The sequence below is a fragment of the Pongo pygmaeus genome, chromosome 5, assembly GCF_028885625.2.
Source record: "Pongo pygmaeus isolate AG05252 chromosome 5, NHGRI_mPonPyg2-v2.0_pri, whole genome shotgun sequence".
NCBI lineage: Eukaryota > Metazoa > Chordata > Mammalia > Primates > Hominidae > Pongo > Pongo pygmaeus.
The window spans coordinates 127308253-127430148 of NC_072378.2; the positions used below are offsets into that span (position 1 = coordinate 127308253).

Genomic DNA, 121896 nt, shown 5'->3' on the forward strand with positions numbered 1-121896 from the left:
CTACATATTACACACTGAGAGACACGCAAATGCATCTTCTTTATTGTTTAACTACATTGGACACTGGTATAAGAAAATTAGATTTTTTTTTTTAACGGAGTAAATAATAGTTCCAAATCCAAAGAAAAACTAGAAATGTGCAGGAACATACAATCAATATCTGCAGTTCATAGACATAGTTGATCAGAAGGAGAAGGGCAAAAATAATAAATGACTAGAGATTGTTTTTATTTAATTTCTGTTTGTTTTATTTTTCTACAAAAATAAAGACCAAGAATTGGAGTTTAACTTTTGCTTTACTTTGGGAAAAAAAAAAAAAAAAAAAATGCAGTGCTTGGAACACTTTCTTCATTTGGTTTCAAGGCATTGCTCTTTTTTGTTATTTAAAATCACCTTAATGATTACTTTCTTATTGTCTTACTTTGATGTTGAAATGTCCTCAGATTATTTCACTGGTCCTCTTCTTTGTTAACCTTAGAAATTTCGTTAATATCCTGGGCTTCTATTGCCAGTGATGTCCTATAAATTCCCAACTGTATATCTCATTCCTTTATTGTACACAGCTTTGTTGATCACTATGTCCCAGACATTTATGTTAGTTGAAATAAAATAATCATGGTCATCACCATCTTGAAACTTAAAGTAGAGTACTACAGCCACACACTAAATATGTAAATACACCAAACAAGTAAGTAAATAAATAAGAAAAATTAAATGGTATAGAGCCATGAAGAACAGGACATAAAGAGAATAAGGTAGGAGAAAGGAAAGTCACTAAGGAAGTGACATTTAAGCTTAGATCTAGAAAAAAGAAAGATTCAGTATAGCTATGATATGGGAGAAAATTGGTCCAGGGTTTCTGGCCTGGAATCTCTCCCTTCCTAATATCCTCCTGAGCTCTGAACATACTCCAACAATTGCCTACTAGACAGTTCATTTGAGTAGCCTATAATTTTCTTGATTTTAAGAGGTAAAAATATAATTTCCTACACAAACCCAGTTGCCCTACTACTCCTTGCTGCTATTTCCATCTTGATCAAAAGGCACCACCCAAGCTAAACACCTCGGAAGTCTTGGCAAGAATCTTCCTTCTCCCTCACACCTTACATTATTCCACACCAAGTGTTGTCCATCCTGTTCCTCATAGAAGGTACTTAATGAGTGTTTCCGGCTAAGGAATGAATGACTCAATCAGGAAGTGAATGAATGGAAATATTACTGGGCTTCTGACTCTTGATGAGAAAAACTTCTAAGCACTGTCAACAAATCTGTCTTAATAGCAGTAATACATGTTTTTTCTTAATTTAGGATGTATATCCTGCCTTTCAAAGGAGCTTAATCCACTTTTTGTTGAACTCATCACAATCTTGAAGACCTGGAGGAAGAAACTAGATTCCAACGTGCCACCAGAACTCACCCAGCCTGAAATCAGGTCTTGGTAAATAAAATTTAGTAGAACCTCCTTTTTTTTTTTTTTTTTTTTTTTTGAGACAGAGTCTCTCTCTGTTGCCTAGGCTGGAGTGCAGTGGTGTGTCCCAGCTCACTGCAAGCTCTGCCTCCTGGGTTCACGCCATTCTCCTGCCTCAGCCTCCCGAGTTGCTGGAACTACAGGTGCACACCACCATGCCCAGCTAATTTTTTTGTATTTTTAGTAGAGACGGGGTTTCACCGTGTTCATCAGGATGGTCTCGATCTCCTGACCTCGTGATCCGCCTGCCTCAGCCTCCCAAAGTGCTGGGATTACAGGCTTGAGCCACCGCACCCGGCCACAACCTACATTTTTATTTTAGGAAGTTTTTTTTCCTGGGAAAAGCATCAGAAAAAGAAAACGATGCTCATCTTGTCCTCTCTTTTACTACCTATACACAGTGAATTCATAGATTTATACTCCTGCCCATACATCTTCCCTGAAGTACTCGTCTACAGAATTGTATATCCAACTGCCTACTCAGCATTTCCATTTAGATGACTAATTTACTTCTTAAACATAAAACTCCAAAATGAATTTCTGATATTCTTCTCCAAACCCTGCTCTTTGAACAGTCTTTATCATCTATGTTAATAACAATTTCCTCCTTCTAGTTACTTGGGACAAAAACTTTCGAGTCATGCTTAATTCCTCTCTTTTCCTTATATTCCATATCCAATCCTTCAGAAAATCTTCTTGGTTCTACTTTCTAAACGATTCCAGAATCTGACCCGTTATAGCCATGCCCATCTCTACCACCTTATCCTAAATTGACATTGTCTCTCTCTCGGATTATTGCAAAAATTTCCTAAATGGTGTCTCTGTTTCACACTTTTTCCTTACTTCCTTTCTCAAAAGAGGCCAGAGAAAGACTTTCTGTTCAAAATGCTCCAATGGCTCCATCTTACCTGGAATAATATCCTAAGCCCATACAGTGGCATAATAGGCCCTGTCTGACCTGCCCAATTACTCCTTATGCATCACTGAACTTGTACCCCAACTTGGATCTGCACATCCACTGGTCTAACTGAAGCTTCTATGCCTTGTCAACTCTTTCATAGTGCTCCCTGGAACTCATGGGTTTGTCATCTCAACAAATGCAATATTCTCAACCTCTTCTCCATTGGTCACTTCGCCATATTAGATCCAGCTTAACTTGTATGCCCCTCAATTGATGGCTTTTTCTCCCACTCAACAAGATGAGGTATGCTTTCTTTCTGCCCTTTATGGCTACTTCTGTAATAAGTATAGATAAATATTTTTTAAATATATCCTTTTATGTGGGTTTATTTTACTTAAAATAAGTGTATGTAATATATAATACAATTTTTGTATATGAAAGATTTTCCAATCTATTATTTTTTCCCAAGACTGTTGAATACCAAAAGACTAGGAAATGTTAGTACGCATTTGATATTATTTGTTCTTGGCTTGTCATGTGTAATTGTGTCATATGAGTAGGTCCAAGCCAAGTAGAGATAACTTAGCAGTGTAAAAGTAGCATGACAGCTAAGAAAGATTATTTAAGGTCACATAGGATGGCCAATTGAAATTTTTGTTTGTCAGTCTTCGGGTTAATCACAGTGGAATAACACTGATTTTACTTAGCTAATCCACATCTCTTCCATTTTCAGAGAAAACTAAGCAGCCACACCTTGTTCTTAGAAAATATTTAATAACTGAGAACTAAAGTGAGGTTGAAATGTCAAATAATATTTCTCATAATAAAAATAAAGCACTGGGACCGGCTCACGCCTGTAATCCCAGCACTTTGGGAGGCAGAGGCAGGCAAATAACTTGAGGCCAAGAGTATGAAACCAGACTGGCCAGCATGGTGAAAATCAGTCTCTACTAAAAATACAAAAAGTAGCCAGGCTTGTCTGTGCATCTCTGTAATTCCTGCTATTCAGGAGGCTGAGACATGAGAATCGCTTGAACCTGGGAAATGGAGGTTGCATGGTTGCAGTAAGCAGAGATCGCACCACTGAACTCCAGCCTGGGTGACAGAGTGGAGACTCTGTCTAAAAAAATAAAATAAAATAAAATCATTGGACAAAAGGCAAAAACAACACTGGATATTGTTGAGTCAATTAAGTTATTATATAAATTCTACCACTAAATTGCCATAAGAAAAATAAAACCTGTCCTTTTAAATTCGACTGTTTTTGAATTCTAACAATATTTTTAATCTCAATAGTGATTTTAAATAATAATAATTGAAGACAAGAATAAATCCTTTCTTTGAATATGTTAGGCATAGGAAACGCTGACCTATACAGACAAAACAGAATTCCCTCATTCAACCAAAATAATTTGAGTATCAAAACACCACAGTAAGCACTCAGAACTACCCCATCCTTGCCCATGCCAAAATGACACTCTAGTTCTTTGGATTCATCATCAGAATATTAAGAGATAAAAGTGAATATACTTATTAAACATCTATTGTGTAGATCTCTGTGGGCTTTTGGAGCCATAAGACAATTTAAGGAAGAGAAATAATTTAATTAGGCTTGAATAATAAATAGAAAGCTAATGAGGCCTTGGTAAGTAGTCTAAGAAGTGTTCTGTTGTGGTAAATACAGTTTTTTCAAAATCACAAGACTTTGAGTGCATTGAGAGTCACATGATTTTTGCAAGCCTGTTAACCTTTCTGGACTTTCTCCTGTAACTAAAAGGGAAAAATAATCCTGATTATCTCTTATGATTACAAGGAGGATCAAATGAAATAATGCCTGCAGAAGTGCTTTGGGAACTGCAAAGCACCATGAATATGCTCCAGCTGCTTTTAGTGGGAGAAATGATGTGAATCAAGACCAAGAGGCCTCCATGAGCCTGGTATACAGAAGGAGATTAGGTGGACAGTAAGAAAGCTAACTGGGTTGGAATAGAAGACTTATTGGGAGTGATGTAAAATCCAGTTAGATAGATTTCATTAGGGTCATATTATTTTATTTTCAACCTTAAAAAGATGTTCAAAGTAACTTTAGTAAGCAATGTAAAAGCACTCTCAAGCTCATGCAGTTGGGGAGAAGGGGTCAAATCAAATCAAATATTGTTCTGGCAAAACCATGCAGATGAATTGAAAGAGGAAGAACAGATCAAATAATAAATACCCATGACATTTCAGAAGTTATTTGATAACAATCTGTGCTAGAATATTGTCTAAAGGTTAGGTCTGAAATGCTTTGTGAACACTAAATAAAGTTGGCGAGCAGCTGACTTGCTAAAGTTTGATATTCCCCCAGTTCCATCCCTGTTGCTGCAAATGACAGGATTTCCTTTTCTGTGGCCGAATAGTACTTCATTGTCTATATATGCAATATTTATTATCCATTTATCCATTGATGGACCCTTAGATTGATTCTATATCTTGGCTGTTGTGAATGGTGCTGCAATAAACATGAGAGTGCAGCTATCTCTTCAATATACTGATTTTCTTTCTTTTGAATCTCTACCCAGCATTGTAATTGCTGGATTTTCAGTTTTTTTGAGGATAAAGAGGGATTGGTAAATGCCAATACAATTATATAGACAGAATAAGTTCCAATGTTAGATACGACAATAGGGTGATTATAGTTAAAAATAATTTATTGTATTTTTCAAAATAGCTAGAAGAGAAGATTTGAAATGTTTTTCAGCACAAAGAAAAAATTAATGTTTGAGATGATGGATATCCCAATAGATTGTTTCACACTGTACACTTGTATCAAAATATCACATGTACCCCATAAATGTGTACAACTATCATGTATCAATACATAAATGAAGTCAGATGTTCCAAAAGGATACTTAAGATTACATATTGTTTCTATGCAGATGAACAGAAGTGGAATATAGGAAAATAAAATTATTTGAAATGCTTAAGACATCAGAGAGTCCAAGAGATAGTAACAAGAACTGGCAAAATAGTAAGATTTGTTTCATCACATTGAGATACTTGGAAAAATAAATGTAAAGTTTAGGTAAAATAGAAATATTGACTTCATGAGTATAGAGTTGATAATGGGAATGTTAAGAAATTTTGACTCATTTGTATGAGACAGGGAGACATAGGATATGCCTATCTGTTTTAAGGGAGTTTCTTAATACTTAAGAAATAAATGAAAGGTGAGAAAGAGAGGACAGTAAGTAAAATTACTACCACTACTTTTTCAGTTATTTTAGTAAGTTTAAATATTTTAAGGTATTAAAATAGATTAAATATTTTAAGATTAAAATAGATTAAATATTTTAATACCTTAAAACATTTAATAATAATTACTAATCAAATAAAGGTTTTGAATGATTCTTTAGAGATATGAAACAAGTTGTAATACCATTGTTCAGTGTGATATTACAAGTTGTAATATCATTACATTACATTTAATATCACTGTTTAGTGTGCTTGTAGGCAAAGAGAAGGAATCAGAGAAAACAGGAAATTGAAGAAAAAAGTTCCCAAGAGGAACTGACTGAAAGAATAAGCTCAAAGGATTTTTTTAGGATACAGTTTTTTAGGTTAAAAGTTTCCTATTCCTTCTCTTTTTCCTGCTAAATAATACCATTTTTTTTTTTTTCACAATGGCAGCTTGAGGTGGAAGGATGCAATAGAGGAAGAAAAGCAAGCACTGCGATTCTTAGGAGAATGCTACAAATCTCCAACGGGACCACTGCTGATTGTGGAAGTTAGAGGACCTTACGGCCCTTGGTGAGGTTAAATTTGTGACTCTTTCACAAAGGATGAGATATTTAAGTGGGAGGAGGACTAATTTGTATTGAATACTTATTAGACACCCAGAATTATCCTAGCTGCTTTACATATATTTGAGCAAGATAGGTAGCACTATTATTCTTTGAAGAGCCTCACAGAAGTTAATAATTGGCCAAAGATAGGTAGCACTATTATTCTTTGAAGAGCCTCACAGAAGTTAATAATTGGCCAAAGGTAGAATAGCAAGTAGCAATACAGGGATTTAAATGTAGACATGGGTAAATCCAAAGCCTGTGATCTTTCCCTGCTACACTCTTTCCCTGCTACACTCTTTCCCTATCTGTAAAATGAATACTTCAGACTAGATTCCTTCCAACTCTGACATTCTTTCCACCTCTGTTGTGCCAGTACTGTATTGGGCAAGTTATCCTACTCTTTCATTACCAATGAAGCAGGGTTCCAAAATGAGCCCTTTGACTAGTACTAACAATGCCTGCTCTTCCCCAACTTTCTCTTCTTCTTCTTGAACTCCTAAGTGCCCCCATTCTCATACTTCTCTAATTTAAAAGAGCATCCTTAATTTAGTAAATATGTCATATTTAGTTTTGAAAAAAAAATTCCATGTCTGAATCTTTGCCTATTCTCTGAAAAGCATTAGCAGAGTTTAGATGTTAAACAAGAAATAAACCAAATAGCAGTAAATATGTGTTGGGAAGTTCAGGTGGTACTATTTCCTCTTTTGCTTCAGAGGTATAGAACACCTGAAGTGCAGCTTTAGAAATTCTGTATTGCTCAACCAAGTTTTTTAAATGATTCATACCTACAAAATGACAGCAGGTTTGAAGAGCCCTATATGAGAATCTGTGCTAACCTTTGCATCTTACAGATGAAATAACCAAGGCACAGAAACATTAAGGCGATAGAGTATTCAGTAAATGCTTGGGTTTGGAAATGAGACTGTCGGGACTAAATCTTGGCTCTTAGTAGCAATGATTTCTAGGTCTAATTCTCAATCACCTCATCTGTAACATGGGGATAATTATGGTGCAGAGTTGTTGAGAGGATTCAATAATTTAATGTCTGTAAAGCATTTGGCCTAGTGCCTGGCCCAACGTAATTACTCAATAAAAGTTACTGTTATTACTGCTATCATCTTCATCATCATCAACATTACCCACATCATCATTTGCCTCCTTGTTATTCAGTGCTAGTCAAAGGCAACACTGGAACCCAGGCCTCATGAGTCCTATCTCATCATTCTTTCACTCTAGTTTCAAGGCATGCTGCAGAATTTCAAGTTAATGATTCTCAACAGGACCACAGCTTGAAAAATGCTTTCTTCTTGCGGACCTCTTTCAACACCAGAATTCTGTTTCAGCAAACACCACCACGTATGTACTTTCCACAACCCCACCCTAGCACAGTCGATTATGATAAATGCCCTGATAAAAATGCACTTATAACCCTTCATCACAGATAGCAATACTACAGAGCTGGGACAATTAAATACACAATCATTTGGAGGCAAATTGAAGTTGATATTTTTCATCAGTCTGGCTGTTTGTGACATAACTATTCTTTAATCTTTTCACATTTCTCAGATAGTAATAATAATAACCTCCATTTGCACAGCACTCTATGGTTTATAGAAAAGCCTTCACTTGCATTTTTCCATTTGATTACCACATATTGCTATGCAGTAGACAGAGTAGGTATTATTATCCTCATTTTATAGGGGAGGACATTGAAGCTAAGATGTGATTTTCTCAGGGCCACTAGGCTAGTAAGTAGCTGGGCCTGCTCTCAAACCCCTAAATCCTGATTCTCAGTACACATGTGTTCTTCCTACTACAGAAAGCACACTCCCTTGAGCTTGGTTTCTGACATATATAAATAATTGTTTACAAAATAGTCAAAAAGTGATTCTTATTTTATGAAGTTCATGTAGGAAACAGTTGCTAAGTGAATTCTAAGGTGATTGAAATGCACTAGCATCTTGTGAAATAAGTTAATAGACCTACAGAAATAATCAGCCTGGCCTTCTGGAGGGTCAGTAGTTGCTCTCTTGCCAGGGAGAATTTGATACCTGTGAAGATAGAGCTAAAAAAATCTTTCTTTCAATTTTGGAAATACATATTATAAACTTTCTAGTGAAAAAAAAAAGATGAAGGAAAGAAAACCTGACAGAACAAGCAAGGAAGGAACGATCATCTTTCTAAGTTGTTATCATGACTTCTGTGCAACATCTGATTCTGCAATCTGTCATTTCCCAAAGCCAAGAAATGAAGAGACAGTGGGAGTCAAGTCCCTTGAAGAAAGCAATGGAGTTGTTGGGGGCTTTGTTCCCTTCTTTGTGCCAAATGGGATGGGTCTCTGGCAGCAACACTTTGAATAAATTGTGAAAACAGTTCTAAGGGCCAAGAAATTACTTCATAAGGGAGAGGAAGGGAGAAAGAGAAGGAGGCGCTGGATCCCCAGGGCAATCAATTTCTGTGCTGTGGTATGAGATTTGATTATCTTTATCTGATTTGTGTAACTTCAAATGCTATTGGTCACAAAATACTTTGAGTTTTTAAAATCTGCAACTCACTTTTTAACCTGGGGACCTGTCTCTACATACTGGTTGTGAGTTCAATTTCCTCAAGTAATTCACTATGAATTAGCTCCACATTCCCTAAGAGTATTATCTTGTCTTTTAAGTAGCATTCATTTTCATTTTTGAATTGTGCAATTCTAATCCATTTTTCAATATCAAGCTAAAATGATAACGCAGGTTATGGCAAATAAAATGTTGAATTTGCATTGAGGTCCTGGTTTTGCCATTAACTAATTGTATGACATTGATCATGTTATTTTCATCTTGTTATTTTCACCCCCAAGGAGCTCAGTTTTCTCCTTTGTTCAGAAAAAAAAAAAAAGTCATTTTTAATTTCTAAGGCTTTAATACATTCTAAAATTTTATGAATTTCTGACTTCCAAACAATCCACAGGAATTCCCGTGGTGCCAAACACTGAGGTAGTATTTCTAAGTAGAGCACATTCTTCTTATACTCTGATAGGACGTGAAAAAGTCTAGAATATACAGGAAATTTAGCTAAAGCCATGTTTTATTTTAAACTTTTTCAAGAATTAAACAGAAACAAAACCAGTGAAGATTTTATGTATTTGTTCATACCCTGTTTTAATTCACAACATATAAGAATATATAAAATACAGAAAAAATAAAATGTCAAAAAAGTAAAATAAGGGAATGTTGAGTAGAAAAGAACATAAACATAAAGGAAGACAGAACAAAGACTTGCCTAGGTTGAAAGGCCTTATGCAGTTGCTAACATCATTCTTCATATGAGTACTCAGACTATGTTTTCTACATGCTTAAATATCACAAACTGTTGTATGGGGTAGTAAGGTTATTTTCAAGATCATCTGTTTTCAAATATTTTTGACCTTTTCCTGCAAAATATCTATTTCATCCAGAAAAAGTCCTATCTGTCATACACCCTCAAATTTCCTAGAACTCAGATAATATTTGAAACATTGAAACTGGGCAATTCTACATGCCTTATGAAAAGAATATATCCCATATACTTTTTAATGCATATGTCTGATTTGTACTGAAGTAGATTCCAAATCCAATCTTTACTGAAATAGTTTTCAATATATACCTCCCAAGTGTATATTACTTTTTGATTCCTGTGATTCTACTGCCAACCCAGAAGGTACAAATCAGGTAAAAATTTGATGGTCATCTGGTGGGGATTTTAAAGAGGACATTCATGCTTTGGGTAGACTCTTGCTTCTTTTGTAAAAGCTGGAGAAAACTGGGTGGGACTTCAACCTTGTGGACAGCTCTCAGACATGAGATAGAATCCAGCAGCCTGAATGGATCAGATTTGTTTTGCAGAGCACTGGACAGCAAATGTAAGCCAAAGAGCCAGCATTATTATAATCACAGGGATTACCAGTGACTATCAGAGGAATATTATTGAACAGAAGATGCAAGAAACAAATGTTAAGACATAGACAGGAAATGAGGCAAAAGGTCAGGCGCTAAAGAGATTATGACACAACTGGGTCTGAAATCAGAGTGAGAGGTGGCATGCAGTGAAATGTTTATGATAGTGCTACTTTGGCTGTGAATTAATGAAGCGAGTCTTCCAGAATCTTTATCTTTTTGAATGGTGGGTAGACTGGTCAGATTAAAGGAATATTAGGCTGGATATTTCCCCCCATAGCTATCCAGTAGAGAAGGCATGTAGGTAGAATCTTGCACCAAGAGAAAAATGCCAAACCCTCTTCAAATGTCCCAGGCCCTTTTGAAGCTATCTTAGCACGACTGCTCTGGCAGAGTATGTAATAGCATTCTGAGATCACTCAATAAATCAAGTGTAAGATATCTAAAGGAGAAGAACTTTGTAGATGTTATTTTAATTTTGTTCTCATATTAAACTCATGGACTCAGTGGTGTGCTACAGCCAGGTCACACTGGCTCATGGCAATCCATAGCAATCCATGGCAGCACATTTTCTTGTGCTGGAGCATGAGAAACCAACACAAGAAAATGCGATAATTTGCTTATTTCTATTGCTAATAACAAGGTCCTTTTTCTCTGAAACTGGAGCCTTACGCTTTTCACCTCTTCCCAACTTCTTGGTCAATGATATCACATTAGTTGTTTGATATTGACTGTGTTGGGAGTACTAGCATAAAAAATACTAAATGCCAAAAATCAAAGCTTTTCGGTTTTGGAGTCAGAGGGTTTTTTTTTTAATGTTTCAGTTTTTGGTGAAGCGGTAGTTAAATATTTCCTAGTAAAACGCTACTGAAAGGTAAAGTCATTTCTTTATGGCCTTTTATTGGTCTTTTAGGCCATTAATATGGTCTAAAAATGGAAGAAATGTGGCTCCCAGCTATATATGGTGGATAGAATACACGAATTTATCTTTCCTCCTTTCTGAAATCACACACACACATACACAAATTTTCTAAAAACACACAGCAAACAGATGGTAGTAACTTCCCTAGCAAAGTAGCGATGGCAAACCCAACCATACTCAACCTACAGATTGGCCTCATTCTGCTACCTGGAGTCCTGTTGACAGTACATTTAATTAAATGCTTTATGAGTCAAATTGAACAGATTTGATTCTAGATTCTGTTGGTCATATTAATCAGAGTGGCTGGTCAAATTCCCTACTCATGGAGAAATTCGACAGAAACCAAAATGGTGCAGAAAAGGAGGTGGATATTAGTAGGAGACAATTCTCCATAGGTCTCTTCCATTTTTCCATTATCTGTGAGCAGAGGCACTTTGTGTCACTTTTCCAGACTATCTTTTGAAGGATGCTTGTAAAACAAAAAGCCTTGGAAAATAGAGATAGTGTTTCCCACCAAAGGAAAGGGAAGGTTTGCTTACTGTCTTGTATGATAGAAAATAGGTCTATCTTCAGAGTAAAGGACACAAATGGTTACTGCCCATGATAAAAGATTCAGGTTCTCTATCTCAGGACCCATCGCCTTTAATAGGTATGTGCAGGCCTTACCTAAATCTTCTTTGTGCTGCTTTTGGAAACTAGGGCATGAGAAACCAGCACAAAAAAAATGCAGATAATTTGCTTATTGCTATTGCTAATAATAAGGTCCTTTTTCTCTGAAACCGGAGCCTTATGCTTTTCACCAGCATCCATGAAACTTGGCAGACTAACTTGTTAGCTTGCAAGCAGTGTAAAATATCAAATGAGATTTTAAAAATAATTAAGAATAGCTTGCGGCTGGGCGCGGTGGCTAATGCCTGTAATCCCAGCACTTTGGGAGACGGAGGCGGGCGGATCACGAGGTCAGGAGATCGAGACCATCCTGGCTAACATGGTGAAACCCCGTCTCTACTAAAAATACAAAAAATTAGCCGGGCTGGTGGCGGGCGCCTATAGTCCCAGCTACTCGGGAGGCTGAGGCAGGAGAATGGGGCGAATCCGGGAGGCGGAGCTTGCAGTGAGCTGAGATCGTGCCACTGCACTCCAGCCTGGGCAACAGAGTGAGACTCCGTCTCAAAAAAAAAAAAAAAAATAGCTTGCTTGTAAAAACTGTCTTAACAGACTTATCTCTGTTAGTTGTCTTCAAGTGATAAGTGATACTTACATTTATCATAGGCTTGGGAAAACTTAAAAGGGTGGACTAACCAATCTATGTGCTTCATGTGTTAGTTTTCTATTATATTTTAGATACCAAAATATTAGCTTTATATAACTTCACTTTAAAAAGCCTATACGTACTTACTAAAAGTAAATTCATTCATACCTAAAGATACATAGAATGTATTATCTCTCTCCTAAACCAGATATCCTCATAGTTGATAAAATTTGGGTTTAGAAATCCTATTAATTTAACTCTAAGTTTCACTAAAGTTATCCTTGATTTCTGCTTCAATTTATAACTGATTTTTATTTATGTCCTCAGGATGTTGCAAACCTCAAATGCCACTAAAAAATTAAAATTAAATTATATTGGTGTATTGTTTTTTAGTTATCTCATCTACAACATTTAATTTATTTGTCCAGGTCAGTACTGCCAGTCTTTTATTAAGCTAGGGAACATGAATTATGTCTATATGGTATTCTTTATAGAAGTTCCTTGGAATTTTTAGAGAAATTCTCTTTTAAAATGCTATCAGAATTATATCTAAATTGGGGCAGTCATGCTGCAATATAGCTTTGGAAAGGTGCAGACAAAGGCAATGAAGGATCAAAATATGTAGGTATTAGAGAAGAAACAAAACATAGAAACTCAAATATCAGGCAAAGAGGAAAAGAGGTCAATAAATTCCAAAGAAATCCATGATAGGAAGAGACAAAAGTGGCAAAGGTAGAGGTGACACTGCAGGTGAGGGCCTGAGGTAAACATGCTTGTACACACCAGGTTTGGATTGCTCTCTTTTATCACTTTAACATTCTGAACAACTCGATCAATGCAAATGCAGCCTCCTAGCCCCTTCAGCAAATCTTTGCAAATGCTCAGTAAGTTTCCATTTAAATACATCACATAGATGTTTACATTCAGTAGAGAAATTTGAGAATTTTCATCAGGATATACAAAAATCGAGTTTGGAAGTTTGTGGTCTAACAAATCCTCCTACTCAAAAGCAAAGGCTTTATCATGAAAAAGGCTGTTCAAGAGGGGACAAAGGGACAGAGGTTTCAGAGACAATGGGAAACAGTGCACCCACCCAAACTTATCTATGCTAGCTTTCTGGCCACACCTAATTGGACAAGATCAGATTTATGTGCTTATTCAACTTGGTGTCACACAAAAGAGGAATTGTTTACTTCAATAGCCACACATTGGAATTCATGGTTTTGATATTTTTCAGGACTTCAAGATAGGCCCCTGGGTAAGCAGAGTTCTTATTTCTGTCAATGGAATTTTTCCCTAGAGTTGATGACGTTTTAAACTATAATTTTCCTTTTAGTTTATAGTTTTTCACTCTCTGCTATTTATGCAATAAAAGCCATTGATCATATACTATATTTAAAGCATTGTGCTCAGCATGGGTAGAAAGGGATGAATAAAACAAAATCCCTGCCCTAAAGGAACTTAAAATGGGCAGTTATCTTTGGAAACAGACCATCACAGAGGCAAACACATATTGCCACTCCAACAAAAATATTTAGGTTGTTAGTTGGTTCAACTTGCCACATTTATTAAGTGATTTGACCTATCAGAACAAATGTAAAAAGACATTTTATAAATATTATATAGAGACATACATATGCACAGTATATACAATTGTTACTATACTTTTGCAAAGTTAAAAGTGAAGCAAAATTACAAGTGGCTAGGCTCATTCTTGTCATTCATTTTTATTAAATTGCAAAGTACTAGAAATATAAAAATCAGCCTGAGATTAAAAATTAACAATAATAATAACTTGTGGTTTTTCTATAACCACTATAATCCCCATTCTCCAGTCATGCATCAACAAGGAGCTGCTAAGTCAATCTAATTTCCTTGTGAAATTCACTACTATCATGAGGTTTGTATTTTTCTTTTTTTTTTTTTTTTTTACTTTAGTTCTGGGATACGTGTGTAGAATGTGCAGGTTTGTTACATAGGTATACATGTGCCATGGTGGTTTGCTGTACCTATCAACCCGTCATCTAGGTTTTAAGCCCTGCATGCATTAGGTATTTGTCTTAATGCTCTCCCTCCCCTTTTCCCGCAATCCCAGACAGGCCCCAATGTGTGATGTTCCCCTCCCTGTGTCCACGTATTCTCATTGTTCAACTCCTACTTATGAGTGAGAACATGTGGTGTTTGGTTTGTGTTTTTTTTTAAAGTGAATCTAAAGAAAGATTCAGACAGCATGGCCAGGATAAAAGATACAATAGATGTTGAAGACTCATCCTGCTACCTTCAAACCATATCTGACAGTCATCTTATTGATGTATTTTTGGGGTCCCTCCCAATGACATCCACTTCTATTGTCACACACAGGGAATGTATTATATTGAAGTATCAGGCCCTAGACAAATGGCAACTAGCATATCTGCATCAGATCTATGCAGATGATCTTAGAACATATTGACAAAAATGGAAAGCTCATGTTCTAAAGTATATTGTCCTTGGCTTCAGAGAGTAAAGCCACTTTATATTCATTCCTATATGATCTGTGCTTAATATCTGGAGCAGCCTGAGATGGGAAGAGGATATGTAAATGAAATTTTCATCACTTACTGCAACTCATACCTCATCCAAACTTATTTTACAAAAGCTAAGATACCCAATCTTCAACCAAATTAAGGTCTCTGGTCCCTTTACCCAGTTTTTCTCTCCTAGAATATTAACTATCCCACCTCACATGCATTGTTTTAGTTGCTCCTGTGTATAGCCTATACCCCCATAACATTTTTATTATGTTGTTACCAGTTCACAGTCCATGGTCCTTTTGCAGTGCCCATTTGGAAAGCCTCCAAATTTGTTTCAATGCAAGAAATCTAGCTTTCTGCTTTGTACACTCAGGAAACAAGGAGAAAACCATTCATTGTGAAAATTGTTGCCCCTACAATTTTACGGCTTCTGGCCTCAGCTGGACCTATGATGTTTTGCTTGACCCTGGTGTCTGCCCCATCACTCCTGTTTGTTCATGTTAGCCCTTCCAAATTTTCACAACTTTTCTTGGGCTCTATGTTCTAACCCACTTGCCACAGCCCAGCAGATGATTTCCTCCTACCTCCCTACCTTGTTCTTCACTGCGCATTTACAGTAAGCTTCCTGAAACATGATCGATCCTTCCCTCCATTTGCTTTGTTACTGTTTTGGTAAAGTCAGTTATCATTTCTTTCCTGGATTATTGCAATTTTCTAACTGATCTCCCTGCCTACAGTCTTGCCTTTTCCTGGCATATGTTCCTTCCTATGCAGCATATTCATTCCCTCTAATCCTACTTCCATATGCTGGTAACTCTCAAAACCATATCTCCTGCCCTGACTGATCTCCTGAAATACAGATCCATAGTTAGAACTACCCCTGAACATTTCCAAATGGACATATTGCAGGCTTCAAATGTCTAATATATCAAAAACTAAATGTTTGAAATTCCTGCCCTGCAGCCTACTCCCTCTTTGCACTAAGCTATTGAATTAATAGTGCATGTTAGAATCTGTTAGTCATCGTGAGCTCTTTCCTCTTACTCAACAATCTCCTCCAGACATCAAGTATAATTACTAAGCATTGCTATTGCACTTCCCAAATCTCTCTTGAATATCATATCCTTTTCTCTGTAATCTTCTCTTACCAATGTTCAAGCCTTCATCATTTTTGGTTAGGATCATGAATATAGCCCACTAACAATTTTTGCTTCCTCAAAGTCAGTCCCCATTGGTGCATCTTCCGTAGGGACATCAGAACAAAATTTTTTAAAAAAATAAATAATTCATTATAAAATGCTGGAAGTCTCTGATAAATCTTCTCACTACCATCTATAAAAACATGAAAAGATGATTAAAAAAACTGGTAATTAAGGAGGACAGTAAACTATACTAGAATTCAGAAGGCATTTAGAAATAATAAGTCAAGGGCACTGCCAGAGTCTAAGTATGGCTGCCCACCAGAAAGGAGAAAGGAATATACATTTATTAGTACCTACTGTATGTCAAGCAATCTAGTAGACACTTTGGATAGGAAATTAATTAATCACAACACAGTGGATCAAAAATATACTATGCAGAGGGGAGCACACAATATTCCTCGCAGTAGGCACAGGTTTGAAAAGCCAGTAGAGGCTCCTTCCCACCTCCACCACCTAACCTCACCATTAGGAGCTCCCTGTTCAACTCTGGTCTAAGCCTCCAAGCTTAGAACTGTGCAGGCAATGTAGTGTGGGCACAATATTAATGGCACATTTAATTCTAGAAGGTGTACTTCTTTAATTCTAGAAGGTATACAAGTAAGTCATTACAGGTACAGGTAGAGACAAGATTTGTGGGAGAAGGATATATTGCAGAATATAGTTTTTAATGTACATGTGTACATTACAGGCAGTGGAATGTAAAAGTAAATTACATCTTAGATAGTGACACTAGATAAACAGTTGTAGATAGTAAAAACTGGGAAAGAACTCCATACACCAACCAGTTATTATAGACATAGAGAAGTAGAATTAACCATCACTGAAGTAAACAGACTCTGAAGCCAAAGGGAGAGGCACACATCCAGTGTGTTGACAAACACCAAAAGTGAGTGAATAGAAAAACAAAACTAATAAGAAAGATAAAAAGCTGGACTTCCGGGGAAAAAAAAGAATGACAGCTTGGAGAAGGTTACATTAAATTTAAGTTCCAGTAAAGAAATAGAACTTTAAAAAATAAATTTAAACTATATATATGTATATATATAATTTTTTTTTTCCTAGATGAAGTCTGGCTCTGTCGCCTAGGCTGGAGCACAGAGGTGCAATATCAGCTTACTGAAGTCTCCACCTACCTGGTTCAAGCGATTCTCCTGCCTCAGCCTCCCCAGTAGCTGGGACTACAGGCACGTGCCACCATGACTGGCTAATTTTGTATTTTTAGTGGAGATGGGGTTTCACCATGTTGACCAGGCTGGTCTCAAACTCCTGACCTCAAGTGATCCACCTACCTCGTTCTACCAAAGTGCAGGGATTACAGGCATGAGCCGGCCTTAAACTGTACATATTTGTTATCTTAATTAGAACAAAAGAAGTCACAACACTTATAAAAAAGAAAAGAAAGCCATAAGAGTGAGATTAAAAACCAGCAGAATCATAGGAAAGAGATACAGATGAAATGAGGAATGACTGCTTTCTTAAGCTAAAATGCAATAACAGAGATAAAATCCACATTGGAAGGCATAAATGGCACTATCAGTACTGTAGGAACTCAAATTGGTGACGCAGTAAACATGTTAAAATAGTCTCCTGAAATATTGTAGAAAAAGAAGAAAACTAAAAGATAGATATGTAGGAGAGGTAATGAATGTCTAAATAAGCAACAATACTTAACATCTTTCATAGCATCAGAACATCTTTCAAAGCGTTTTACCAAAAAAAAAAAAAATACATGCTGCACATTTAATTTGCTCAACAACTCATTCCTATATGTATACATATGAAAATCGACTTAGAAGAGGTTAAAATGACTAGCCCAAGGTCACAAAGTTCGTATGGAGAGAGCAATTATAATCAAGGTCATTTGACCCCAAAGTCAAATGTTAGTTACTATGATATAATGATCCTCAATAAGAACATCTAGGGGGAAAAAAATCCAAAGGAAAAAAGAGAATTTAGCTTATAAACAACTTGAAAAGTTATGTCGAACATCAGAATAAATCCATAAAAATAAATACAAACTACACTAAAATTTTACATGATAAAAATAAAGAAACAGAACAGCTTACATAGCTTTTTTTTTCTGCAGTAAAAATTGGCAAAAGCAGTTGGGAGAAAACTTTTTGAGCCAATAATTTAATACTCAGCCAAGTTATTATTCATCTGTGAAGCCAACTGAAGCACATTCTTAGATACTCAAAGGTTCAGAAATATACCACCCTTATAACATTTATTAAAAAAAAGACATACTCAAAAAATGTTTGCATTACAAGTTTAAGTAGAAACAGAGGTTATAAAACAATAGCTGTTAAAATATCATATTATGCCCCATAAATACACGCAATCATTATTTGTCAATTGGTAATTTAAAAAAAATAATAATACATATAATTTAAGCCATTTAAAATATATTTACATATCTTTACAAATATGTAATATGCATAAAAATCTTAAAAGTTATGTATCCAAATGTAAATATATTTTAAAAGTTTTGGTTTTTGTTTATTTGTTTTGGGTCAGTTTTGTTTTCTTGTTTTTTTGTTTGGGTTTTTTGGCAACCAAGGAATTAACTAAAATTAGGAACTTAAGAATGAACAATGATAATATTAAAAAATGATGGTAAGTGCTGAAATGTATTAAACATAGAATCAAGTTGAAATATCCACTTGATAGTAAAACTAGGAACACACAAGAAAAATAATTATGTGCTAATAATAATCAATTATAAAATCAATTTTTTTTTAAAATAGTACCTCAGTAGCAAAGGGCCAAATAGGGTAAAATAATCCCATATATTTCATCATATGTGTGGCATATATGCTACCAAAAGAAAATAATACAAACGGAATCTTTTAGAAGAAGAAATTTTAGTGGCCAGTAAAAAAACAGAAAGCTATTTGTCCTCCTGAATTAACAAAACACAAATTTAAAAAACAGTAAAATGTTATTTTTCACGTGTGAACTTGGCATGAAGTATAAATTTATAACATCCAGTGCTGTTGGAAGTATAGGTAAAATGAGTCACAGTAAAAATCTGTACATGATGAGAGATGCAAGGCTTAGGAATATCTAGTAAAATTTGCAATGTGTGCAACATTCACCCCCAGCAACCTCACTCATAGTACTTCGTTATCCCCAAGAAATATTTGAACATGAGCATACAGAAGTATTTGTAAAAATATTTTGGAGGGCCATTATTTGTAACAGCAAAAAAGGTAAAGCTTGGCTCTTACTGCTTTGTTGGGGAGAATGAGCAGGCTGAGCAGAGGGTATGCAATCCCAGGGCAGCAAGAGTGAGAGAAATAGGAAACTGAGGCAGGGAAGCCAGAAAAGTAAAAACAATGTGGGTCAGTGTGAAGCTGGCATAGCCTCACAGGAAGCATAGCAGGCCATATGAAGCACCTCCATTTTGGAACAGTTGGGAGCTGGATGGGAAGTGGACTAGAAAACCAGTCCTCACATCTCCTATTCTTCACTGGTCAACTCTTCCTCACAAGTGCCTGAATTTCTGGCTTGTATTAGTCACCCCCTTTGAATAGTCAGATCTCATGCCCAATGCTCAGTGCTGATGTTAACACAGAACCAGCGGAGAGAGACAGAATTGTCAGGCATTTAGTTAAGCTGAGCCCAGTTTAGATGCTGCTGCAGGTCCCCCCTCTTCAGGTGCAACGAACCTTAACTTCTTGCCAGGGCAACCTGAGACAGCAAGTGATATTTGGGTTGAGGTGACTCCTCAGTGACATAGCCAAAGGTCTCTACTGAGAAAGTGGCTAAGACCCTGGGAAGCAGGCGGGGCCAAGTGAATCTGGGAAGGTGCATAAATGTTTAATTCTATAATGTGTTTATTAAATTATGTAAATATGCTAAGTTCAGAATTAAAACTGAATAACTAAAAAAAGTTACTAATATATTTTTATCTTCACTAATAAGAGAAACGAAATAAAACTAAAATGTTTTCTTAAATGAAAGTTTATCACTAGTAGAATTAAAAAATGGGATACTTACTTTCCAAATTTCTAAACAAGTAAAAACTAAAATGTAGTTCATAACAGAAATAAAAAGAGACTGCAAGGAAGCAAAAAATTAGGAGGCATTAAACAAATACCAAAAAGAAAGATCATACATTTCAATTATGCTAAATGCTTAACACCCCATCAGGAGGCAAGGAGACATAGATAATATTAAAGCAAACAAATAAACCAATATCCAAGTACTTATTGGCAAAACACTCCTCATCAGTTCTTAGACCTCTCAATGCACAAACTAAGATATTACTTTCATCTAATAATGCAAAGTATTGCTAGCTGTCAATAGAGAGCCCAAAGATGCATAGATAAATATAAATGAATATTCTTAGAGTCTATGCAGAAAATCTGTTGGCCAGGGCTGAGCAATCTGGAAGTCTGACTCTAAATACTTCATTAAATTATTTGTGGCCGGGCGTGATGGCTCATGCCTGTAATCCCAGCACTTTGGGAGGCCGAGGTGGGTGGATCACCTGAGGTCAGGAGTTTGAGACCAGCCTGGCCAACATGGTGAAACCCCATCTCTACCAAAAATACAAAAAAAAAAAAAATTAACCAGGCCTGGTGGAGGAAGCCTGTAATCCCAGCTACTCGGAAGGCTGAGGCAGGAGAATTGCTTGAACCCAGGAGGCGGAGGGTGCAGTGAGCCAAGATTGCGCCACTGCATTCCAGCCTGGGCAGCAAGAGTGAAACTCTGTCTCAAAAAATAAATAAATAAATAAATAAATAAATAATTTGTAATAACATCCGAGCTATCTACAGCAGTAAAAATTCTAGTCTACTTTCTTGGTTTTTAGTACTGGGGAGATGCAAAAATACCATTTTTGAAATCACAGAAACCATGGTAACATTGGGATTTTTCAGTGGAGTGGAGAGAGGAAGAATGGAGGAAGAATGTGAATCCTTGTGCTGATGAAGAAGATCCATTGGGAGCTTTGCTTTTCTGTGTTTTTGATTTTTAAAAATCTTGACACAAGACTCAACATAAGTATAAAGACAACAAGACAAATTCACCAGTAATAATTCAAATAAGACTTTTAAAGAGAATTTACTATGATTAAGTTCCTTATTTTTTAATATTTTTATTTTTGTGGGTACATTGTACGTGTATACATAAGTTCCTCATTTCTCTGTCTCTGCATCTGCACCAACATAGCTTTTTTCTTCAAATATTTTTATTTTTTCTAGATTATTGTAAATGAAACTTATCTTATTCTTCTCTATGTCAAGAATCTTTAGCAAATTTTCCAGTCATTATCTACATGTTTGAGATAATCATTGCAGTTTAGAAATGTACATCTTCCTTCAAAGTCCATATCATTCATCTTTAGAAAAATGTTCAGTTACAACGAAAGATAGTTATTTAATATTTTTCTGTTCCTTTATTTCTCTCTTTGGTATGAACTTCACCCAGAAACATATAAAATATGATGAACAAAAAACATACACCCAGGCTAAAAACAGCAAAGACGACCAGAAACTTTTTCATGGCTATAAGTATCCCACAGATTACATGAAGAATATTCTTAACGGCATTAATTTTTTTCCCAAAGAATGATCTTGACACTGGCCTTATATGTCTTTGTAGATAAACATAATAGCTATGATATGTTCAGTTTTAGATTGTGAAAATAACTTTAGGCATTAGTGTCTCCTTATTTCAAGATATTTGTCTTGAAATATCAACTCATCAGTTCCAGACTTTAAAAGAAAAAGAAAGGGAAGGAAGAAGGAAGGAAAAAAGGAAGGAAATGATGATGCACAAGGCCCTGCTTTCCAAAAGCTTCAACCCCACCACTTGACATTTATCATCAGAGATTTCAGCCTTTGCAATTACCAAGCGAGGGGATTCCACAGTGTAAGCTAATACTCAAAAGAAATGAAATGGCAGCCGCTTGAAGAAAGAAATACAGAAAAACTAAAATAGAAGATGAAGAGGATAAACTCCACATGTGACTCTTTCCCCTGGATAAAATTCCATGTGTTGATTAAGGAAAAAGAACAGAGAGAATTAAACCAAATAAATTATGCATTGTGCACCTACTATATAAATGCCTTGTATGACTGTGGGCTGAAAGGAAGAAACAAAAAGTAGAAATTAAAGTAGAAAGATAGGGAGAAGGCATAATAGAAATAAAAGCTACACAGTACCTAAGAGGCTATTGAAGAAAATCCTAACACATACTTGCACTGAATGTGAGAATTTCTCATTGCACATCCAACTCTATTTGGAGATTTGATCCTTTTGAGATATACAAAGAAATTGGTACCTGATGAGAAAAATGCTGGTTGCTCCTCATCATCAAGGGCTATAGAAGATTAACGGTGTAAAATTGTATGAAAATCTTTAAAAAACATTCACTCAAACTCTGTTTCGGGTAGATACCAACCTAAAAGTTGACAAAGGAAAAAACTGAAGCTGTATGAGTTCTTAAAATTAGTTTGCATATACAAGTTGGAAAGAAATAATACCAAGCATTTTTCCTCCCTCCCTTCCTAAAAACAAAATTTGCTAAAAGAGTCTCCTCACAAACATAAGAGCTATAAAGTCTGAGGAACTGCAATTGATGGTCTCACTAAAATGAACTACCTGTCTATTTAAATAATTTTTCAAAAACTAGATATTTTAAGCAGCATTCTTTTATTGATTTTGTCAGCAGATTTGTGTTGAATATTTACTATTAGCAAATCCCATTGCTTAAAATGGAGAATGTAAAGTTTAGGTCCCTTGATCTCTATACCTACTTAAGAAGTTTGAGTTTCATTGACAAGTAAGACATGTTCCAGAAACAACTATAAGGTAAGGCAGAAAGTGATAGTGCCAAAAGAAAAGTAACAGCACAATTTGAGTGAAGTTCAGAGAAAGTAGAAATCATTCTTATAGTGTTAAGAAGGGACAAGGAGTGTTTCATGGAGTTCATATCAGTTGAGTTGCATCTAAAGAACATGTGAGGTTTCTATAACTGTAAATAGAAGTTGAGTAAACGTCAAGTGAAAGAAATAGTGCAATAAAAGGAACAAATGTTTTAAAAAGTTACAGGAGATATCTGGCAGAAGTACATGTAATCCAGTTGTGCATGATACAAGAATATTTAGAACAAAAGTATATTAAAAACAAAATGCTAGACTTCCAAGATTTTTTTTTTTTTTTTTTTTTTTTTTTTTTTGAGATGGAGTTTCACTCTTGTTGCCCAGGCTGGAATGCAATGGTGAGATCTTGGCTCACCACAACCTCTGCCTCCTAGATTCAAGCAATTCCCCTGCATCAGCTTCCTGAGTAGCTGGGATTACAGGCATGTATGCCCAGCTAATTTTGTATTTTTAGTAGAGACAGGGTTTCTCCATTTTGGTCAGGCTGGTCTCAAACTCCCGATCTCAGGTGATCTACCCGCCTAGGCCTCCCAAGGTGTTGAGATTACAGGCGTGAGCCATCGCGCCCAGCCCAGACTTCCAAGATTTTTCTAGGAGCTACTGGCTCATACCCAGATCTTCCAGATACACTTTTATACAAACCATAAACTTTCTTCTATCGAAATAATATCATAAAACTTAGACCTGGGACCTTCTAGCTCAAAATTCCATTTTAGCACAATTGAAAAACTGAATTTCAAAGAGGTTAAGAGGTGTTTCCAAGTTCACACAGCTAACCAATGGCATTATTGAGACCCATATTGTAGTTTATTATTCCATTCGGGAAGGAGTAGTTTTTCCTGGCCCGTAAATACTCTTTTACTCCACATCCTACCTTTCACTCTCTCCCTATTCATGCCTAAGTATGCATTGGTTCACATGCTGACCCAAGCAGTCTGTGACCAAGGGAAGGGGTATTTTCTCTGTAAGTGGCTAAATGGTTCACACATGGAGTCAGTCTGTACCTTGGCCTCATTAGATCCCAGTTCTAACCAATTCCTGGACTGCATCCTTATTAACTAAGAGGACCAAAACAGATTGTCACCAAGAAGAGGAATTTATTTTTAAAAAACCAACAGCACTTGAAATGCATTAAACACAACTTTCTTACATTTGACTCCCTCTAGAGTATGTTGAAGGGAAAGACTTGATCCAGTAAATTCTTTCTCAATACACATTTTAAAATATGGAGCATTCATGCTACGAAACTATCTGTCCCAATCTCCAAAAAAAAACAAAAAACAAAAAAAAAAACAAACTACAAGTTTTCTTAAAAAGAAAAAACAATATTCAGTCTTTACTAATGGACACAACTAAAATGTTTCTGCTAAGTAAACTACTGATTTGTAACTCCAACTCATTCATCTACTAGTGCCAGAGATCTCTAAAGGAAAGTAATTAACTACTGGTTCTGTAATACAAAGTAAAAAAATTCCAAATTTGCAGTAATAGCTTTTTTAGTATGAGTCAGATAATGTTTTAATGAATTAGCATTTAATACATGCCATCAAATCAAATAAACCTGTCATGAAACATTTCTGTCTACAATTTAAAGTTTACTAACAAAATTCAATGAAATTTGGCTTCTTGTGTCTCTGATGAACACATATTCACTTGCAAATATGCAAGTTACATGTTTCTTTATGACAAGACACATGTATTAATTTCATATTGCAAAAAAAAAGCGCAAAATCAGAGAGTTGCTTAATTCTTCTAAACTCTTAAAACTTGAATACATTCAAGAGTTATTTTACATGTTTTGCATTTTCAACCTCAGGCAGACTTATTCAACATAACAAAAATGTTCTCAATGTCACACTGAAGCATTCTGTACCATATACCAATTATAATAAAAAATGTTCATGAAATCCCTCATAGGAATAATACTCACTCAAGGATAATCAAGTTACATCAGATCTTTTTTCTCCTTTCCCATTCTTGCAGGGAACCTACATTTTAAAAAACATACGCACATACACATACACACACACACACACACACACATAGTGTTTACCTATACATCTATTTGTGAGCTCTGATGATCTTCCACTATCTTATGTTGATAGACCCTATTACAGTGTTTAGTACCTACCACTTCAAAATTTAAATAGTTACATAAAGAAACTTGGAAATAATATGGGAAAGAAACCATAAAACCTTAAGTTGAATAACACCTTAACACTTATCTGTATTTATGCAGGAATTCTTCTACTCCATAGGAGAAACACATTTCCTTTTAGACAAAATGACCACTTATATAATTTTCTCTCTGGAATGCTCCTCCCAGTCATGGAAGCTCTTGCTTGGCCTTGGGTCCCCAGCTATTAGTTGATTAGTAAAGTACTTTGGCTTGTCTACTAATATTAATAATTAACTTGATTGATTAATATACATTAAAGGGGTAGAGGAAAGTCATGCTGGTGGGAACCTCTGAGGGACTGGTTATTTATTTGAACACTGTGGTGCATTAAGAGTTCATTTTGACTTCTGTGAATTCTACCAGGCAGATAATTGCTCACCTTCTACAGAACTGAGAAAAAAACTTCCAGTCATGCACAAGTTGCAAAATATAGTGACTAATCCTTATAATATTGTATTACACAGTTGCATGGTGGCTCCTGATGTCAATTGACCATTTCCCATTCTACAGACGGGACTCACTTGACTTTCTGTTTATTCAAGTGACACTTGTTTGAAATTCTGGGTGCTTCTTATCCCTTTGAGTCACACACTATGTCTCAGAGCCTCTGGTAGTTTTAGCACCTAATTTATTACTAACTCTAGCAAAGTCCTGCTGTTTTGCAACTCCCTGTCTTTGTTGGGAAATCACAACCCCTTGCTAGAATGAGAAGGCAAGAAAATAGTTATCAACCAAATATCCAGTTTGGGTCCATATTACAAAAGCGAATTACCTTAGGGTCTTTTAATTCCTCTAGATATTCAAACTAGAAAGGATAACTTATTGTGTCTCTAAACTTCCTTTAAGTTTAGCGTCAAAGGAAATCCAAAAAAATATGTTTTTTAATTGCATTTGCATTCAGCTATTATTCAGAGAAGTTAAATAATCATTAAAGTTTTACAGTGAGAATTGGTAATGAAATAAAAAAAATAGTCTCTTAGTTCACATTGGCAAGTTTTCTAGGGACAGCACAAAGCACAATGCCCATAGGCATAACAGCACTCTCAACTCCTTTAACACTTACCATCCAAATCTCCCATTTGTCTGTCAACATATCCACTGCTCCATTGTTACTTATTTTTTTGTGCATAGAAGTTCTGACACCTCTGACTCCAAATAAATTTTAAGCACTTCAGAAGCGAAGGCTCTATCCTCTATTTTCTATCTGCAGCACCTAGCAGAGTACTCCACATTTTTTTTAAGTAGATGTTTAAAACACATGGTATTTCTCCTACTGCAAAATATAAATAAAACTATAAATAATTCTATAAATCAATGCATGGTCTTAAAAAGTTCTTGAAATACAACTTAACATAATTTTATGAAAACAAATTTCTCAAACCAACCTGCTACCCTATATCAAGACAGCAGATACATTGAACAAATGCAATGAGTATGTATTATAATGCATTATAATGTATTATAATCAATACCAGTATTAGAAATGTGTTATTGACTTTTGTGTTACATTTACCAGTAGAGAGGCTACACATTCTCGAAATTGGTATTCCTCAAACTGAGAATCACATAAGCAAATAAAGAATCTAAAGGACAGCTTCCCACAGTCCTACAGAATACCGAATCATTCCCTTTGTAATGAACCAGAAGACTCTCAGTCAAGTTAACCATTCTGATTTGATCTCTCTCTTCCCCCAAACCACGGTTATCATCTCTGAAATGTGCCCTTTCAACACCAGTCCTTTCTCAAACAAAGAGATTTACAGTTGTTGGGAATCATTCACTCATCTAAGTGCAGCAGTGGCTCTTGATAGTGACAAAGGGATTCAGGCTGATTTGAGTCCCACCTCCACCTCTGCCCCACCCTATTGGATATTTTGGAATCTATTTCTCATCTCACACTCTTTCCTTTCCATGTTTGTCTCCCTACTTTGTGACTCCACTGCCTCTTGTCCTTTGGTGAAGGATGTAAGGACACAGGAAAAAATGAGTTCCCACAAGGTCACCAGATGAAAGAAATAGAGTCTGAGTTGCTTGTTAAATATGCAGATGAACAGCTTTCTTTTCTGGAAATTATGATTTCTGATTCTGTAGGTCCTGAATCTAGACTCTGAAATCTACTTTGTTTACAAGGGATTTGTGAAATTTTTATCTATATGTCATTTTGGGAAAGAGCAGAGCAGTGTGTCCCAAGCTTGGGTGCACCCTATAATCTCCTGGAGAGTGTTTAAAACACACAGGTACCCCAGTCACTAGACTTTCTGACTTAATTGTGTTGAAATTGAGCCTACTCAATAGTCCTGTTAAAAGCTCTTTCAGATGATTATATCATGAAGCGTTCTCAAACTTTAATGTGCATTCAGTCACCTGGATAAATAATGGTTAAAATGATTGAGTAGATTGTGATTAGCAGGTCCGAGGTGGGGCCTAATGTTCTGCATTTCTTTTTTTGAGATGGAGTTTCACTGTGGTTGCCCAGGCTGGAGTGCCATGGCACGATCTCGGCTCACTGCAACATTTGCCTCCCGGGTTCAAGCAGTTCTCCTGCCTCAGCCTCCCGAGTAGCTGGGATTACAGGCATGCACCACCACTCCTGGCTAATTTTTGTATTTTTTAGTAGAGACAGGGTTTCTTCATGTTGGTCAGGCTGGTCTCGAACTCCTGACCTCAGGTGATCCACCCACCTCAGCCTCCCAAAGTGCTGGGATTACAGGCGTGAGCCACGGCACCCGGCCTGATGTTCTGCATTTCTAACAAGCTCCCAGATGATCTCTCTGCTTCTGTTCTCTGGACAACCTGTAAGTAGCAAGGCCTATTAAACTGAATATTTTGGGGAACGGAGACAGAGGTAAAGCTACTGATCACTCACTCACCCTCCCTCCCCACTACACACACACACACACACACACATTATTTATATATTTTAGATTCTGGGGGTGAATAAGATGCACAGCATGGAAGAAAAAGTTGAGAATAACCTGCCAACCTATCTAGAGGGAAGAGCTACTAGTTAAACAAATGTGATAACATGCCATAATGCCTTGCACAGGGCCTGGAACACGAGGTCTCAGGAAATGCTGCTGAATGTGAAGCTGAACCTTCTGAAGGAACCTAAGCAGAGAGTGGGTCATTCAATTGAGAGAGATCACTCAAAAGAGAGAGGAAGACTTCTTACCCAAGCCTTTCCTTAAATAGCAATGCCTCCCTATATTAATTGCTCTTTCCCTATATCTCTATCAGATTTAGACTTGCTTCAAAACCTGGCTTACCTGACTCAAGTCTTCAAAGACTGGTATTTTAACTAAACTACTTAGTTCTTCTCTTTTCTTGGTAGTTTAAGAGTGATTCCTTTTTGGTAATAAAGGCATAAATAGAATAGCATTTTTGTTACTAATATATTTCTTTAGGTCTTCTTCATGACTTAGTTATTTGCTCCTGGAGACCTGGGTCCTTCATTTCTTTGGTGTTATTCTCACTACATTTAACACATTTATGTTTATTGCCCACATAGTAGGTACTCAGCATGCTCACTGATGGCAGTGTTGGAGTAGAATCCAAGGGATTTTTATACATTGCATCAATCTGGAAAGAAATGAATAAATTTCAGCAGTGCCAATATAGGATAATATATAAATGCATTGCGTTATTACTTTAAGCAGGTTTTTTTTTTCTTAAGTATGACTGAAAAAAAAACCTATGGTCAGTTTGTATAACAAATCCATGAGGAGTTCTCTAGTTATAATAATAAATATAGGTTTTTTAATCAAAATAAATGCAGAAAAATTAGGTCTTCTTTCTATTACGTTCAGAAGTTACTTGACCCTAAACTTTGCAATAAGAAGTATATGAAAATCAATGAAGAATTATTAAAAGAATCAGAAGTAAAGTGTTTTGCCCTCCGAAATGGATACATTCACAATTGTTTTAAACTTTATCAAGTGTTCTTAGTCTGAAATAACAATGAGGATTAAGGACAATGTCCAAAGAAGATGGGCACCAAGGGAATGCTAAATTAATGTGAGTAAATGAATGAATGAATTGGTGAATAAATGAGTTGTTCTCAGATTCCATTGATACAAAACAAGGATATGGATTTCTAAAGTAGAATGACTGATTAAACACTGAACACTGAACAAAACAGCATTCAGAATGGTGGTGCAATAAAATATAATCCTAGTAATGAGGAGGAGTGGGTTTTAGTCTCAGCATTGCCAGTAGTGCCTTGGGCATGTCACTTAATCTTTCAGGTCTCAGTCAAAATAAAATAATGTATACTAACGATCTCTGAGGGTAATCCAGATCTAGAATTCTATGAATTTCATAAGTCTATTAAACTAGATTTTTTTTCTTAAAAATCAAAAGTTTTTCCAGTTTCTAGACAAAGATTCCAATTTGCTTTTGAAATTTTACTTCAGTACAGACAACTTATGCTGCCATAAACTGCCATTAGAGGGAAATAAAATATTTTTTGAAATAAAATTTGTTCTACCTTTTTGAAAGCTTCTAAAGAAGAAGGAAAATTCTTTCCCTAAAAAGTCTTTACAAAGACTATACATCTTTGTCTCTCAAGGATGCTTTAAATGTTCTCCTACCTCAGGTTCAGGGGGCAAACAGATTTCTCTACTATATTCCAGCTCCCATCCATTGACAGTGCTGCATGCAGCCCTTTACATAAAGGATTCTGAAACCCCTTTGAGCCAGTGGTCCCGAGTGCCAAGATCACATCAGTAAAGTGCACTTCGGAAGAAAGGAGTTGTGGCCTCAGACTGAAATATTTGCCAAGTGTGAAAGATTAACTGATTTGTCAAGGACCTTTCAAGTTCTATATGTTTCTCAACTTGGTATTAAAGATAATCATTCTTCAACAATGGGCATAAAATAATTCATTCTGTATTTAACTTTTAAATATCTATGAATTCAGCAACAGCAAATATATCTTATTCCAGTGGACTCGGCTGCTCCATTTTTTGTTCACTCTTGCCCACTATCAGTAAGGATCTATTGAACTTACTCTGTAAAGTATCCATTATTTCCTGCTTTGGTATTCCGGTGGAAATTGTTTATTTGTCTCTTCTTTATTCTCCTTCTGCACACATGTCCTGATTTATATAGACAAGGAACTATTCTGACTGAAATACATGGAAGCTGACTTAAGGGAAATCTCAGTGGCCCGATAACTACAAAGTTGTGTTTCTCGTTCATGCTGTGTCTAGCACAGGTCAGCAATGGGCAGGGAGCGAGGGGGCTGTTCATAGTCACTCAAGGACCTTGTCTGACGAAGACTTCACTCTGTCTTATGCTTCTATGATCACGACAGCACTAGAAAAAGAATGTGGTAAACTCAACCCTGGCTCTTCAAACTTTTATCTTCAAGTGACTAATGTCACTTCTGTCTCATTTATTTCCATTTATACATCCCATGCCTAACTTTAAAAGTAACAGGCACTTTGGGAGGACGAGGCAGGTGGATCACCTGAGGTCAGGAGTTCAAGACCAGCCTGGGGAACAAGGGGAAACCCTGTCTCTACTAAAAATACAAAAATTAGCTGGGTGCAGTGGTGCGTGCCTGTAATCTCAGCTACTCAGGAGGCTGAGGCAGGAGAATCACTTGAACTTGGGAGGCAGAGGTTGCAGTGAGCCGAGATCGTGCCATTGCACTCCAGCCTGGGCAAGAGAGCAAGACTCCATCTCAAAAAAAAAAAAAGTGACAAGGAGAGGCATGAAAATGCAATCTCTACACGTCTCCAGAAAACAGATCAAGGAGAGACAGAACGATTTGCTGAACAGCCCCATGGATACCACACAATGCCATGCCAGGGCCAACACTGCAGGGAAAACTTTTTTGAGCACTTTTCACTCATACTTGACAGTTGTGCAAGATGTCTCTGGCCCCTGGCAGATCTGCCTTTGAACAATTATATTAGTTTCTACCAGCACAGGGGTGATTTTAGTTCATCTTCTACCTTTGATTATCAGTTCTCTGTGAACACGTTACACAAGGCCCTAAAGGTGCATAATAATTCTACTCCTTCTATATAAAAAGAGATATGAATGATCAATTGTCAAGAGTAGAGTAGAGTCTGATTTCTTTGCCCAAGACTCCCACTCTTTCCTCCAGTTCCAGAAAGGTTCTTCACTTCCTCTTCCTTCTGTCAAGGACACTTTTTACAGTCCTGATTCCTCACTACACTGTGGCTTTCAGTGAAACTGCATATTTGGAACCAAAACTTTGCTGGTATACATAAAGGAAATTTGGAGTTTAGAAATCTCTTTCTCTCAACAAATCCATGTCAAGACTAACTACTAGGGATTCAAGGAAGGCAGCTCTGAGACTCAAAGAACAATAGTGAAATTGTGGTCTAGGAGTTATCTCCCCTTACCCCCAAACAATGAATGACCTTGATTCAATAGGTAGAGAATAACTGTAAGGCAACATAATTTTCAGTGAATGAAAAATATGCCCACTTAACATTTTAAAAATGAACACCTGCAAATTAATCAATCTAGAATATTAAACTTCAGGGCTATATATTAAACAAAACATTTTTATTAGGTGGGTACTCTTTTAAAAAGAAGGTAACATAAGTACTAGTATCCAATCAAACATGTCTATGTTGTCACTGAAGTTTCTCTCAAAGAGGCATTTAGAAGATGGTCATGCAGAGAAAATACTTTCATGCAGTCCTCACTAACAGGTATGAGTAATAGCAGCAATCTTGAAAACAGTTATTTTTTCAAAGAAAATGAGTAAAAAGAAACTATATGCATTTTGCCCCACATCCTTGCATTCCATTATATATACTCACCCACTTTCCATCTTTAGGGCAATGTTCTGGGTAATTTTTCTTCTTTCCTATCTCATGTCAAATATCAGGTGAATTTATGTCATTGTTTTGAGAACAATTTATGTATAATATTTTATGCAATCTCCTCCTATGTTTAGGAGGTTGCCATAATGTGTCAAATTTAGATTTTTCTTAATACTTCATAAAAGTATCTCTAGAAAACTAAGTGCATCCTTTTACTAAGTTCATCCTTAGCACACTCACACAGCTCCTTTTGCTGCTGCTTTTTCTTGCAGCTTCTGCTTCTGCGCTCACTTTTCCACCTCCCTTAGTTACTCGGTGTCCTTATCAGACACAGGTCTCCCTCATACTCACACTTCATAATGCCCCTAAACAGGTCAGACCCTCTCTCCTTGTCAAATTTCAGAGATGTGTTCAGAAGGAAACAATCTAACTAAAATAATTCACCCATTCTTAACTTTCTTGGGAATATTTGCATTTAAAATAAATTTCTAATTGTGATGATTTCAAGTAGTATACATAACGATGTGAATAATTTTAACAATGCTAAAAAATAAGTAGAGGAAAAATACAAATGTACATGAACAGAGAGAAAGCAAGCTATACGTACAAATATAATTATTTGGAGGAGAAATCCTCAAGGCATTAGTTGTCCATTAGAAACCAGGCTGTCCTTGAATATCTAGTATACCAGTTCTTTTGGGCTGCCACAACAAAATACTTTAGATTGAGTAATTTATAAAACAACATAAATTTATTTGTTACAGTTCTGGAGGCTGGGAAATCCAAGATCAAGGTGTCAGCAGAGTCATTGTCTGCTGAGAGCTTGCTCTCTGCTTCAAAGATGGAACCTCTTTGCTGTGTCTTCACATGGAACAATGGGCAAAGGGAGCTTCCTGGAGCCACTTTTATAAGGGCATGAATCCAATTTATGAGAGCGGAGCCTTCATTACTTAATCACCTCCACAAAGGCCCTACCTCTAAAAAATACAATCACATTAGAGATTAAGTTTCAATATATAAATTCGGCAGAGAGCACATTCAAACCATAGTACCGTGTATTTTTTAAAAAAGACAACGCCATATTGTACATAACTTACAATGTTACTTTAAAAAAGTATTGATTCTTATGATCATAATGGTGAAAATTCACCAAAAACTCATGAAAACCCAATATATCATTCCTAACCAAATCAGAGAATCAAGTCACAGTGAGGAAGTAAATCCATTAGTTAAATTGCCTCCTTTCCTAAACACTTAAGGTAAATCTATGTTGTAGGGCAAAATGATTGTACCTCATGTCATTAAATCTCAGAATTATGGAATTTGATGAGATAGTGCTTCATGTTTCTATGCACTAAAATGATAAGTTCTGCTGCCATTTTTAGTAGACAAAAGGAAGGCCTCCTGGTATAGAGGCATTTTCACAGGATTCTTTTCAATGAGAAGATGTCAATATTATATTCACAAACCTTAAGTAATACTATCCTAGCTCTTAAGACAAGAGAAAAGGGAAGGAAATAGCAGGCTAAAGAAAAACACTTGTGACTTCCCCCAAGATGAGAACATTGCAAAGATCTTTCTCTGTGAGTTCCAAACCATAATTGCTTCTTATTTATGTACCCAAAGCTGAAAATTTGTCCCACCAATGGCCTGGACCTTTGTACTGCTTTGATTTTGTGAGGCTTCAAGTCTAGAATTAAAACTCAATTCAGAGAAAGAACTGATCTAGAACCAGACACTCTGTATAGGTAGACAGGGTATATGGTAAACCTCAGTTTTGCTTTCTTGCTTCAATTAGGTATCAACTTTCTGACTGGCCAAAAAGCTCCACACTTGGCTTTATACAGAAGTTAATAACCTGCCCATTAGCTCTGGGGTGGATTTAAAATAGCCTACAATTCTTTGCAGTTCCTCCCATCAAAAGATAAAATCTATTGGGTAAATTCTGGAATCTAGGCTGGTCTTTTGACTTGCTTTGGTCAAAAAAATGCAGTAGAAGTGACACTTGTAGGGTTTCCAAGGGACCTTGCAACTTCCTCTCTCACACTTCTGGAACCCAGAGAGCTCCATGCTCTTGAGATGTAATACTACCTGGGAAGAGAGTCCTGCTATCTCTGCCATGTCAGCTGACCTGACAGCTGGATGTAGCATATGAGAGAGCCCAGGAGAGACCGGCAGGAGAGTCAGTCAACACACAAAATTGTGAGAAGCCATAAATAGTTGATAGTTTAAGCCACTAAGTTCGGAAGTGGTTCGTTATACAGCAATACATAACTGATACAAGCTCCTTGGAAAGAAAGTCCTTTGTTCTCCTCTATCTTCTTGCAGAATACTTCTCAGTGAGGCAATCTTATCTACAAATATAGAATACTACTTGCCAAATTGGAAAAATATCATGACCACCAGCCACCTGGAGCTTTTTCATAATGGCTTGAAACCCCCCACACCTGTGACATACCCCACAGGCCAAAGTGAAATCAAAATATATTTCTGGGAAGAAAAGATTATATGGGGGGAGAAGAAGGAGAGAAGGGCAGAGCTAAACCAACCCTTTATCACTAGTGAGTAAGCAAGGATTACATTTCAGAATCGGGAACTTCTAGGGTGGGGAGAGCTGGAAAGCAGAAGGGATGAGCCTCAGCAGGGGATTTTTGATAAGGATGCGTGCACAAAACACTGTCTGGGGAGAGCATGTTCCAAAGGAATACCAGAATATATGGAGAATGCTTGGGCATGGAGTTGGAGCAAGAGAATGGGAACAGCCAGACATTTACACAGGCCAACCCTCATTTCTTTGGTAGTTACTTTAAACATTCTCGAACACTTGTAGGAACAGGGGAAATGAAATGTCATCTTTCTCACATGAGAGGAATCTGCCCACATTCTCACTACAGTAAACCAGTCAAATCATTAACCCACACAAACCCCCACACAGGTATCAGCCATGAACCACACTCCCACAGGATCACCACTGAGCCACAGGAATTGCTGGAGGAGGAGGAGGCCTGATGCCGCTCTTCGAGTCTGGCTGCCTCCCTAGCAAACATGTAGCCAACCATGACCACTGACCTCCTCAAAGCAAGGCAGAAAAGGAGCTTGCCCCCCTACCTCTGAATCAGGGCCAGTCTAAAGCAAAAGAAGGGATCCTTCCTTATCCCCATTAAGATTCACCATTAGTTCTTTAAAAGCTGTATTATCTTAGACACAGAACTTATCTCTTTCCTCACCACTATCACTGCCCCCCAAGTATTGTTCTTCTTCCTTTCCCCGCAACACACCACAGAGCCCTTATGACACAGCAGTTACCACATGGTTTATGTGCCTGCTTCCCTTACTGAGGGTATTCACCTTGAGGGCAGGGGCCTAGTGTCCCTAGTTTTCTATCTCTTGGGCCTAGCATGGCGCTTGCCACATGTTCAGTGAGTGCTGAAATAAAAGTAGCCAGACGGCCAAAACTAGCTACCCAAAGTGGCACCAGCAGTAACAAATATAAACCATAAATGATAGTACATATACAGGTGGAGAGAGATTTTCATTGTTTTGTTTATGAATATGGCAGCTTTGAAGAGGTACTTCCTAAAGCTTGTTGTTGGGTGTGTCCAGTTCATTTCTGTCATAAACCATAGCATTGCTTTTCATCTGAGCACCAATACAACCCCTAATATAATTCCTTCACTGTTCTTGCCTTAAAGGCCATGCATAAAACTCTGCTTCAGTGTGTAGCCTGTAGTTACCCATAGTAGGCACCATCAACAAATATTCATGGGATGAATGGATGGCACATTGACGTTAGCTGCCATCTTTCAGTATGCTTTCCAATAAACTACCCTTACTCACTGTGGATTGTGCAAGGCTTGTTTTGCACCTAACAGGAAAAAATAAGTAAAAAGTGACTTAGTCAAACCATGCTTTAAGATCAATGTCAGCTTTTGCTGCTACTGTTTCTTGATTCCCTTGCTCTTTCTTTTCCTGTGACTTCTTGTTTCTGATTGCCTGGCTATAATTTTAAACGTGAACTTTGCTTTGCGCTTTGCCACTCTGATTCTAGTTATTCATGGTGATTTAGCCCATGACCTTGCTCTGATGTTTGTTGTGTGCCCACTTCCTTACTTTATAAGCCTTCCTGACTTGTAACATACCCTGACCCTCTCCCTTCATGCAACTTAGTTTTAATCAGAGTGCCTTCCTCTGGAAAGGCAGGACGACATAGTAGGAAGGGCACTGGCATTAAATCAGACAACTTGGTCACAAGTCCAAGCACTGACACTTTTGTGTCACTTAGGGACCCAGCAAGAATTTTTGAAAGACACTTTTATAAAATGGCCATTTTCTATAGTGCAGACAGGGTTGAAGAAACCAAGAGGAGATGTTGAGGCACCAAGGAACTAAAAAGAGGGGGAAGCCATTTATATCCCTAAGCCTGAGGAGTCAAGGAGGGTAAATGGTGATTCTGAAACCTACTTGAGTGCTACAGCCACAGAAAAAGGACTGCATGACAGGGCTGTAGTCTCCTGAAGGATGTGGCAAATGATGCCAAAGCAGGGAAGGAGTGGCATCACTTTTCCTTCCCATGATCTGATCACCCGCAGGTACCCCCGGCTAGGCCTGAACTCAACTGGAAAGCAGGGGAAAGGAGCTCTGGTTATTTAGTTTATGGAAGTCAACTTCTTGGGGGACAGGGAGGACAGAGAAAATAGATTTTGGGGTAATACAAAACAGCCAGAATCTTATAAGCTTAAGCAAGTGACTTTATCTTTCTGGATTCAGTTGTCTCATCCATGAGACAATGTTTTGAGATAATACATGTAAAAGAAGCTGCAAAAATTACTCATTGGTATTATCCCTCATCTAGCACTCTACATCTTATACTTTTTTTTTTTTTTTTTTTTTTTTGAGAAAGAGTCTCGCTCTGTCGCACAGGCTGGAGTGCAGTGGCGCAATCTTGGCTCACTGCAACCTCCACCTCCCGGGTTCAAGCAATTCTCCTGCCTCAGCCTCCCAAGTAGCTGGGACTACAGGCACCCGCCACCACACCCAGCTAATTTTTTGTATTTTTAGTAGGGATGGGGTTTCACCGTGTTAGCCAGGATGGTCTCAATCTCTTAACCTCGTCATCCGCCCACCTCAGCCTCCCAAAGTGCTGGAATTACAGGCGTGAGCTACCATGCCCAGCCTACATCTTATACATTCATGTCTTTGATAGTAACCCTTCAACCTAAATCTGTGACCACAACCACTCAAGCTTCACTGTTGACCTTCAGAAGAGGTTCCTGGGATGAAGGGTACACGGATATAAATCCTCATCCAAAGATAAGAATAGGAAAAATAAAATGTGACTTTTATTTCCAACTTTTTATTCCAAAAAAGAAAGTAATAACACAAAGATAAAAAGAATGGCTCTTAGTGAGATCCACATTCCTCCCTCATCTGTGATTCCTACAAACCGGTCTAAACGAGTGCTCTCTTTATGAGATGCAGAAGTCCTTTTTCCTACTCTCTGTAGGACTCTGCCTAGAATCTCGAGTTTATAATTTGTTTTTCTTGTTGTCCCAAAGTCTACAGACATCTAGACAGATTGAACTTGTCCTGAATTTATCTTTGCTGGGCCAGAGTCATCTAGGATTCTTGTAATGGGTTAGGCATTTCCAGAAAATCAACAAGTTTGAAAGCAGATTTCTAAATCTGGACCTATTCAATTAAACACAATTCTGTAAGTAAAAGCTGTGATGTCACACAACTAGAAATAGCTCTGACATTTGCAACTACAAGTCTGTCTTTCTTTCTTAGAAATAGTTACATTATTGTCAGAGCTGAAAAGGACTTTGGAAATGGTTTAGTTCAATTTCCTCATTTTTCAGATGAAGAAACCTGACACACAACAATATAAGTACAAAACAAGGACTCACCTTGATCCCCAGATTCACAATTTAGTGCCCTCTTACTACAACATAGCCTCTTTGTACTAAAGCTGCATGATCACGCAAAATTTTCTGAGCTGTTAAATTCTTTATATTGAGTACTATTGGATATTCACATTTTAAGTGAGCCCAGCAATCAACTGATTTGTGAAATAAGTTTTAAACTTAGGCATACCAGATGGTGCTTGCCACAATTACATAAATGTCCCATAACTTCATCTGGGAGGAAGAACATTCTTTCTTGTTGACAGAAAGTAATCCATCATGGGTCTTGATTTTCTCATTTTCTTAATGCTATATAACCATATAATCACTTTTTAAATTGCTACAATAATTCTGTCTCCTTTCTTTCTCTCTCTAAAAATAGTTTTCCTTCATCTACTAATTTCAACGGTGTTTAAGTGCTGCTACCCACTTTGTATTTCAGGGATGACTTCTAGCTGCATCAGTTACACACACCCTGCCAGCAGTACCCTGTTTGATTTACTGACTCAGATGCATCCAGATCTGAGTAACTGGAGAGCTGCGCATTTTCAGAATCTGCATATTCGCTCTGTGGTATAATGACTGATGTCAGCCCCAACTTTGCCAAACATCTCTCATCACTACTAGTTATATCCCTTTCCAAACTATTGGGCTTGCTCTCTCTTTCTGGAGCACACCCCCTTTCACATATTTGCAGTATGGATTCAACAATATGACAATCATTTTCTTTCCTTAGAGTGCCACTGCTGCAATGGATAAAAATAACTTGTTACTGTTGTCACTGCCTGGTTGGAATAAGTGGAAGGAGAGATGAGAAGTTGCAGTATCTAGTCGGGATAGGCTTAGCCTCCTGTCTTTGTTCAAAGCTATTCTATTCTCCTGGCCCAAGTCTCCCAGTCTCCCGGTTATCCAAAACTCCCTGGAACTAATGTGTTTTGGAGAAAAATAAACAAATGTTGACCTCTATGCTGAGCCTATGGTTTTTAACTTTCTTTAGGCTTGAGCTCTGAAATCCACTGGCAGCCACAGGCTTCTGTGAGTGTTGTTTTCTTGTTTGAAGAAAAAAAAAAAGGTACCATGTTGCAGAAAATATGCCATGGCATGCTTTTCATAAGCTTCTAAGACAGTTGAGGGAACGTAAAACTCAGCCAGGCAAGTAAACACACATTTAATACGACGGTAATACGGATCAGGAAAAAGTTATTCTAAAGCACAGCATCAAGAGAGAAAGAATACTCTCCTCGTTTATTTAATGTTTTCCTTATGTTTCCTCTGAGCAGAGCTTATTCCTTGACAAGCTTTTCCTTCCCACTGCATCTAGCACTTCTTTTCTGGGATGGCTCAAGAACTGTAGCTTCTCATTGGGTTTGTTTATTTACTTACACTGCCATTCCTGTTCTCATCCAAACTAACATATGTCTGCACAATGCACAGTGAAAAGTAAATGTCTTTCTTCATGTTTATTTCCCTGAAGTTGTTCATCAAATTGCTTTTTCACATCCCTTTTGCAATCTCATCCCATCCGGCTCAAGTATCCCGGATTAGAAAGGCTGTCTCTGGAGTCCTTTTCAAAGGGAACCTCCCATAGTCTTTAAATCCCCCATGTTTTATGGTGCAGATATTCAGGATTTGAGGTATTAGCAAGAAGGAAAGCAAAGCAGATGGGGACAGGCACAGTAAAATAGAGTGGCTTCTTTTTTGGATAATCATTATTGGAATTGTCTTGTTATCTGTAACTTTGCTGGTTCAAAGTGATAAACTCAGTCATTTATAACTAGACATTTTGCAACAGATAAAGGATGGAAAGGCTGTGTGTGGGGGTGTGCACACACATGTGCATACAATGTATAGAAAAAGTTCCACCACTGAAAGAGGGATGTTGTAAATGGGAACTCTTAAAAAGAAGGCAAAAATCATAATCCTGTTGAGGTGTCACCTTCCTCATAATATCAAACCTAAAGGAAACTATGCCTACTTTCGAAATTCTAACACAAGCATGCAAAATGATAAATGATATTTAATTAAAGAATTAACATCAAAAGGCCATCTCTCAGATTCTAATTTTTAGCATCTTGAAAATAATGCATATTTCAAGTTCCCTTCCTTTTGCATCCAGGCCACTTTATCGCCTCTATCCTACTTTTGGGATGTATAATAAATACACCACTAAAGGACTCCAGAGACATATAATTCACAGCATTGCAAAGTTACAAAATGCTCTAATTCATGTAAATTTACCTAATTTACATAAATCGAAGGCAATCCAGTAATAGGGATTACAAATGGAGGAAGGAGATAGAAGTGCAAGTGTCACTTGCTTCTCTGCAAGGCTTTAGCAGTTGACTTAGACTGAATTATTTGAGCACAAAAATTAGCAAAGCACCTATGAATCAGGGACTCTTTCAAAGTGACCTCCCAGAAGTTTACTGCTGTGTTAACCTGTAGTGCTAGTGTAGTCCTTCAGATATTCTGTTAAATATAATACATAGGGCAGGCTTATGTTAAAAATCACTTGAGGCTTGTGACTTTCGACTAAATACTTCTTCAGTAATTACTGAAAAGTTCATTGGCTAGTACTACCGGAGAAAAGACGTGGAAAGCTCACCATTTACTAACGACAGCCAGGGTGTGCCCCACTCAGGGGTGCCAGCCCTCTGTTCTCCCATCCCTGGGTGGGCCAGGGCATCTTACTCTCTGCTACCTTGGGCCTCCACTTGGGCTGGGAAGATAAGAAAGTAGTGGACCTTCCCCTTCCTTCCCCAAGACTGGGAAAATCTTTCCAAATCTTATTCCCAGTCTTCCAAATGCGAGATCAAAATGTACAACAGATCCTCTCAAGAACACTGGGAGACAGAGGGTGAGAGAGAAAGCTCCAAGGGGGGCGAGCTGACTACAGAGGGAATTGCCTGAGAGGGAAAGGAATCTTCCAAAGCCACAGAAAAGGCTTGGTTTGGAAGAAAGCCGTAGCACAGCTGCATTTCCAATGAGAAGGTCCTGAGCGCACACACTTCTGGGTCCTCCCCACTCGGAGCAGGTAAACCTCAGAGTAGCTGACCGGCAGCACCCACAGAGTTTCCTCCCCACCACCAGCCTGGCGACCAACTGCAGCCACTTTTATTGAAAGAAAGAAAGAAAGGGAGAAAGGCAACAGAGGTCAGGAAAGCCGGGAACAAGTCAGCAGCCAGAAACTCTCCAGCGATCTGCCAAGGGGGAGAGGGTAGTTGCGCTCCGGCGCTGGGGGTGGGGTGGGGGCGCGGGGACACAAGGGCGCAGGGGCGCAGGGGCGCACGGCCACCGACAGCCGGGTGCGCCTAGCTTGAGGCCGCGGAGAGGAGCCGAACTGGGAGGGGTGGGGGGGTCTTCGGCCTCAACACTGCCTGCCAGCCCCAGCGCGCCCAAGTCTCCACGCCGGAGCTGCCCTTCTGAGGGGCTCTTCGCATGCACTGCTTTCCCCATTCTTCTGGCTGGAGTTCTCCCGCCGTCACTGCAGTGTCCAGAGATGCTGCGCTGTAGACCCGGGACCCCTTAGGCGCCTCTTCCCGTCCCTCTGCCAAAGCGCAACGCCTGTACTTTTCCAGCTCCTTCTTTCCCTCTTGAAATTGAAAGTTATTGAGGTCGCTCAGGGTTGTTGCTCCAGCAGTTTCCTTCCCCGCCCCCGAGCTCCCCCCGCCCCCCACAGCCATCCCCCCTCCTCTCCCCCTCCCTGCCCTCCTCTCCCCCTCCCTGCCCTCCTCTCCCTCCCCCGTCCCTGCCCTCCTCCTCCTCCCCTATGTGGTGCTCCCGGGAGCCCAGCCCAACACTGGAGCGTCTCCTGCTCGCGCACGCCAGAAGCAGCTCGGGGTCTCTCCGCCGCCCCTTGGCCATGGCCGCTGTGCCGACGGCGCCCGCTCCCCTGCGCTCCCGGGGCCCCCGCCGCTGCAGCCGCAGCCGCCGCAGCTTCTGAGCCCAAGGGGCCGCCGCTGCCGCCGCCGCCGCCGCTCGCCCGCCCGGATCCCGCCTGCGGCAGTTGCCGCACAACATGCTACCTGCGGCCGCCCCGGCGGCTCCTGGAACCCCGGTTCGCGGCGATGCCAGCCACCCCAGCGAAGCCGCCGCAGTTCAGTGCTTGGATAATTTGAAAGTACAATAGTTGGTTTCCCTGTCCACCCGCCCCGCTTCGCTTGCCATCACAGCACGCCTATCGGATGTGAGAGGAGAAGTCCCGCTGCTCGGGCACACTCTATATACGCCAAACACCTACATATATTTTAAAAACATTAAATATAATTAACAATCAAAAGAAAGAGGAGAAAAGGAAGGGAAGCATTACTGGGTTACTATGCACTTGCGACTGATTTCTTGGCTTTTTATCATTTTGAACTTTATGGAATACATCGGCAGCCAAAACGCCTCCCGGGGAAGGCGCCAGCGAAGAAGTAAGTGCAGGGTTTTTTACGCGTTTGCTCCCTCCCGCCGCGTTCACCTGTCGGGTCGCTTTGCCTGTCCGGAGCCGGCTCCCAACTGCAGCGGTCCTCCCGCCCTGCGCCTCGCAGAGGAGATGCGGGTTCGGGCTCTGGGGGTATGGACGGCGTCTTTCACCCTTGCCTCTCGGCGCCCCTGCCTTCCGCAGCATCCTAGCCGGTGCGAGGGGCGGGCGGACGCGGCGCTAAGGTGGCTCCCGCCCCATGGTAACTTCAGGTTCGCGGGAAAGTTCGGTCCTGGGTTAGACTCGCACCCGGGATTTGTGCTTTCCTTTTGAGGATCGGACAGGGGCACCCAGCCGAAGGCAGTTGGGACGCCCAGACGCAGGATGCCCCTGACCGCTGAGTAAATGCCGAGGGAGGCGCGGCCGCGGTACCCGCTCACCTAGCGCAACCGCCTCGCGCGGGGAGACCTCGGCTGGGCCCTTGGGCGGGACTCGGGTAGCCGAACGCCCGCTACCCGGCCAGGAAGCCAGGGAGCGAGCGCCTGCGCGGCCGCATCCCCGACACGCACCAGCGGAGCCAAAGGGCGCGCGAGGCGATGGGGTTCGCGTGTCTGCGCGTTTGCAGAGCTGCCGGACGTCCCACGCCCAAGGGTTGAAGACAGCAGAACCCCAGCTGTGGGGAGCCGGAGGTGCGGAGTTTCCAGGTTCTCTCTTGACTGTCACATGTTAGCGTCTGTACCATCTCTGGCCCTTTCAAGTGTGTCCCCTGAGACACACACGTACAGAGAGTGGGGTCTCCCTAAAGATTGGCCTCCTCGCTGCCCTTAATGCTGTTATTTGGAGGGTTGGATTGTGATGGCTTCTTAAGACAGTGTCCTAGCTGGAAATAGGCGGACACCACCACAGCAGCCTCAACCTGGGTTGGTCTGTCTGAAAGGTAGAATCTTCCCGAGATGAAAGGACAGATGCGAAGGTGTCACCTCTCCTCGCTCCAGGGTAGCCTGGCGCCCTCGCTGCTCTAGTGTCTGTGTTCCCATGGGGAGTCCTTTCGCAGATCGCAGAGCAGGGGCGACCCTGGCTCTATGTTCGGGGGCGCTGGTGGGGAGAGGGAGGAGGAAACCTCTCCTGGAGCTCTCGAGGGGCAGGAAGCGATGCTGCTGCTCTGGGCTCTTGCACCTCCCCGGAGTGCAGCCCATGCCCAGCGGCCCCACCTGGTTTCCCAAGGGGATCCCTCTCCCAGGGTCCCGCCCGGGAAGCCTTTCGGGGCAGACGTCGGGGCAGCGCGGAGGACACAACACCGGCTTGTGTGAGATGGAAATTTAGTAATCGCTTCTCGGCCGCTGTTTGTCCCTGCCCTGCCCTTGGGCATGAGGGTCCCCTGAAAGCTCCCTTTGTATTGCTGGCCTCGGCCAGACAAGGTTTGATTCACCTGAAAATTGCCTTTAAAAAAGGCGGCAGGGCCAGAGCGACAGGGGCCCTGGCCGGGCCTCACCGCCTTTAGGATCGCCTAGCAGGGGGCAGGAGAGCCCAAACTAAATATGTCAGGGCATCCGATTTATTATTCTTGGCCTCCGAATGGTGTGTACTCTGGTAACTCCCCACCCACTCTTTCATTCCGGCCCGGACGCGGAAGGGGAGGCCTGGGGCTCAGCGGTGTCCACGCGCCTGGCGGTCCCCGCCTCCTCTCCTCCCAGGCTCTGGCCTGGGGAATTGAGTCTTGGGGTCAGTGGGCATAGGGAGCCCGGGCTGAAGCGCGGCCCACTCTGCTTTCCATCCGCTCTTCCAGCCCGTGCCCACTGGGCGTCCCAGAGCACGCTCTCTCCTTTACCCGCACCGACGACCCCCGGGCTGGGAGCCACACACTTGTCAAGGAGGGACAGGGTACTGAGTGTCAGAGGCGTCTCGCTTTGCAGTTTTGGGGCCCCTGATTCTGAAGGAAGACACAGGAAAGAAAGCTTGTAGTCCATTTGTGCCCACCTCCCCCAGCGAGGACCACGGCGCAGGAAGCTTTCGCCGGGCGCTGCCTCAGGAAGCTGTGGGATGATGCACCTCTAGGTTGGCCCGAGAGGAGTCAAAAGGCAAACTGCTTTTCGACCTGCCTTAATCATCTCAAGGCCAAGTCAAAGGCGACCTCTGTTTGTGTTGAGGGGATGAAAGAGGGAATGGGTGGAACTGGGTTGCAATTCCAATTTTTCTGTGAGAGTGGGACTGGGAGACAGCACCCACAGCGATGCTCTTGCTCCTTCGCACTCGAGTCTGCGTTTGCGGCTTCGTTTGCTGGTGCAATGCTGGTAGAGGGGCGACCCCTTGCGTCCTCAGAGGAGACAGACTAGACTCTTGGCAGGTGCAGTATGACTTAATGAGGAAGGAGTGGAGGGTAGAGAGGTCCTCTTTAAATGCCCAGAAACTCAAGGTCAAACTGCATGTGCACAAACTCAGATATACCGTTTGTTTTGAAATCTCTGGGGGGGAAAAAACGAATAAAAAGACTCAATTCACCGTTCCTGCTTCTCAAGTAAGGACTAGGAAAAGTTTTTAAAATGAAAACATGTGGTCAAATGTGTTTTCAAAGAGGCTGGCTATCCTAATCGTTTCTTCAAGAGACAATTAAGTGAATATTTAAGGAATCTTCTGGCCTGTAGTTATATAGTTTCAATTTCCTAAGCCTAAAATCATCAGTAAAGATATGACAGGTAGAAAATTAAGGTGATAAAAACTGTTTTACAAAAATTTTAATGGTCTCTTTTGATTGTTTTAGTAGGAAAGTTTTTTGTAAACAAGAACATTGATTTGAAGTGTTAAATATTGTCATGTCCAAAGAACCACGCATTATCCTCTGAAATAGCAAATAAAGCCATATCAGTATTCTCCTGTTTCCCTAAAACAACTGTAATCCCATTTGTCTCTACTTTGATATAAACTAGTGATCCTAGTTATTACAAACTAGTGTTTCTTCTAATAAAAGAAACAATGTTTTAAGACAAGACTCTTGTACTTTAAAATGTCTATTTAGTTATGGGTGAATAAATACACAGTAAATTTTTATCTATTTGAATGGGTATACAGCTCTTAAAAATGACTCAACCTTTGAATTCCAGATTGTGTGCTAATAACATTAAGAAGCACATTTTTGCCGTAATGATACCCCCAATATCTTAGTGGGGCCTCACATTTTCACTTGGTTTAGTTGCTTGGGCCCTGAAATAGCCACTGAAGTGTAGAGGCAGGTACTTATCTTCCCATCTTACAAAGAAAAGGCCTGAGAACTAGAGGCTCAGTAACCTACACAATGCCATATATCCAGCAAGTGGAACTTGTCTCCTGCCTTGAATCTCACAGTTATGTACACCTTTATTCTATATTCTGGTCATAGAGAAGATATCAGGTTTATTAAGTAATAAATTAGATGGTCTCAAGGCCATCATTTATTCAATAGGTTTAGAGGATAAACTGTTCTCCTTGACTGGAAATTTTTGAACTGATATTATTATTTTATACAATGGTGATCAATGTCAAAGAATTAAATACCTAATAGTAAAGCTTTCTAAATGGAATATATTATTTGATTATCTAGAAGATACTGTAGGATTATACTATGCCAGAAGGTTATTGTTAGAAACATCAGATGGCATTTAGCATCCTTTTTATTTGATGCCATCTAGTAGCTGGGTTTTAATTGTTCAGACTCTAGATAAATGCAAGTTTTGAAAAGCCATTATATGCATAAAAATTTAAAAGCACTCATTGCACAATCTATAAAACTTCGCAAGTCTTTCATAAAGAAGTCTGAAGAAAGAGAGAAAGAATACAAAGGATATAATTTTCATGGTAATAAAATAAAAACAGACTATTGGAATGTACTGGTCATTGCTCATGACATTGTTTCAGATGTTGAGCCAGTCTTTGAAATTATGACACACTCTGTGATTATGTTGTGAATCCTGGAAAATAACAAGTTAACTGATAAAATAGAAAAATCTTTAATTCTACTATACATTTTGTAATATTAATTTCAAATGAAAGTTTGGTTTGGATATTGACTACAATGTATTTTTCACACCTGTCTACATTTGTCACCAGTCTGCCTTATTTTTGAGAGTAACAGTGTTTTAAAGATACAGACATGAATAGAATGTGCCGAAGAAAGTGTATTCTTTGATACATCGTGTAATAGCTGTATAAATCAAGACAAATGCAAATTCATATGCGGTAGTGGCAACATCTAAATGCAAGGAAAAACATCTTTGTGAATTCAAATTTAATCATCATTACATTATCAGGGTTGTTTCTCAAAATATCCCATGGTGATACTATTTTAATTCTCTGTTTATTACTTTAATAGAAGGATTTTAACAAGAACGTTAGAAATGGCCATTTTAAAATACCTTCGTTTTGGCTCCAAGTTACTCAAGTAATGAGAATGTAAGAATGAGTATGAAACTGATTTAATGTTGTTATTTCAATATTCCTTTAAACATGAAATATGAAGAGTATTTGAACTTGCAAATAGATAAGCTTTACTAAGTCATTTCTCCATTAAATAATTGCCTGGCATTTAATATTGTACAAATTAGGTCCCCAGAAAGCAATGAATGGAAATTACAACGTGTAGTAAAATTTTATTTTTGAGTTATTATGGGGAAACCCTTGCTGCATTGCTACAAAATGAATTTATTAGACATCTGATTATTTTAGATTATTTGAATCTGGACAGAGATCTCCAGATTGCTACTAAATGTCTAAAATATTTTCTAGTTCAATGGTTAACCTTTTTTTAGTTGTAATAATTCTTCTGAATCCTATGCAATGTTGGCAGAGTACTATGTAGAGTTGTCAGAGCCCTATGTAGAGTTAAGACCAAAATACACCTCTGCACCTATAAGAATGAGCTATCAAAAAATAAAACTATTCTAGATATACTGATTTGCCAAATTGTCTTTTCCCCTTTGTCTCCATCCAAATGCTTCATTTTGGACATGTCTTGATCTCTCTCTTCCTACTTCTTCACTATTCATTCACATATCCCATCCCCACCCCAAAAAAATTCTTTTCCAAGTAGTGAATTCTTGAAATGCCATCAGAGTGGATATTGTGTTTCATGAAATGTAAGAAAAAACTTTGGTTACCATTAGGAAAAAATCATTCAGTTTTAAGAGCACGGTAAGGATCATGCAAGACAGTGTGTTGAAATTATGTGTTTGACTTGGTTAGGACTATTTCTTCTAACAGTGCATTCTATGCTGGCATTTTTTTTTTTGAAAATAATAATTTGAAAAAATGTTGCATCATAAATTGCACAGTTTTTTTTTGCTTGGCCTTTGATTTTAAGGGCAAATGTAGATTGCTTTCTTCATTAGAGATTTTTCTCAGGGTTTCACATTATTGAATATCTTAAAATTTAATATCTGTTTGACAACCTAGTAAATCTGAAATGCTTTGCAACTGTAACTAAACACATGAAGTATAGCATACACATATGTAAAAGATGCTAGCCATCTTTTCTGTTTCTCCAATTCTGCCCATCAGATCTTTCCATTCAGGAATATTACTGGCATTCTGATTAAAGTAGTCATCCAGCAATACTGAAAAGAATGGGGTGTTCCATTCTCAAAGACTGTGGGGGTGCTGAGAATGCTAAATATCTAAATGTCATTGATTGCTAAGAATCCCATTTTCTGCTCTGAAGTTTCAATAACATGGATCTTTTAAGCAAAATACCTTAATTTTTTTCACATTTGAACTGTTTGAATAATTTTTAAATTTTATTTTTAAAAAACAGGGTTGCAGGTGCCTCTTATCTGATAAGAGCATTTCTGCTGTATTTGTCATCTTCACAAGGGACCTAGGTGCTATCTGCTGTAGCTAAAATTTTTCTTGAATTTTTTAAGAGAAAATTCATTGGTGCTAAAGAATATGATTGTCCAATTAAATAAATATTTAATGGCTTTTAACTGTCCTTACGTTTTATGCAAACATCTAATCTACTCTTCAAAACGCTGCCTTATTAATGTTTCATCTGACCTTTAGAATTTAATTAATTGCAAGTATCATAAGTTTGTGGTAGAATCTGAGACCTGAGAAAGAAGGCTCCTTAGTGTATGTTGAGAAAAGGTAGACTCAGAAGTTGAAGACCTGGGTTCCAGATCCAGCATTGCTGCTAATGCCTGAATAACCCAAGAAAGTCCTTTTACTATACCAAGCTAAAGTTTTTCATCTGCAAAATGAGGAGGTTGATCAAAAACTTAGATCTAGTGATCCCTACAGTCTCCTCAACATTTAATCTTTTGGTATGAGAATATAAGTCACAACTAGGGAGTTAAATAATAACTTGTCTTATTCAACTAAATTTAACAGATAAAGATTGAGTACAAACAAACGTAAACATTCATTGATTATAAGTAAATTCATCACATAAAGGTTAATGAGTAAGTGATCAATGTGGATAATGAATTAATTATGATATACCTCATCATTCACATTTTTTATTGTCTGAAAACCATAGTCACAGCAACAATCAGCATACTCAGTCTACCCCATCTTGTCCTTAGGCTCAGGGTTAGGGAGCTGGATCAGAATACTGACTCAAGGGTCACTTCAGAGCTTCCCTAGCATGGCAGGCTTTCAGAGGTGGCCTGTAATTATGAGGAAGAGATGATTTACAATAGTCCAGGTTTAAGAAAATAAGGCCCTAGGCTACAACAGTGAATGATTGCACAAGAGAGTATATACAGCAGATAATTTCTTTTAATTAAATCAGTAGTTCTTGGCAATTAATTAGATATGAAAGGGAAAGAGATGGAGGCCCATATTTGGCAATAAACTTTGGAGTATAAGGACTCAGGTCTGGGTGAATGGAAAAATGATGACGATCAACAAAAAGAAAAATAGGAGAAGCAGGTCTTGTTGGAAATCTGTTTCTCTTTTGAGGAGCCAGTAGGACGTTTAGGAACTCAAAACTCAAAACACCTGGGATTAGAGTGTTAGGGCTGAACACAAGTACTTTAGAGTCACTCACATAAAAATGATGTTTATTATTATCAAAAGTGTGTGCTCTCCTACTGATATGGGGGTGTAAAAAATGTGTGCTGTGCTGACATCAAGACTCACTCTTCTTGGTAATGTCAAAATAAGATTAATTACATTAAGGTATCTTGTCTATTTTAAGTAGTTTAATATATCATTTTCAACTGTGGTTTTTTATGGTTTTTATAATACTCTCTGTGTTACATAAGAGGATGGTCACTGGTATCATAAGCTGTAGTTGTTGTTGCCAAATCTTGCAGCTGAAAATTGCACTTAGAAGTCTTCTTACCTGTGGAACTTTGCCACAGATCATAAGGAGACCTGAAAAACTATGATAATGAAAGGCAAGTTTACATAAGGTATAAAAATAAAATTTTGAACCATTGAATTTGGGTGCAGTATCTGTTCATCACCGTAGCATTCTACTTTTAAGTAGATTTCTCTACAAAGTGTGCTCTCTTAATATAAGAGAATCTCTGGAAGGCATAAAACTTGAAAGAATTCAGTCCATCTACACAGTGTGGGATCACTTCTACAACATCCCCACTGAGTAATTGTCTAGCCTCAGTAACAGTCAGCCTCCTAAGTTCTCCCCCTTTTTCCTCCTATTTTTAGGGCTTCTGTATCAGAAGCAGTTTATTCTCCTAGTCCTCTTCTTTGCACTTGGCATGGGCATGGGATTAGATCTAGTTACCTTAAAACACCTTTCCAAAATGAACACGCAGTAATGCAATGTGCTATATTCACTCCCAAAAATTGTCCTTAGAAAACTAGCTGGTAAGCATATTTATAATTATACCCCAATACAAAGCACATTCCTGAGAGTAAGTGGTAAAGCAGCCCCCATTTTAGAACCACATAATACAAACCACTACCACACAATATAAAATAACAGAATTTGTGAGCTGCTTATTTTAGAACACTGTTTTCTTAACATATGCTCAATAAGTTGGTACGAAAAAGAGCAGTCCTTTCTCATTGTTTTGTTCCCCTGTTCTACAAAGAGACTTCAAAGGTAAGAACACCGTCATCTCAACAAAGGCTGTCATATACGCAAAGCAAATATCAATCACATTTTGCCAACAAGAAATAATACGCCAAAGTATGTGTAAGTGCTACATGGCAAACAACAGCTTTTTAGCTCTCAGAGCCACTGTTATATTTATATACATCTTATCTTAATATGCATGTATACTTACAGAGTATTATGATAATAGTTATTACTCAATAGCTCCCATGTTATAATCACCAGTAAGTGCCAGACCCTTTGCTTGATGCTTTTGCAAAAATTATCTCATTTGATCTTCATACCCACCTGTAAGGAATGTGCCAATAGTCCCACTTTCGTTGATCACTCAAGGAATTGAGGTGGACCTCAGATTCCAGTCTAGGCTAGACTCCAAAGCCAAGGTCCTTCTTTGATTCTTCACTCCACCTTAACTACCAGGGTTGGTACTTGAGGCAATCATGGTGCATTTTCTAAATTCCACCCACTCTTTCTTTCTCTTACTCTCTCTTCTTTCCTCCTTCTCTCTTTATCCTCACTTAACAAACCATAAGTCTTTTTTCAAACATTTACATTTACTATAAAGGTTGCTTCTGATATTCAAGTACCCTCCTCTACATCACTTTCTTTTCCTTACCCTTTGTCCTCTCTTTCCTTAAACCTGTCTTATTGATGGGTTTTAAACATAAAAATTTGCTGATTTTTTTCATTAAAAGCAATAGGATTGCACAGTTTATATGAAAGACTCTGTGATTGTTATTTCCATCTATGGTGTGCATAACCAAGAAAAGATTAATGTAGGCATGAGAATGTTGGAAAAGTCTGTAATTTTGCAGTTAAAAATCAGAATCCTTCTATGTAATTTACAACCACAATAGATATTTTACTGGCTAGTTATTGTTATCCAGAAAAAGTTATCTTTATGGCACTTCATAAAGTCTGTTATTTACATTACTTTTACCATGAGCATTAACAGTAACCTCCACTCTGAATTCTTGCTTTATGGGTCTTGGTACAATGATTTTCCACTCTAAGTTCACATTAGAATTTCCTGGGGATCTTTAAAAAGATACTAATGCCCAGACTCCACCCTTGAACAAATAAAACAATCTTTGGTGATGGTACCTGAATATCTGTATTGTTTAAAGTAGTTCTGGTGATTCTAATGTGCAGCCAAGACTGAGAAATATTGTAAGAGCCTTAATTCAAGAATGACTGTTGCAGCTAAGCAACCATTGAAAACCATGCCAGTTTTGGGAAGGCTAGATAGACAAAATAGACGTATGTGGAGTGTGATTACAAATGAGATAGATGTCATTTGAACAAATAGTAGTGTAAAATATAAAGTATTCTGATACTATTGATCAATACTCTATTGATCTATATTGTTGATCAAGAGTATTATTAAACTTTAGCACTGATTGGTACAAACAAGACTGTCTGATAGAGAATTATCTCAGTTAAAAGAACAGAGCAAAATGCACACAATAGGACACACTAGTGAATGTAACAGATGCTGACTTCATAGAATAGGAACACAGCTACTAGGAGAGGTACAAACCATGGGGGAGTGTCTTTGCTGCTGAGCTATATTGTGTGGAGGCGGTATAAATAGGACAGTTTTAGAAGATGGGTATCAGGCATACTCAAATTTTTTTTCCAAGCTACTTAATAATAAACAACTGTTTTTATGTCTTACCAGATGACTGGTAATGTGCCCTAGAGTCCTCCTTGTTTTTAGGGAAAACTTAATGGTTAGGAAATGCCTAACAAGAAATAAATGTCTTTTTCTTTTATAGTTTCTGCAGTTCCTGACTCACTTTAGACTGACTACTGGTGATCAGTAAAACGACTATAAATAGCGCAGTTTTAACTCTACCTTAATGGGTTCCGTTTTGCAGTAGGTCATTTATTCATGAACTTATCATTTCTACTTCACTCCTAATGTGCTCTTCTTTGGGTAGTTATCTCCATTAAATTGTGTTTATGAGTCTTTTTTAGTCCATGAAGGATTTTCAAATCTTGCCATAAACTGGGGAAAGCTCCATGTAAAAGTGGGGTAGAAGTCTGGGCTTCCTGACAGACTTAATCCTGCTAGTTAAGGGGGCTCTTTGGGATAATATGGGTTCCAATGAGTCACTAGGCCAAATCCCAATAACCGCAATTGCCAAAAGTAATTAGACTGAAGAAAGCCAGGCTCCTTGGGAGGAAGGTCATCACAGCGAGCTTTAGCCATTGCTCCAACGTCAGACCTAGTTACTTGTCCCTAAGGATGGAGAGCAATCATGAGTTCCAGAGAGTAGGAAATATACCAGAAAACAATGCTTTTTCACTAAATTTTTTTTCTCAATAGGTTATTTACCATAAGCGTGCAACAGATGGAAATACATCATCAGTATGTGCAGTTTATGTCACTATCCTCATAAACCACCTTGTTTGCCTGTGTGAATGTACATGCCCACATAGAGAACTCCCAATTCATCACTACAAGTTCTCCTCCTCCCTTCCTGAGTAGATAACTCAAAGAATCTAATCTAAGTTCATAAAAGAAGGTGTCTGACTAGCATGGAAATGGAAGGGAAGGAATTCTTGTAAACATCCTTAGGTCAACTTAAATATCATATTATTGAAGTAACATTTGGCAACAAGAAAATGGTAGTACATTATATCAGGCAAGCAATTCTAAAATATCTGGGGCTAGAACAAACTTATGATTTCTTGTACCGAAAATAATTCACTTTAGAAACATGGTGCTGTAAGTATCTAAGTAGAAATTATCAACAAGTAAGTGGTGCTACAATTTTAAGCTTTCAATATTTGAGAAATTAAGAGATTGTTAAACCTTTCCCTAGGAAAATACTCAAGTAGCACAAAAGTATTCTTGCTCAATATCCAAAGTAAAAGTTTGCCTTTGAAACCATTGGCTTGGATACCCAGAAAAGATACTCCATCACTTTATGTGACGGATCTTTAACTGAACAAAGACACTGTCCTTACAGTGGTAAGTTTCAAATTCCTTTATGGTTCAGAATGACTTCAGTATATTTCAGTACTCTTTTGAGCTTAGACTACCAGTTCTCTGTTTAAATATATGGATGAGTGATATTGCTTATTTTAAATCTACAGACAGGAAGTCAAACTCTTTTTCTGGCCAGCTTTTTCTGGCAACTGGAAATCTCCAGGTATCATTTGGCAGACAAATAAACCCTGTCCTTGTGCACTGCACACAACTAATAGTTATCATGACCTGATTGTCACTATGGCCAATATTGTGGAACAATATATTTAATTTTCTTTTGTCTTAAATTGACAATAAGATAACCAAAGAATAGAAGAATCCTAATTTTGGAAAAACTTAGCAAAATTTTTTTGCTGTGTTTACTTGTACCACTGGTCATGTAGTTTCTGCCTTAAAATACAAATGGTATGGACAAATGCTGCTTGGCCACAAACTGAGGACATACTGAGAAGCTACATATTTGTTTCTTATAGAATTTAGTTTTGTTTTTCAATTTATGATGAGTTTTTTTTATCTGGAGTCCAAAAGGACCCTCATTGCTTTTTGGTAACAAGGAACAAGGTCCAAACATGGTATCCTTAGCCCCTCTGACTTTAATTCACACACTCTCATTTCATGCCATCCTCAAGATGGTAACTCTCAGTCCCCTCCACAAAGACTGAATATAATTTTAAAAGGCCAGTCTTTCTTTCATATAGCACATTTCTAAGACATCCAGCCAACTTTCCAGTTCTATCCAGAGCTTGATGTAGATCCAAGCTTTTAACATAGATCAGTTGGATTTCCTTGGAGGCCAATTAGACTTGCAGTATCACATAGATGCATACTTGGCCCTAGTACAATCAACAACATTTGCTATCATATCCAGCCTGTGTTTTTAAACCTGTGGGCATTATGTGACCACACCCCAAAGTTTAGTTTCTAACAGAATAAGGGAGAGTTGCAGCAAGAGAACCTCCAAACGATTTCATGCTATAACTACCATCTTCAGTATCCATGTGGACATCCCATTGACATTCCAGGAATTCATTTTAAACTGTTTGCCTCTGAACTGAGTATGTGCTCTAAGGAGAGCCTACGATCCAAGAAACCTTCATGTAATAGTTTTTACCCAAACTATTTAATTCACAAGCTGTTGGGCTGAAGTGCTCTAGGTCATCAGATAAGAACACATTCAAATGAAAATTGCCAAGATTTTCCAGTGCAGGATATTTCGTCACCCTTCCTAGCTCAAACTCACTTCCTCATCCACTCCCCAAATTCTAAACCACTACTAAGATGAGTTGAACAGTCTTAATTTTATAATCTTCCAAAGAAAAAATAAAGACACAGACAGCCGAGTTAATTTATAAAACAATGCTGCATTTATCTTGGCAGATGTCAGTTTTCCCCCCACTAACTCTTTCATGCTGACTACTTAGCAACTCATGGAGGATCAAGTCATTCCTATGTATTAAGCACCTTGAGAACCATTGCACTGAGTAAGTTTGGTGTGTCTCTTCACACACTTCTTGTACAAATTTCTTTCCTCATAGACAATTTATTTACTGGGTCTCTGAAATCTAAATAATCCCTTTACTTTAAACGTGAAGCAAATGGAGAGTCATTTTTACAAGAGCAATAAACTAAAGTGGCTGTTCAAACATTTTACTTGAATTGCTCTGGGCACTGAAATACCTTTTTGTTAATACAAACCCTTCATATTCTAGCAGGAAAACCCCTGAAATTCTAGGGTTACTTAAAATTGTATAACCAGGAATCTCCCCTCTCCCCCAACACCAGCCCTCTGATCCTGGGAGTATGCCAGTAATTTTGCAGGATTCATTCTGACAAACTGTTCTGGTGTAAATGTTTATAGAAATCTTTTCCACTAGAGATTAAACAAAGTTTAAGTAACTGTGCCTAAATGATAGATCTTAGTAGTGTTTGCAACAGCAGGTCTGATGCTATCTGATGCAAAGATTCTGATACTGTATACTAGAGAAAAGGCTAAAGGAAAAAGAATCAAGAGAGGAGTTAGTATGAACTGTATGTAATTTGAACTGCAAAATATTATTCTAAGTTATCTCTATACAGATGAGTTTTTTTAATGTGCACAGGATATAAGGGAAATGAGTTCATTTAAATTGAAAAATAGTAAAAACTGACTACTGGTGATTTAATGGCTTAAAAAAAGGTGGGGGCAATTACAAATCTTATCGTCATGCCAGTTCAAATGCAATTCGTGGCTAGTTCTCCAAATTCTCACCAAAATGAAGTAACATATCTGAGATCTGATCTGATGTAAGCTCTGGTATCCATATTATTATTATTCAAAAGCTACTAAAAGGGATAACTGCTGAGCTCTAAGCCTTATATTGAATATTATTTATTAAAACAGGGTAGTACCCTAGGCCTGAAGAGGTGAAAGCAAACCAGTGTTCCCTTTCTGTGCTTTCCTGTTTGCACAGCATTTTCAAGTGTTTATTATATACTAGGGGATTACATAGCTAAGCAATTAAAAACATCAGAAACTTCATTGACTGAATTTCAAATTAATGCTACAGCATTAATGATTCCTGTGATACTTGACTAGGAAAGGCATATGTCATTTAGACTAGTTAATGTTTCCTCCTTCCCTTGATGATTTAAGGCCTACCTTAAAATTTAAGAACCCATGAATCTTAATTTCATTTCTTTGTTGGTAAGTCACAATATGAGATTTCTTCTTAATATCTAGAGATTATTTCCTCATTACAGACATAGGATTTTTTTAATTTTAAGATTTTTTTGTGAAAAACCATTTTAGAAAAAGTTCAATGTAAATAATGTTAAAACACACGCAATGGAACTTTACTCCTTTTTGTTTTGCTTCAAACATAATGGCAGTCATTCACTGCTAAGCTTCCAATTGAATCCTATTTAAATACTGTATTTGCTATAAATGAGCAAGGAAAATAATCAAAAGGGATCCATGTAATATGAAATAGAGACTTTATAAACTTAATTGGAAGATAATCCTGTCTTTCTAATTACCTTCTTAGAATCTACATGTTCTTGATTTGACTGTAGTGAGAAAAATCCCACCTTAGGAGGCAGGGACATTGTTTTTAATTTATATATTGCTATATAATTTAGACAAATCATTTAGTCTGTGATTTGATTGTATCCACTATACAAATGAATTCGTAATCTTTTATTTATCTGAAAGCAGAAAACTGATCTTAAAGTCCACTCCTCCAACAGTAATATCAATGAGCTTTCCCTTTTCATTTTTGTAGCATGTTCTAACCTTAGATAGTTGCCCGTCCAAATGTCTAGAATGCTGAGTTACGGCTAGAATTCAAAAGTGTAAGTTTCTTTTTGCACATTCATAGAAGTTTTAGACCATATTTTTAAAAAGCTAACAAGCCAAAAAAGGAATCTTTTTAGGGGAAAAATATGGAAAAATCAAAATTGAACTCAGCACTAACTACAATATCATACATTCATTTATTTATTTAATAGCTCTTTATTAAACAGTTATTATGTGCCAAAATTACGAAAATGAGCAAAACACACCTGGAACTTGCCCTTGTAGTTATTTCACAGTGGTTAAGGAAAGAAAATATTAATTCAGAATTTAAAAAACAATATTTGGCTAAAGATAAATTAAAGCACTTTAGATATCATTTCTAAGCCGAATAGTACCTCTTTTTTTATTTGTTTAAATAGCGTTGGAAATTAATTAGTTTACAATAAACCTAATACCTACCCAGATTTTTCTCTGGGAAATAGAGACAAAGCTGAACAAGACCACATATGGGGATGAAGCAGGAAGGTGGAAGGAAGATTAACTGAAAACATGGGAATTTATTAGGCCTTCTGGTATTTTCTCATCTTAAAATTTATGAGCAATGAATAGGACTCACTACTTAGCATGCCGTTTGTGACAATCATAGGAAGTATGCTATTGTCCACTTCAAATGTAGTTAGCATTTTTAAGTAAGCCTTGTAATGGTGTGGCATAGCTTGGCTGAGTGAATTTCCATTTTTGGCACATTGACTAATTTCTGTAGCTGAACTTTCACACTAGTTCATTAACTTGAATTACTTTTCCCAAACACTAACATATTGTATGTTTTAAAATAGTGCATTTTTTGTCCATCTCTCTGAAGCATTTTCAAACCTTTTATGGTAACCCCATGACCACCACATAAAACATACAAGTCAATCTACTTAAAAGCACCAGTTTGGCAAATATATGTCAACAAGTTATTTGGATTCTTATGTAACTCTGTTGATGACCTTTCCTAACCTCAGTTGATAGCTTTAAAGATATCAGTTGCCAAAATTCAGAGTCTTGAAAATAACTTGATTCAATTCTTTTCGGTATGTGATCACTGACTTGTAAAGGTCTTTAAGTAAAGAAAGGCTACTACCAGCTACTTCCACATGTTTATCTCATGGAAACTTCACAACAATTTCATGAGATATTATTCCATTTTATAAATAAAGAAATTGAGGCTGAAAACAACTAAGGAACAGATCAAAATGACATAGTCAGAGATGGTAAACCCAAACTGTACATCTAGATCTTCTGACCTAATGAATAGCTTTCCCCAATACATTCTGCTTTTCATTAAGCCTGTAAAAGAGAATGCCAGAGGAGGTTTAAATGAGAAATAGTTATCTTTGCAACTGAAATGGAACTACTAATACCTCATTAGACAAAACGTGAGGGTGTGAGAAAATAAACCAGACTACTTGACAGAATGGTTACTTAGGAAGTGCCAGGCCAAGTTTTTTAACTGTTTTTAAATCAGAGGCCCAATAAGATTGCAACTATTGGCCAGGCGCGGTGGCTCACTCCTGTAATCCCAGCACTTTGGGAGGCCAAGGCGGGCAGCTTACGAGGTCAAGAGATCGAGACCATCCTAGCTAACATGGTGAAACCCTGTCTCTACTAAAAATATAAAAAATTAGCCGGGTATGGTGGTGCATGCCTGTAGTCCCAGCTACTCGGGAGGCTGAGGCAGGAGAATTGCTTGAACCCGGGAGGCAGAGGTTGCAGTGAGCCGAAATCGTGCCACTGCACTCCAGCCTGGCAACAGAGTGAGAATCCATTAAAAAAAAAAAAAAATCACAACTATTGTTCCTAAAAGATGCCTCTGATTGGTAATGGTAGCAGTAGTAGTAGTAGGAAATAGGAAGATGTTAACTCTATTAATCGGGGAGGTAGAATCTGTAAGAAAGGTGATTGGAGAAGAGGATAAGGAGGGCTCCTAGATTTCTGATTGTAGCATCTTCATGATGCCATTTGCTGCAACAGAAAAGCACATGTTGACTAGATGTAGTGGCTCTCACAGGTAATCCCAGCATTTTGGGAGGCCAAGGAGGGCAAATCTCCTGAGCCCAGGAGTTCAAGACCAGCCTGGGCAACACGACTAAACCCTATCTGTACAAAAAATACCAAAATTAGCCAGGCATGGTGGCTCAAACCTGTAGTCTCAGCTACTGTGGGGGCTGACGTAAGAGTATCACTTGAACCCTGGAGTTTGAGGCTGGAGTAAGCAGTAATCATGCCTCTGCACTCTAGCCTAAGCAACAAACTGAGACCCTGCCTCAAAAAAAAAAAAAAAAAAAAAAAAAAAAAAAAAAAAAAAGGCACATGTCAATTAAGTGTACAATTAGTTTTAATAGCTAGGAAGATTTTTGTGAATTATATATGCAGCATAAACCACTCATGTTACTGAAGAAGACAAAGAGAGACCAGAGAAGTAAGTGACTTCACTGAAGTCACTTTGCAGTGGAACCAAGAGTAGAAATAACTCCTGTGGCCATTCTGTAATATCAAATGCTACACAGCAGATGGTTCCAAGGGTTGACCTTCCAGAGAAGGGCTCTGTGGATGCTCTGCCAATCTGATTTCCTATGTGCTTAATAATTGCCTTTTTGGAGAGAATGATCTGTTCATTGACTGAAGAGTTGCTTCACAGTCTCTTTATTTCCTTACTCCAAGATATGCCAAACTTTAAAAAGTTACAATAACCTGTTGCCCTAAACTAAGATGGCTCATGACAAGGCACAATTTTAAAAAACAAACCAATTACACATGCCGTACTCTCATCAAACACAGTTATCCGTTTCCTCATCAAACATATCCTATTCCTGGGAATGAGGAAGGTTCAAATCTGATCCTGAGCTGGAAAAGTATCATTTTGCCCATTATTAGCAATAACTTATATTAATATGATTTTGTACAGCATATAGACACTTTCTCATCGTCTTGATTTTTTTCTCAACACCCTTTTGGAATGGGCAGAACAGGTGTTATCATACTCATTTCACAATTAAAGCTCAAAGATGGTAAGTGATTTGTATGGTATCACAAGGCTGGTAAGTTGCAAAACTTAGCCTCAAAGTTCTTGTAGGGGGATGGTGGTTTTGTTTTTCTACAGTTCTATGACTTTTCCCACACTACCACAGTTCTCATATATCTACCCTGAAGTTCCTACTATTAGTATAATTCCTTTGGATTTGACAAGAAAGGCATGTAGATTAGAGGAAATCTTTATTATAGATGAGATTCTTACTAGCTGACAATGTGAACTGGCAGATCTTTAACGTCCTGTCCCATTTGAATACCCATGAATGAGCTTATTGTGGGGAGAAGGAGATACCGAAGCAAGAGCATCAAGCATTGTTTGGCAACCTGTCTTCAGGAAAAAGCAGAAAACTTGCTGGGTGTTCTCTATGGTAGTAGAACTTTCTGAGAGAAATGGTTGAGTTTTGATATAATGGGATGTTTATTAATAAATGTCGTTACAGGCTGGGCACAGTGACTCATGCCTGTAATCCAGCACTTTGGGAGGCTGAGGCAGGAGGATCACCTGAGGTCAGGAGCTCAAGACCAGACTGGCCAAATGGTGAAACCACGTCTTTCCTAAAAATATAAAAATTAGACAGCTGTGTTGGTGTGAACCTGTAGTCCCAGCTACTTGGGAGGCTGAGGCAGGAGAATCGCTTGAACCCGGGAGGCAGAGGTTGCAGTGAGCGGAGTTGGTGCCACTACACTCCAACCTGGGTGACAGAGAGAGACTCCATCTCAATAAATAAATAAATATCATTATAAGATAATTGTATGGGCTTTCCCCAAGTATCATGATATTTGTTTTACTAGACGTAATGAAGTAGACTGTTACAGGGAAGCAGTTTGAACTAGATACCTCTAAAGTTCCCAAAGTTTATGATTCTATTGGCTGGAAGCTGGCTATATGGATCTCAATATTCTCATCTGCAAATTTAAGGGGAAGGAAGAGCTTCAAGAGCCCTTTAAATTCCATAGGTAAATTCACCATCCTTTCAGATATTATGTATGTATTCCTACATAAAGCATTTTGTTCATAACATTTTCCCTCTTTCCCCCTTTCCATTTGTCTCAGTTTTTCTTTTCCTTCAAGTTCCATAACCATTCCTAACTGCTCTCTGTAGTCTTTTGATATCTCAATTATCAATAATTGCTCCTGCCTTTTAATTTGTTGCAAAAAATTTCTAGTCTATACATTCATGGTTTTTAGAATATTAAAGTATTATTTTATTAATTGTATTGTAGGCTTCTTGAGTCAGAGACTATCTTTTGTCTCTCAGCATGATCGGTACCTAGAAGACTGCTTCCAGTAATCATTGAATAAACAATTATTTGTGGAGATAATAATAATGTAATACTGAAAGTGTGGTATTTATATCCGTTCGCCAGATTCACCTGGGATGCTTCTTATCAATGCAGTTACCTAAAGCCACTGGATTCACTTCCAAATCAAAGTATTTGGAAGTGGCATCTTACCTCGTCATTGTAAACAAGTAATCCAGGCCATTTTTACACAGAGTAAAGTTTTAGAATCTTTAGACCTTTGGTTTCTCTGTACCATATAGACCTTTGGTTTCTCGGTACCATGTTGATATCATTTCTATGCCATATCTTACCTCTTTCAGTCTGTTTAAGTAGGTGTGTGTCTTCAGTGAGCAGCTAGTGCCTCAGAGGTCTTCTTGCCCCAGATGTTTGTGACTCCTGTTAAAGTCTTTGTCTATGGTCCTTAAAAAGTAGCCACTCTCTATGACTGTTAGTGAGTTTCTGGTTCCCCAAGCTTCTCACACCTCCTGTATTAGAAGCCTCATTATGTGCCCTCTTTTCTAAGAGTTATTATTGGATAAAGCTGCCAGCTGCTTCAAATATGGATGATGATAACACAGGATGAGTTTAGTGCCTCTTGAGTTAAACAAAGTGTCTTATACCTATGATTTTGATGATTGCCTATGAGAGTCCTAGGCACTTTACACAGCATCTCACTTAATCCTCTCAAATATATATCAAGCAGATATTCTGGTGTTACAGATGAGGAAGCCTAGGCTCAAAGAAATTAAACAACTTTTGTCTAAATATATAATCAGACTGGAAATTCGTTTACACAGATAATTGATTATATTCATCTTTGTATTCTCACCTACTAGAACACTGTGTGGATGTTGAATAATTTAATTTTTTAAATGAATAACTGGATAAAAAATAAATATTGGTAACTCAGCTAGAAAACACGAGAACTAGGGTTCAAAACCAGACTCTAAATGAGTGCAGAGCCGGTACCTCTTCACCCTGTCCCTGTGCTCTTCTAGGAAGTGTGCAGGACCCATTTCTGAATGAGGTCACAATGCAGGGAGCCATGCACATAAGTATAAAGATGCATCATACTTACAAGGGTGCATGTATATTCCTCTTCAATTCTGTTAGCAATTTTGTGAATCTAGGAAAAAAAAGCACTTATTTTCTTTGCTCAGAATTTTATAAGTGATACACAAAGCTGGATTTTTAAAAAATGGTATACTCACTATTTGTATATCTTCTAGTGCCTGTTAAAATACCACAAGTCTCTCACTTGCTGTTTACTTATGCTAAGGCCTCAGCAATCAGATATGCTACTTTAGCATGCTATGTAGCACAAATATCCAAGTTTATTCATAATATAACAAAGTGGAGTTTGTTTTTAGCACAAACTGAAGTTTGTTTCATTCAAGAATGTGAAGTTAGTAGTTATGGACCACTCATGCAGATTCATTACCATTAAATGATCACATTTTCTGTTTATGTTGATTTCTAATTATTTCTAACCTTAAAAAAAAAAAAAAGGAATGCCTCTCTCAGCCAGACCACAGCACATAATGATTCCCACTGTTGGATGAACACTGTTGGATCTGTCTCATGAAAAACGCTGTTATTACCACCCACTAACTCATCAACAGGTCCTGGCTCTCTACAGAATCTGGGTCTCATCACCCCCATCCACCCCCTCTTGTCCTCTATTCACCTCCACTTGGGAACATGGCCACTTGGAGAAGGGGAAGTTTTCCCTCTCTTAGCAACAGCTGGGGATGTTGATTCAGTACCTTACATTTTATACTCATAGCAGAGTGCATTCACTTTACAAAGGATTTTTCTACTTGTGATTAGGAAAAAAAAAAACCCACCTCTTTATTTTTGGTTCTGTGAGTAGTTTGTAACAGTTTCAATAGCAGCATCAACTGTAGCTAGTTGGTTGGTCACAGGAAAGTTCATAGGGTTTTGACTACTTTTGAAGTATCAAATTTGAAATTAGTCCATAGATTTTTAATTTATTTAAGGAATTAAAGAACATAATATTAAGATACTAAAAGAAATATTAAATTAGAAGTAAAAAGCACAGTGTTGTTACTCTAAGTTATTTAGACTGTTTCAATATGCATTGCTAATGGTAAGAATTTAGAAAAATACAAGAAAAGATTATATGCAAGACTGTAATTTTTTTGCTTTTTATTATTTCTTTGTTCTTATGACCTTTTATGTATTTGATAACTTTTTTACTTCTCCCCACTTATTCCCCCCCACACACATACACAGAATGAAAATTAAAATCCCAAAGCAAACTAAAATTACTGCTAGAGAAAGATGGGGAGGAACAGAGGAGAAACAAGATAGTCCCAAGAGCAAAACACATGTAGATTGATGCACAGCCTCTTCAAAGATTGGAATCTGGACGTAAATCCCCAAGTTTATTGCTAGTTAGAACATTCTCCTCTAATATACAAGTTAAAAAGAGAACATATCTTCATGGAATACAAGATGCTGGTTCTGTTCCAAGATCCATAAAATTAACACAAATTAAAGTAACTATATCAGGCAAAATGTGTTCTTTCCTTTCCTTCTAATATTTACTTAGAAATGCAGAGGCTACATGTACTTAGGCTTTTTACTTTGGCCCTCAAGGGATGGCAGGATCTGGCTCCAACCACCCTTTGTAACTCATTTTATAGCACTCAATGCACTGCAGCCTCATTGGTACCTGTCATGTTGCTCCTTGTGCCCAGCTTCTCCCATGGCTGGTGCTCTACCTGAAATACTCTTCCTGGGTTTACATGATGACTCCTCCTTATTCTACAGGCCTTGGCTAAGGAGTAGACTTAAAGGGTCTTCCCTGACATGTATTTAAGGAAGCTTCCCAGAGTTATTCTCTGCCTTATTCACCTGTTTGTTGCCTTAACAACACTCATTATGATCTTTAATCATTTGATTCCTTGTTTACTTACTTATTAACTGATGAACATCATGTCTTCAGGAACTGGATTTCTTATTCATTCCTGCCTTTCCTGCATCACGTGAAATGTTGAGCACACTGTGGGTGAAATTTTTGTTGAAAACCTTAATCATAGTTTCCACAGTGTATCCATATACAGTGAAGCCTACTTGCATCTATCTTTCATTTCTAGTCCTGATTTTGGACTAGCTGTGGTTAGGCAAAGCATAGCCTTCAGTTACTAGGTTGGCTTCGAGCTCCCAAATATTCATCATATCTTAGATTTAATGAATTCTACAGCTACCATCATTTGCTAGCCATTTTCTTAATATTTTGGGCTGACTTGATTTTAGTGGAAAGCCTAGCTATTTGCTGTTTAATGTTAGGTTTGTTTTATTGCTGTGGCTTTATTTTAAAGTATTTATAGAATATAAATATTAGACTCCCTTCAGGAAATTATTATTCAGTAAGAGAAAAAGAAAGATTTTCCAAGTTCTCAAAGAAACCATTTCCATTAAAAACAGTATGCTTCCCCACATAATAATAATGGTGGCACACCAACTGGGCTGTATTCAGCAGCTGGTGAAGACATTCCTCTCTGAGACTCTTAGGAATTCTGTCAACCTCTGGTGTAGGCACAAACTTTCAGATTAGATGTTGATTTAGTAGGATAAAAGATACAGCAGACTCTATTATCCTAGCTGTTAAAGTTCAATTAATGTATGTACTTTTGAGTTTGATGAAAGACCAATAGAATTTGTATGTAGGTGTGTGTGTGCATGTATGGGCACGCATGCGTGCATATGTATATGTATATACACACATATATGTGTGTGTGTATCCATATACACATGTGCAGCATACAAACACATATGTGCACATATTTAAATATGTATATTTAAATAGCATAGGTGAATTTTAATTTACTTAATGGTTAAAACATTGGTATATTAAAACCCTAAAACCATCAGATGATAAACAGTATTTCAAAAACAGCAGGGTCTGTATATATTTGGACATATAAACATGTGGTTCTTTCAATAAGTTATCAATAAAAAATAATAATGAATAAACCTGTATTCACCCAAATATCATAGTTTGATAATCCAAAAGCAGTGTTGTATTCAAATAAGTAATTATATTTATTCAAAAAATCTTGTGTTCATATTTTGTTATCTATACCTACCTTTCTCAAGTTGCCTAAATGGTTGTGGAGACCTGGCCATTGTCGGCTCTACTTGCAAGCTTTAACACATGAACAAATAAGAAACATTGATTCTGAATATTTTCTTGGGTTGACTGGGCAGAATTTTAGAGAGACAGCCAAATAATTCAAATTTTTAACATTAGACTTTTCTTAAAGTGAACATTGCCAAACATTCCAGAGGAATCGGGAAACATCTCTTAATTTTCAATAAATGTAATATTACTCCAAACTTAAATGTGACTCCATAATAATCAAGTCCCAAGATATGGTAGAAATGTGTTGTCCTAACTTAGGCAAGAAAAATCACCACATTTTCTCTAAGGGAATGAATTACTGAAGTAAATGACACATAAAAAAACCATTATTACTTCACTTTGAGTGACTGATTTCATAATTAAACATTCAAAGTTTATATAATTTGCAACTTGATTTCTTTGCCAGATATTCATAGGCATAGCCCACTTAAATTATTATAGATACTTTCTGTTAAATATTTACTACTTTAACATTTTTATTATTCTTTCTTTCTGGGTTTGTTTTTTTTGTTTTTGTTTTTTTTTTTAAGACAAGGTCTCTCTCTGTCATCCAGGCTGGAGTGCAATGGTAAAATCTTGGCTCACTGGAGCCTGGGCCTTCTGTGCTCAAAGGATCCTCCCACCTCAGCCTCCTGAGTAGCTGGGACCACAGGCATGTGTCACTGTGCCCAGCTAATTTTTTTTTTTTTTTTTTTGGTAGAAACAGGGTTTTGCTGTGTTGCCCAGGCTAGTCTCAAACTCCTTGGCTCAAGGAAAGTGCTGGGATTACAGTTGTGAGCCACTGCACTTAACAACATATTTATTATTTTTTTAAAAAATAGCTTTTTTATATGTATTGTGTTCATTCCTTCAATAATCAAAAACACTTTATTGAGAATCTATTCAATAAATAGCTTCCTTGAATAGAAGGTGGGAATTATCTCAAATTCCTGAATCTATAGTGGAAAAAAGAAGAAGAAATTATCAAACCATGAGACCTCTTCCCTCAGGAAGCGTACAGTCAATGTGAGCACACTTTTAAAAAGAGAAGGCATGGAGGAAAGGACAGATGTAAAAAACACTTTGATTATAGAATTCAGTTGGTCTCTTCTCTCTACCCTGTCTCTTAAGGCCACTGCATACAGAAAAACAGGCAGTGAATGTTGTGCAGACAAGTATGCTTTGGAGAGACTTTGTATATGATGTTTTTATTGTTGTTAAAAATAACTTAGATCAAATTTGTGAATTTATTAATTTTTAATCAGATTATAAAATCATTATTACTTTCATGTATCTGGCACTTCTTTTCAACTCAGTCAAACCTGTTTTATTAGTCTAAAGTCTACTAAAATTTACATTTCTGGAAATTAGCTACAAATAAATGATCATCAGCAGTAATTGGCAGCATGCAATAATGGATTTTTTTCACATAACAACTTACAATAGATGTTAGTACATTTGTAAATGAAGTGAATTAACGTAAAGCAAATGCTTGAAGCTTGCATTTAAACTGTCACAGATACAGAATTTAGTTCCCAATACTGTATTAGTTGATACATCATAAACATTGAAAACAAGTAGCCAAAGGTTGTATATTGTATATTGACCAAATGTTCTGGTTCCATTTAAAATTCTGTATTCTGGATATTTTATCAAAGTTGAATTAACTCTTATGATAATAGCAAGTCTCTTAGGAATGGTTGCATCAGTTATGTATCACAAGTTAAAGGTTATCAAATAGTAGGAAGCCTTCTTAACAGATAGTGAAATTGAAGTTTCTTACTCAGGGATTGTTGACAGTTCAGACACTGAAAGTAGGTTTAAGTTATGTATCAGTGTACACCCTTTTTGTACAACTAACCATAATAAACAAGAGATAATAGTTCCCTCTTTCTTAATTCTAAGGACAGACATATTAATTTCACTGTATATGTGACACATTTTTAGTAGAAAGTCCCAATATAAAGTTTCCATGAATTCTGCTCATTTTCCCACTCATATCTACCCCCATTACACATCTAAGGTTTACTTATATATAAAGATATAGTTACCAGATATCAAAGATCTCTATTTTCACCTCTGATCTAAACTCACTATTTTTCCAGCAGGCTATAGCGTTCCTTTGAGTCCAACTTTGAAGTTTCAAAATAAATGATTATGATAGCTTCTACTTATTTATATCATAAGGCAATTACCACAGTTAATTTAGCTTTTGAGTATGCTTTGAAAGCAACAGTGAGTGACCTAGAAATTCAAAGTATTGTTTAAAGCTGCTGATAATACATTTTGTTCTCTTACCAAATGTCCCCTATTTTGCTTTTTTTTTTTTTTTTTTTTTTTGAGACAGAGTCTCTCTCTGTCACCCAGGCTGGAGTGGAATGGTGCGATCTGCGCTCACTTTAACCTCCAACTCCCAGGCTCAAGCAGTTACCGTAGCTGGGATTACAGACGTGCACCACCACACTGGGCTAATTTTTGTATTGTTAGTAGAGACGGAGTTTCACCATGTTAGCCAGGCTGGTCTCACACTCCTGGCCTCATGTGATCAGCCCACCTTGGCCTCCCAAAGTGCTGGGATTAGAGGCATGAGCCACCGTGCCAGGCCCAGTAGCTCCTATGCCTTTTCTAATTAAGTAGCCACCATCAGAGACTGATGTGTACATCTCCAACAGCCACTCCAAAGTAAGCTCCATCTATTAAGCATCACTCTCTGGATATTTCATAAAATCTGCAAAATTAATGATTCCAAGCCAGGTTTATCTTTTTAAACATCGGTATTCTATGCACCATGCCCTACTCGCCAACTGCAGGCTTTTACTCCCCTGGTAGCCCCTCCCCTCTCTATTCACTGGCTGGACCCAGAAACACACCTTTTCAAATCCTCTTTCTTGTTCAGCCTACATGCCATTGGCCACTATATTTGGTTGGTACCACCTCCTAAATATCCTTGAAACATGCATCCCTTCCTCACTACATTATATTGCCTCTGCTGTACTTTAAGTAATCATCAGCCTCTTACCTCGACTACTACATTATTCTTCTCCTAGTTTGCATGCCTGCCACACTGCCAGGGAAATTTCCTTTCCAATTCAAATCTTATATTTCAATCACTGGTGTGATTGAAACACCCTGTGTTTACAGAAGAATTTCATTGGCCTATCTCACAAAAGTTTTTGTAATCTAGGTCTATTTTATCCTTCCAATCTTCTTGTTATTCCTCATATCTTCATTCCCCACTACTTATGCACCAGTTGCATCAAACTCATGCCAGTCTCCTTCCCAGCTTGGGTCATTGTAGTGTTTCCTTCTCTAGCCACACATGGCCACTTATGTACTGATAAACTCCAACTCGTTTTCTAAGATTAAGTTCAAACATTGAGATTCTGTGAAACTTTCCCTACCTCTCCACCAACAACTTCAAATAATAGTAGGAAAATATTGTTTGAAAAAGGTGATTTAGAAATGCAAAATGAAGTTAATATTGAATGGGGAATAAAAAGAAAGACATATGAGAAAGTAAAATTCTATTTTCTGTCTCAGAATCACAAGATTTTATGGCTGAAAGTGTTGTTACAGTCAATATAGACCAAAGTTTTTTGTGGTTTCCATATAAAAAGTAAAATCTCTTGCCTTAAAATGAAGTTTGGGAAATTTGTACTTAGTTGTGTAATACTGACTGTGTAATTTGTATGATCCTTATATGGCATTCGAGAAAGCTGTCACTACACTACATAACCATAAAAAAAATCTAGACTCATTGAATCTGAGCTTCATAGTCTCCATTTCTCTGTCTTCCCACAGCCAGCATTTAAACCTTCCTGAAGAAATAAGGTTTGCCATCATTTGATATTCAAAATTCATTGCCCATATTCAAAATTCACTGATTAAAACATAAAATTTTATGCAAGTTGGGACAACTAGGTCTTTCTTGCTTTTTCAAAAATCAAATTTTTAAAAACCCTTGCCTAGGAAGTCATTATATGAAAAAAAAAGGTAAAAAGAATTATTGTAGCACAATGTTGACTGTGCTGCATTTCATCAGTAAAAGTTTTAGAGACAGAGGGAACCAAGCAAGGTATTTTGGCACATCTCATAATTTCAGTAGATACAGTTACAATTATGAGACTTATTCAAAGCTCTCTCCTGAAGAACATTCCAAACATTCAGAACCTAGTTTTTAAAATAAAATTTATCTTCAGGAATGTCAGTTTTTGAAGCTCTGAATATGTAAATCATGTTTATATTAATAGTTGATATATTTACAATTATATCGTAATTGGCAAAAGTTTCAGAATACATAAAATTAGAATTGTGTGTTTTCTTTCAGCAGCCACACTTCAGAGATAGGGATGGATTGGCATGGACCAATATGGTCCATCTTTCTTAAACCCAGAGTCTCTTAGTGCCCTGAGTTTGAAGCACTTTTCTTTCAAGCTGAGGTCCACCCTTCTATAGACAATTCTATGAAAAGGTCTTACAAGCTTTTCTCTACACCTCTCGCTTCTTGAAATGGATAATGACAGATTCCAAACACATGGAAATCTCTTGCCCCTTTTCCTTTTTAGGATCTTTGCAAGCTTACAATATGTACACGTTTTCTGTAAGTCACCAATGCTGACTTACTGGCATGAAAAATGACCCTGTTACTTGGAAAGTAGTTTCACTCACAAGTCCCCCAGGCCCTGTAATGTCTAAACCTCCTGTGCCACTTTATGTGACTACCCCACCCCCACAGAGGAGCATGCACAGGAAAAGCAGACTTCCCTTCCCCCACACATTTCCTTAGTTTATTTACAAAACGTCTTGGAATGAGAATGAGCTGCTTGTGGTTCCTGTGGCTGATTCGGGGATGGTTTCCTACAGGCAGAGGATGCTGGTCAACCGAATGACCTCTCTGTAACTAACCCATGCACCCCTGTGGTAAGGCTGTTTGGTCTTATGGGTACCTCTTCTAACTAAGCTTGGAGGGATTTGTTTTTGTGGTAAAGAACTTAGTAATGACCAAACGTCACTGTAAAGACAGATTTAATAATGCTAAGGTCCATCAGAGCCTACTCCTTCTACTATCAACAAAAGAAGCCAGAAATACACTGGGATGCCTTTAGATTCCTGTGCATCAATCTTTCTTTCTCTAAGGATTATGTTTTTTTTTTTCTTCTGGCATCTTCAAAGGACAATAAAGCTATTAGCAATATATTTGAGTGGAGAACACATTAGGAAAAGAAATCATCCTAAACACCAGCTATATGAGAAATGCCCGTTAGTAGTTTTTACCAGCTCATGCAGAGGTGATGATGACTATTTAATAGTCAAAAGAAGATTTAAAGTTGTGACGATCTTAAGCAAACATGAGTCTCCCAAATATTCATTTCTGTTTGTTCAGACTTGCTAATGAACACTCTTAACTCACACATTGGTAACTCTTGGAAACCCTGGAATATGTGTAACAGTGATTCTTAAGGTAGACTGGTCCCTTCTCACCAAATATACATTTCACTCGAGTAAGTAGAAGATGAGAGCACAGAAACTGTAAGACTCTAGTTCCAAAAGAGAAAATATTGAACATAAATTACCATAAGTAGTCATATATGATCCACATGGAAACACTGGTGAGATAAGCATCACATTTTCACCATTATATCTATTTGAACTGGCAATTATTAAGCTCGTGTGAGAAGAAATATTTAATGAAGGAATTGTGGTGTACTCAACAGCTAACATAGTTTCAGCATCAGTTTGCATTGGATCAAAAAGTAAAACTGTGTTCTCTAATACACCATAGTTCAAAACAGATATTATAAAACTTAGTGTCTTTACTCAAGCCCTAGTGTACATTATTTTACTTACTGAAGAAATTAGAAACATATGCTTATCCTCCATTACATAAATGAAAAGCAAAGCAAATGTGTATTAATTTCACTGTGTAAATGAGCACAAAATTACCAGTCCCCAATCTCCCAGGGTGCTAGTTCAGTGAGGATATTATATATATGAAGAGAATATATATATAATTAGTTATACATAATTATACAATATATATTATATGATAAAGAGAATATGTATACACACACATACATATATAAGTCCTTTGAGGCAGTATATTCTTATTTTTCAAATGCTCAATTTTAAGAACTTTGAAATTAAAAACAATACATGTGCTAAAGGGAAATAAAAGATCACCAAAAAAGATAGGAAAAAAATCCCACCTCATTCACCCATTACCAACAAATTGAAAGCTAATGAAAGAAAACATATATCCTGCCCAGAAAATGTCATTTAACTTTTATATCTGTGATTTAACCTTTGTAATGTCTTTCTACATTTGTCTCCACAGTGCATCCTAACGTTAGTCAAGGCTGCCAAGGAGGCTGTGCAACGTGTTCAGATTACAATGGATGTTTGTCATGTAAGCCCAGACTATTTTTTGCTCTGGAAAGAATTGGCATGAAGCAGATTGGAGTATGTCTCTCTTCATGTCCAAGTGGATATTATGGAACTCGATATCCAGATATAAATAAGTGTACAAGTAAGTGCCTACACGAAATTGTATTTTTATCTCATCTTTGGTGACTTTTCCAGAATGAAATGGCCTCTAATATATTTGTGATATTCAATGTTAAGTAAATGATAATGTTTATCTGATAATTAGGCTAAACCATACTTGGACTTAACCCTCAGAACCAGAAAATTTTTATCGCTAACTTACAAAAAAGCACTCATGTTTTGGTTTTCTTTTTAATTATGAAAGCAAAGGCTGGGAATATGATTATTGCTCATTGAACCTATAGAAAAGTACTGCAAGCCTCAATTCCATCTGAGTTTCCATTATCAACACAAAATCCAAGTATTGACTAACTTGCTGAATCATTTCAGCTATTTTGACTTCAAGAGAGATTCCAGAGCAACTGAAACATTTATTTATCAATTGGAAATAAATATTGGGAGTACTGTCATCTAGAATCTCAAAACCTATTTTTCATACTGCAGACCCAGGGACCTTTCTCAAAAATGTAAATTAGGAAATACCACTCTATTCAAATACCATATGTAGTTCCATCAATCTCTCCAAACTCATCTCCTACAACTCCCCCTCAACCATTTTGCAGCAGCCTCACTTCCCTTCCCGTAAGATCTTCCCACCTCAAGCCTTTGCAATTATGTTCTACACTGGCTGTTCTAGCAGTTGGAAAGCTTTTTGTCCACATCTTTGCATAGCTGGCTGTCATATCACTGATGATTTTGCTCATATGTCACCTTCTCAGAGAGACATTCCATGATCATCCTATCCAAAATAATCAGCCTGTTCCCTTTGTCAACCACCCTCCATCTCTTTTTCCAACCATTTGCTGTTGTTTTTTTGTTTTGTTTTCCAGAGCATTTATCACTCTGGAAGTAGACTACCTGGTTTCAAAAAGCAGTCTGATCTGTTGTCCTGGGTTAGTTTTATAACTTTTATGAGCCTCAGTTTCCTTATATGTAAAATGAAATTATACCAATGGCTACCTCATTGGATTGTTGTAAATTTTAAATAACTTAATAATATTGTAAAGCATTATAGCAATCCTGGCTTACAGTAATCACCATATAAGGGTGAATTATTGTTATTGTTTACTGTATCTCTTCTCCTAGGATGTAAACTTTCTGAAGCCTGACTCTTACCCCTCTTGTGCATTGCTGCCAACCAATATAAAAAACAATGCCTGGCACACAGTAGGCAATCAAATATTTGTTGTAAGAATCAATAGCCCTCAAGAACAACACAAAGGTAATATCCTTTGTATGTTTTCTTAAGGTTCTGATGAAACATTTTCACTATCACTTAATATAAACAGATACTTCATCTTATAAATATTCTTGGCTATATATATATATATATATATAAACAAAGATTTTTTCATAGGGCAATCAGTACAATGATTTTAAAATCAATAACCAATGTACCTCAACTAAATCACTGTGGAGGTATCCTGAATTCAGTCTGGCAAAATAATTTTGGACTTCAGGTATTTATTTGATACTAAAGTTGTGTGTGGCTGTGTCTGACACATGCAGAACTGGACCAATAGTTAAGAGAACATAATGCAAGCATATTTCTCTTTCTTTTTTCTCTTTCAGAATGCAAAGCTGACTGTGATACCTGTTTCAACAAAAATTTCTGCACCAAATGTAAAAGCGGATTTTACTTACACCTTGGAAAGTGCCTTGACAATTGCCCAGAAGGGTTGGAAGCCAACAACCATACTATGGAGTGTGTCAATATTGGTAAGGAGAACCTGTAATAATTTGAGTAAGTGATAATGTCAGTCTCCATGGAGGTGCTTTTCAAAGTCCCTTGTCAAAAGAACTTGAAGGTTCTTGGGCTGAGATCTCTTAAAGGCTGTCTCCATCCTTCTTTACAAAGATACTCTCTTAAAGGTGTTTTTCATAACCTTATCTAGTATGTATTATGGTACAATTTAATACAGTAAGTGCTTCCTCATTTCTTAGGGACTATCGATAATTGTTTCAACCGTTCTGTTTATGATAGATTTATTTTTATTATTATTTAGTGAATTTTTATTTAAATTATTATTTAATGAATTTTATTTAAGTAAACATTCAGTCAAGACACACATATGTATATCTGACAGTGATCTGTTATGTGACATACATATATGTCTTGAACTTAATTTTTAACTTGAAGCAACAGTTTCATAAAACACCTAGGTCTAATCTCAACTAATGACCAAAGTTATTTTCCAAGGCGGGAACATATATTCTCTTGACACAGCCCATTAATGCTCAGTAAATGGATCAAAGACCTAGAGAACTGGAACTGATTTAGTTAAAATCTCACTCTTTTTCTCTCACACTGCTATGCTGAAATATTCTGCTTGCACAGGTATTGATACATAATAAAAAGGATTGTGGACTTACTCAAACTGACAGATTGAGACAGTCCCTGGGGCTGATTAATTGCAGGCCAAATTTCCTGAAGGGGAGGTCCTTCAGACAAGTTGTTTGTCTAAATAACAGATCACTGTCAAGCTATATTTTCCCTCTTTTAAACATTGTGCAGCTACTACAGCTACAACTTTGATGAACACTTGGGAAGCAGATGCTGAACCAAATGGGAAAATAGCCTAGGAAATCTCAAAATCCCCTGGGCAAGAACTACAGGAACCTTTGATGCTGCAGTGATGTTGGCATATCCACACAACTGCCCTCCTGATTCAGTACAAGATAGTCTCCAAGACTCCCCTGGGGTCCCCATCTTAGGGGTCCCTTAGAATCTAAAGTGCTGGAGTAATAACTCTAAAGTGTTGGTTTAACCATTTCAAGTCCACCGTAGCACTTTTATTTCTAAACAATGTTTTTGATAGAATAAAATAAAAAGACATTTTAAAGATAATTTTAGAAGCATCTGGAGAACAACGGTCTTGAAACAGTTCGTGGCTCATTTTGGTTAAGTTTTTTCTTCTCTAGTTGTAAAAACACATGGAAAAAAAAGCAACTTAGGAATAGGGTAAAAAGTACAAAAGAAAGCACTTCAAGTTCTTTTTCTTATAGGTCCTGAGGGCTGATGATTAGAGGTAATAAGTTCCAAACACTGGAAAAAATAGAAAACACGTCTGTGGAATATTCAAGAGCAGAAACTCAGGATGAGTTGCAGAATGTTTGTGACATTTCTCTACCCAGAAAAAAAGGCACATATTTAGATTTTTTCAGTTGTTGAAGGTGTAACATTCAGTCCTGGAAAGGCTGTTTACCTTAAATGTATTAATGCTTTTCTGTCAGGGAGATCATTTCACACTTGGCACTATTGGATTTGCCCTTAAAGCTTACTGGTAATTTATACTACTAGTAAGACTAAGACTATTTATTTCTTAACACAACTACATTTAAGTTTATATATTTTGGAAGAGAGGTTAGCAGTCCAAAGGCCAATTACTGAGTTTGGTTCATTTAACAGATGCAAATGACCTAGGACACTGTAGTAACACAAATCACCAACTTTCGTTCAGGGCTGGCTCCAGTTGTTTGCTCGATAAGAGATGTCTCCCATCATATGGCGCCTAGCCTGCAGGTACTACACCTGCCATGCCTTTAGGCCAGTCCAGAATTTCAGGGAAGATGATGACCTGCTTCTATATCACAAAGGAATATTAAAGCCTGTTCCTTTAACAAATATGAAAACTGGGATCCGGAGAGCCAAAATGGTGACCCCAAAGAAACATTTTAAGTTATTTTCAGTGCTGTAATTAGTAGCTTGACTTTAGCTTCCCACTACTCATCCAATAGAAAGAATGTGTCTTTCTCATTGCTAAAATCCACACCGTATTTCTAGTTTTCTATCGAGATTTTAAATTGAGAGGAAAGGTCATAAACAGAGGAAATGCTACCCTGATATAGAGCTGGGATGAAAGAGGTATGTCACAGTATATCCGCTTTCCATGGTTTGCAGGTCAAATGAAACAGAAACATCCACTGAACCAAATTTTATAAGAGAACATATTCTTTTCACTTTGTGCTCCAGATATTCGCTTCCTTTCTGCACTGTCATTTTGTCACTCTCACTGCTTTTCTTAGAGAGCTGGATTTGTTCAAGAAACACAGAGAGAATATATCTCACTTCAAGGACTGAGTAGCAAGGGACATTCCCTTGCTATGTTCTCTATGGAACCATGCAACTAGTCAACAAGAATTAGAGCAAAATGACCAGTAAAGTCACTACTAGTAGGACATCCTATTCAACTTTCTTGCCAATTCGGGAATCCCTTTTACAGCATCTTGCACTGATGATCAACCACAGCACAATCATTCCCAGGGACCGGAGCTCATTACCTTTATGAGACATGTGCTTCATTTGCTTCATTAGTGAATAGCTAAAGATTTCCAGTTTTAAGATTGTTCTTAATAGAGAAGCTAGGAGGAACACAGAAGGTGAATATTCTGTTTTTCCTTAACTATCTCTTAACCAAGGAGTGCCTCGATTCTACATTGCTCATTAAATGATCTGAATAGAACCTAAATCACCTTTGTGTTGTCTTTAGCACTTTTTTTTTCAGTTTTCATTTTTTTTTCCTGGAAATATTATTTGGATGCTAACATTATAGGTTTATTCTACAGTGTTTCTCTAAGATAAATTCACCTCATTTCATGGTGTTTTAACTCTCTGGTCTCATTAGAACTTTTTACTAACTAAACTCATTAGTTTTGAATATTTTCCCTCCTCCAATGAAACTATCTAAGGTTGTCCTTAGAATTTAATTTATAAACCCTTTCATCTTCTGACTATAAACTAATAATTACCTAAGCTGTAATTTTTTAAATACGTTTTTCTGAAGTCCAAGTATACATTTGCTTAGACCACTTTTGCTGTTATGAAAGAGCACCGAAGTTCTGGTCACTTGCACATCAGATCATTTTTTCTAATTCAGTCCTCCTAATTCTGGAATTAAATGAATACTGGACAAAGTGACAGCTCACAAACATTGACTTTCCTCTTCTCATTTGCTTTTTTGGAGGTGCCTTTTTTTGTAATGCTAAGGATACACTACTTTTTAATGGTTAATATCAGAATGGGATGCTGGAAGATAATATCCATAACCAGCAAGAGATTACAATATTATTAATTGACTTAGTTACTCTATTCTTGAATGAAAATTGTAATGGTATAACTGAGCATGAAGACTATTTTTAAATGATTCAATAAAGTTCATTTCATTTCACAGAAACATAAAGTCATGTATTTAATCAATTCCATTTAATTCTGTGTTGCACTCAGGGACCTAAAAGTGTCTGAAAAGTCCTGTGAAAAATGTATAATAAATGGATTTAAATTTCTAAAACATTTAAGTTATCTTTCAGCCTCTGCTGTTATGAGATAGCATTCTGCTCTACAGTAAGGAATCATTAAATCAGAAGGCAATAAGGGAGGTTACTGGAAACTTCTTTTTGTGGAAAGATAGTCTTAAATCATCAGAAAGAGTTACTGTTGCTAGCTGTTGTTATACATTAGAAAGTTTTGGGGACATAAATATAATAGCACCTTGAGATGTTTCTTTTCTTTAGAAGTGCAAAAATCTGTTATAACCTGAGAAAGCCATTATTGAAAAAAAGAAACTAATACAGAAAAAGGAAACAAATCTCCAAAAGAAGCTTCAGAAAAAGTACATCAGGTCATCTTAGGAATCACTTGGTCAGGTTAATTTTAGAAGCAGGTTATCAGCTGAAATTGACCCAGAATTCACATATAATAGATGCCGCTATGCCTGAACCATACTCAGTAACAGATATCAATATCTAAGCGTACAACAGCACATGTCATAAGCAAAGGCAGTAAATAGTAGGCCAAAGACCAGGATTCATTTTCTGCTCAAGCATTCTCTAACACAGAGGTTCTCAAAAGGAGTTCCCAGTAACAGCAAATCAGCATTACCTGTATTGTTAGGCAAATTCACAGCCCTACCCCAGATAACTGAATCAGATTCCCTGTTTAATAAATGGTGCTGGGAAAACTGGCTAGCCATATGTAGAAAGCTGAAACTGGATCCCTTCCTTACACCTTATACAAAAATTAATTCAAGATGGATTAAAGACTTAAACGTTAGACCTAAAACCATAAAAACCCTAGAAGAAAACCTAGGCATTACCATTCAGGACATAGGCATGGGCAAGGACTTCATGTCTAAAACACCAAAAGCAATGGCAACAAAAGCCAAAATTGACAAATGGGATCTAATTAAACTAAAGAGCTTCTGCACAGCAAAGGAAACTACCATCAGAGTGAACAGGCAACCTACAAAATGGGAGAAAATTTTCGCAACCTACTCATCTGACAAAGGGCTAATATCCAGAATCTACAATGAACTCAAACAAATTTACAAGAAAAAAACAAACAACCCCATCAAAAAGTGGGCAAAGGACATGAACAGACACTTCTCAAAAGAAGACATTTATGCAGCCAAAAAACACATGAAAAAATGCTCACCATCACTGGCCATCAGAGAAATGCAAATCAAAACCACAATGAGATACCATCTCACACCAGTTAGAATGGCAATCATTAAAAAGTCAGGAAACAACAGATGCTGGAGAGGCTGTGGAGAAATAGGAACACTTTTACACTGTTGGTGGGACTGTAAACTAGTTCAACCCTTGTGGAAGTCAGTGTGGCGATTCCTCAGGGATCTAGAACTAGAAATACCATTTGACCCAGCCATCCCATTACTGGGTATATACCCAAAGGATTATAAATCATGCTGCTATAAAGACACATGCACACATATGTTTATTGTGGCACTATTCACAATAGCAAAGACTTGGAACCAACCCAAATGTCCAACAATGATAGACTGGATTAAGAAAATGTGGCACATATCCACCATGGAATACTATGTAGCCATAAAAAATGATGAGCTCATGTCCTTTGTAGGGACATGGATGAAATTGGAAATCATCATTCTCAGTAAACTATCGCAAGAACAAAAAACCAAACACCGCATATTCTCACTCATAGGTGGGAATTGAACAATGAGAACACATGGACACAGGAAGGGGAACAACACACTCTGGGGACTGTTGTGGGGTGGGGGGAGGGGGGAGGGATAGCATTAGGAGATATACCTAATGCTAAATGACGAGTTAATGGGTGCAGCACACCAGCATGGCACATGTATACATATGTAACTAACCTGCACATTGTGCACATTTACCCTAAAACTTAAAGTATAATAATAATAAAATAAAATAAAAAGAAAAAGGAAATTCTGGTGGGGGCTAGTGGGGAAAGGTCCAGCATTTTTTGTTTTAGCAAGCCCTCCAAGTGATTCTGATGCATGCTAAAGTTTTAGAATCAATTCTCTAGCACATAATATAACAATTGTTCTTCAAATTCTGGTCAGGATCAATCAACAATTGCAGCAGTGCTCTGGAAATTATAAAGAACTGATCAATTTTAGTGATTATATTAATGTTAGTGCCAGTGTTAATCAATCTAGAGAAAAAGGAAATCCAATGCAAAAATGAGTTTACCTGATGAGTCCTAAACTGAAAACATTCAATTTCTGCCTTTCCCATTCTCCTGTTTTATATTTAAGTCATCTTGCCCGACTTTGGTCTGCAAGATTCTTCTCAAATGTGGAGAAGTTCTGATGGAAGCAAATCTTTTTTTAACTCAACAATAGTGAAAGTGGTTGTGAGCCAGCTGAGTCTGTTTCTTCTGTTCTGTTTCAGTGCACTGTGAGGTCAGTGAATGGAATCCTTGGAGTCCATGCATGAAGAAGGGAAAAACATGTGGCTTCAAAAGAGGGACTGAAACACGGGTCCGAGAAATAATACAGCATCCTTCAGCAAAGGGTAACCTGTGTCCCCCCACAAATGAGACAAGAAAGTGTACAGTGCAAAGGAAGAAGTGTCAGAAGGGAGAACGAGGTACAATCATAATAACAAAATGTGCTTGTTTGAATCCTCATAATCTGTTGCATTTTTCATTTTATTTCTTATGAAACATTTGGCATTATCTTTCATGCCTAATATCCTAAAATGCGTACCAAACAAGAATATGTTGCTTGTAAATTACAGAATATAGATGTGGTAATTCCAAAATATGGAGCCTGATGTCAGAACTTTACTATAGAAGTGTGCTAATTGAATTATGATGAACTAGGCTGTATTGTAAGCATTTAGGGCATTATCTTTACTATAATCTGCTTTGCTAGTACTTAGAAAACTTTTGGGAAGTCTCATAATTACAAAGTCTAATGATATTTACAAGAACAAGACAAAGAAACACTGCCATCAAACATTCCTTTCCTCACTGCCTGCAAACTAAAGTAGTGAAATGTAGTGGTAAGCTTTTGTAGCTAAGTGTATATATATGTGTGTGTGTGTGTGTGTGTGTGTGTGTGTGTATATATAATTTTATATATATATAAAATTTTATATATATATATATAAAATTAAAGACAGAATATCATTCTGTCATCCAGGCTGTATGACATCGCAGTTCACTGCAACCTCAAACTCCCAGGCTCAAGCAATCATCCCACCTCAGCCTCCCAAAATGCTGGGATTACAAGCGTGAGCTGCCATACCTGGCCAATATAGTTAATACTGAGTTTATCTTGAATTAAATGACCAAAGACACATTTTATGAATATAGCAAAATCATTAATGACATATGTCTCCAGATTTCTTTTCATATTGCACTAACTTTATAGACCAGATTACAGAACCTATTCCATCAATATTAACTATTAGAATTTGCTATGAAATCAACAAGGAGAAATATACCATTTAATAATATGATCCTTTAGGGTGAATAAACTTCCAGCCAGAAGACCCTCAGTTGCCGATCTTTAAAATATCATTTTTCTGTCTTTCTCACTAATGTCTTCAGCACCACTTCCTACAAATACGTTGTGTAGTTTTATGTAACTATTGGTAGTTATCTGGTGAGTCTATAAATGATCTTCTCAGTTAATTCCAAAGGAGTTTGATTGCCTCTGTAGTTGACCTTTCTTAACTTATTTCTCCATAGTTGACCTTTATTAGGTTATTTCATTCATTTACTAGCTTATTTCATTCATTTATTCATTCAACATAGTTTTATTATATTCTTACTTTATGGCTATGCACAGTACTAGGGCCTAAGGATTCATAACTGAATAGGGTACTGTCTCTCTATTGTGAAGGTACACCAGAGTCCATTGAAAGGTTGAGATATTTAAACAGATAATCACAACATCATAGAGTAAGGGAGATTATACATGTGTGAACTAGTTTAAAGGGAATACAGAAGAGGACACTGCAAACTTGAACATTGCTTATACAAAAGAGAATTTGGGTCACCTGTACTTTGCAAAGAAACATCCATTATGCCAAAAGAATTGGCCATCACTAAAAGCTATAAAACCTGTTTCTGCCATTCTAATCAAGTAGTTAATGTGAAAAAATTCTTGAAGACACGGGTTATTTAAAGAGAACTTCAAACTTTTGTAAATTTGTAGGAGGTTTTGATTAAAATTTGTTTAAGGAATGAAAGCTGGCTAGTGAAAAAGGCCTTTTGGCATTTGTTACCAATTAATTTAAAACATCTTAGATTTTAAAAGTTGGATCTGGAAGTCAAATATTTCATCACTCTACTTGTTGGTATGCTCCCGTTGCCATACATTTACTTATGTTTACTAAATTTCTTTAAAATTTAATGACTTACAGGTGGTCTTTGCTCATATCATTCTTTTCAGAAAGATTGTACGTTATTAATCAGTATTCAGTATACATTCCTTTTAAAATATAAATGAAGAAAAGTTATCCAATAGCAGAATTAAATCACGATTCTAATTACATTTTATTTCTTTTACTTGAGAATGTGATCTTTCAATAGAGTATATTTTGGTAGCACTTGACTTAAACATTAACATTGAAAATGTCAGCTGTTAAAACTGGCATTTATCTCATCTAGAAAGAGATAAAATAAATAACATCACAAGAAGTTTGAAATAGTAACCTGTGACATAAGATTTAGCTTAAAAGTGTCTTTCTGATTTGTTTTCTTCCCCTCTGAGGATACAGTGACATTTTACATTTACAAAGAGAAGTTTATACAACTAGAAAATTTAGGTGTTTTATTTTTTCAAATTTCATAAAATATAGATAAACAAGTGGCAAATACGAATCACATTTACAATTAATTTCCAGATTTAGTCCTACTTTTATTTTTCCTCATTTATTTTTCAAGGTGTTTGTCAAAAACTTTTCTTAAGTAGCCTATAAACTAAAGGTAGGAAGAAAATCACTTCTCTCTTTGTTGTTTATTTCTCTAATCCTCCAGTTTTCTTAACTTCTCTTAAGGTTTAGTTAGCAAGTATCCTATTTGAACACAAACCAAATAGAAAAGTAATAATGACCTCTGGACATCCCACCGTATACTCTCTATCAAGCATCATATCAAAATAATAACATTATCCAGAGTCTTCATTTAGGCTCTACTATATATTTATATAATGTGTATAATATATAATAAAAATATCTTGAAAATTACTCATTGTCTTGAATTTATAACCTAAATGATAAGAACCCCACATATACATACAGAGAAGCATATCAACAGAGCAAATTTAGTAGAGGACTTTAATTCATCTTTATATTTTTCTATAAAAGTTGGCATTTCTTATTTTAAGTAGGGTAAGCATTAGAAACATTTAATCAACTTTAAAGATAAACACAATAAAGTAGTACAGACATGACTTCTCCTCACACTTAGGATAGCTATTATTTGAGTTGCCCCCAGATGTTTATAGATTAATAAAATAAGAAGATTCTTTTAGGTTCATAGCTTCAGCATTTCAAGATGAGCGTACTAAAAGATAAGGCTTTTCTTGTGAATTTAAAGTTAGGTCTATGATCCCTGCCTAGGAGGTTAACAATAGACAGGGGTAGATAACTCATATTTGGAAAAGGTAGGGAGCATGTGTTCAGGATTTTTTCTGCTCTGTTGAAATTGCCAAAGCAAGATCTCCAGGGAAGAATGATAAGATCCAGAAATGACTTTTCAAAATGTACACAAAGAAGAAGTTGAATAGAAGAAAATAGTTTGTAGGAACAGAGTGGATTCATCTAGTTGGGAGATGCTTTTTAATATGTATGTGTTACAAAATCTTACACACACACATTTTTCTTTACTACCATTTTCTCATGCTTAGAGTTAGTTAACCCGAGGAGATAAATTCAATTGTTGTATCCTTATATTTAAATTATCTCATGTATTTGTTTACAGTATTTCAGATTATTCCCCTTTACTTGACATGCTACCTTTTAATCAGCCTGAACTTCTCCATCAATCACTAACTTTAGTAAGAGGTCATTACCAATACAATTCTTTCTAGCATGAGCTTAATTGAATTATATATTTGAAATATCAGAAATATAGATTTTAACAGATTATAGAGAGTAATATATAAACTATTATCACGTGTATTGAAACATCATATTTAAGTAGAAGTAAACAAGGAGAAAATGCATTTCCAGTGGTTGCCAGATTTTATTTATTGACTTTTTTGACATACAGTGCGTAACCATCTCAGATAAGGAAAACTGAAACAGCTCAGGAAGATGTGCGTGCACCTGCATTTGATGCAAAAGGGTATTTTTGTGTATGTGGTGGTGGAAGCAGAGTGAACGAACACATTTCTCATTCATTTGCACCTTCCTCTAATTAACTAAAGAGAATTTCCTATAGATGGTTTTTAAGGCAACTCACCAAGAATAAAAGAAATTTTGTTCTTTGGTTAGTTTTATGAAAAAGATTCTTATTAATCACAGATAGTGTATCATCTTGGGATAGAAAGGAGAGAGAAGAGCAGAGCACATTGCTGGAAGAAGTGAGGTGGAGGTCTACCTTCCTGGTATAAAGACAAGCTAGCATGCATTCCACCAGAGAAATATAAAAGGAACCCTTTAAAATAGAAAGAAATAAAACGTTTAGGGACACACCAGGGAAGAAACAAATGTAGGAATCATTGTATTACTGTACTATTTGAGTATACTGTAGTTTGCCTTACGTACTTTCTCAAAATTAAGTATAGTAAAAGTCTACCAGGCATTATGTAAAGGCATTACATACAGTCTCCTTTTTTTTTTTTTTTTTTTTTTGAGATGGAGTCTCACTCAGTCACCCAGGCTGGAGTGCAGTGGCATGATCTCGGCTCACTGCAACCTCTGCCTCCTGAGTTCAAGCGACTCTCCTGTCTCAGTCTCCTGAGTAGCTGGGATTACAGGCACAGGCTGCCACACCCGGCTAATTTTTTGTATTTTAGTAGACATGGGGTTTCACTGTGTTGGCCAGGCTGGTCTCGAACTCCTCAGCTCAGGCAATCCACCTGCCTCAGTCTCCTAAAGTGCTGGGATTACAGGCATGAGCCACCATGCCTGGCTGAATGTATTCTCTCTTAAAGGCTAAGCCACGTTTTCAATTTAATGTCCTCAGTGGACAGGCCTTCCAGTTGCTGAATCACTATTTAGCTTTCCCTCCACTAAAATTAATTATATGGCTATAATCATTTCTTTTTCATAATACTCTCCTATCTATTCAGTTGAACTGTATGCAACTGCCTTTTCTGTAGGTCATAAATGGTCAGATGTTAGCAGTTTCATATGGTTCAACCTGATACTTTAAAATTTCATCTCTCTAAACTGATCAAGTTTTAGAACCAGACCTAGAGTATTTTTCTTAAGGATTGACAGTTTACAGTTTGTATATACTACAATCTGTTTTAAATATTAAGCTTTTAATAATAGTAAACTGTACAGCTGTCCTTGAAAGAATGTAGGCACTACCAATGCAGAGCCTGAAAAGTGGGGCTTAGCCTGGGAGGGTTCTTGGCTTAGCCCAGAAAAGAATTCAAGGGCAAGCCAGTGGTGTTCAACAGCAACTTTTATTGAAGCAGCAGTGTACAGCAGCAGCAGAGGTACTGCTCCTTGTGGAGCAGGGATACCCCATAGGCAGTGTGCCCTGAGTACCATCTCAGAGGAAGTTCTGCAGTCACATTTATACCCACTTTTAATTAGATGCAAATTAAGGGGCACATTATGCAGAAATTTCTAGGTGAAGGGTGGTAACTTCTAGGTCATTGGGTTGTTGCTATGGAAAGGGGTGGTAACTTCTGGGTGTTGCCATGGCAATGGCAAACTGACATGGCACATTGGTGGGTGTGTCTTTTAGAAAGGTGCTTCCACCTCATGTCTGTTTTAATTAGTCCTCAATTTGGTCTGGTGTCTGAACCCTGCCTCCAGAGTCAAGTCTCACTTTGTGAGTCAAGCCCTACCTCCTACCTCACTACTAATCTTTAAAGTCTCTCATAAAAACATGTTTGGTCTTCAGATGCTCTTTAATCATGGTCACATATGACTTATTCTGTTTTTATTTGATTTTTTTTCTCCTTAGCTATATTACTCAACCCTTATTCCTTTTTTGTTCTTTCCCACCACCTCCAATTTAATCACTGAAACATCAAATCACCTTGTAAATTCAGTGGACAAGTATCAGAATTTATTATCCATATAGGTGAAAACATTTAATGCCTCAGTGACAGGCTTTCCTCTTATTGTTTCCTCTGGCATTGACATTATAATAGCAGGATCTATGTGAGGATTCTTTGTTGCCTAGGTTTTTGGGTTGAAGACTGAACCAAGAGGCTTTATATGCACAGTTGACTTCCCTGTGTCATAATGAAGCAGAAGAATCACAGCCAGCCCCTGGATAGATGTAGAAAAAAAAATGAAATGACGGTTTTTAAGTTTCTTGCCTCTAACACATTTTACATCTTATTGTATGTTCTTAAACTTCTCAACATTAAAGAAAAAGCTCTGCAGAAAATAAGAAGCCTTTATTTCATGTCTTGCATTCCTTAATATTATATCATCTTTTAGAACTCAACCAGCAGTTACTACCTCTTTATAATTCAGACCAAGTTTGTTCCATATCATTTTTGTAGGCTCTCTGAGATTTTGGGGATTTTATTAACGGTGGTCAAAAATCATGGTGGACATTATTCATGGTGGGAAATACTTAATTGTTATTATTACCCATGCAATCCCTTCATTCCTATGATAGTATAAAAATTATTTGTAGGCTTTTCTGCTAATTGGTGTGTACCTCAGCATTCCTATTCTAAAATAAACTTTGTAATAAATGATCCTTGAAAATGCCTATATTCTCTGAGATTTCACTTAGTGATATTTATAAATATCTAGTGCTTTGTGACCCATTGGTGAGTGTGACATAACACACAGTGATCAGGTTATTGAATAGAGTGGTAGCATTCTTCAGCTCCTAAGCAAACAATGATCTTGCCATTATTTAGGTCTGGTGCATGAGGATTGTTTCAGCTAGCTTTTGCTGCATAACAAATAACCTCAAAACATAAAGGCTTAAAACAACAACCACTTACTTAACAATTTGTGGCTGGGCAATTAAGGCTGAGACCTACTGGGCAATTTTGATCTTGGCTGGGCTCGGTCACATTGTTGGATGGCTGGAGAATGAGGAAATTGCCATGTTTCCATTATCATCAAGATGGCAAGAGGTCCTACAGCCTTCCAAAGTAGAAAAGGTGAAGTCATTCCTCTTGAGGCTAGGCTCAGAACCTGGCATAGTTTTTACTTCCACCACATTCTGTCAGCCTATACTAGTCATAAGCCTAGTCCTGATTCAAGAGTTGAAGAAACAGATTTTATCTCTTGGCAGAAGAAGGTGCAAACTTACTTTGCAAGGTGGCATGCATATACAGGGTGGGAGAGGAGAATTGTAGCCATTTTTGCATTCTACCCTAGAGGTCTTTCCCTTGTTTGTAGTTAGATTAGTGTGATTGCTCATTCATTTAACAATCTCTTACTGTCTGAAATACAGTAAGAGATTTGTATTTCCTTTGTAAATTTCCTTCCTTCCTTTGTACAAACAGTCAACTATTGATACAGGAGATGTTGTGTTGGATATTATTTCTACTGTACTTTCTAATTTGTAAAGGGCAGAACAGGAAGAATAAATAAAATTTGAGGCCAAGATACCTTCATACGCTCAACAAATATTTATTAAACTTCCATCATGTGCTGGGCACTCTTAGGTGCTGAGGATAAAGCAGTACCCCAAAAAGACAAAATTCTTTTCATCATAGATCTTATATTCTGAATGGTTTATATCAGTCCACAAGGTAATGACCATAAAGGATCAGCCCTTTTGTAAGCATACGCCTTTGTTAACAGTTTTCACCTTTGTGATTTGTACCACCAGTAGCTGCTGTCTTCATTAGAGTTTCCTAACACATTACAAAGACATTTGTTAATGCTGGCAAAAATGAAATTTCTCTGCTTACATTTCCTTTTGGTCTCAATGTGAATACATGTATTTTTTCTGTGACCACCATGTTGATGTGCTAATATGTTTTTGTAAGACGGCTAAGTAGGGTTAAAGGTACAGCTTGTGGTTGTGGAACAATGCTGAGTTAACCAGCCCTTTGGAGAAATGACCCCAAGACCTTGGCTTCCTTTACAGCCTGTTCTAGCCAACTGAGATCCCTGCCAATTAGGAGGGTTCCCTAGAGAGAGACTCTGAGAGCATCAGCATAAATTTAAATTCTGGACCCCCAAATGTAGTTTCCAAAAGAAGCTTCTTGTCCTTTGCTAATTGCAAAGTAAACATTTCTCCAGCAAAAAGACACTCCCTCCTTTCATGCTCCTGTTCTCCTTCCCATCTCCCTAATACTGTCACTCCTTAAAACTGCTAGTGTTGCCGAAACCTCTTTGGCATAGGGGACACCCCATATTTGAAGGCACAAAGAATTATTCTTTCCATAGATCATTATCTTGCTTTTTATCTCCTCCAGCAACTTCTTCATAGAAGCATTATAGACTAACTTTGTAGATGTCATAGTCTGCAGAAAGGAGTTGATGCCTTATCCTTGGGCCTCTCAAGAGGTGTGACTAAGTAGGCTATTATTAGCATGACAAAATGGATAGAAATGGAAAATTCTTCAAAATCTCTTAATCCACTTTGTTCTCACTCTCTTCTACATGCCCTTCTCTTTCTATTTAATTTCCTACTCAGTTCCTTACCTTTCATTTAAAACACCCCATTTCTCAGGTCCCAAATTAGAAATACTTTCCTAAAATTTTTCTGTTTTTCAGTTTCTCTAAAAAATTATTTACATGACATACTTATTACTTTAATAGCAAAACAATATATTAGCATGTATCTCTCAATGACAGTCCTTTTTTCACCAAGCTCACTGTTCTGCCCTCTGTATCCTGCAGGAATTGTAGTTGAAAATGACAGATCTCAAATTATCTTAGGCAAGAAGAAAATTATTGGCTTAACCACAGACTGCACTAAGTCCTCAAACAATATCACTTTATCACAATATCACTGCATCGCCTTCTGCTGTCTCCCTTTCTCACCATTTCAGCTCACACTGCCTTCATTCGTCATTGTTTGTTGGCCTTATTCTCCTCTGCTACAGAGTCTTTCTCCATTTAGGAGGAAAGCTGGCTCTGGGCAGCTCCAAGTCTATATATCCACATTGCTCCAAATAAAAAAGGATAGTGCTCTCGCTCTCTCTTTCAGTATCCCTGCATCCAATCTCTTGAAAGGATTCCAAGGGACCCTGCTTTGAATCACTGTGGCAGAGGAACTGGGGTCCTGAGATTGGTCTGTCTAAGTAAAATGCCTGCAGTTGAAGCCAGGGTCAAGTGAGCCATTTTGATTGCTGGCTCTGTTTAGAAACAAGGGTACTGACAAAAACACAACAGATGTAAATCATCTCTCATCTCTCCCCACCAGACAAGAAACAAAACTTACCACATCTAGAAACGTATGTTCTTCTACAAGACAATCCCTTTTCAATACTGGTTTTGAAAATAATTTTAAGTGAGGAAGAGTAACCAAAGTTTTTTTCTATTTCAGACTAAACACATGTTCAGGATAATGCTAAGAATATTTTAATTTAACTATTTTTTTCTAGTTTCTCTGCATTTGCTAGAAACTTTTTTTTGGGAGTAAACTGGTTTTAAATGAATAGAAAAAATAATCTGCTATGCATATGAATGGTTTCTGAAATTGAAATGTGCAGGCTTAAGTAAAGACATGTCCATGTCCATTTCTAGCTGCTGAGGGTTCTGTGTGAAATGCACCAGTGTGGGCAATGACCTTTTGCTTGATTATGCACAAGGCCACTGAAACGTTAAAATTAACTCTAACCTAATTACTGAACTCCGGTGTTTATATTGTGTATACACCACCAGGTCATAACTCTAGCCTCTGTGAGCCCCAGCTGCCATAATTGAGAAATATGCTTTGCAAATGGTTGTTTTGTTTACTTGTTGTTTCTGCTGGAAGAGCTTGCTTTTCCTATTTTTGCAAAGAAACAGATGTAGGGAAGAGCTTCTGAATAAAGTTTAATTACATTTTATATCTCAATGCAAAACATGTACATCTGTAAATGAGATATTCCTTTTACTTTTGCATTACATAAAATGTAATATCTGAAAGCACAATGCCACTTACTATTCACTTTTTTGAGTAATAGCACATTTTAGGTAAGGAAATATCAATATACTAAATTCACATGCAGAAAATATGAATAGTTGCTAATTCCAAAAATAAAAGATACAGAAAATATGTGCATACTTAGGATCAAGAGTTAATATCTAATTAATTATAACTCATGAACAAAAATTATTGTCTTAACAGAAATAAGAACATAGGTTTTCATAATATAATTAGTAGAATATGAATTACATGGCTAATTATTTTTTATGGAATATGTACATATGATAGTAAAATATTTCTCAGAATAATAAGTACAATTGTAAACATCTGCTATGCTGCTTATCTGTTTTCCAGCCAACAGCAAAATCGTAAAGGGATTTTGTTTTATTTCAAATTTGTTTTGTTTCAACAGCTAAGATACAGTTACTAAAGTATTTCATTGGCAAACCTGTAGTGGCTTCACATTTGTCTAGTTTGTCAAGGTCCTGAAATCTATAAGACAAGGGAGTTTTTTAATTTAACTTCTCTCCATCAGCCCCTTGGCTTTCTACCATAGTTTATACCTTTTATGCCCTTCCTCCTACCTTGTCACCCTTTCCTTCCATCTCAGCGGATTTCTTCAATTTTGAATTAAAATTATCTGCTCATAGAATAACTGTTTCTTCTCATGTTCATAATCTTCAAAAACTAATATTTAATATTTGCAATGTCAGCCTAGTAAACTAAAAAAGTATTGAAATACTTTAAAAACCAGAACCATCTCAGTTAAGCTACAGATTTGTTATTTGTTTTATTCATTTCTTTGTTTGGTTTACACAAAAGCTGTATTTTTAATATCAATAATGATGTGCATGCTCTTGTAAAAACACAAAAGCCTAAAAGATACATAAATAAAAAATTAATAATCTCACTCTCACTCAGTCCAGTCCTTCCTCTGAGAAAAGCAATGTGAAAGCGGGTTGTATATTCTTCCATATTAATCTTCTGCTTATAGAAATAGACATATAAAAAATTTCCATAGAGAATGAATACATTATTTTCTTTATAAAAAGCATTTGACTTTTCTTTCTGTGTCTACAGAAAAAGAATAAATTGTGCACCTTAGTAGCTCAATAGTGTGTGTATGTTTACTTGTGTCATTTTAAAATTTGCATATCATGGACATCTTTCTAATTCATCTTTTTAATAGCTGCAAAATGTTACATTCTATGAATATCACATAATGTATTCAACCATTCTGCTATTGATGGATTGTAAAATTGTTTCCCATTTTTTTGCTCTTCTTACTGTAACAAAAATCTCTATCATGTTAATGAATTGATACATTCACTTTCTATCAGAGGAAAAGGAGTTGATGCATCTTAGAATTTAGAGCACAGGCTTTGGAACCATGTGGTTTCAAATTTCAGCTGTGCTTTTAACTAGCGCTATGACTTCAAGCAAATTCTTTAGCCTTTACATATCCCATTTTTCCTCATCTATACAGTGGGGATGATAACACTAACTATGTTACAAAGTTGTAATGAGGAGTTATGAGTATGTATAAAACTTTCAGACTTGTGCCTGGCACAGAGAAAGCACTCAATAATTGTGACATCTAATATTAAATGTAGTCCCAAACATTTGATGGATAAACCAAAGATGTGAACATTTTAAATATTAATATATTCTGCCAGATTATTTTTCAAAAAGGTGTTTCAGTTCACACGTGGAATATATCAAAATTATGTGTTTCCTCATATCTTGACTCTAACTGCATGTTATTAGTCCTTTAAACTCTTGCCAATCTGATAGATTGACAAATGGTATTCTATTGTTTTATTGACATTTTCCTATTAATAAGGCTAATCTCATGTTTACAGGCTATTTGAATTTCCACAGGATGCCTATTTATATGTTTTGTCCAGTTTTCTAATTTTTCTATTAAGTAAAACACCACTTAATAGGAATTATTTGTATATTAGAGATTAACCTTTTGTCATGTGCATAGCAAATATTTTTCTTATTCTAGTATTAACTTGACTATAATGTGTTTTGCTTTTCTTTTTTTATATTACTGATATACTTGAATTAGTTTATTTTTTTTCCTTCAACTTTTATTTTAAGTTCCGGGGTACATGTGCAGGATGTGCAGTTTTGTTACATAGGTAAACGTGTGCCATGGCGGTTTGCTGCACAGATTGTCCCATCACCTATAAAGCCCAGCATCCATTAATTATTCTTCCTGATGCTCTCCCTTCCCCCGGCCCCAACAGGCACCAGTGTGTGTTGTTTTCCCTCATGTGTCCATGCGTTTTCATCGTTCAGCTCCCATTTGTAAGTGAGAACATGCAGTGTTTTGTTTTCTGGTCCTGTGTTAGTTTGCTGAGGGTAACAGCTTCCAGATCCATTCATATCCCTGTAAAGGACATGACCTGATTCCTTTTTATGGCTGCATAATATTCCATGGTGTATATGTGCCACATTTTCTTTATCCAGTCTATCATTGATCACCATTTGGGTTGATCCCATGTCTATGCTATTGTGACTAGTGCTGCAGTGAACATATGAATGCATGTATCTTTATAATAGAATTTTTTTTTATTATTATACTTTAAGTTCTAGGGTACATGTGCACAACATGCAGGTTTGTTACATATGTATACATGTGCCATGTTGGTGTGCTGCACCCATTAACTCGTCATTTACATTAGGTTTATCTCCTAATGCTATCCCTCCCCCATCCCCCCATCCCACGACAGGCCCTGGTGTGTGACGTTCCCCTTCCTGTGTCCAAGTGTTCTCATTGTTCAATTCCCACCTATGAGTGAGAACATGCGGTGTTTGGTTTTTTGTCCTCATGATAGTTTGCTGAGAATGATGGTTTCCAGCTTCATCCATGTCCCTACAAAGGACATGAACTCATCCTTTTTTATGGCTGCATGGTATTCCATGGTGTAGATGTGCCACATTTTCTTAATCCAGTCTGTCATTATTGTGTTGGTTCTAAGTCTTTGCTATTGTGAATAGTGTTGCAATAAACATACATGTGCATATGTCTTTATAGCAGCATGATTTATAATCCTTTGGGTATATACCCAGTAATGGGATGGCTGGGTCAAATGGTATTTCTAGTTCTAGATCCTTGAGGAATCACCACACTGTCTTCCAGAATGGTTGAACTAGTTTACAGTCCCACCAACAGTGTAAAAGTGTTCCTGTTTCTCCACATCCTCTCCAGCACCTGTTGTTTCCTGACTTTTTAATGACTGCCATTCTAACTGGTGTGAGATGGTATCTCATTGTGGTTTTGATTTGCATTTCTCTGATGGCCAGTGATGATGAGCATTTTTTCAAGAGTCTGTTGGCGCATAAATGTCTTCTTTTGAGAAGTGTCTGTTCATATCCTTTGCCCACTTTTTGATGGGGTTGTTTGATTTTTTCTTGTAAATTTATTTATGTTCTTCGTACATTCTGGATATTAGCCCTTTTTCAGATGGGTAGATTGCAAAAATTTTCTCCCATTCTGTAGGTTATTCACTCTGATGATAGTTTCTTTTGCTGTGCAGAAGCTCTTTAGTTTAATTAGATACCATTTGTCAATTTTGGGTTTTGTTGCCATTGCTTTTGGTGTTTTAGAAATGAAGTCCTTGCCCATGCCTATGTCCTGAATGGTATTACCTAGGTTTTCTTCTAGGGTTTTTATGGTTTTAGGTCTGACGTTTAAGTCTTTAATCTATCTTGAATTAATTTTTGTATAAGGTGTAAGAAAGGGATCCAGTTTCAGCTTTCTACGTACAGCTAGCCAGTTTTCCCAGCACCATTTATTAAATAGGGAATCCTTTCCCCATTTCTTGTTTTTGTCAGGTTTGTCAAAGATCAGATGGTTATAGATGTGTTGTATTATTTCTGAGGGCTCTGTTCTGTTCCATTGGTCTAGATCTCTGTTTTGGTACGAGTACCATGCTGTTTTGGTTACTGTAGCCTTGTAGTATAGTTTGAAATCGGGTAGCGTGATGTATATTCCTTTGTGTATTTACCCAGTAATGGATTGCTGAGTCAAATGGTATTTCTGCCTTTAGATCTTTGAGGAATCACCACACTTACTTCCACAATGGTTGAACTAATTTACCCTCCCACCAACCATGCAAAAGTGTTTCTTTTTCTCCACAACCTCACCAGCATCTGTTTTTTTTTTTTATTTTCTGTTTGGTTTTTTGTTTTGTTTTGTTTTTGTAATTATAACTTTTCCTTCTCAGATGCTGATTTTAATAAAACTTGTTAGATACTGCAATCTTACATGTGTGGGTGTTCATTCACAAACATTATAGGTGACAGTTGTGTGCCAGACATAGTGCTAGGCACACTAGTGTAAATGTATTTGCATGTACATATGATCATACGTATGTATAAGCTATCTTGTCCTATATCCCTCATAAACTCTTCTGCTTCTGCTGATGTAATTAAGAAGACTTACGTTAGAACTAATTCTAGATTTCCTCCTCTTATGTAGGAATAACAAAACATAAAACATCAGAATAAGTCAAAAAGTACCTTGGAGATACATACTTCACCATTCTTTTTTGCAATAAACAACACGAAAGAGTTAAAGTGACTTTGCCCAAGTGACATTATCACAAGGCTGGTAATGACAGAAAAGAAATGTGAATCCCAGTGCATTATAGCTTCCACTGTATCATAAGGCTTTATGGACACAATATTTTGTGTAGTATTGTTTACCATGAACTGTGTTGACATTGTTAATTCAATTTGTGGAGCTATCCAGATATTTAATAATGTATCACCGTACTAACTGTGCTTACTTGCTTCTTTTGTTTTTTTTAATCACTTCCTAGGGTCTTATTTTTAAGCAGCAAGGGGAGTCACCTACTTGAGCCACTCTCCCCTGCTGCAATGGAAAACAGTCTCCCTTCAATAAAATGGCTGTTTTAGCAGTTTGTTCTCACTGTCTGATGTGGCTTGGGGCCAGGTATTCTGTAAAGCAGATTTGAGCATTAGACTAAGAGAGTTATCCTCAGAAAGGTGTTCTGAGAAGAGCTGCCAAAAAAGTTGAGGCTTAAAAAAAATGTAAGTAGGAGTAGTAAGAGGAGACTTTTAGTGGGCATTTGACTGGGTCTTGCTTTCCTCCTGGTAATACATTGCTTGGCTACCTACAGATGCTTACAAGATGAGAAAATTGGAGTAGAAAAAAATTGTTTTAAAATGGATTTTAGCAACAGAACCCTCTGCTCTGTTGAAATTATATGTAGAGCCCAATTTATACAATGGATAAAAAATAGATGTGCCTTATTGTTGGCAAAGATGTGGGAAAAGTTGGAACTATCATGCACTATTGATGGGAATGTAAAATAGTACAGCCAACCACTATGAAAACAGCATAGTGGTTCCACACATACACACACACACACACACACACACAAACAAATATACATATATATATATAAAATTATACATATATATATAATTACCATATAATCCAGCAATTTCATTTGAGTGTATACCCAAATGAATTGAAAATAGAATCTCAAAGAGATAGTTTTACACCCATGTTCATAGCAGCATTACTTACAATAGCTAAAAGTTGGGATGGCAGCAACTACAGTGTTCATTGATGGATGAATAGATTAAACAAATTGTGATATATACATACAATGAGATATTATTGTCTTTAAGAAGGAAGAAAATTCTAACTCATGCCACAGCATAGATAAACCTTAAAGACTTTATACTAAGTAACTTCAAAGAGTTACAAAATGGCAAATACTATATGATTTTACTTATATGAAGTACCTAAAGTAGCAAGTTAATAGAATAAAAAGTAGAATGATAGTTGCCAGGAGGTAAGGAAGGCTAAATGGCGAGTGATTGTTTAATGGATACAGACTTTTCAAATTTTGCAAGATGAAAAGAGTTCTGAAGATGGATGCTGGTGATGGCTATACAACAGTGTGAATGTACTTAATGCCACTGAACTGTACACTTAAAAATGGTTAAGGTAGTTACGTGTTTTTTACCCCAATTTAAAATAAAATAAAAATAAACTAAGTGCCTCTATTGAAGTAAGGTCTAGCCAACCAGTAGCTCTGTACCAAAGTACTGTATTTTAAAACTGTTGAACAAGATGTTTTCTAAAACCTCTTCTACATTTTTCAGTTATAATCATGGTAAAATCTGTATTTGACATTCCTGTGGACTTTTTGCTACAGAAAAGCATAATATTTTTTCTTAGGAAAATTGCTTGACTCTCAGAAGGAAAAATATATCAGTGTGCTCCCCAAGGCACTGTGCAGAGGTTATATCAGATGTCTTGGAGTCCATTATGCTGTAGCTGTAGGATGTTGTAGGGCAGCAAGAAATAAGTAACTTTGAGAAGTGGCTCTCTCATGATATACTAACGTGCTGGGCTTTGTATTTCTTTCTTTCTAGGTTTTCTCCTCAAGTTTGCATTCATTTATACTAACTTATAGAAACATCCCTTCCACATTTGTCATTATGACTATAGTAAAACTATGGAAAACAAAGATGAAACTATAACATTCCTAAAACATATACTGTACACATAACCTTTAACTTGTTGTAATGTTTAACACATGACACTGTATCACTTTAAACAACATCTCTTCCTCTTATTTGTCCCATCTAATCCTCTGGCATAATGTTTTTTTCATGATTTCTGTCATTTATCCTTCCTCTTTTTGGTTGCTAAATACATAATCTAAAATGTTAGGTTGCAAACTAGCTTCAAATTGGCTATGAGCTTGGGAGAACTACTCTGAAAACTTTTTATATAAACTCTAAGGAGGTCAAATTTAGAAAAATCTCAGCTGCTGGACTTGGATCCCATTAACCACTGATCATTTATAATTAATATTAATAAATGGCAGATGACACATGTATATTGCTTAACTAAAAATGTGTGTGTAATACTAAATTTTTTAAAAGTTAGTTAAGACCCAGAGGACTTGAATATATGTATTGAAATAATGAAAAGAACAAAACTACCAACATGTGATCTAGTATCTTCTAACTACAAGCACCTAAAGTTCCAGAGGAAACAGAAGTATTTTTAATTCATCATATTACACATTGTATTGCCATGAAATTCTATACCTTTACACTGAAATGCCTGTTTCACAAGCCTATATTAATCTGGACAATAGGCTTATGAATCATTATAGATATACAGATATAAATATATATATATACACACACACACACACACACACACATACACACACCTGTTAATCTCCTAGTCTAAAATCAAATTGCTTAATACATATGGTTTTTATAATCAGAAATAAAAAAATAATATCCAAATGCTGAGTTGCTTTAAATCCTAATGTTCCATAGAGCCCCACTAAATAATATTAACAGCTGGCAGGGATTTATTCATCTCTGGACACTAAGGAGTTAGGGCACAGTAGTTCAGTTACCTGGTTATATAATTCTGGGAACCTATACAATGATTAAAATGGAAATGAGACCTCCAGTTATTGCAATGAAGGTAAAATGGTTTTCCAGGGGAATTACACTTGGACTCAAAATCACCTTACAAAAAGGCAAAAGACAGAAAAATGTATTCGCTTGGGCTATATGTCCTTATTCAACCATATCCATTACCATAACCATATTAACATAGATTCTTTCTGATTGGACTGTGATTTAATAATATTATTTGTTTAAATGTTGGCAATTTTACATAATTATCTCATTTAAAATTCTTTAAATATTGCAGGCATATATGCATTATTATTATTGACTGCATTTTAAAGATGAGGAAATTAAGGCTTTGAGTGTGAGCAGTAGATTTCACACTCGAAGACCAGGACTCACACTCAGATCTAATTCTGAGTCCAGTGATATTTCAAGTGTTTGAGGCTGAAAAGAGTATATAACTACCTTAAGAATGCCAGTTAATAAGCAAGTTAGTCAGTACTAGAACCTAAATCTTTTGTCAATCTGATCTTTCCATTCTGTCTTTTTCAACACTTTTACCCCGTGTTCAAGAGGATCCTTTATTTCTAATCATCTGCTCTTTTCTAACTATACTTATCACACATGAGGCTTAGCATCAACCATTATTTATTAATGATATTATCATTGTTGAAAAAATTGAAAACCTCTTTTTACCACCAAATCTGCTTCATCTTTCTGTTTACAACCATTTTGTTATTCAAAGAACAAACTTAACTATAATAAGCAAATTGGCCAGTGATTTCCCCTTTTGCTTCAAATCATACTGATGTTTTAAAGCCAAATAGTTTTCACAAATTGCCAACATCATATTCAAATGCACTAAATGGTTATGTTAGTGCTATCATGTTGTCTAAACAAAGGCACTGTCAGTCAGTAGAGTCAGTGACCTTCAGGCTGTTAGGTGGTTTGTGCAATTTTCATAGGATTATGTTTAAATATAAATCCTAATAAAGAATCTCACTTGGCTTTTTAAAAGGTTGTGAAAATTAATACCTAATTCAATTCCTATAAAATAATATTGAAGACATAAAGTAAAATTTACTAAAAAAAAATGTATTTCAAAGGTTTGGATTTTCTACTCAATTTATGAAGCATATATGGTCTCCTAAATGCTGTGTGAATCATTGGACATGCCAGACACGAAGCAAACTTCCCACCCCAGGAGGCTTCTCGGCCCGAAGCAAGCTGTAAGTGGGTAGAGTTCCAAGAGGGAACACAACGTGCATGTGCGAGGAAAGCAGATGCAGCATGACTTTGGGTTTGTTCTTTGGGAACACACAACTATATGGAAAAATACATGCTGCTCCCAATTGCTGTAGACATCTGCTGAAGGCACGTGAGATTGAGACTAGGGAATGGTGCAGAATTTCTCCTAGAATATTGTAGTTTAACTTTGGAAGCAAGGGGAATTGGCTGTTAACCGAATAAGAGTTTCATTCTAACATGAAAATTGCACAGCGTGCTCATTCATGTTGGCACACAGAGGGCGTTAAGCTATTTCTTTATAAAAATATGGGAGCATTGATTTCCTTCAGCAGTATTATTTGATATCTATTTACAGTTTAGTTGGGTTGTCAAACATCAGTGAATTTCTAATAGCATGTGTGTTTGTGATACACTGCTCGTGGCAAAGGCTTAAAAATTTAAAGAGGCTTTGAAATACTTTTTAGGCATGAAATTGAGCTCACAAACTAAGCTTAATGGCAAATTAGTCAGGAACACATGGATATGTTTCCTTTAAATTGTATACAGATTTTCAGAATTAAGATGTGGTAAAACCTACTAGCAGTCTATTAAGCCTTCTAAGGCACTTGCAACATAATTAGAGATTTGCAAATTCAAGGTTGGCCTAACAGAAAAATGAACAAATTTGTGTTTACATTTTAGCATTGCCTGAGTATTTTTACAAACACTTCATTTAGCATAATTTTGAAATGGTGGATATGTTCTGATCAGAGGACTAAGAAGTATGAAGAAAGCAAAAGAAACATGTTTTTAAAATCAGGGTAATAGATACATTAAGAAACTGCTTCTGTGCTAGCTTTTATTTTGTTACCATTGTCCTATGGGAAGATGAGGACTATAATTTTTCAAGTTGACCTCCCTGCCACCATATTCTCTAGAGCCACTAGAATGGAACTAGTCTTACTCTGTTTTCCTCAAAGATTTAAGTATGTGTGTGCTACACAATTATTTAACACTTCAATAATAAAATAATTGAAAGTAATTGTATGGAGTCATAGAACTGAACATAGTCACCAACACATTTTTTTAAAGTATTTTATGGTCTATTTGTGTTTCTTTTCAGTGATATAAGAGATTTTCATTTGAAGTACCCAGGAAAGTTTTCTTAGGGCAGTTCAAAGGGAAGTCTGACAGAAAGAGTGTTTAGGTTGATGGAGAAGCTTTCTACCCTTGGGCAGCTTTATCTTAAACTTTAAACTAACCATGGAATCATATGAGTGAGGAACTCTTAGACTTCTTTCATTTATATCCCTGACTTTAAGCATAGATGCATGAAAATTTATTTAAGACTTCTTAGTGAATAGATTTTCAACCTTACTTCAATGCAAAAAGGTGACTTTCCCCAGCTTATCAAAAGCTTTCAATGCTCATTCTCTTTACATTCAATAATTCATTTGTCTCCTAATGTATACATTTTCCCAAATTAAAAGTAATGTATTCATTTATATTTTTTCCTGTATTTGCTCTTTTGTCTTTCTTAAGTTTGCCCATTTGTTTTATTTTGGTTATTTGTCTAACTTAGAAAATAGAATTCCTTTATTGAATATAAAGTCCCAAAGCATATTATTTAGTTTGTGTTTCAATATTCAGCATCTTGCAGAATATTGAAAACCAGTAAGTAAGAGCTTTGCTAGTTTCAATTACAGAACATGTTTGAAAAACATGCAGTTGTGTTACCTTCTTCAGTGGTGACATATGGTTAATCTGCCACCACCAAGTGGAAATTGGGTAGGTGACTACTTCAGTTATCAAATAATACTACCTGGTAATATCAATTTTGTTCATATATGAGCATAAAGTACTGGAAAAGTTAATACTTTTGGATCATTTAAGTGCATCTAAAAATCATAGTTTGTTTCAAAATTAATTTGCTTAAGAAATCCTTTTTCTCCCTGTCAACATTGCAGAGGCCAATTTTAGCACAGTTGTGACAGTTCCTTCTAACTCATAAATTACAAATTGATGGCCTTAAACTGATTTTGTTATTATTCAGCCTCATTTCTGCATCTTAAGACTGGTCTCATCCTGAAAACTAGTAAGAAGAGATCTAATATCAAACTTGGATATTCTTAAAGACTGGATTATTTAAGACTCGTTCACCAAATTTTCTAATACCAGTAAATGTGGACACATTATATTGAATAAGGGTATTGTTACCCAAATTCTAAGATTCATCTTAAATTGTTTTCTTATAAGAATTGTGTATTTACCATTTTAAAAATCACTATTATTTTAAAACACTTAGAAAGTGACCATCTGAAAATGATGTGCCTTTGGATGCTCTGTAATGTTAAACAGATCCAGACATAAAGACAAAAGTAAATTCCAGAGTATTTTTGTAGCCATGGACTCACCATAAAAGGGGTTTTTGACCCCAATGTTACCGTAACATTGTCTTCAGCATTTCATATTTAATTACAGTAGATTACTCACCAATATAATAAATATAGATTTATGAGATACTTTAATGTTCTAAAACAAATGAAAACCACCCAAGAGGAGCCTCACCAAACCTGAGGTTGTCCAGATTGCATTGACTAAGATTAAGTGAAAGATCATTCATCTCCAGAGGTCATGCAATTAATCTCAGAGTGGGAGTTAAAGCAATGACTAAGCAGAAAAGGAAGCCAAATACAAGCTCGTAACAAAAGGAGCTGGGGCTCCAACATCAAGGAACTTGTTATTTCCTTTTTATTTATTTATTTTTTCAATACAGCTAAAACCCTCATTCCATACTACTGGTTTCTTTGGGTCCTAAAATTCCGCTTGGTTAGGTCAGCTATTTTCCATGACTATTTTTGATACGGTCAAACAAATACAAAGAATAAGCTTTTAAAAAACTACAGTGGGTTTTCATGTCTAGGAAAACAACATGACACTTCATTTTATGTGTCAACAGAAAGTAATTTAGGATGAATGTATAATAATCCAGGGTTTGGACAATGAAAAAGCTCAAGATACACTTTAACGAAGACATATTCTACTCCAGGGTTTTATAATTATTTAAATTCAAATAAAACTCAAAGTTCATCTTCACTTAACTCAGGTACCTGATACCTGTTGCAAAATATTGAGGAAAATGTTTGGCTGTCATTCCTTGAAGCTGAATCTTTATACCCTTGCTTGATAATCCCTCAATTCCCTGTGGCAGCAAATTTTTATTTCTAGTAGACACATCTTGTTTTTTCCTTCACCTTATTGAGATTCCTAAACCTTGTATTTTAAACCAAGAATAATTTTGAACTTGGTCGTTCCTTATTGCGAGGACTTCCTCCAACTAGGGTGAATTTTGACCCACAATTAGCCTGCCTTTGGAGTTTATGATGTGAAGTGCCACAGCTGATGGCCCATGAAAGAGACTGCTAAGTCTATTGCTCACATCAATATTCCCGCTGGATATTTTGCTCATTCCTTGGGAATTTCAAAGAATAACAAATAACCAACAAATCATCAAAAACTATAACATGTTACCCAATTCTTGGGAATAAGCCAGTGAGACTAAAATCTGCTTAAGTATCACAAATGTGAATTCCCAGCATTTCAAGCTTGTAAACTGTATCCAACACTCACCAATGTCTATTCCATTTCTTAGCTGTACAGAAGGGGCACATTCATCTGGTAACTGTCAACAATGAGGTTCCTTCCTTCTTGAACCCAGCTGGCCATACAAGCAGGCAGGAGTTGCATGTTTGACCCTGAGACAGCAAAGGGTATTGCCCTGTTGGGAAGACAACAGGATTGCAATGTAATCTGGAATCAATTTGAGATTAGCACCAGATGCTCCATACCAGTAATAAGTGCTGATCATAAGACTTAATTTTGTATGCTATTAGAATTAATGATAAGGTATAAGCATAGTATGTCCCAAACTACAGGAATGAATAAGAACAGAGTGAAAAACTGAAATGGTAAAACAAAAATAGAAGTTTTAAAACAGGTAAATTGAAAATATTTGTTTACTTTATTTTTATAGCTTGAGTAAAAGAGTTGGAAGACAAAGGAGAAAAGGACTTGCAAGAAGCCAACTTTTTTTTATGAATGTGTTTGTTTTTCCTCAAAAGTCAGTTGTAAATGCTCTTCAGGGAAGGGAGTCAGAGAGAGCCAAATAGTGGTCTTAAAGTTTTGTTTGTGTTATTATAGTTTTCTTGTTTTTTTTACAAAAAGAGAATGGTGAAATAACTTTTGTCACATTAGTATTAGTCTCATAATCAATGGAACACAGTCGTTTTTTGAGTCATTCCTGAAACAGAAATGAGCATGAAATGAGCCTGGTATTCATCGAATATTAATAGGTACATTTAGCTGCATGTCTAGGACTGTGCAGTATATGAGAGATCCTTTACTAGTCATCTTGAATTTAAATGTTGAAATGTTAACTAATTATACTTCACTGTATAGACTTTTAAATAGTAGATTATGTATTATAGTTGGCAAGGGAAAACATATTGCATTATTTGGCTGGACAACAGCTAATAGTATCACAGACAACTCCTTGAGATTCTCTAAGTTCTACACATAAGCTTCTTAATTACCAAACTCATAACAGAATATGTGTCTTGAAGCAGCTTTAATATGAGTCCTATTTTTATATAATTATAAAAATAAAAGTCACATTAAAAAATGATTAATATTGGTGCAAAATGGTTTTAGGTATCCTTTCAAAGATTTTCCTAAAATGATCTGTAATCTGGCAAATAAAAATATTCTCCATGCTATAAATATGCTCAGTAATAAGTCAGAAGTAGAATATCAATTTCTGTGAATTTTCAAAGAAAAACATGCTGGGTTAAGGGCCAACATGATATAACATTTATTGCCTTGTATTACATTATACACACACAAACACACACATGCACATTTTGTGAACTTTTATAAATGGAATCAATAAAAATATGTGTATATAAAATATATTGTTCTAGATATCAACTATATTTTTCTATTATACTTCAAAAATATGAAAATATTGCTGAGAAACGACCATCTGTGTCTTCTCACATATAACTTTTCTTGATTATTTCTAGGAAAGCAGACTAAACACACAATTCTGACATAATACAGCATCCCATTTTGATTTCTGGTTAGCTCAGAAGGCTTTACCAGCCAAAGAAAGTCTCTGAAAAGGGCAAAACTTTCTGACCTCAGGAGGTTCTGATAGGAAGAACTGAAGCAGTGAACACCCAGAGGAGAGAAAACATGGGAATAAATTCCCCAAAGTTCTGTAACCACAGTGATGTGGGTTCATGGAGGAAGACATAATTTCATTCTTAAAGAATGTCCCTGTTTTCACATTCTTTCATTTGTCTTAAAGTTGATCTTGCAGATGATATAGTCCAGATGAATTTCTGCTTAATAAGAATTCTTGTTCACAAATTGACAGAAAAATATACCAACCATATATGTAAAAATAAAGTGGAGAATACCCAAGCATACCATAATACCTTTCTCATAATTCAGCTAATAATCTATCAGATCATTTTTAGGAAAAGGAAATTTTTGCTTCTTATAAGAATTAGATTGAGAGTAGAGAATTAGATTGAGAGTAGAGGTATAAACTTGTAATAAAAATTAGAATGTGGTTTCTTTCTGATGCTCCACTTCCTTTGATTTATTAGTTTGCATCTTATCAATAAATTCAACTTATCCAAATTTGCTGGAACAAAGTTTTCAGAAAGGAAATTAAGGCTCTTATGTGCTAATATTCTGTGTAGACAAATTAGATGCTGCTCATAACCAAAACGATCTCATTTAGTTTACCCTAGAACATTTGAATAGTGGGATGAGGGTCTTTAAAACTGTTTTGGACATGTGAACTGAAATATAAGAAAGCCATTACAAAGTTGGGTTTGTATTAGTTTTTTGTTGCTGTCATCGTAAATTACCAAAAACTTAGTGTCCTAAACGACACAAATTTATTATCTTACAATTCTGTAGGTGAGAAGGTTGACACAAGTTTTACCATGCTAAAATCAAGGCATCAGTAAGGCTGTGTTCCTTTTTGGCAACTATAGGGTAGAATCCACTTACTTGTCTTTTCCAGGTTTTACAGGCTGCTCACAATCCTTGGTTCATGGCCCCTTTCTCCAGCCTCAAAGCCTCAAGTGGCAGGTTGAGTCCTTTTCACACAGCATCTCTCTGACACAGTCTTCTGCCTCTTCTTCCCCTTTCCACTTTTAAGGACTCATGTAATTAAATGGACCAATCTGGATAATTCCAAATAATCTCTTGCATCTGAAGGTCAGCTGATTAGCTAGACGCTAGAAGTGAAAATAACAAAGATATGCAAATATGTATGAGACGCCTTTGGAAGTTCATAATTTCATGGGAGAATTGGTCGTAAACAAATAAATGCAAAATTGACAGATGTGTCCTCTGGAAATAGAGGAGATAAATTATTGGCTCTTAAAGGCCAAGTAGAATTTTCCAGCTAAAGAGAAGGAGAGGAACTTTCCATTGAGAAGCAGCATCAATAAAATCACAAAAGCAAGAAAGAGCATGATGTGATCAAATTATAGTGAACTATGTAGTGTGACTGAGCAAAGGCAAATTAGGGAAGGAGGTGCTGTTCAATAACATAACTAAGAGTCAGATTCAGAAGGGCCTTCTAAGCCATGCTGAGAACTTTGGGAGTACAGGTACCGGGCAGATTTAAAAACAAACAAAAAACCAACAGGAATAAAAGACCAGCCCTCTGCACTATAAGAAGGTAACCTGACAGCAAAGTGGAAAATATCTGGAAGAAAACAAACAAACAAACAAAAAAAACCACCTGATCTTTGCAAAAATCATTCTAGAGGTTCTAGAGGTGACAGAGGTTTGAACTGAATGAGGATAAAGAAGGAATGACACATTTGAGAGATATGCAAGAAGTAAGGCAGATGGCCTTGAGTGGGTTAACGACTTTCACCAAACATCTTAAAGGAATTAAGAGCTCCTCAGATTTTACCCAAATCAGATTAAGGCTGTTCTATTTTTAAAGGTGACTTGATTCACTCAGCTGTTTTGTAGTTTCATAGAGACCATTTATCGTTACTAATTATTTTTATTTTAGGGATTATAATTTTAGAACTCTTTTCATTTTCAACTACTTATATATCATTTGTTTCTCATACCTACCCCAAATAATGAGAATAGTAGGAATTATTGATTCTATTTTATAAATGAGGCAAACAAAACACAGAAAGTGCTTTACTTAAGGTCACATTGCTGATGAGTAATATAGCCAAGTTTAAAATGCACATTTCCTGATACATATTTCAGATATTTAAAATTTAATGCCCCACTTTTTTTAAGCACACATTTTAAAATATGAGGTCCTGAGAGTTTAAGTAATATCCCCCAAAGATAGACAATGACTAAATAGCTTGGCAGAAAATCAAACTCAGATCTTTCTAACTTCAAAGCCCAAGGTCATAGCAGCTATACATTACTGCATCCCTCCTCACCTGCTGGAGAAGATCAGGGAAGAATTAATAGAGAAGTGGCCTTTAAAATGTATCCTGAAGGATGTATGTAGGTAAGGCGTGATCTTCAAGATACTTAACAACTAGTACAGTAAAATATATAAATATAGTAGCCCATATATAAATATGTTAAATATATTATCATACATAGATAATACAACTGCTTACCAGGTGTTGTTAGCAGTAGTGCAAATCATTTGTGAGGTTATTCGGTGATGCCTGAAAAGAGTTGCTAATTTTTAGAAATCACCTGGTATTGTTTTCAGTTTGTTAGGGTTGATTCACACACCCACACCGAGACCCATTCATACTCAGGGAAGGCTTCCTCAGAGACATTTTGTGCTTAACTCCTTAAATCCTCTGCAGTTTAAAAGTTCCAGCAGAGCTTGCAGGATCCAAAAGTGTGCTTGATTAAGGGTGGACGAGATGTAATGGACAAAAAAGGGATTCACCTTCCTCTCCCCAAATTCTGGCATAACAGATAAACAAGTAAGCCAATCTTACTTCTGCTTTCCTTCAGTATTTTCACTCCCCAATATTTGAAGTCACTTCCTGACTACTACTCTTTCTCCTAAACATTCTCTGGAGATAAGGGAATGGCTTATATACAGTCATTGATCACGTATCCCCGTTTCTACCTGTCTCAGTCCATTTTTCTATTGCCATAACAGAAAACCTAAGGCTGAGTAATTCATTAAAAAAAAGAGGTTTATTTGGCTAACAGTTCTGCAGGCTGTACAAGAAGCATGGCACCAGTATCTGACTCTGGTGAGGGCCTCAGGCTGCTTCCACTCATGACAGAAGGAAAAGGGGAACTGGCACGTGCAGATCATATGACTAGAGAAGAAAAGAGAGAGTGTGTGAGAGAACGGAGAGAGAGAGAGAGAAGGTGCCAGGCTCTTTTTAACAAGCAGCTCTCTGGGAAACTCTCATAGGAACTAATATAGAGTGAGAACTCACTCATTACCATGAGAATGGCACCAAGTCATTCATGAGGGACCCACTCCAATGACTCCCAACCACCTCCCATTTGGCCCCACCCCAAACATTTGGGCTCAAATTTCAACATGACGTTTGCAGGGTCAAATATCTAAACTATAGCATTACCTTAACTAGGTCTTAAGGTACATACGAAGTTTACTTTGCTCAGAAAATAAAAACCAAACATATGGGATATTTCAAGCTCTTTACCCCTTTAAAACTTTTTTCTATTTCGTCCAGCCTTCTTTTTTCCAGGGTCACTTTATTTGATTCTTAAATACTTCAATTAAATGAGAAATATTTATTTTAGAGATTAAGACAGTGTTCTTAGAGATTGAGTAAGACAGTGTTCATTCTTTCAGGAATTGTCACATTTCCTTTAATTTTCAGCTCATTTGCTTAAGTCTTTCCTGAGACTTTCTCTTCCCATTAATTGCATTGCACATAACATCTGCTGTCCTTGCTACACCCTCTTAAATGGAAAGTTTCATCATACTACCCCATGGTCCATTTTGGTGGCATTCCACTGAAAGAAAAATTCAATGGATTACAACAAAAGCCACAGTTATTCGAAACTCAAGAGGAAGTCAGGCTTCTGAGACTGTGTAGTGCCACTTCAAAAGAGGATACAAAAGCCCCAAGATCAGGCAAGATGGGCTGGAATCAAATTTCATGACTTTAAAGGAAGACTACATTCTCAACTCCACCAAATAAAGCATCATTTATGCTTGCTATAGAAGATAATTAAAGAAGACAGGTTGTTTTGTCATCTTTCAACTTTTGACAATCCCAAGTCCTTTCCTCTCTTCCTCTATTTCTCTTTTATTTGTTCCTCTTCCTGACCACCTCTTTTTCTACAAACAATCGCAAAAACTTTTTGGTAGACCACTGTTTTCCAGCTTTGGGCTAAGAGATGGACTCTGGTCCACACTCCCAACCTCAGGGAAACTTTGAAGTCTTCAAATCACTAAAACTGTCCTAGAACTCAAATGCTTTCTGGAAACAAGAAAATGTTAGAATTCTTTCTAACTTCTCTGTTCCAACCTGGACTTCCTAATGCCATTTCTTGAAACAGCTTTAGGGATACTCTAGTTATCCATCATTGACTTGGTCCCAAAGGACCAAGCATGACAAGTCAAAATGATATTCCTGAAAACATGATATAGCTCTCTGGAGTTCACTGTAATCTCTTGAAGCTGATATTGGAACAGAAGTAGCTACCTGGCTGAGTATTCTACAATAAGTGGGACTTATTAAGACAGGTTGTTTGGGACACTGGGTAATCACAGATTGCCTGCATATGAAAGAGTAACACCAAAGCATCTCTGTCTATGCCTGTCCTTCTCCAACTCTAACACAAATTAAGTCATGGCCATGAAATCAAGAAAAGGGAACAATATTTATCTTTTTTATTTAATTCATTCAATGAATATTTATAGACTTACTACTGTTCTCAGGCTCTTGCCAAAGAGAAAGAAGGAGCTACCACAGCCTTTAGAGCAATAGTAGCAGTGCTTACTAATATACCAGGAATATCGGCCTTACATGTCTCCCCTTGTGCACAAAATTATGCAAATAAATCAGGGAATCACTGCTAGAATCTCCCAATACTATCCACCCCACCTGTATTAGTGCATTCTCACACTGCTAATAAAGACATAACCGAGACTGGGTAATTTATAAAGGAAACAGGTTTAACCACCCCACCTGTATTAGTGCATTCTCACACTGCTAATAAAGACATAACCGAGACTGGGTAATTTATAAAGGAAACAGGTTTAATTGACTCACAGTTCAGCATGGCCTCAAGAAACTTACAATCATGATGGAAAGGGAAGCAAATGCATCCTTCTTCATATGGCAGAAGGAAGAGAAGTGCCGAGCAAAAGGGGGAAAAGCCTCTTATAAAACCATCAGATGTCATGAGAACTCACTTACTATTACGAGAACAGCATGAGGGTAACCACCCCCGGAATTCAATTACCTCTCACTGGGTCCATCTCACCACATATGGGGATTATAGGAACTATAATTCAAGGTGAGATTTGGGTAGGAAAGCAGGCAAACCATATAACCACCCTACTCCAAAATAATCAGTCCTGTGAATTGCATTTCCTTTTCAATACTTTGATGGGTAAATAAAAATTAAGGTTGAATTTCTATAAAGAGTAAGTTCTTTATATTTGCAGTTGTTACTACATTAATTGTTCTTCCTAATATTATGAAAACTGGAAACAAACTTCAATATCACCTTGACAAATTGCAAAAGGGCCTAGAAATATCAATTAAAATTAGTAGATAATATATTGGGTTGCACATAGGGACCCAATCAAACAATAGAAGGAAACACACTAGTTAATAGCAAAAAAAGAGGAGTGAAATCTACTAATGATAATGTTAATGTTGGGAGGGAAAGTCTATGCATAGGAGATTGACTATCCAAAGAATGAAAGTAGTTATTTGATTTCTTCTGCATTAATCAGATGCTTATTAGAAAGCCATATTCTATTTTCCTCAGGACATTCTGAAAGTTTGTGAAGAGAAAAAGTAGATGGGGTACAAGTCTTAATATGCTACATGGAAAATATGGTTGATAAGAAAAAGTTAAAAGTCATATAAGTTACAGAAATCACTAAATTTAAAGATTCAAATTTCTAAAGAGCTCTTGTGAAAGAATGACACTCTTTTCAGAATCATTAAAAATTACATTGGAAAACAGCCTGTCTTGGAATTGATACTTAAAATTCACCCCAAAAATAGAACTTTTCCATCAGTGGTGGAAAGGGACCTATAAATAAATATGTGCATATACATTTATATATAAAAACATATACACACACAAACATACACATTTGTTGCCCAGGTCTATACTTCCAAACCTACCCTCATCAATAATCATAGAGAAAGCACAGTGAAAAGCTGTAAAATAGGTACAGTAAAATCTTACTAATCTTGCTAAATTACAGGGTGGATATTTCTAGATTAGTTAACACAACCTCCAAACAAATTTTAAAGATGATTAAATCAGTTGTATTCCCCTCCAAGTACTATATGTAACCACTATTGATGAAGTAATTACAAGGAGCTATCTTGATAATTGTGGAAATGAATGTTGAAAGTATTTCTGATTAAGAACAGACAATTGCTTCAACAAATAGAATGGGAGAAAAAGTACTTAGAACAATCTGCATTACCCGCTATAGGTGAAATATTCCCTTTATCATATATTATGGGTAAAGTTTATCACAAATTTTAATGTAGTAGAGGTTGAGTGGGGTTTTCTATGTTTTTCAAACTAGTTAAGAAAGCAGTAGTTTGAAGCAAAATCTGCAACAAAAGAAGAATGAGTAAAATCCTGAAGCATAGTGAAACCATTTAAGAACATATTTGAAGATGCATGAAAATCATCTTTACATATGTAGTTAATAAATAGCTGAAAACATTAAACCATCACTATAAACATGTATATTATCTGCAGCTAAAATTGCATGGAGTGGGACACATGATACGTGGAGCAGCACAAATAAGAAACTGGGTAGTCATTTTTCCCCACATGATGCAATTCCAGATTAAAGGTACATTTTTCCCCATAGACCAATAAAAAACTTCAGAGAAAGACATAGTGGGCTGTGTTAGAATGAGAATTAGACAGCACAGTCAACTAGTGCATAACATGATGAAAGAGTAGAATACTATCAAGATTTCTTGTATAATCAATCACAGCAAACATGTCAGCAAGTATGAGGCCATCCGCTCCTGTCCATACAACCCAGTAGACAATTTGGGTAAGGGAGACACTTCTTCTGTTTCTGTCTCAAAAGAACAAAATTCTAAGACAAGCTCTTAGAACAAATGGAAATTTATCCAAATGAAAATCAAATGATAAATACCCAGAGAATATTCTTTCTTTGGAATTCTTTCAATTCTTTAATCTAACCAGCTGGAATAAATTTTCAAGTAGCATTCTGCTCAGCCTTTTGAAATGAAGGACTTTTCTGTTAATTGGAAAGTTATATTCCATCAAAGATGAAGACAGTGATTTTGCCTTAGTGATTCTTAGAAAAAATAAAAGGCATTTGGTGAATATTTATCATAAACTGATTCCAGAACATGTATTTTAAGCATGAATGAATGAGCTGTGAGCCTACACATTTAACTAAAGAAAAATAGGGAAAATTCAAATACAAGTTTTATTTTAAACTCTACATAAAAGCTAACTTTCACTATGCTCAGTCATGAGAGGAATATGTAAAGAGAAAATAGAAATAGAAACCATTAATTTTGAGAATGAAAGATGGATAATACAGCTGTGGTTCCTGATTTTCTGAAGCAAATGAATTAGATAAGTCAACACATTTAAGTGTTCTTTACTGTGTTACTGGAATATGTGTTATTGGGGCTGGGGAAACATGAGAGTCAACTCAAAAAGATCTACAGCAATAAAATAAAAATTTACTAGGAAAAATGCTCTTGAAAATTCATATTTTTAAATCAATCTGTACCATAGGCAGTACTTTAAACTTAGTCATTGATTACGGATATATTAAATAACATTGTTACATTTAAATTTTAAATTGGCACATTAGGCAAACTAATTTATCGCAAATAATGTGAAAAGTTGTTTAAAAATTAATGATAGTCAAATACTAAAGAAATAATTTTTCCAGATTTCTTAAAGGAATCACTGGATAGATGGTCTGAATTATAATTGTGTATTCTGATTTAAAATAATTTTATAGGAAGACTTCTAGGTAATGCTATTTATGTACTTTCAGTCTGGCAATGTGTGTATAACAGAAATTTTTCAAAGAAGCTGTTTCACTTTTTTAAATATTTAAATTGCTGAGAGAACTTTTTAAAGGGTAATATGAAAGAAATATTTAATAAGTTCCATAGACTCAGGATTCTCCAGCTTGAGACGGAAGATGGTGGCTGAAGCAGCAGGGGGCGCCAGCCGGCATGGTGGTGAGATGGGGACAGGGTAGAGTATGAGTGTTACAAAAAAAAGATGAATACATCAATTCGTTTTTGAGGTAGTCACTAATATTTTGAGAGGACTAGGTCCAAATTGAAAATTTGGGATAGAACACGACAATGTTGCTAGGCAGGCTTTAATGATCTTTGAAATATTAGCATTAGGACACCCCACTGACTAAATTTCTGAAGATAGGTAATAAAATTCCCATATTACAAGCTCATAAACATTATATAAAACAACCAAAGTATCCTATTCAGGGTCATTTTTTTCTCTTAAGGGAACAATAATATTTATCCAACAAGCTAGTCATGAATTTCACGGCAAAAGTAATGAATAATATTTGATGGTACTCAATAGACGAAATTTACCAACATACCCTTTGATAACAAGTAAGAATGAGAATAAATTTACATGCTTATTTAATAGATACAATTATTTAAAACCCAAGATCTAATTCAAAATGTGTTATGCAAACATACTTAGATCAAGAAATTGTCTACATGTAAATCAATGTATCAGATTTAGTTTCCAAGAGTTTTGTGATCTAACCTAAGGTGATAGATAGGATTTCAAAGTCAAGATAAGAACTTCTGCTCTAAAGAAAAAATTACTTATTGCAAATGAACTTTTAACCAAAAAGCAGTTGATTCAAGAGAAATAAACCCATACAAAAGAATGCAAAATTTAAACTATTTAATATAAATTATAATACCCTGCTAGCTTTTAAAATATTATACAATAATATACAGAATATCCTTTACTTTTATAATGAGTAAAATTTGTAAACATTGTCAATATTTTTTAAAATCTTTGGGTACTTTCTCCCCTGATCACTTTTAACTGTTCTTTTAATATAGAACAGGAAGGCATCCTAGTATGCAATACCCAATGCCTTTAATAGTTTCTTTTGGATGCCAGCTAATGGCCCTTTTAAATGGAAGCAAGGATTCCAGGCTGGGGTTCCAGGCAACAGAAGCAATGAGGTGGAATGGAGTTAGCTTGAATGAAAGGGTTATGGAAACTTCTGTCAGGACATTGAGCCAAAATTCAAAATTTCAGATTCTGAATCTTTAGTGGATAATAAAATTATTTAAACAACGGAGAAAAAAAATCTGTAAAGGCCTATTGGCAATGGTCCATTTGTAAGGAAGGTATTTAATTAGGCAAAGAGAGTTTATTATGCTTAAAGCAGACTATGAAAATACGTATTCTAAAAAATTGTGATTATTGATATTTATGATGTCTGCTATAAGGTGAAATGATTTATAATAGGACTGCATTCAAACCTCAGTAAGATTTTAAAATTTTAAAGCTATATAATTTTTCTTTCTCTTTTTTAGTATTAAGTATAACAAAATATGAAAATATGTGACAATTTCATTAAAGTTTCAAAAATGTAATGGTAGTCTAATGGAAAATTATTTCTAAATTAGATATAAATTATGTATAATTTTCAAGTTACATATATATATAATACCTCTATGTGTTGGGGGAGTGGAAATACTAAAATATAGGCTTGTAGCAAAAATAAAAAGAGAGAGAATAGAGAATGAGATGGTGCTGAATGGTGCTGACTCAAAAAGTTTATTCCAACTGCTATTAAGTTCCGAGTTAATTTCTGATAAGCAGATTTTTCTTGCCCAGCAAATTCAAATTTCAAGAGATTAAGAAAGTACACTCCAAATCTTGATTTTTACAAAACTCCTCTCTTTTAAACAGTTAGTCTACAGCTGGGCTCTTTCCTTGCCTCAGTAGCTGAAGTAACATAAACAAGGATGGCATGTCACATTGTGCTCTATTGAGAAATAATGTGGAGGCAGAAGGGTGCTGTGGTTAGGAACCCTCCTTGTCCTCATCTGTAGAACAGGGGTTGAATAGAGCTTCTAGGCACCGTACTCCTACTTAGAAGTTGGCCTGGTACATATTAAAAGTAATGGCACAAACCACAATTATTTTGCACCAACCTAATAAAAGTGTGTGTTGAATTTTAGTTATAATTATTCTTACTATTTTTAAAAACAAACTATCCAGGTCATCTTCACCTTGATCTGCAGCAGGGTCCTAATTGGGAGCTGAGAACACAGAGAGGAGAAATGTAAATAGTCCAGCCTAGGAAGAGGTTAGGAGAGTGAGGAAGGTTTCCCTGAAGGCCAGAGAATTCAACAGTAAGTCTGAGTTAGGGCAAGGGATCTAGAAACTGCATTCTAGATAAATGTATCCAATATATGGGATCTGTAAACATTATGGTGGGACAAGTGCAGGGGTGACTAAAAGACAAGTGTGAGGCCAGCAAAGTAGATAAGTAAGCAGGGGTCATATCACAGTGGAGAAGGACCCTGAGGGCCATGTTAAGAAGCTTGGGTTTATCTGCTTTCATTTCCTAAAGTGTATACTCAGTGCCTTCCAATCATTATGTTCTTGTTTCTGAATTCCCAAAACAGCATGATACAAATAGATTGCATCTCTTAAACTGGTCCTTTGAAATTGATGATAAAATGTTATTTCAATCTCAATATATTTTAATGGTCAGAGCTATCTTTGTAAAAGTGGGCTCAAAGTAATATCCCAAATTAATAGCATTTAGTAGAGTATGTAATGATGTATCAAATTATTTTTCTTTGAATAATTAATCAGAATCATCTTGAAAATTAAATAGAAAAGGCAATAGAATTCGTGTGTAACCTACAGCATAGGTAAATCAAGTAGCTTTAAATTTCAATTTGGAGAAATTAAGTGTCTGCTTATTTATCAAAAAGCAAAAGACATTCATTCTTTGATATTTTTACTATATTTGTTGTAAATTCCTAGGTTAAATTTAGAGCAAGAAGAATAAGTTTTCTATTTTATTAAAACAAACAAAAGACATTTCTCAATTTACTTGGTAATAATATAGGCCTGTACATATGTATCTACACAATACATTATAATTGCCCCCAAAAAAGAAAAAAGTCATACTATAGCAATTCCTCTTCCTTGCAAATTTTCCCAGTGATATTTTAATTTAAAATAACAGGCCGGGTGCAGTGGCTCACACCTGTAATCTCAGCACTTTGGGAGGCCAAGGCAAGCAAATCGCCTGATGTCAGGAGTTCAAGATCAGCCTGACCAACATGGTAAAACCAAACCCCATCTCTACCAAAAATACAAAATTAGCCAGGCACGGTGGCACGCACCTGTACTTCCAGCTACTCGGGAGGCTGGGGCAGAAGAATCACTTGAACCTGGGAGGCGGAGATTGCAGTGAGCCAAGACTGCGCCACTGCAGTACAGCATGGGCAAAAAGAGCAAAACTCTGTCTCAAAAAAAAAAAAAAAAAAAAAAAAAAAAAAAAGATAAAAGAACAAAAGCTGGAATTTTCATTCTCTATACATAATAATCAGGTCCAATTCTAGATTCAAAAATAATAAGATCAACCCCTTTTTCACACTGTGAGTGCTTTATAGAAGGCATAAAGCCATAGGCTTCCGGTTGAATTTCATTCCACACCAAATAAAAAGAAAAGAAAAATGTAATACTTATTTAATTGGTTTGAGTCATAGAATTTGTGATCTTTAGTCCTCAGTCTGTAATGTGGAATACATTTTTAGCATTTGGGTAAAAATTATAACCTAGTTTGTCTTGGGAAGCGAACTACTTACAGCTCAATGGCTCCCCTTAGTGACACTTTGCAAGAAATTCACAAAGCAGCAGCTTTTATGAAGACCTATAGACAGATTTTATCCAAACATCAAGAAAATAGCTGATATTCATAATTTAAGTGTTCTCAATAAGTGAATTACAGTTGTGATTCTAGGGAAAGCAACTCTTTTATTCATAACCTCATTATGTTTAAAGGATACTGAACGTGTTCTATGGTTTGCATTTTCACTTGGAATTTAAATATATACTATATAAGTTAGGAAGAATAATTCAGGATCACTCTCTTTGTCATTTTTTACATGTTTATTTTTTCTAGTTCATATATGCACTTGAACAGGTTTTAAAAAGATAACCTGCAACTAATTTAATTTATATCTGGATGCCTATTCCAAATGTATCTATTAAGAAAACTTGCCTTAAAATTAGTAGCTACAGTAAGTCAAAAACATATTTGATATTCATTAGGAAAAATGAAAGAAACAAAGGAGCAACCATGCAATTTGAAGTAAGTTTTGAGAGTATATATTTGAAGAAATTGGGTCTTCCGTTGCTCTGCAGCTTTGGCTTTTAAATGTGGTTGCACATCAAAATAAACTATGGGGGTGTGAACTTGTTATTGACTACAGGTTCTTGGGCCCCTCATAAGAACGACTGAATCATAATCTCCAGGGGTGGGATCTAGGAATCTGTATTTTTATATGTTTTGGAACATTGTCTGCAGAAGGCCATAGGAAATGTTTATGTAAAAGACTGTATGTGTTTATACTAACAGAAAATAATTTCAGAATCTTAAAAATATCAATTACCAATTCAATTATGTGATACTAGTATGCAACAAAATCTTAAATAAATATGACTTTTTGGTCTACATGGAGATTTTAGCTACTCTTTCAAAAATTAAGGCTCAAAAATAGAGGGAATGTGACTACATTCCCTCTATGGTGTCTTATTACTTACAGCAATTTTCTGAAATAGGAAATAAGGTCACATGTAAGAATAGCCTATTGGCCTTTTCTAAACTCAACACGGAAACATCCAACCTCTGGCCTGCTATCTGAATTCAATACTTGCCCTTCTCTAGTTTTCAGTACACTGGTTCTGAGGACAAACTCCCAACATGGCAATTGAAGCCCGTATATCTTTCCGGCTTCTCTGGATAATAGTCTATATATAGACTCTGATCAAACCAAGGAAGTCGACTTTCAATGCCCAGATTCACCATGTCCTTGCATGCCTTAGTGCATGTTCACTGCCTGGCATGCACTTCTTCCCTCATCAGCCTAGCAAACTCTCAGTCATTCTTTAAGGCTCACCTCAAACATCATTACATCAGGGGAATTATTTTCAGTCTCTGAAATCATTTTCACTTCATGGAGTTCAATGCTTTCCCACTGTACCCCCAACAGGACCTTGTACACACCTCTATTTTAGCATTAGCATGTGACTATAATTATTGGCAGTCTCCATATCTCACTTATTTCCCCAGGTTTTATCACACATTTTTGGCACAGAGTAGGGGCTTTGTTCATGTTTGTGCAAGGGGTTAATAATATTAGTTTTCATTTGTCCCATGAGTAACATATGCCAGTCACCATGCTAAGTGCTCTACCAGCATCTCATTTAATCCTTATGAAGTTTAGCAAGAAGTAAGGATTATTCACATTTTAAATATATCAGAGAGGTAATCCTGAGAAATATCAACAATTTGCCAGAGTTCACACTACTAGTTGGTGGCAGACCTAGAATTTGAAAACAGCGTTTTTCTGGCCCTAAGGACAGTGTACTTAAATGTTACACCATAGTGCTTCTCTGCAAGGGCTCAGATTGTACTTGACTGCTAATAGCAAATTCTCTTTGATGTTTTCTACCCAAACACCCTCATAGGTAGAACATCAAGGGGAGATGAATGCTGTTTTAATCACTAGAATGTTCCAAAACTCAGTTCAGGCACGTATGTGCATGTACACGTGCACACATACATGAATATTCAATGAATGGCAAAGCACGTGTGTGTGTGTGTGTATATATATGTGTCAGATTGTCATAACTGGAATGCTTAGTTTGCAAAATTGCCAAAAAAGGCTGAAAAAAATATTAACCACATCAATGAAGTCACCAGAATAAAAAAGGAAGTCCCCTCTAATGAAAACCTTACAAAATTATCCCAAATTACACGTGATTTTTAATGGACTACAGCCACTCTTGTGTATTTCTATTTTATTTCTTAGACAAGCAGAAAATATATTTATGCAAAGGATAGTTAGCATTTCCAACCACTAACACATGGCCTGTAAAAAAATAACAACCCTATTCTTCTGTTGTGCAATAGCCCTCTGTTGAGCAGCAATAATGTACAATGTGTTAGTTTCCTGTTACTTTACTAGAGCTTTCCCTTTCACTCACTGCCCAGACTAGTTATTCCTTGGACATAAAGTTATAATACCGAGTTTCAGTCTACTTCCAAAAATGTTTAGGCCTGTCTTAAGAAATAATCATATCAGTTTGCTAATAAGCAGAAATGCACTGCCAGTTGAGGATGTTGTCACAAGTGGCTAAAAAACATATAAATCAATCTGTGACCAAGGAAGAAACAATACATTTCTTATGTGTCCAAAACATTATGGTTGGGATCACAGCTGTAAGATGTTGGACCATCATCAAGAGAACAATGTCAAACACTGAACCTCTGGATGATTTCCATAAAAATAACATTTTGCTTGGGGTCAGTAGTTTTTATGGAACTTTGGAATGGTTTTTGCTGACAATTTTTTCGAGTTGAACTCAAACACCTCCAAAATGCTCCTCAATATGGAAATATTATGTAATCCAACCTTTGCAGCCATCTCCTTCTGAAAACTAAGCACATAGCATGAAAACTAGTATTTTTCTCTGTTTGTACAGTTTTATATAATTTAAATTATGCTACATATTCAGAAAGGTAAACTTACTCTTCAGTTTTCCCTGTTTGGTTATTATATTCAAGTCAGCACATCAAATGTGTACTCATTAAATCCAGCATGGAAAGAAGGCCCTGATCCCTTCTGTAGAAATCTTATCAACCCAGCAAAATTCTTTTAAGTGAAAAGAATAATGGAATCGAGTAATCAGAATATAAGTAGTTCAGCTTAGGCATAATAGTTGCCTCTAATGTTGTTTGTTCCTCTCTGTATGTCCAAAACAATTTGCTTCACCCTTGGATGAATTCTGATTTTTGTTAATTGTCCCTTTAGATTCCAGAATTTGAGGTATGTTGTGCTGAGCCCAACAAGGAAAGCTTTCAAAAAGTAACTGGAAGGCTTTATAAATACAGTCTCATGACAAAGCTAGATGTGGCATAAAATCATTAATCCAAGGAGACCGTATTGGCGTAGTATACCTATGCAGTATTAATAATACCACTCCCTAGGATTCTGTAACCAGAGCCCAAGAAAAGGAAAGCCAAACCACTGAATTCAATATTTGCAGCCTACTTCAGGACATGAAAATATTTTGGTTCTCTCACGCAAACAATTTCTCCAAAATATTTTTGTCAAAAGTTACTTATTTTAGACAGTCTAATTTCAAATTTTAAATGACCCAGTATGTGGGATACACATTCAGAATTTGTCATACCTCAGGAAATAGTTCGTTCCTAGTTTTTGTTTACTGTAATATTGATTTGAATCTAAGTAATTTCTCATTGGGATATATGTGTTCATGGATGTTACTAAAACCATGCCTTCAGACTACATTGTAGACTACATATGTAAAAGGTGTACATGATAATAAAACATCTAGTTAATTCACTATTTAGAAATAAATAAAAATAGTCATCCAATTTGGTGCCAGGTTTATCTACTTCGATCAAATTATTCTCTTCTTCTAAAACTCCCAGCAGTTCTCCAATGCCGACAGAATAAAATTCAGTTCTTCAAGTGGCTCCCTGTTGGCTACAATAATACCTTTTCACATCCAAACCTTTAAAGTCATGTTGATTCCACTTTTAAAAATTTCTCCTCTCTTAATGTGAGTCTGAGTTAAATCTATGCTTCAAACCCAGCTCCAGGTCAGGGGCCTGCAGGAAATCCAGTATACATGTGATAAATATCTACCCATTTGCTGGACAGAGACTCAACCTGCCCTGGTAGCTTGTACCAGAGGGTTATTGATCAGTTATAGTCATCACTACCCTGCATGTAAAGAAATTGTAATCCAAATTAATTTCAACATACAAATATTTGTGTTAAAATATAATTATCTTGTTATTCATCCTGACTTATTATTTCTGCATTTGTTATGCAAATCAGTTCTCTTCTCTTAGATAGCAGGCAAATATCTTGACCAATTATAACTATGTAACTGCTACTTGGAAAAAAATTGAATACAAAATGGTACCTTAAAAATAGGAGCCAGATAAAAATCTCTCCTTTTTTTTTTTTTTTTTTTTTTTTTTGAGATAGAATCTCCCTCTCTTGCTCAGGCTGGAGTACAGTGGCGCTATCAGGGCTCACTGCAGCCTTGACTTCCCAGGCTCAAGTGATCCTCTTACCTCAGCCTTCTGCATAGCTGGGACACAGGCATGCACCACCATGCCTCATTGATTTTTTTTTATTTTTTGTAGCGATGTCTCACTATGTTGCCCAGGCTGGTCTTGAACTCTTGGGCTCAAGCAGTCCTCCCACCTCAGTCTCCCGGAGAACTGGGATTACAGGCGTAAGCCACCAGGCCCAGCCAAAATATACGTTTTAATAAATGTTTTCAACAGCAAGAAATCTATCTAAAACTTTCCATGAAACATGCATAAATAACTATCATGTAAAATAAGTTCCAAACTTAGAACAGAACTATTTGGATTTCAAACTGTCATATGTTAGTTGCCTTATTATATTATATATGTGTTTCACATTTAAATTGTTTGGAATATACCACGGACTTAATAATAGTTGAATGAATTATTTAAATAGCAGATATTTAGCATCTATCATTATGATATATAATTTGAGAGAAATTTAAGTCATTTTTAAAAACGTAATTAAAAAAATAGAACATAATTGAATGTAATTTTTAAAAGAGTATCCTTTCATTTCAGGAAAAAAAGGAAGGGAGAGGAAAAGAAAAAAACCTAATAAAGGAGAAAGTAAAGAAGCAATACCTGACAGCAAAAGTCTGGAATCCAGCAAAGAAATCCCAGAGCAACGAGAAAACAAACAGCAGCAGAAGAAGCGAAAAGCCCAAGATAAACAGAAATCGGTATCAGTCAGCACTGTACACTAGAGGGTTCCATGAGATTATTGTAGACTCATGATGCTGCTATCTCAACCAGATGCCCAGGACAGGTGCTCTAGCCATTAGGACCACAAATGGACATGTCAGTTATTGCTCTGTCTAAACAACATTCCCAGTAGTTGCTATATTCTTCATACAAGCATAGTTAAAGAGCCAAAAGATCAAAGAAGGGATACTTTCAGATGGTTGTCTTATGTGCTTCTCTGCATTTTTAAAAGACAAGACATTCTTGTACATATTATCAATAGGCTATAAGATGTAACAACGTAATGATGACATCTGGAGAAGAAACATCTTTTCCTTATAAAAATGTGTTTTCAAGCTGTTGTTTTAAGAAGCAAAAGATAGTTCTGCAAATTCAAAGATACAGTATCCCTTCAAAACAAATAGGAGTTCAGGGAAGAGAAACATCCTTCAAAGGACAGTGTTGTTTTGACCGGGAGATGTAGAGAGTGCTCAGAATTAGGGCCTGGCATTTGGAATCATAGGATTTATCATCACAGAAACAACTGTTTTAAGATTAGTTCCATCACCCTCATCCTGTATTTTTATGAGAAACACAAGAGTGCATACCAGAATTGAATATACCATATGGGATTGGAGAAAGACAAAATGTGGAAGAAATCATAGAGCTGGAGACTATTTCTGTGCTTTACAAAACTGTGAAGGATTGTGGTCACCTGGAACAGGTCTCCAATCTATGTTAGCACTATGTGGCTCAGCCTCTGTTACCCCTTGGATTATATAATATCAACCTGTAAACATGTGCCTGTAACTTACTTCCAAAAACAAAATCATACTTATTAGAAGAAAATTCTGATTTTATAGAAAAAAAAATAGAGCAAGGAGAATATAACATATTTGCAAAGTCATGTGTTTTCTTTCTCAATGAGGGAAAAACAATTTTATTACCTGCTTAATGGTCCACCTGGAACTAAAAGGGATACTACTTTCTAACAAGGTATATCTAGTAGGGGAGAAAGCCACCACAATAAATATATTTGTTAATAGTTTTTCAAGTTTTGTTCACTCTGTTTTATTGTTTGTTTTATTGAGAAATTCTTATTCTTAGAGACTCATGAATTAAGAAAGAGAATTCTGCTAACTCAGAGAACCTGGTTCCTATGTAATTCAGAATATATTACATGTCTCAGTAATATTTGTTTTTTGAATCCACCTTTATCTGAGCCAATGGAGATTTACTTATAGGGTATTAGGAGATATTTATTCCACTTTCTTATTTTAATCAACATTCTAATTATAGACACATGGGCCTCCCTAGCTGATTTCACTGCTCCCCCTTCATTGCTTAGAAATGGGCATCATTTCTTGTATGTCAGATCCCCCTGCATCTTCAACATTTAGTCTTTTCTTCTCCATACTTTCTGTCTGTGGATCTCTTTAGGGGACTGAAGTCACCCTAGCTGAAGGCCTCACCAGTGTTTCACAGAGGACACAGCCCACCCCTTGCAGGAGGAGGTATCTCTGAGTGTGCAGCACAGAATCTCATGACCCACCTTAACCTTCCTGTTGTCATGGAAGGATGCACGGTTGCTCTGTCCACTGTGATTCCTAGCCCTCTTAAGATCACTGCTTTCTGAAGAATTTGCAATGACTCTGGCTTCTGGCTGCTTATCTCTGGACACCCTTTCTCCACCAGTTGTACAGTTCATGTAGTCTACTTGGCTTAATTGATTTTCCACTTCTCTCTTCCTCTTCCAAGATAAAAACATTTTAAATGATTTATTCCTGTTTCTTATTCTGGTGTTTCTTTCCTTGTCCCTATAAGTGTTTCAACTCACTAG

At 36.6% G+C, this 121896-nt stretch overlaps 1 protein-coding gene across 1 annotated transcript; it reads left to right on the top strand.

Moving 5' to 3' along the window:
* The first annotated feature begins 40866 nt into the window (after positions 1-40866).
* Positions 40867-121110, top strand: RSPO3 (R-spondin 3). Its single transcript, XM_054490364.2, has 5 exons — positions 40867-42201; positions 71357-71548; positions 73138-73284; positions 79240-79437; positions 119895-121110. Exons 1-5 carry the CDS (start codon positions 42105-42107, stop codon positions 120077-120079), a joined length of 819 nt encoding a protein of 272 aa, XP_054346339.1. The 5' UTR covers positions 40867-42104; the 3' UTR covers positions 120080-121110.
* Positions 121111-121896: the final 786 nt, after the last annotated feature.

Coding starts and splice junctions, on each gene's coding strand:
- RSPO3 (XM_054490364.2), top strand. CDS start 42,105: ATGCACTTGCGACTGATTTCTTGGCTTTTTATCATTTTGAACTTTATG. Junction 42,202..71,356: donor GGGAAGGCGCCAGCGAAGAA/GTAAGTGCAGGG, acceptor TTGTCTCCACAG/TGCATCCTAACGTTAGTCAA. Junction 79,438..119,894: donor GTGTCAGAAGGGAGAACGAG/GTACAATCATAA, acceptor CTTTCATTTCAG/GAAAAAAAGGAAGGGAGAGG.